Below are 105,552 nucleotides of genomic sequence, written 5' to 3' on the forward strand. Positions count from 1 at the left end.
CAGCTGGAACTGTCTAGATTGATTTAGAGCGCTCAGCTCTTTCCATACTCACTATAAATGCACATAGCCTCATATCCCCTCTGTGGAATGTCATTCCGTGCTGATTCGTTATCTGGAGTGTGTGAGTGTGATCTGGCTGAAAGGGGTCATCTGGGAACATAAGATGTTTAGTGGTGTGTCTGAGACCAGTGAAAATGCTTCTATTTTGCTCTCATACACATTTTTTAAAATGATAAATTATATTATCAGCCATAACCTGAGTGAAAAGTAGTATCTTAGAAATATTTATACGAATTTTAGAGAGCTGGCATGGACTCAAGTTTGTGGAGACAGTCTATCTTAGGTCAAATCCAAGGCAGTGTCATCTTAACACATGCTTCAATGGAAAGGATAAGACTCAACGAAAAGCTTATCTTTTGTACAAAGGATATAGCATGGTCAATATCACAAATTTGGTTACATTTCAATAGGGTCCTAGAAATACTATAGAATATTGAATATTCAATCAAGGTACTGAACATTTCCTTTATTTGTGTTAAAATGTTCAAAATCTAAAACCTTTACATTATTTCCAGTTTTTCAATGTCGTCTCATACTTTTGGACCCCACTGTATGAGGTCACTTCAGTGTATATACTGAGTTTCTTTCCATTTTGTTTCTACACTCTATTCGAATCAAATAACCATTTTCATTTTTTCTTTTCTGCTGTCTAGTTAAACATGACCTCTATGTCTTCTGCGAGTATGTTTCCTCGAATGGTTTTGGAAGTTGAAGGCTTGACTGTGCCTTACTGAACACACATATACACAGAGTCTGCCTGGAATAACTTGAACATGTGATGTGTCAGTGTGCTATTTGTAGGGCAGCAGTGAGGGAGATTGAGGTCGTCAGTAGACAGGAGTTCATACACAGATCTGGTTCTCACTAACAGTAGGTAAAGCTCTTGTATTCCTCACTTCTTTGCTGTGGTAGAGAGGTTATCGAGTTTGCTTGGCTTCCCACAAATGTGCATGAAATGGATTTTGTTTCAGGGATTTTTCTGTCAGAAAACTGTCAAGTTGGCAGTTATCAGTGCTATCGCTGTTTTTTTGTTTGTTTTGTTTCCCCCCCCCACTTGTTTTGGACAGCTGTTCTGTTTCTGCTTGAGGATTGCATTTTGTCTTATTGAAACAGAGGAGAAATCCTCTGTGACTTTAATGCAAGAAAATGCCTATCTGATTCACACTTTATCAATGTCAGCATTTAGTATAACTCTATAAGTTTGAATAACTCTAATCTTTATTTTAATAGGAACATTCAGCTTTGTTATATTTTAAATGCACAAAAAAAGTGTCTGTAAGTAAGATCTTAAAGGGCCACAGACCTTTAACAAGGCTTTCAATTACTCTCTGACATATTTTATAGCACCTATTACTTATCTAAAATACCACTGGGCCTTTCTTCTGTGTTATCACCTCACTTTATCCTTTATCTCTTGAACATGTGTTAATCAATGTTATGGACAGAAGTAATTGTGAATCATCATTTGATGTTTTAATTTTGCTGCATTGTTATACCCATAATTTATTAAATGAATGAAAAAAATCTTAAAATGAGTAAAAAAAAAAAAAGAGTAAAATGGTTTAGCCTCTGTAGTAGTTAACACACTTGATGGATTTTGCGCCACTTTACCCAACGCTTATGGCTATGAGCATGCAAACTCTCTGACTGTCTCTTGTATATTGCATGTTACATAGAGTTTGATGTTGCATCATTTGACTCTGTTGTAATCTTTCTATTGACTACATGGACTTGTTGCTGTTCTAGAATTGCTTTTAAGGTGAACTGTATTTACTTGTTTTGGGTTGAGTCCATTTATCTGCCTTCTTATAGATGTGAACACAAATTACGTTCTTTTCTGATTGGAGATTTCTGAATCCATAAATCATTTCACAGCCGCTTCCCGCTGCCAGTTCATACTCTGGAGTTGGAAGCACAAAAAGTTCCTTTTTTAATGCTGATCTACAATAAATTAAAAATGATGGTATAATATGTGCCAAGGAGCTAAATCAATCAAACAACTGAACATGCAAATTGAAATATGAATTAGAGTGGCCCAATTGTCTCTTTGGTGAAAATGCTTTAACTCTGAAATACACTGTTAACACACTGTTTAATCATTCCTTTGGCAACCAATTTAATAAAATTACACACCAGCTCATTTCCATTACTCATTTCCTGCCATTCCCATAGGTAGGCTGTTTGTGGAAACGGATCAGATCAGGCCAGCTCAAACTGGATTGGATGAGCCATGGTTTTGCAGAAGCTTCTGAGTTTTGGCAAGCAGCTGCTCCGGGTAAAAGTGGTGGATTGCAGCTTGGAAGACTCTCGTCTCTCACGATGTCTTAACACATTTGACCTAGTGGCTCTGGGAGTGGGCAGCACTCTAGGGGCTGGGGTGTATGTCCTCGCTGGCACGGTGGCAAGGGAGAATGCGGGACCTGCCATAGTGCTGTCTTTCCTCATCGCTGCCATGGCATCAGTGCTGGCTGGCCTGTGCTATGCTGAGTTTGGGGCACGAGTACCCAAGACCGGTTCAGCATATCTGTACAGCTATGTGACAGTGGGGGAGCTCTGGGCCTTCATCACTGGCTGGAATCTGATCCTCTCTTATATCATAGGTAGGGCCATACGTACAGAGGTTTATACAGACTTAAAGTTAAATTTTCCATTAAGAGCATTTAAAACCAATAAAGTGGATATTATGCCTATAAATAACAATATACTGAACATTTAAAACGTTTGTTTATTTATGTGCTTATACACTCACTGGCTACTTTAATAGGAATGCATATACACTTGCCATGGTTGTGGTGCCAGACTGGTTGATTTGAGTATTTCAGAAGCTCCTAGGATTTTTACATGCAGCAGAATCTAGAGTTTACACAGAATGGTGTGAAAAACAAAACATTCAGTGAGTGGCAGTTCTGCTGGCAAAAATTCCTTGGTGATGAGAGAGGTTAGGGGACAAATGGCCAGACTGGTTTGTGCTGACAGGAAGCTACAGTAACTCAAATCATCACTGTTTACAACCATGGTGAACAGAAAAGCATCTCAGAATGCACAACACATTGAACCTTAATGCAGATGGACTGCAACACCAGAAGTTCAGCAAAGAACAGAAATCTTAGACAACAGTGGGCACAGACTTACCCAAACTTGACAGTTCAGGATTGTCAGAAGTCCAGCGATACTTTTCCAGTCTTCAACTGTCCAGTTTAGGTGAACGTGAACATTAATTGAAGCTCTTGACCTGTATCTGCATTATTTTATGCATTGCAATGCCACATGATTGACTGATTGGATAATTTCATAAATGAGCAGGGGTACAGATGCTCCTGTGAGAAGTGGCCTGTGAGAGTATAAAACAAGTTAAGTTGAATTTAGGCTAAAGCTTTATTTTGCATTCTGTTTTTGGACATAGATTGACACCCTCTGATGAGTGCCCTTTGATTAATTACTCTCATTAAATTAGCCTTTTAAAATACTCTTTGTATCATTTCCATGCAACATAATTTTATTGCATCTTCTCTCATTCCTTGCTAATTGGAAAGGCACAGCCAGTGTAGCTCGTGCCTGGAGCGCCACGTTTGATGAGCTGATCGGCAAACAAATTGAGCTGTTCTGTCGTCAGTACATGAGCATGAATGTCCCGGGTGTGTTGGCTGAGTACCCAGATATGTTCGCAGTGGCCATCATTCTGATTCTCACAGGTACTTCATTTGTTAATCGGCTTTGAAAAGACACGTAATATAATTTACACAAACACATACTGTGTGAGTTTATTTCAAAATTAATGGTGCAGTTGTAGCTCAGTGGTTAAGATGTCAGTGGTTAATATGTTGAAGGTTATGAATTCAAATCCTGGCACTCCCAAGCTGCCACTGCTGGGCCTTTGAGCAAGGCCTTTAACACTCAACTCAGTTGTATAAATTAGATAAATATTTGTCAGCCTGGATAAGGGCTCTGCCAAATGCCATAAATGTAAATTAATTCCCGTAGTTTTTATGATTAGGGTGATTTCTATGCAACACAAAGTCAAATTATTATAATGTGAATTTATTTATTTATTTATTTATTTATTTATTTATTTATTTATTAAACACAGGCTTGCTGGCCTTTGGAGTGAAGGAGTCAGCCATGGTCAATAAGATTTTCACCTGCATCAATGTCCTGGTGCTGCTGTTCATGGTGGTATCAAGCCTGGTCAAAGGCACGCTCAAGAACTGGCAACTGAATCCTGATGAGATTCTCAATGCCACCAACTCCTCAGGATTCAAGTGAGCAGCATGCAGAAGCTGATCTCCTTCCTGTTGTGCTTTCCAGTACAGCAGGTTCATCATCAACTCTAAAGCTATTCCCATGTTGATAGTAGAGATTTAGTGCTGGGTTTATGGGACACTGCCAGTGTAGAGGGGTATTGTAACATTTTCTTTCCTGCCACATTATTACCAATGTAAACTGTTGCTTCATATTGCCATCTTGATGGGTTATTATCAGTCCAAAGTTAATTGCTTTCCAATACCTCTTATACCACAGCACCCAGGCAATGATTATATAATTTTTTATTTAGTAAAGAATGACACATCATACGTTCTGAATCATCAGTTATGTTATAGTGGGTATAAGCATTAGAATCCCTCACCAGCTTCTCTTTTTCCCCATATCACTTTTTAGTTAATAAAACACAAATGCAATAAAATCCAGCTTGTCCTGAAATGATAACATACTAGAACAAGCACATTAATATAAACCTGTGATTTGTCTTGCAGCTGGCACTACTATCAGGGCTGCAGTTATTAAAAAATAAAAAATAAAAATTAATCAACCTTCTGACCAAACAGAATTGAGAATTCAACAGAGCTGTGGTGTAAAATAATAAAAATGAATGGGTGTATTGTTATAACGCAAAACTACATTTAACATTTTATGTGAAATGTCCTCTCTTCTCCTCCCTGAAAAGTACAACAGAGGCCAAGGAGGAATGGAACTTAGGAATGGGTGGATTTATGCCATTTGGCTTCACTGGAGTCCTCTCTGGAGCTGCTACCTGCTTCTATGCCTTTGTAGGGTTTGACTGCATTGCCACCACAGGTGAGTAAGTGTATAAGATGCAGTTGTGAAAGTGGAAACTCCCAATCACCTAATGTTTTTCCAAAAACAAGCTCAGTAGCAATTAGCTAAGTTCAAATATATGACACAGTAGGATGTTGTTAAGCTGCTTTTGAATTATGGTTGGTTATCACCACACTAAATGTTTGTATTGTTCTGCACCAGTTCCCTTTCTCTTAACACTTATTCAGTGTTTTAGCTAGTGTTTTTCCCGAGCACTTACTTCCCCCGGCCCTATATTTGCCATTCAGCAATGTTCACGCCCCTGTGTTTTCAGCTCTGATTGGTGGAATTGGGTTTATGTTTGCCTGTGCATGTCTTTTTCCCCAGAGCACACTGCTGAGTTTGAGTCTGGTTCATCCCCCAACCCCCCTCCATAAAGGCATTTGGTCTTTCCTATGTTATTTTGCTTTTGGCAGCAACAGTCTTCTCCCATGCCTTATCCTAAGTACAGTGAGCATAGTCAGGCTGCAAACCAGCACCAGAAAATACACAGCGCTTACTCTAGGTCTGAGGTTTTGTCGAGCTTTCACAGAGCAAGTCAGTCTACATGTTGCAAATGCCACAGCTAATAATTGTTTAATTGTGGAAAGACTGAAATGCCAAGAATATGAGCAGAAATATGAGGTATGAGAAAATATGTTCTGTCCAGAGTTTATAAAAGTAATTACTAACATGTTCATTAAATATCGAGTATGATACATTAATTAAAATGTGAACTTGATCAAGTTTTTTTTTACTGTGTTCTTTAACATTGTTATGAAGCTGGATTCCCAGACCAGTTGTCATTATTTAAAGCACAAATCATGTTTATACAGTAGGTACTAAAATTTGAAATAAATGAAGCAAGAAATGTTGATTTGAAGAGTTTATTTTGTCATAGAAAAGCCCCTCAGGATGCATACTCTGGCTGAGACTTTTTACAAGGATATTGTTCAGATGCTTCAACTCTAATTGCTTTGGCACAGCAAAATGTTATTTGATGCCAGCAGTGTGTATGTGCCAGTTTTTCTCAGAAGTTGAGCTGGGAAAATTTCTGAATGTATTTGCAATATGCACATTCTGTGTGGCTGAACCGATTTGCATTACAGCTTTCCAGGCCTGCCTTTTGTCAGTGAGTCAATCATTAGAAATGATTCTGAATACGTTGTAATGTTCCATGCTGTGTGACGCCAGTGAGGACAGTTTTTGCACATAGGTCACTTAAATATCTCCTAGGTGAGGAGGTGAAGAATCCTCAGAGGGCCATCCCCATCGGCATCGTCTCGTCTCTCCTCATCTGTTTTGTCGCCTACTTTAGTGTATCAGCTGCTCTTACTATGATGATGCCTTACTACATGCTGGACAGGAAAAGCCCAATTCCTGTTGCCTTTAAATATGTAGGCTGGGAGGGTGCCACCTACGCAGTGGCTGTAGGCTCTCTGTGTGCCCTCTCCACCAGGTAAGCACAAAGCCAACATTACAAACATTATACAGATGTTGTATGAACAGCAAAGTTCAGTTCAGCACCACTTCCTTGTCCTCGTTCTCCTATACGTTTCAGAAATTGCATCTGATGCATAATATTAAATCTGCCAACACACAGAACCTTTCATTGAAAATTTATTTTGACTAAACTTATTAATAGTCTTCTAAAATCTCAGTACACATACATGTACTTGTAACAGGAAGTGGAATGGCACTGTGCCCTGTGCATGCATGCATGGCATTGCATGTATATATTTGTCTGAGGTTGTACATACGACCCCCTTGCTAAAAATATGCATCACAGTGCTTAACTACTTGTTCTTTATTTAAGCTAAGTTGATTTCTCTATTTTTTCCAGGAAAGTCTATCATACTACTTCTTATATAAACTATATCATAGTACGCATTTTAAAAACATGTCTGTTCATGCATTAATAACCATTATAATGCATTCCTTACATGATGGTATCACTTCTCCTTACTGTGAGAGAACTGTTCACAAACGTATCAGAAGACGGACTGATCAAATAATTGAATGAGTACTGTATGTTTTATAGTTAGTCCTAAAATGACTTTGAGAAAAAGAAAAGCAGAAATCATGTTTATGTTTTGAATGCATCTCTTTGTCTTCTGAGCAATCTAATCATAGTTTTATTTGCTATGAAAGGAGAAAGTTGTATTATTTTTAAGTGCACTGAACTGTGTGTCTCTTTGTTCACTGCTTATTCTGATGAAACCAGAGTGGCATTGTCTGCTGTTTGGGTTTCATCACTGACTGTGAATGCACTTTGCCATAGGACAGTGAATGCAGTTTATCACTCTTTCACATGCATGGCATGGCCTCTTCTCCTCCCCAATCTCTCACGCTAGCCTGATTGGTACCATGTTCCCAACGCCCCAGGTCTTGTGGGCAATGCCGTATGACGGTCTAATCTTCAAATACATGGCTGAAATCAACCCAAAAACAAAAACCCCCTTGCCTGCTGCTCTAACATCTGGCTTTTTGGCAGGTGAGAAAGGCTCTTAATACTGCTAACATTGCATTGGCCCTGAGTTTGAGACACAATATAGCTGTCCTTTTGAGCTCTGACTGTCATAGTGCATGCAGTATCTCATCATGTATAGTTGGTGTTGGGAGTCTGCTGGGGTCTCTGCTGGAGTCAGAAACCTTGATTGCATGTTGACACATTTCAAATGATGTGTCGACTGCCGCAAAGGTTTATTTTTTTCCCTTTCTGTTTTTGTCTGTTATAATGTACACCTCCCATCACCTCCCCTCACCCACCTTCCGATGCCCAGTCTCCTGGGCTCCATGTTTCCTCTCCCTCGTATTATCTATGCTATGTCCCGAGATGGTCTCCTCTTCTCTTTTCTGGCACGTGTGAGCAAGAGGAAGACACCCATCATTGCCACGATGGCCGCAGGGGTATTGTCCGGTAAGAGCGGTGCCTGCCAGAGTAAGCGTGTAAACTTCCTCAGATGTAGTCATAGTTACCATGTTATTGTTTACAACACAAACAGAGTTTAGAAATTTCTAGAACAGGAGTGGTTTCCTTTCAGTAAATTTGATAAATGTTTATAATTGTTTAGTCTCCATGGTAATCATGACCAAGCACATCAACCAATGGGTACCCAGTCAGCACTCATGGGTAACACTCATTTCACATAACGTATCATAGTCCTTAGTAGCTATTTGATATGGTAGGGATTGATACACTAGTTCTTTTTAGTAACCACCATGTTTCCCCACTTTTTATTTTTCAAAATCAAGCCTTTTTGAAGATAATGTCTTTCCAATATGTGGGTGATTATTTAAATCATCACTGGGGGTCAAGAGACACTTCAATTTTGAATTGCACAAAGAATGATCAGAAATCATTTAGCATCGTAATAGAATATAGTTCTATGAAAACTGTGTAGCATGGAAAGTTGTCCCATGACATTACAGATAGATGAAAACAGAGATAAAGCAACAAGGTCAATTATTCATCTACTCTTTGTCCTTTCCTTTGGTTTGTAGTCTTTAGTGGACTATGCTTGTGTTTTTAAACCTTGGAACTTTACAAGGACAACTGACGTGATTGACCTTCTACATTTAAAAATGTTTCTTGTAACACTGGGTGATGTAGAAACACTATTTAAAGCTATTCACATTTAGCCTGAAATTCAGTGCAATTTGCTGTGGGAAAAACTGTTGTAACACTCATTCATGATATTCACAAGGTTATATTTTTCATGTTGAGTGTGTGAAATACCCGGAATCTACAACCACAATTCTGAAAAAGTTGGGACAGTATGGAAAATGGGGGGGGGGAGTCATTTTAAAATTCAGTTCACCCTGTACTATATTGAAAACACATGAACACATTATTTGATGTTTTACTTTGTGAATTTGATTTATTTTTGAAAATATACACTCAGTTCAAATCTGATGACTGCAACACACTCTTAAAAAAAAGTTGAGACAGTTGACTACCACTGTGTAACATCACCTTTTCTTTTAATAATACTTATTAAGCATTTGGGCTAAAGACACCAGTTGGTTAAGTTTAACAAGCGGAATTTTCAGCTTAGAAGCAGAAGCCTCATAATGCACCACATATTCTCAATCTGAGACCGGTCAGGACTTCAGGCAGGCCCGCACTCTCTACTTACGCAACCATGCGCTTGTAATCCGGGCAGAACGTGGTTTGGCATTGCCCTGCTCTGGATGGCAGCATATGTAGCTACAAAATGTGTACTTATCTTTTTGCATTAATGGTGCCCACACATATGTGTAAGTATACCCATGCAATGGGCACTGACACACTGCCATACCATGACAGATGCTGGCTTTTGAACCTGATGCTGATAACAGCTTGGATGGTCCTTTTCCTCTTTGGCCCGGAGAACACAACGGTTGTTTTGTCCAAAAACTATTTGATATGTTGAATTGTCGGACCACAAAACATGATTCCATTGTGCTCCTGTCCATCTCAGAGGAGACCGAGCCCAGAGAAGTCGGCGACGCTTCTGGACAGTGTTGATGTATGGCTTCTGCTTTGCACAGAAAAGCCTTAATTTGCATTTGTGTATGCAGTGGCAAATGGTGTTGGCTGACAAAGGATTACCAAAGTATTCCCAAGCCCATGTCAGGATATCCATTACAGACTCATGACAGTTTTTAAGACAGTGACATCTGAGGGATCAGAGACGACACTCATTTAGTAGTGGTTTTCGGCCTTAACCTTTACTCACTGAGATTTGACTGGATTCCTTGAATCTTTTAATTATATTGTGCACTGTAAAAGGTGAAATTCCCAAAATCCTACCGATTTGTCTTTGGGGAATGTTGTTCTCAAAATGTTAGATTATTCACTGACACATCTGTTGGCAGATTGACGAGCCTCGACCCATCCTTGCCCTTGAAGGACTAGACCTTTCTTGGAGGCTCCTTATATACTATCATTAGACGACTGCCTCACCAGTTTCACATCGCCTTCTTATTTCAACTTGTCATATCGGTATTAGTCCTAAATTGACCCTGTCCCAACTTTTTTGGAACGTGTTGCATGCATCAATTTCCAAATAAACCTTTATCTTCAAAAAACTGTTCAGTTGATTAGGTAAAACATCAAATACCTTGTCGTTATACGTTTTTTGTTTAAATTTGTTTAAAGTCAAAGTACATATACAAATCACTCCACTTTGTTTTTATTGCATTTTCCATACTGTCCCAACTTTTTCAGAATTGGGGTTGCATAAGTTGTTGTATAATTCTTTTTTTAATAAAAAAAAAAATTATGAAAATATATCCATCTGCAGAGGATGTACTGTTTGACTTTTTTTGGTCTCAAATCCTGAATAATGTGTATTTGTGCATGCTTGTTGTTGTGTTCTTTCTGCACAGCTGTCATGGCATTCCTGTTTGACCTGAAGGATCTTGTCGATCTTATGTCTATTGGCACGCTCCTGGCTTACACTTTGGTTGCTGCATGTGTGCTAGTGCTCAGGTGCGTCAAATCTTCTACTAAGAAATAGTGGTAGGTCATGTTTTAAGTCAACAGTTGGTGTCTAATATCAATAATATACAGTACTTACATTTTGGAAAATGTAGTTTAGTGTAACTACTATATTTGTCCCCAAATAATAAACTCATTATTGGTGAGAACATACTGAGAAAGTATATAGCTCAAATGTGATTGCTGTGGAAAAAAAACCTTAAGAGTGAAAGTCTTTGTGTTTTAGGTATCAACCAAATCAGCCCACTCAGGGCTACCAGATGGCAAGCACACATGAGGAGCTGGAGATGAGAGAATCCTTTAGTACTACGAGTATGGGCATTCTGCCTGGCATGGAGGAGCGCTTCAGTTTCAAAACGCTGTTTTACCCTAACAACTCAGAGCCGTCTGGCCTTTCTGGATCTGCCGTCAATGTCTGTGCAAGCCTGCTTGGTAGGATGGTTGGAATAATTACTTTTTTAACATTTTCTCAATAGCACTGCATTATATTTTAGTTTATTTACAGTATGTTATCTTTTGTTCCAGCTAAGGATGATCTCCTTGTAGCCACACAGTAAACTCAATTGCACACTAAGGTGTACACACCCAAATGTGCACAATAAACTGAAGTTCCTAGGGCATTTCTTCAGTTTTGTATGTATGTTGGGTTGCAGGTTTCCTGATCCTAACTTTCTGCATCATGGCTGTGCATGGTGGTTTTGCAAACTGGAGCATAGCAACCCTCATTGTGATTGCCATGGTGTGCCTCCTTCTCACTTTCATCATCTGGAGGCAGCCGGAGAGTAAAAGCAAGCTCTCGTTTAAGGTGAGTAAGGCTGTGCACCCTATACTATTTTACCTGTTATCCTTCAAAGGAGAATTATGCGATCAAGGGAAATGTGAATCCTCCAGCAATCACATTCCGACATTTTTACACTTTTGGTTTGCACCATTTTTTTTTACCTTAAGTGTCTTCATGTCATAGGTATGAATCATGCATAGATAAGGCTGGAAATTTGTGGCCTGTTTTGCGCATTTAAGGTTCAAACCAGGGACCTTGGAATTCTGCTGCCCTCTCTGACACCATTCTTTCATTCATGGATTCATGTCACAGTGAATTCAAAGAGCCTATCCCAGGACCCCTGGGGATGAGATAGGAATATACCCCAGATTAGACTCCAGTTCATTGCAGGGAACTATGCACACACATATTTACTCCTAGGGTCAATCTATCATAGCCAATCATTGTTCAAGCATGTTTTTGGAAGGTGGAGTAAACCTAAGAACCCAGAGAAAACCAAAATGGACAATTGGAGAACATGCAAAACAGTAGACATTAACCTGAACCAGTGTCCCTGGAGCTGTGAACAGCAATACTACCCACTTCACCATGGTGTTTCCCTTAATTACTTATTGTTTAATGAATTATTCTGTATTAATTGTGTGTTGTTGCAGCAAACATAAGGCAATTCAGTGTTGCAAGGGTGTGTGTGTGTGTGTGTGTGTGTGTGTGTGTGTGTGTGTCTAGCTAATCTTCAGTCTAGCTATTGAGACAAAAAAATAGGAATGTGCAAGGAGTTGTACTACAAGTCACATGTGTAAAGATGAAATACACACTGAGACTTGTATGAATTATTTAGGTGGGATAAACAACCCTGCCAAAGTGGATGGTTAATTAACAGAATGCCAAATTTTTACCAGTGTTTGTTGGCTGAGTGAGTGATTTTTGGCATTTAGTACAATGGTGCTGACACAACTTCAGGATTATATTACAAATCTAGTAATAGTTATATTACTAAAGATCACTTCTGCATGCATCAGTTTAATGATTTGACATTTTTGGCTTACAGGTGCCTCTGTTACCCTTCCTCCCTGTGGTTAGCATGTTTGTTAATGTGTATCTGATGACGCAGCTGGACAGGGGGACCTGGATACGCTTTGCTATGTGGATGTGCATCGGTATGTGTGATTATTATATGCAAAGAGGAACATGTTGTAATAAGGGAATTTTTAAAACTATGTTCCTGGCAATTTTTTTGGATTAGAATTCAGTAGTATTTTAATTTTATTGTATGCAAATTTTGCAAAACTTGCATAAAGGTTTAAAAGAAGTATTTATAATGGCCTCAGTATGCTCAGTAACACACCTTTCATTCATTATCACTCATTACTTCCCAGGCTTTTTTATCTACTTCAGCTATGGAATATCGCACAGCTCAGAAGGTGCTCTAATTCATTCCAGTCCAGACGAAGAGCCTGATGTGTGTAAATCCGCCAATACTCACCGGGATGCTATGTCCCCTGAAAAAGAGGCATTCCTCTACACAAGACCAGAGGATGGGGATGATGAAGATGGTGAGCTCTGATACTTGAGGATCAGATGAGCTTCAGTACTGCCTGCTTGACCTTCTCTCTGAACTGCAACAAGAGAGCACAAACTATTATCAGACTGAGCATGAGGAGATACAGCATTGTGGTTTAGGTAACGCACTTCCTCATGAGGCTGAGGCTAAGAGCCCTGTTGTTGGATAATGATTCTGGGATTCTAATTTGCAACCAAAAACAAACAAGAAGAGGTAAAGGACATTTGGTTTGAAGGCAAACCAAATGTGACCACTGTGTTCTCTGATGGCGGCCGTCGTCATCTGATTGCACATTTACGATATTACACACATGTTACAACTGAATTAGAATATTGCATACGCACAAGTGTTGCAACAGAATCAGGGACACTTTCTTTCTCGGACAACTGTTTAACAGTTTGTTTAATAATTAAATCTGCTCCAGATATGGTTTAATTATTCTTGTTTAGTATTCTGTTTAAGCCAAAACATGTTACCTAGTAGTCTGAGCTGCCCTGATCCTGATTTAGTACAACTGGTATTTATAGAAAGCCCTCGCTGTCTTTTACTTCTACTGCCACTTGGTGGAGTGGTAGCAAACACAAACGGAAGATTGAAGCTCTTTTCTGTGTACCGAGAGGGTTATATATCCAGTACTGGGTAACTGTTTCTTCTTTGCAGATTTATTTGCCTCATATAGCGTTTTTTGGCTGATAATTTAAATAGTCATCCCACAAATATTTGAAGAGAGTTTGTAGGACTAAAACCTTTTAGGTCAGGTTTGGGTAATGGAAACTTTTCCATAAGCTTATTGGTGAAGATATTAATAAGATGAATCATGATAAATGAGGATATAGCAGGCAATGGTATAAAAAAAAAAAAAAATGTCCCTGTGTTAAACCCCAGTGGTTTCCTGACACAGATTAATTACATGATTTACATAGATTAAAAGATTAAAGTATTTGTGATGAAGTGCGTTAATTAATCTGCGATCTACAATTACAAATAACTAAAAATCTATTAAATTACTATCATACATGTAATAATCACATCACCTATAATAATACAACCACGTTCTCCTGTCATTACCCCACATTGAAAAGGCCATCGATTCCATTAGTCAGAATTAATCCCATTAAATATTTACAGGTGGTATTGTAGTTAAGGAATAATGCGTAATTTGTTGGTGTTATGAAGAAAATGACTAACTGTCACATTTTTTTTTTCTTAGTAACAGGACATCCAAAGTGTTTTATTCCTCTTATACCACATCAATTTTCCAACATCTACTTTTATTAAAGAACGACGACTCATACTTTTTTTTTATCCTTTTATAGATACATTTAATGTTGTAGAATATGTGCAAAAAAGTCCTATTAGATGCAAGCTTCCAGCAGCTAAGCTGTGACTGGAATTCAAGTTTATTGACAAGAATTATTGAATTATTTTTCCCCTGTAGAGAACAACTAGATTTTAGATCTTGCAGCCCACTGTGTGTGTGTGTGTGTGTTTCTTGGTTTAAATAATGTGATGTTGTTTACACCTCACTGTTCTTTTGTCATTTTAGAACAGTGTCTTTTTTTTTTTTTTTTTTTTTTTTTTGGACCATTTCTGCTATTTTGTTTGTATACTGTATAAGCCTGGGATAGTTGAGATGTGCTGTAGCTCAAATCACTGTACCTTGAATTTGGTACTGTAAATAAAATTGTTTGCCATTTTTATTCTGACTGGCACCCTGTCCAGGGTGTACCCCACCTTGTGCCCGATGCTTCCTGGGATAGGTTCCAGGTTTCCCGTGACCCTGAAAAGGAGTAAGCGGTTGAAGATGGATGGATGGATGTTTTTCTTTTATTTTATATTTTCTATTACAAGAATAGCCATATTGCTTGTTCAGGGTCACATAATTATGTGCAAGTATGTATTTACAGTTTGAAGGGTATATTAATGTAATTAAGTACAGATGATTAATATTAGGCTATAAGCTATTTTCAAATCCACTCACAAATGAAGTCTTTGTAAACTGTATACACACTTTCATGCAAGCTTAAAACTCTGGTTAAAAATGAAATTAATTACTCCACTACTGGGGTGCCATTTGTGTCCCACTGATATTACATTTCCATGTATGGAGTTTAAAGCAGGGCATGGTGGTTTTGGTTAGCACTCTTGCATCACACCTCTAGGGTTGGGGGTTTGAATCTTATCCCCCCCCCCCTCTGGTCACTCTGGCTTCCCCCCAAACCATCCAAGGTAGGCTGATTTGGCATTTCCGAATTGTCAGTAATGTGTGAACGTGTGTGCGATTGTGCCATGTGATTGGTTGCACCCCGTCCAGAATTTCTCCTGCCTTGTGCCCTAAGTTCCCCAGGATAGGCTCCAGGCTCCCCCATGACCTTGTGTAGGATAAGCGTTATGGAAAAAGGATTGATGGATGGAAATTAAACCATAATTTCGAACATATGTAAATTGGCCCAGCCCAGCCCATTATAACTACACTTTACCTTAAAATATATATTCTGTAAAATACTTCAAAAGGCTTTCTATTTCTTGCCATTCATGTGTGAACCTATTATGAATCTCAATATTCCACAAGTAACAGTTATGATCTGAATTTCCTGAAAATCATGGGAAGAACGAAAGGATATTCTCCCATTCCCTTTTTCCAATGATATTTAAATCAGTAGAAGAACCTTATTGTCCTCATATTAGCATGAACGCTTCTTCACCACATTTTGTGTGTTTGCTAATGCTATTCTTAAAAAAAAAAAAAAAAAGCCTGTTACTTAGCAAAATGCAGCCATTGTCAGCAAAGAAACCTTGTAAAAAAAAATTTAAAAAGGGAGATATTGATGCTTGAGTTGGGTTAATACAACTGAATGGTTAAATGCATGTTTTTCTATATATTGAAAATTTCCATTTTTAAGAGTTACAAGCACCCTAATGGTGGAAATAAACCAAGAACTTTGCCATACTCTCCCTTGTTCCTCAGTCCTTCAGCCCTTTTTTCTTTTTTTCTTTTCTTTTTTGTAATTGACTTATGCAACTTTCGTAAATTAAAGTAGGTTCAACTTACGCAAATTAAAGAAACTAAATCTACATATGACAAAATACTTGTAATGAGCCACGAATGTTTCAGTAAGTGCTGAAGATTCATTTCCCTCTTTGCTATTATAATGACCTCCACTCTTCTGGGAAGACTTTCCACTAGCTTTTGGAGCGTGGTTGTGGGCATTTGTGCTCATTCAGCCTCAAGAGCATTACTGAGGTCAAGCACTGATGTCGGGCGAGGAGACCTGTGGTGCAGTCAGGGTTCCAGTTCATCCTAAAGGTGTTCAGTGGGGTTGAGGTCAGGGCTCTGTACAGGACACTCGAGTTCTTCCACACCAACCCTGGCAAACCATGTCTTTATGGAGCTCGCTTTGTGCACAGGGAACATGCTTGGGACTCTTGGTTCCAGTGAAGGGAAATTGTAATTCTGCACTATACAAAGACATCCTATACATCTGTGTGCTTAACCCTAGTTTGTGGCAGTAATTTGGGGAAGGCCCACATATGTGTGAGGTGAGCGGGTGTCCACATACTTTTGGTTATATCGTGTAGGTGAAATAACTTGCAAACGATGCATAGGCCTACATTTTGGGCACCGTAGTTTGATCAAATGGACATATTTCACACGGGTTTATTCAGCATGCCAGTGGACAACTAAACCCGCAGCTGGCTCAGACGACTGAACAGACAGACAGACAGAGACAGACAGCGGGCAACCTATAACGCGCGCGCCTCGTGTAGGATATTTGTGCTGTTTGGGTGTTTCACCGATAGAGGGCGCAGTTTAAGCACGTTACAGTGAAGCGGACCTGAGACAGCATCAAGGAGGAGAGAAAGGTGGGCAGGAGGAGGAAAGGATGCTCAGTTTAGAGCATCACATCGCGGCATTTTACCCAGCTCACACCTTGGCGAGCCAAGAGGGGTTTTACAGGTTTAAGGTAAGTGTTCATTTACTGAAGACTGCTGCTGGATGCATTAACAATCCTTGCGCACTGTTGTGAGAATAACTGATAAATATATGTATATAGGCTAGTGATGGGCTTAGATCATCCAGTGCAGCGTGTCCACATGGTCCTTCAGTGCTGCTCATGAATGTGTTGGTGTGTACGGCAGTGTGTGTACATGTGTGCTGCAATTCTTTGTTTCACCAAAGACACCTCGTTAGACTGGTGGGCGGTAAAAAGGGGCGTCCAGGCTGGCCGTGGAAACAAAGAGAGCTTATTATGCCCTGGCGCGGAATCGCACCTCGCCTGCAGCATTAACTTTTTTTTTTTTTTTTGTTAACAAAAATTTGGATCAAACATGGAAAAAAATGTGAAGATGTCGGGGGTCTGATGCTTTGTATTCTGTAAAAGTTCTTACCAACATATAAACAGATTAAAATGGTCAAGCCATGCCTTTTATGAACAGATTAAAATTGTCATACCATGCGCTAGAAGTGCATAAATGTGCCATCTGTTCATATTCTGTTTGTGATCTATTGTGTATAATTTTCTGTTTAGATTTTTTTTTCCACATAAGAATATAACAATATGGCATATACAGTAGTGTCAGAGTCTGCTTTCAAAAAAGTGATTTTATTCCATCATTTATCAACAGTTATTCAGGTGAATCTTGCTATTTGAGAATAATTTATAATCATTTAATCGTTCATATTTGAAGCAATATGACCTACAATAAATATCCTATTTCCATTTAATTTGCTTCATTTATAAGATTGTGATGTCATATGATATTATATTTCATTTGGCATTAATGAAATGTCACTAAGTCATTTAATCCTCTTTAATTACTACACTCTTAGAAAAATGGGTTAAATCTAGAACGTCAACTTTCTTTGGTTGTCCTTTCTAGGTAGAACCATACACTTTCAGAAATAAAGGTACCAAATTATATTTTTCCTTGTAGTTTGGGTGATACATCATGTGTACATTTTAATTAGTTTTATTGAGTAGAGCTCAACAGTACATCAGTGGTCATTAAAGTTAAATTATTTTTAAAGCTACACTTGTTTCCAGGTGAAACATACAAACTAAAGTTACAAAAGATGTACTGTTGTTTGGTACCTTTATTTCTGAGAGTTCCTCTATGTAGTGTTTCTTTATCAGAAAGGGTTGTGGGCAAAACCCTTAAATATCCAAAGAAACCTTTTGGTTTTTCTTTTTTTTCCTTTTTGTCTCAAAGAGTGTTACATAGGGGTGTAACGATACACTCTAGTCATGATTCATGTCTTGCATGAATAATATTTTAAGGAAGAAAAATTATGACTGAAAAGACATTTATTTCTGAATCATATACAATGCAAAATAATGTGTATTTTTGTCTGTATGAATCTAAATCAACAAAACATTGCTGCAGACACAGGATTAATAATGTAAATAAAATGCATTACAGGTTCACCAATATCTTTAAAAAAATAATAATAATAATTGATACATTCTCCCAAAAATGTTATTGAAAAAACAAGCCCTCTGACCTGGGGAAAATGATCGATTGAAACACAATGAGTTCCATAGCAGCACTTGGGGTATCGTTTTAACTGGAAATAGAGCTCCAAAGTTGGCTAAAATGCCTACCTTCTGTAGCCTCTTTCTTGGGCTCTGTAGATTGCAGCAGCACAAGACTGGTCTCGTTTGAAAGGCACTGAAGAGCTGTTTTTAACAGGTTTAATTGTGTGACTGTGTAATCTAAAATGCATGTCAGCTGTTGTGATCAGGATTTGTTGATCAGTTCACAAGTGCAGATGATTCCTGGTAATGGTGCAGGCTCTCCATAAAAGACTGTGATCACGTGACCAGCATGCTGTCTACATATTTTAACTTTATGGGATGCACAGATTGGGACCTCTGGTGTTCAAACATTGTAATTGCATTATATGTATAATGAATAAAATGCTGATTTCCATGATGTGAACCAGACATTTCCATGATGCACATCATCACATTGCATTGCTCGTGCATGGCTACAACCCTGCTGTAGCACTATTGACTCTGGCTTAGAGATAAATGCCTCCACCTGGCAGTGAGGAGGATGTGTGAGGATGAGGATGTGTGAGTTCAGGTGCATGAAATCCTTCTCAAGTGCTATCTGTATGTGAGCAGATGCAGGAAAACCCTCTTTACCACTTTTACTTTTTCCATTACCTGGATTTTTATTAGTTGCTGTCAATACTGGTAGCATGTATCGCCCCTGAGTGGATATTACGAAAATTTATATGTCTCAGCTTTTACTTTGGACCTAGGGGACAGTGCAGTATCACAGAGGAGTGAGTAGAAATAGAAAGAAATTAAGATTTTCATTGTTCACTCTGGAAATATTTCATAGCACAGCAGTTTGTCCCAAAGGTTGCTAACTGACAAGTAAAAGGAGCCAATGCACAGGGAAGCTTGAGGGCTAGACAAAGAGGAGAGGGTCATAAAGACAAAAAGGGCACAGTGACTTATGTTAATGATTATAGGAGATTAAAAGGGCTTTGTCTCCTGTTCACCCTGTGATCCACCTGCCAGTTGAATAGAATCTACTGGATGATGTCCACATGCCAGACCAGAATGTAGATGTCCTTAATGGAACTCCCAGCAGGTTTTTGAACTCCAAAAAAATCTAGTTGGCCAAATAAAGAGTGGCCATCTGCAGCATGGGGGAGATTTCCTTTTCTTCTTGGATATGTGATAAATATTTTTAGTTGGTTGAGTGCCTCATACGCTTTTGTGGAGGTTAATGTGAGCGCAGAATGCTAATCCTCCACTGCGCCCTGGTTTTCTGTGTGGGTTTTTTTTTTTTTTTTTTGGCTTTTACCCCACTATATCTTCCTGAACCCTCCCCCAACACATGTCCAACATGGTACAGCACCATGCCTTAGTGAAATCTCTAGTCTCCTCATCAAGATTCTGTCTCAAATTCATCGCTGTTAATTATTGCAGCTTGCTGTCTTCAGACTCTGCTCTTGTCACCTTTACCACATATCAAATGAACAATAAATAAAATACTAAGCAATATTGCAGGTCTCTGTATCAGCATTTCTCTTCTGAACTGGTTTGTTCCAGCCACTGACTGTGGTGATGGATGTATTTCTAATATAAGTACTACCATCTGTCCAAGTGTTGTAAATATATGCATATGTTTATTATGCTTATTAATGTACAAAAATGTTTAATGGAAATTTTTACCCAATAAATGCCAATTATGCTGTAGTTTTTCAGTCTTATAAAAGGCCCTGCAGTGCAAAATACACTGGATGTTTATTTTTGTTTTTTGCACCATTCTGTATAAAGTCTAGAGACTGTTGGTGTGAAAATCCATGGTCACTAAGATCACATGTTTGGTGTGAATATTAGGTGAAGCTCTTGGGCTCTATATACAGGATTTTATGCATTGCACTGCTGCCATATATTTGTCTGGTTGGATAATTGCATGAATGAACAGGGGTACAGGTGTTCCTATTAAAGTGGCTAGTGAGTGTAGTGTATTCTGACAGCTACCACAATTTAATACAAAATTCCTACTTGAACAAAAAGACTTCATTCAAAACATTCAACAATGTTACCTTGCCTATCTCTCTAACTTTATCCTTCATTTTGTTTGTTTCATGAAAATTCTTAGGAATTTGACAACCTGACACTGTGCTTCCAGAACAATTCATATTGTGCATGAATGTTTTACTGTGTTTTGTTTCTTACGCATGATTTGTATTCCGTTAACCAGGGTAATTCTACTTAACTGTCATGTAAATAGGGAAGCAGGTACATAAATTACTGTGCTCTTCTCCATTCGTACTTCCAGTACTGCTCTGGAAGCTGGTTTAGTGTTTCAGTGACTCAGTGACTCCATCATGCCTGTGGTTGCTGTTTTAAGAGAAAAGAGATGCTGTCATTGGATCTGGAGTGCAATCATCTTGGTTGTCTGGTGTTGTTTTTTGAACTACATTGCTGTTTTTCCTCTGGCTGAAGTTTCAGATTTTGTGCTCATACCCACATGATGAAAGCTTGGTTTTGCAGACTGCAATCCCACACACCAGCCTGGTTTCATTTCATATGTCTTATAAGAGGATATGAAAAGAAAATTATTAAACTCCCCCTCTCTCTCTCTCGCATGCATCTTCTCTAAGCAAGCACACTCTTAAATATGATTAACTTGGTAATTATCCTAAATGTTGAAACTATTGAAGAGAACTGTGATGTTTTATCAACACTTTTCTGGACATACCTCTACAGTCAAAACCAATTTCATCTTTGCTTTTCTCATGGGTCACTATCTAAGTGTAATTTAATGTTTCATAACAGGTAGAAAATATAAAAATTCATACAAGTTGCTTTGTATATCTGATGGAGACAATAGGCTAGGAATATTGAGTTTTAACAAAAAATTGTAGATCAATAATGCTGTTTAATGCCTTATGTTGTACAGCACACATGGGTTTAGTGATCGGGTGTGGAGAATAACAAGTAGTCCCTGTTACCCACCCCAGGAATATATATTGGGATATATTTTGTTATTTACAGTTAAACAAAGTAATCGTTTAATGTTGTACTGCTGAAAGAACCTAAATGCATACCTGTGATCAATGTGAGTATTGTACTTTCCATGAAACTGAACCCAATCATTGGTTCATTGGTTTTTAGTTCATAGTTGGACACTAATTCTGATACTAAAATCATAAGTATATTTTTTATGTTAAATCACTTAGTAAATGAACATTTTTATTTGTTCCTCTATAAAAGCAATTCACAGAGTGAAATGGTCTTTATAGCCTCTGAAGTGCCAAACAACTGTGTATTCTCTATAACTACAGTCCTGGGTTTTCAGTTTTTCTCCTCTCCTCTTGTCTCCTCTCCTGTCCTCTCCTCACCTTCCCTTGTCCTCTGCTCTCCTTCTCTTGTCCTCTTCTTTTTGTATCCGATCCTTTTCTTGCCCTGTCCTTTTCTTTCCTTTCCTCTCCTGTCCTTTTCTTGTCCTCTCCTCTCCTCTCATTTTCATGTGCTCTCCTCTCCACTTTTCCACTCCTCTCCTCCCAGGCAGTACTTATCCAAACTGAACAAATGTTGTGATCGTAAGATTGTATTTTATTTGCTTTTTAACATAATTGACAGATCTTTGATGGATTTCTGACATATCACTAGTGTTTTCATGAGCTCAATTGTGTAAGGGGAATGTGCTTATCATTATTATTGCAATTAATACACAACTAGTGTATCTGTCATGTTCTTATATCTATCCATATAAACGTTATCAAAACAAGAAAATTAGATAACTTTATCATAGATTCAAGGGCACAAATTATTTTCACCTTTGATTCTTGATTTTTTATTTCTTTTTCTTTTTTTATGAAATGAGGATGTATTCTACAACAATCCAAAATATAAGTGAAAATGAACTAAACTAATTTAAAAATATTGAATGTTATAAGTAGTAGGATCCTAAATCTAAATGCTGTTGTGGATATGAAAAAAAGTATTAAAAGCAAACAGTGGGCATAATCATTATTAGAGTATATGTGTTGCATTTAAACATAAAACAGCGTTAAGAAAATATATACAACATTAAAACATTATTAGTATCTGTGAAGCATAACTAAACACCTTTTTGGTGTAAACTACATTTCTTTTGTCTTTGGTTCATTGTCTCCCAAGGTTATGCAAACCTTTGCACTTGGCTGTATATTTAAAAAGCTTGTATATTATATAGTAGTCTGTGTGGTGCAGCTTCTTCTGCTTAGACAATAGTGTCTGCTTTTTCAATAGCAGCAAACTGTTATTATAACATTCTGTCCATTAATGTCCTTTGCTGACCACCTCTTTTTTCCTCTTTTTCCTTCTTTCAATCTCACTGCTTTCATATGTAAATGAACGAAATCATTCTACTTTTAATTAATCATGGCACTGTGATTATATGGCTTTTTGTCATGCTTAGTCAAGGAGAGAAGTGGCACTTACAGGAAAGAAAGGCCTTTTACTGTAACTTCTATCAGCTTCACATCTAGCCTTACTGTCCTTCTGCACACTGATGCTTTGGTGTGGTGTGATGGCAGACATTATGGGTTTTGGGTTGAGGAACAGGATTGCCAGCTCACTAGTAAGGAATAGTGATAAAGCTTTGAATTTCTCATTGAGTGTGTATTTAACAGACAGACAGGTCCACTTGACAGCCTGTGCCATCTCACCATTGTTTCCCTCCTGTTTTGCTTTGTGGGGGTCTCTTTGTGCACTCAGAGGACTTATATCTCTTCTATTGAGTTGTCTGTGTTCCAGAAGTGACATGAGGCACTGTGCCAAGGATGTATTTTTACATAAACTGTACAGTGACTTTGGAAATTATTCAGTCCCCTTCAAATTTTTGCATACTGTATTACTGATTTTATTTTAAATTGATTTTGGATTACATTTAATTTTTTGGCCATCAACCCAATAACCCAGAATAACAAAGCAAAAAATTGTTTTAGAACATTTTGCAATTTGATTAAAAATTTATAACTGAAATATATAATTTAGCTAAATATGCAGAACCTTGGCTAAGGCACTTCAAACTGAGCTCAGGTGCATTCTGTTTGCTTTGATTATCTTGAGATGTCTCTTAACTGGAATCCATCTGTGGTAAATTCAATTGACTGGACATGATTTAGAAAGGCACAAACTAAATAACTGGCCTAGAAGGGCCTTGGTCATGGAGGTGACTAAGAGCCCAATGGTCACTCTAACAGAGCTTCAGAAGTCATCCTAAGACCTGGGAAAACCTGCCAGAAGGACAAAGATCTCAGAAATACTCCATCAGTCGGTCATGTATGGTAGTGTGGATAAATGGAAGCCACTCCTAAGTAAAAGGCTTATGGCAGGCATATAAATGACTCTGTGAACATAAGGAAAAAGATTATCTGGTGTAATAAACTCGAAGCATTATGCCTGGTGAAAACCAGGTACTGCTCATCAATTGGCTAAAACCATCAATATGGTAAGCATGGTATAGGCAGCTTGATGCTGTGGTGGTGCTTCTCAGTGGCAGGAATGGGGATAGTAGTAAGAATTGAGGGAAGGATGAATGTAGTTAAATACAGAGAGGCCCTTGAAAAAACCTTGCTACAGAGTGCAGGCTCAGACTAGTGTGAAGGTTCACTTTTCAACATAATGAACAACATAATCCCCAGTGTTGAATTAATGCCCAGATTGTTGAATTAACACCCCACAGTGTTTATGTATGTCCAAATAAAGTGTTAAATCAACATTCTGGGTGATAATTCAGCACTGGGGATTTTGCTGTGTGGCAACAACCTGAAGCTTACAGCCAATACAACGTTGGAATGACTTCAGACCAAGTCAATCGAGAGACCTGGTTGCAGTTCATAGATGCTCCCAACCCAATCCAATTGAGCTTGAACAGATCTTCCAGAAAGAATGGATGACACATCCCAAATCCAGGTGTGCAACATTTGTAGATATGTATTGCTGTCAAGACTCAAAGTTGTAACTGCTGTTACAGGTGCCTCTTAAAACACTATATAAATGGTCTGAATGCTTATCTAAATGAGTGTGTTCAGTTTTGAGTTTTAATAAATTTGCTAAATATTTCTGTACTTCTTTTTGCTTTCTCATTATGGATTATTATGTGTATATGGCCAAAAAAGTACACCTAATCCAAATTAAAGTGAACACTATCACACAATAAAGTGTGCAAAAGTATAGAGGACATGGCAAAGATTCATTACAATATTTCTTTATCTCTGCCCCTCTTCTTTGCATGCTGCAGAAACCTCTGTGTGTGCTCAACCATGTTATTTTGTTTATGCACAAACATAAACTGGGAGATAGGGAGTGTCAGAGAGAGAGAGAGAGAGAGAGAGAGAGAGAGAGAGAGAGAGAGAGAGAGAGAGAGAGAGAGAGAGAGCAGGTTGAAAATGAGAGAGTTTAATAAATTCTGGATGGTTATTAGATCAGTCTTTCCTCCTTTCCTCCACTCCCTGTCCAAGCTGCTGAGAGCTTTCACCTCTCCAGGTGCTTTCCTCCCAGGAGCTATGTACTCCTTTCAGTATGATAACAGCAAGAAAAATCAATCCTGTGCTATTGTACTGGTGGAACCAAGAAAATTTAGCAGCCACCGATTTTGTGATAATAAAATGTAATTATTAGGTAATGTTTTTTTTTTTATATATATAATTTTTTTTAATGAATCCTTCGAAGATTTTTAACCAAATCTCTCTCTAGCACATTTGTATTGGACGAGTGGTTTCTATTGACAGTAATTTCTGTACTGATTAAAGAACAGCAACCTGTTTACTTGAGACTCTGAAGAGTAGATTTTCAGATAGGTAAAATCTAAGGGCAGTTTTTGGGACAGTCAGTAAACAGGTGGTTCAACCGGTTCAATCCTGATCTCTGTGCAGAGTTTTGCCTGTTCTACTTGTTCCCTCATGGGTTTACTCTGGGTTCTCACTCTACATTTTCCTCCCACTTCCCAAAAAACATGCCATAGCTGGACTGGCTACACTAACTTGCACCTAGGTGTGTGTGAGTATACATAATGATAATCCATAATAATCAGCTATATTAAATCCATCTGCCTAATATTGTGTAGGTCCCCCTTGTGCCGCCAAAACAGCTCTGACCTGTCGAGGCATGGACTCTACAAGAACCCTGAAGGTGTGCTGTTGTATCTGGTAACAAGACATTAGCATCAGATCCTTTAAGTCCTGTAAGTTGCGAGGTCGGACCTCCATGGATTGGACTTGTTTGTCCAGCACATCCCACAGATGCTCGATCCGACTGTGGAATTTGGAAGCCAAGTCAACACCTGGAACACTTTTTCATGTTTCTCAAACCGTTCCTGAACAATTTTTGCAGTGTGGCAGTGCACATTATCCTGATGAAAGAGGTCATTGCCATTAGGGAATACTGCTGCCATGAAGTGGTGTACTTGGTCTGCAGCAATGTTTAAGTAGGTGGTACGTGTCAGTTTGGCCCATGTCAAAGTCTCTCAGATTCTTGCACTTGCCCATTTTTTCTGCTTCTAACACACCACCTTTGAGAACTGACTGTTCGCTTGCTGCCTAATATATCCATTTTAATGAGAAATAACATTTTATAATGTTATTTACTTCACTTGTCAGTGGTTTTAATGTTGCTGATCAGTGTATATGTGCATGGTGCCCTGTGATGAACTGGTCTCTCATCCAGTGTATTCCCACTTTACACCTATAGGGTCCAGATCCAGATCCACTACAAGCCTGACCAAATAAAAGAGGTTCTTTCTTTCATGCCTGTTTCAGCCGAATATCTTTATTGCTAGAGTGTAATTTTTCAATAACCTCTTTATCCTGGTTAGGGCCTTGGTGGACCTGGAGCCTGTCCCAGAAACACTGGGTGTGAGGTGGGAATATGGGATGTCAGTTTTAAAATTGTATCATGCAGTTGCATTTTATACATGTTTATTAATGGAATGTAACCACTTCCTTATGACTTGCATTTACTTGTCAACAGGTTTTCAGATGTTGTTTTTAGTTAACTGCCCATGTACTAGAAATATTTTAACTAGAGAAGGTGATTAAACAGGGCAGAAACCTTACATACATATTACCCTTTCACTTGGCTCAAGCAGAAGAGCATTGTGGATTCCCATTGCGGCTTCACTTGATAGAATATGAGAGTTGGCAGCCAGTGTGAGATTTTGCAAAGATATCTGCTGTGTTCTGTCATAATACTGTCGAAGGCCCATCTGTTTTAAAGAAAGTCTCAAATACAACATGACTATGGTGTAGATTTAGGTTACAGAGAACTTGACTAGTTTATGAAGATCTTGTATGTATGTTAGGGAGAGAAGGACCATAAATCAGGCACAAGGACAAAGGGGACAGGATCACATCCGTTAGGTGGAGTCGGCATGCATTACATTTGGGTGGGGGTGGTCTCAGAGTTATAGAGGAAGGCAGTGAGGACTAATGATTTGTGTGTATAGACTGTATATTTTCTGTAAGAGTCTTCACAAAGAGCTGACCTCAGCTCACGCTAATGGAAGTGTCCAGCTGTGTATTTAGGATTTAATAATGTGCACCATCCTGAGACATTCTACATGCGGGAAAGAGAAAGAGAGAGGGAGAGAGAGAAGGGATGGGGGAAGGGCTCTGTGATTTGCCTTTGTCCCAGCAATGTGTGTCAAAAGAGATTTTATTATTAATTAGTGTATCAGTTTCTTCATACAGGGGCAAGTACAGAGGTGGTGGTGTGAATATAAGTAGATAGATGGGTGGATGGATGTTTATTGATTCCCAAGGGTAAATGGAAGTCAAGCATATTTACACACCAACACACACACACACACACACACACACACACACACACACACACACACACACACACACACACACACACACACACACAGACACAGTGAAACCCAGTTTAATGCACAGCAAATTACTGATGATTATTGATAGTTGCAGAAATTTTCTTTATGTGTGTGTGTGTGTGTGTGTGTGTGTGTGTGTGTGTGTGTGTGTGTGTGTGTTTTGGGGGTTCATCATCTCAGTATGTTAGCATGTGTGAGGAGAGAGTGGGTGGTGAGCAGAGCTGGAAAAACGCCATTATAAACAAAAATGACTGTGAGCAGAAAGGTGAGGTGTGTGTGTGTTTGTGTGTTTGTGTGTGTGAGTTCACGTGCTATGTGTGAAGTGTGTAGTGGTGCATTTGTGTCAAAACTCAACAGATGCAACAACATTCCTATTTTCTGGAAGTATGCTGGTGTGCGTGTGTGAGTATGTATAATGTGTGTGTGTGTGTGAGTATGTATAGTGTGTGTGTGTGTGTGTGTGTGTGTGTGTGTGTGTTTGCGCTTGTTTTTGCTCTGTATAATGGCACTCACATGCCAGAAGTGCACAGAATACACAAATACCACCTGAATATGGGCTGCTAAAGCTTCATGTATTTCTGGTTAAATGTGTTCACTTGCTTTATTGTGCAGTGGACTTTGAAAGTGATTAGTAGAATTTAAAGTCAATAATTATTTAGTAATGCAAGTCAATTAATAGATTTGAGCAGATCAACATGTACAATTCTGACAGAATTTGATCCGTGTGATTTTTTTTTCTCACTTGACTGACACTTTTATCGCTGATAATGAAATTATAATTAGAAACACATGTCCCAATTTTCCATGTTCATTTCCAAACTTATGTTAATGACTGATATTCAAATTTGGTTTAATACTGGCATCTTCTTCATAACCAAGCCACTGCAGTCTGCTGTTGTCAGGTTAATGCATCAATCCTATACCAATCCAGCATTTCACAACAATATAGGGCTCGATACCAATAAGTAGTACTTTTCTTTTTGTTTCTTAGTAAAGCTAAGCTTGCTAGATAGATCTTCACGTACATGTCAGAGGGTTAGATGCATATGCACACACAGATGCATCTTCACATTTCAATGTAAATTGCATCATGCATAATGTCATTAACCACGTTTGCCTTGCACCCCCAGGTTGAGGGTTCAAATCCAGCCTCTGCCCTATGTACGTGGAATTTGCAGGTTCTCCTTGTGCTTTGAGGGTTTCATCTCCCAGTCCAAAAACATGCGCAATCAGTGGTACAGAAAATGAATGGATGAAAGGAAAAGTGTTCATAACAAGAGGGTTGATATGTTTTGATCAGCAGTGAAGCATAAAAGTGTCTTGCTTCTACATCTCCAAATAATAGTCTATGCAGTCTGAATAGCAGTGATTCTTATCTAGAAGATCTTGTGTCTTAAACACTATGAGCAATAACCGTAATTATTATTATTATTATTATTATTATTATTATTATTATTATTATTACAAGAGGTAATCTGCTCCTGTATATCTTCTTATTATTCACAACTGTTGGTGAGTGCTGCCTGCTGAGTCTCTGTTTATCTTTTTTAAATCTTATTAGGGGGTCACACAGCAATAAGGTCTCACTGTTTGCTCTGTATCCTTCACACTAGCGTGGCCTTTCTGATAAATGCATTACTGATTACATGCTTGATAAATGGATGTACATGTGGCAAAATGAGGATGGATTTGGTGGTAAGAAGCTCACAGGGCTCAGCAGGAGGGATTCATTTAGGACTGAAATCTTGTTATAGAGACCAGCAGCACTTTCCCAGCTGTTTCAATATGGTGGTGCTTCCACTGTGCTGTGTGGCCCAAATCTACACAACTGATAAACAGATATTGTGTGCTTTGCCTCTTATTCCTGACATGATGGGCATCTGACTTGATTGATGTGATTTGAAATGGCAGGGGGCATGGTGGCTTAGTGGTTAGCACATTTGCCTCACACCTCTAGCATTGGGAGTTTGACGCCCCGCATGCATGTTCTCCCAGAGTTTCAAGGGTTTACTTCAGGTACTCCAGTTTCCTACAAAGACGTGTGTTGTAGGCTGATTGGAATTTCCAAATTGTCCGTAGTGAATGTGTGATTGTGTAGTGCGATGGGTTGATACCCTATCCAGGGTGTCCCCTGCCTCGTGCCCCGATAGGCACCCTGGGATAGGGGTCAGGCTCCCCACGACCCTGTGTAGGATAAGTATTACAGAAAATGGACGGACGGACGGTTGGATTTGAAATGGCCAATTCATTTGAAATTAGTTCAATTTTAAAGAATATATACTTGTGGTGATTAAGTGACTTATGTATTGGACAAGATCGACTGTAATGTTCTCATAGAATTCTCCCTACTGTCACATGCCATCTTTACATTTTCATTCCTATTTCTTCATTTCTTCACCCCTGATTCAGTCCCCGGGCATTCATATGAAAATAACACCACGGTCTTATACAAAACAGAACAAAGATTTCCTCACCAGCTTTTAATGACCACCATGTGACCACTCAGACAAAAGAAAAGTGTCTATCGTACGTGGGTGCTCATAATTAACCATTAATACATATTACATTACATGTGTGGGTGTAAACTGGGCTTTACTGTTCACCCTCACCATCATTTACATCCTCCTTTTTTAAGTGTCTCAGGCAGATCCATGTTTCCAGTTTCCAGAGGTCATGGAGTGTCTCTGAGCGGAGAGGGATTTAGAGGTTTTCTCAAATCAATGAGTCGTGCATCTGCACTGCAGCTGCTGAGACTGCGCTTTCATCAGCTCCGATAAGTCTCTTTGTCTCCCTCATGTCTGTCCTTAACACACTGATCTACCCTTCATTTGTGATTCAGTAAGCATAAGTGCGCTATTCCAGTGTGTTTTGGTTTGAGGTACCCCAAAGCAATTAAACCACACAGATAATATTAGAAGCTCTCACTAATTGGAAATGAAAACAAGTTAGGAAGAATGGAGGAATAGGAGGAAAGGATGGATGGCAATTGGGGTTGGATATTGGCTTTAGAAAGTGGGTGTGTAGGGTTGGGGGGGGGGGGGGGTCTTTGTGCTGTGCAGTGGAGTGGGACATTGGGCTCAAATAGTATCTCTCTGCGCATATGGATTCAATCAGGTTTAGCATGAAGAGCTGGAAAGAGGTCAGCGGAAGAGTAAGGCTGAGAAAGTACAGGGTAAATAGAGGTTTCATACCCAGACACAAATATTTGATAAACAACTAAAATGTAATAGGTGCTTTGGTTTCCCTTATGGATCAAAAAAGGAACAATGGTCCTTATTAAAGTTGTGTTTCATCAGATTTGAGCTTAAAATAAGCATATGCAAATTTCAGCAGAAGCGTTCTACATTTATCAATTTGATCTTTGGTGTCTGTATAATGAAACACACATCAGAGCATTTAAATCCAATCATATATATCACATAATATTCATTCATCCTGGGGGAGGAAACTGGAGTACCCGGAGGAAACCCCCGAAGCAGGGGGGAGCATGTAAACTCCACGCATGCAGGGCAGAGGCTGGTTTCATGGCCCCCAAATCACATAATATCATTAATAATAATAATAATAATAATAATAATAATAATAATAATAATAATAATATAAAAATATTTTATGTATGATCTTTTGATGCCAGTTGTGTAGCTACTACATGACCTTGAGCACAAGCATTTCTTTTTTTCCCTCTTAATGATCATTCACCAGTGCACTATTCCAATCACTGCTGATTGCTGTTTACTTTTGGGGCCACTGCGTACAAAAGGTATCACCTAATATTATATAATAAAATAGAATAAAGAAAGAAAAATGTAAGGCTACAATGGTAGAATAGTACAATGAGTTGGCACTTTTTCTTTTTTGTTGTTTTTTCTTTTAGTTGAATTTTTTAAATATATTTTTTCCTCCTAATATTTTGCATTCTTTCTTGAAATTGTAATACAGTAGTCTCACAGTGGTCAACATTAACTGAAGTGTAATTTATGTCCTGATCAATACACAAGCTGTCCATTTGGCATGGATTATTGACCTAAATTGCTGCAACGCATTGCTGAATATCACACATACAGTAAACGCACTGTGCATATAACACCTGTTATATTGTAAATACTGTAGAATAAAATATGGATTGGGTAACTCTGTTGTGTATTTGAACTACAATATATGGTATGTTGAAATGTTAACGTATACCCTTTTATTATCACTTGATTTTATTTTCACTTGATATGATTACCACTTGTCACAGGCTCTCAAGATATAAAACAGGACATTTATTAATGATTTCCAACCCAGGCTTTAGGATAGGGCCAGTAATTTTACAAATATTAGGAATTAAACCTAACCCATCTTTAAACTAGCTAAACTAAAAAAGTTTAAAAAAAAAAAAAAAAAAAAAAAAGTTAAAAAAAAAAGTTTAAAAAAAAGAGGAAAGAGTAAGTATTTGGTAGTCATATGTTTGATAAAAGGTTTTTGATTAAGGGTATACATGATTTTAGTCAGATATTAAGAAGGATGCAATGTGTTATGAGTATGTTGATGGTACTAGAGCATTGGGTAATCTGTAATAATGACATTTTGGTGAATGTCACTCATGTGCAGTCAGTGTGTACAGTGAAAAGCTGCAGGATCTGGGTAGTGATCCTTCTGTCCTTTCCTCTCCTCTCATCTCCTCATCGTCTTCCAGCTCACTGTCTAGTCAACACTGAGATGATTCATACAACTCTCTGTGAGCATGCTTTGTGAGACAAAAACCTCCTTGCTCATTTAAAATGTATTATTCAATTTCATAATGTGGTTAAGCTTTTTTCTGTCAAGGTAATGTGACTGACAACATCATTTGCTCATTGACAAGTGACCCTCCTTTTCTACCAAACCTGCCCTTCCTCTCTGTCTATTGTTTTCTGTAATTCTGATATGGGAGATGTTAAAGGCAGATAATTATCAAAGTGAATACTAAGTGCCCAGTGGAAAGACCCAGAGGTAGACCCAGGACTCTCACAGTGGACTTAGTAATGTCCTGGGGACTCTCCAGGAGGAGTGAGAATCTGTGACTAGGGATAGAGAAGTCTTTCTTATCCTGTTGCCACCACAAATCCCACAGGAAATGTGGAAGAACAGTGAATGAATGAGTGAGTGAATGAATGAATGAATGAATGAAAATAATGAATTGTAAAAGACCAAACAGTATTTAAAATATATATCCTCAAAGGTTTAATCTGCATTTTAAGAGGAACTAAAGAGTTTTCCTGAAGCTCAACATTTAAGTCAGAAGCAAATTTATTATTTATAGCTGCCAGTTAGGAGAACTTACTGAACAAATGGTTTGGTCCTAAAATTCACTGACCTCACATTTATCTTGACTATGTACATCACTTTGCCATAAAGATCGAAAAATAACCTTCCTTGACTGAATTCCTTCGTTGTAGATAAAGTGTTTTGCAGCCTCCATCATTCTTTCAGAGATTTCTGTTCTTTTTTTGGTAAATAATGCTGCAGCATCTAAGAAACATTGAGAATATTATTCTGTATTATATTATCCAGTGGGTAGCTAGAGGCAGGAAGATGAAATTGCCAATTAGTTTTATTTAGACATTTCCAGAAGACCTCAATTTTATGCACAGCCAGGCTCATGAATTCAACAGAGGGAAATAACAGGAGAATTAACACTCACTTTTAAATATAAGCTATCAAGGTAAATGTAAATATAAGATAATAAGAGCACAGCAGACAAGAGAAAATAGCCAAATTATCCAGGGAGGAGCCATGGCTGGAGTAAAAATAAAAAGTCTAGATAATCATGCAAACCTTTAAGGTAGTGTCTTCCTGACACTAGCAAGAAAAGATGGACAACCCAGCACCAAATACATCCCCTTCAATTCAGCCGCTCTTGATTAATAGAGATCAGGAAAAAAAAAAGCTGAAACCATTCAATGTCCAGCCTCCACCTTCTCCAAGCTCTAATCTTGAACTTTGAGCAAAAGATCACCAGAACCTTCCCAGACACCCTCTTGTCATGGCAACCAAACCCAAAAGGCATTTCTCCAGGAATCATTTTCATAATAACAGTATTTCAAGTCTCAAAGTATGCCATCATTTTATATTACCCCCTATCTGCATTATAAAGCTACACAATGCTACTAGAAGAGAATGAAATATGCTGCTATCGTATGTAAGTACGTCATGTAACATGATTGATTCTAGTATAATTAGTTTGGAAATATGCACTGGGTTGATGGATTACTAATGTTGTTATGTTGTTCTGTATTGTAATACTGTCTTGGAATAATCTGATGAAAACTAGCTGTTTTCTTCCTCACCACAGATCCATAGCTTTTTTTTTTTTTTTTCCATATCTACAACTTTTCCATTTTAATGTCCAATCACATTTACACACACATACATACACATAGTGCACAAATGTGAGGAGGCGTGACACTGTGTATGTTATTTGTGTTGTATAGAGGAGGAGCAATAGCACAAGTTACTGACTGACTCCTTTATTCACAGAACTGACCCATTCACTCATTCACTCTTGTGCATCTGCATATGCTGTATTAGCCAGATGGCCCAGATGACATTCAATACAAAAATATGGAGCACTTCCTTTCATCAGCATGCAGAATGCAAATATTTACCATCCTCTGCTAGAAGGGTGCCAATTATCTCTCACACACAACTTCCAACCAGAGCATTTGGTTGTGGAAGAGGAATAAATATTATTAAAATAAGTGTTGATTACTGTCAGTGAGCACATAGTTAATTGCAGACTTGGAGTGAGGGCTGTTTGAATTTCTTTTTGCATATGTGGTAGACTCTTGAAGTTAACAATATAGTTATAGTTTGAACATATAGCTTTGATTCAAATAAAAATGTAAGGATAATAGTATGTGCAAAGTAGCATTTGCTGCATTAGCTCTAAGACGGCCTGGCCGTACTGTAAAAGTGACGTTTGGAGGAGACAATCTGCTACTTGTAAGCTGCCAACATGCATAGACCTGCTTCAGTCGCTTCGCCCTATTTTGAATATTCCACTGGCTTATATTACTAGTTCTTTTCCTTTCTTGTCAAACAATTATTTTTATTACAATGTGTGCTTTTGGTTATACTGTACGTAACTACATTTGTAATATAGTGATTTGTAATGGGATTTGTAATATAGGTTATATGCCAAACTAAAGATGTTTCATTTTGATGTCAGCAGTAACCTGAAATAGCAACATACAGTAAATGTAAAGATATTTCCATATACTTGGCTACATCCTTGTAATATTGCTACATATTTTTTAATACCTACCATTTCTGCCGATAAATAATAGTTTAATTCCTCTTTTCAAACTCAGGAATAATGTAATTGAAACCAAATATTCCTGATTCTCCCTAATTACACCATGCTCTCACACTGAGCCTCATCTCTTTGCTATTGTGTCTCACTCATTTGTGTCTCTGGCTCAAAAATTCTGCCCTTGATAATGACTGACAAGCATACACTGAGTAAGACAGGGAAACGTGTCTCTTCAATTACCATCAGTTTCGCTGAATTAAGGTTGTGTGCAGTAGTGTAGCTGAACTGCTCTTCCCATTTCCACACATAGCTTGCTCTTTAGTTAAGTGACGCCAGAAATATGGAGATGAACACAGAGGCTCATCAATAATGCTGAGAGCTCTCACACTTTCACTTAATTAGCACCATATCCTTGAACTCATTGCATTGACTGGGTAATTGGAGAAATGCCCGCTATTTATTTCCTAATGTTATTACATGGGGGTTAGTGAACAAGGGAATTGGTCAGATGCTTCCAAACCAGATGAGTACAGAAGATACAGACTCCTGACTGAGGCTGGCTATGGCCATATATATATGCTTTGAAGTTTACCATACATCACATTTCCAATGCTACTACTCCTTGTAGGCAACTCAATTACATAAATCCATAGGGAAATTAACCTTATAATACTGGACAGAAGATGATTTATTTGCTTAGATAAAAAAGAAAGCCAAATGCATTAGAAAAACCTAATACATGGTTATGTTTGGGTTCAGTGAAAATGGAAGAAAAGTATGTGTGCGAGAGCTATAAATGAAACGTGTTAAGGGGAAACTGTGGATGCTTGCTTTGAAGACGAGTTCAGGCAGCACTCCACACCTCAGCTCTAGGAGGTCCCTGTTGCTAACTTAGGCTAAGGTTAATTAGCTCCATCAAAGGGCAGAGAGTGGCTGCCACTGCACAAACAAGCTTATAAACCTGGCCAAGTCTCTGAGCAACCTCACACTCCTCCTCATTTCCTGTCTCATCACCGGACTCCTCCATGGCCCTGCTCACTCGACCCATATCACCGTGATTAGAGCTGGTACCTGACATGAGGGAAACCAAACAATAAAGTGGCACATGGCAGAAAAACAAGATTATTGTTATTGATACTGATTGGCCATGGTCGATACATTTTTGGTTCACTGGCATTATAGCTGTGTAGCAGTGTAGTTACAACACACTATGTTTTGTACGGTGAATATCAATCATGTTTGCATATTTCACTGACTACTGATTTTCATATCGACTTTGTGGTTATATTACTGGAATAGCATGTTCTCTGAAAGGATTTTAAAAGTCTTCCTCTTTACTATGATTCGATGGAGACCACTGGCCTAGCAACAATCACTGCATAGTTGCCCCTATATTTTAGCGAGAATAAAGATCAAGAGAAAGATATAATTACATTGCATTTTATTTGTGTTAGAATTTTATTAAAATCATAGTTTAGTTTAATATCTTTGCTTGCAGTAATTGCAAAACAGCTTTTTTTTAAATAATATTTTTGAATACTATTTCAATTGTTAAATTATTGTTCAATTATTTTAATCATTACCAAATAAGTTAATAGCAAATGCTTCAATGCCATGTCAACATAATAACATTATAAAGTTAATAAGGGCTTTACAAGAAAAAGCCACTACACTGTAGAACATGATAGCCCCATTAAGTTATGTGAACTTATTTCTTCTCGTTAACTCCTTGTCAAACTTGTTATGACATGTTTTAAATATTGAACACAAGCTTATAACTTTTAAAAAATTTAACTTAAAGTAATTCATTGTCATGATTTGCAAAACAGCTTTTTAATTGAAACAAAGGTTATTTTCAAGTTGAGTTTACTCACATTTTTAAGGCTGCAGGTAAATGCTTTACAGTGTAGAATATTTTAGTGTCCCATTAAAAGGCAAGAGCTTGTACATGTAAATACATTTAGCACATTTTAATAAAAGTTTTTCAGTTACTTTCTCATATAAATAAATTCACATATTATTTCAGAAGCATGTTCTCACAGCCCCTTGTGAGTCTCCCAGCCTTTAAAGATGATTTATTGACCGTATTGACTCACAGAGCACATGCTTTGCTGCTTCTCCTTGTCTGGTCTGTTCTTTCTTCTTTCATGTCTTCTTTGCTTCCCCTCCATCTACTCTGTTTTTCAACATTTCTCTGTCTAAAATGTTTTTATTCATTCTCTATGTTGCATAATTGTTTTCTCTGTTTATCTGTCTTACTGTCTGCTCTCTATCTTTTTTTTTATTTATCTGTCTGCTATTCTAATTTCTCCAGTATCTCTGCTCAACTTCTCTCTCTGTTCTGCTTCCCTTTTTTGCTGAGGGGAAAATGTGTGAGAGGTGATAAAGATGGTGTAATTATAAGATGAAAGGTGGGAAAGCAGAGGTAGTGACGTAATTACAAGCTGTTTGGATGTGTTTTGTACGCAGCAGAAAGCCGCGTGAACACGAGCCTGCAGCAAATTCAGGACGGCCCTTTTGGGATGTGTTTTTCAGCTTGTTGGAAATTCTCTGCAATGATTCTCCCAAATTTTCAATGCTTTGCATACAGTAACAAATCTTAGACTAATGAATGAATCTTGCACTGCACATTAAATATAACATATTTCATACTTGGTTTATTTATTTTGGGGTTGTGCCATCTGAATCTACATCGTGTACGTGCATAAGAATCACATGTTCTATCAGGCAATCAGCATAACTAACTATAACAGGTGGGGGAGTGGTTTTCTCCAGCGGGAGGGTGGTGTTAGGGGACAAGCTACAGGTCTAATGACTAATGTAGCACACCTGAGCCCTGTTTCCCTGTATATTAATAGGATCTTTCTTTCCATTTCTCCCTGAAAGGTGAGCTGAGCATGTGTGTAAGTGGCTATGAGCAGAGCAAAGCTTAAAGAGGCACTTATAGTCATTTATATTGAAAAATGTTACATTGCCCACTACCATGCGACATGCACATGTCTGAATAAAAAGCTCACATGCCCTCTTACACAGGGTCTTCTGTGTTTTTGAGTTGAATACTGCCAAAATAATTGCACTAAAAACCCAAATTTGATACACAATAAATCTGAGCTAGTCAATATTGTAAATTTCATCACTATTAGTTGTTTATTTGATGCATACACAACTAATTTACAGTCATCAATTAGGTGTCTGTGATCAATAGTCAGCAACAATTTAGCAGTGGTGGTTCATTAGTTAAGGTTCTGGCCTATTGATCAGAAGGTCATTAATTCAAATCACTGTGCTGTCGAGCTGCCTTCTTGGTCCCTTATCGCTCTCTTTTCTTGTGGTGTTGTACCATGGCTGACCATACACTCTGATCCCAGTGTGCTAACAAGCTAGCATATGCAAGGAAAACACTGTCACTATACTCTCCATGAATGTAAAGAAGACAAAATTGGCTGCAGGTGAAGAAAAGGTGAGAGGGCTTGTCCATGGTTATATTCCAATAGCCATTTTCCTTACAGGAGGGTTTAAAATTATAAACTGCTCCTTTAACTTCGACAGAGCTACAGTATGTTACTGGGAAGAGGTTTCTCCCTCTTATCTTTTTTCCTGGCATGTCTGCTGTGTCCTAAGTTAGCAGCAGGTATCTTGAGACACAAACACCACCTGCTCATTTTCAAGCTTCACACAGAACTAGCTTGACAAATGGCTTCTATTGTCAGGCACACAAATCTAATACTATATGCATGCAAATGATCAAATATCATGAAAAACTCACTTTAATTTAGTTTCATCACTGGTTAAAGAATATCAAACGAACGCTAGCAAATACTGTGGGTGCTTTAGCTCAGTGCCAAGATATTATTCATTAAAACCTTTTTATACAGTACAAAAATAGAATAGTCTTAACTACTTTTGGTTTTATTGTAAAGACTGCAGCATGTTGGATTAATGATATGGGGCCTTTCCTATGTGCCATGAAGTGAACTTTTCCTATGCATTAGCACCAAAATGTGAAGTGACTAGCAGGGACAATGCCTGACAAGCTAATTTGGGCTGTGGTAGCTCAGTGGTTAAGACATTGGACTACTGATCAGAAGATCATGAGTTTAAATCCCAGCACTACCAAGCTGCCACTGCTGGGCCCTTGAGCAAGGCCCTCAACTGCTCAGTTGTATAACAAAAAAAGTAAGTTGCTCTGGATAAGGGCATATGCCCTAAATTTAAATATTATTTAGAATATATTCCAAGACTGTGACTGATATTTATAGGGAAGCTAGTTGTGTTATGACAAACTAATCATATCTCTGTCAGCCTACTCAGCCGAGGCATGATAATATGCTTTTTCCATAGAAAGAGAACATGACCTACAGTCTGGAAAACTAACCTTCAAACCTGGCATAAGCTGAAGAACAATAGTAAGATACAATTTGTACTACAGTTTTTATTTATGTTCCTTATTAATCAGATGCTGAGTGTTGAGGCTGTTGAATATGACATAATGCCTAAGACATTTTTCTATCGTTTTCAAGATTTTGCAGTAGCATTTGGGTACTGTCCCTAAGCTAATGCCATATATGTAAACATTAACCCTAACCATAGATTATCAATACAAGTGGTACACTCTTAGATAAAGGGTTCCTCGTGGATACTTTGGACAGTTAATGTGCCCGGCTTTCTGTACAGGTTCCACTTGAAACCTTTAGTGAATGGAAACCCTCTGTTATAGAGTTCTGCATAGAATTTTTAAAGGTATAGATATAGCCAATGGAGTTTGTCACTGAAGCCCTGAGGAAAGAACAAAAAAAAAATGTTTAAAAAATGACCCCACCACAATCGCATAACATACTTCATAAATGCTTGCACATAGAAGTAACTGTTGTGAATATGTGTGATCTTTTAGCTTACAGTATAGTAGGAGTGAATGTTGATTGACTTGTGCTTCTTTGTTTTCAGGATCGTTGTCTAGTTAACTGTCCTTCTTATAGATGGTGCTGTCAGTCTCCCCAGTCTCAATCCACTTTCTTCCTTTGAGTGTGCAACTTTGCCGCATCCTATTAATTTATTATCCCACTAATATAAACACATAACCACATAGAACTGTAATTTTTTTTTCACAAAATGTGTACACTGTATTCATTTAAAATAATCCTAAGATACAGTGCATTCAAAATGACAGAATACCCATGGTAAAAGCCTCCTGCAATGACTATTCTTGTCCTTCTTGTGTCATTTTTGTTTCTGTGTGGTTTTAAACACATTCAACAAATGACCCATTGAAGGGCAAGCAAAATATATATAACTTCTTGGAGTGTTTTATTTAGACTGCTAACTTTTTTAGACAGATGAAATGACACAAATTTTCTCATGGTAAACTGATAAATAATGCTTGTATATCAGATAGAATTTAACATTCTTAAAAAATAACCTTTTTTAAAAAAAAAAAACTGTGCTTTTATTTAGCCAATATTAAGAATGTTTAGATGGATATCAAGCATGACTAAATGATTTTGTACTTAGTACTTAGTAGTTTCTGCTATTAATCTAGAATTTTTAAAAAAATTAATTTTACCTGTATGTTACCTGTTACAATTAGCAACACACTGATAAAAACCTAAGGCTTTTTGTAAATGGGTAAATTTTTAGATAGAGGACATAGTCTCTTAGCTGAGAAAGTTAATACAGAAGAACCCAGTGTGGACAAAACTAAATTTTGACGACTCTGAGGGGCCATAAAGGAATGCATGCTACACAAAGGGGGCCTCACACTGAAAAAGTTTGAGAACCACTGATGTAGAGGATATGTTCAGATATAAACTGTGTAACAGACATGAATGGTGATTTTGTATATAATTCATTCTCTCTCTCTCTCTCTCTCTCTCTCTCTCTCTCTCTCTCTCTCTCTCTCTCTCTCTCTCTCTCTCTCTCTCTCTCTCTCTCTCTCTCTCTCTCTCTCTCTTCATGCATGGTTAGGCACGATGGTTGGTGACGTTTCTCATTAATTCTGAAAATGTTATAAAATTAAGCACTATGTCCAGCTGAGAAAAGAACAGAACTTCAGACCCAACAAAAGTCTGTCTTCCAACAAAGATGGGGAAGATGTGAGATCAGATTTTAAGTTTTCATTCCATGACTGAACATAAAACCCCAGAGGCGAGTGAAGCCTTTAATGGATCCCATAACAGTATGAAGCTGTTGAGAGAGGTGCTTGGACTTGTATAACATGAGTGGGGAAAAGAACATAGGAGGCCCTTGCTACAGTATGCACAAGGAAATAAAGAACAACAACAAGCAGCCTTTCCTCTATCCTGATGGAGATGCCAATGCTAACCAAATCCCCATGGAGGAAAGCCACACTGAGAGAGGCAGTTTAATACCTCCCCTGTTGTCACACAGCAGCACTCAGGAAAGGATTATTATTTGGGGCACACATGCCCACAGTGAGGACCCAGAGCTGGAAGAGTTTGAATTATTAGAGTGTCAGGAGATGGAAGCTTTTCTAACAGATCGAGAAGGGAGAGATCATGATACAATCAAAGAGGGTGCAAAGAAAGACTTTTGTCAGAGACCGTCTGTTCTCACATGTTTGGATCCTGCAGGTGACTTAGGCAAGCCAGATCAGAATGCCAACCACAGTGAGCATATAGATACAGATCAAAGCACTCAGCCTCTGGACCTCAGAACATCTGCCTCTCGGTCTGGAGGAAGGAGGAGTCTGAGAGAGACACGTAGTAACTCAGAGAACAATGTCTTTGTCCCTACCTTCTCAACTGTGAGCAACCTCAGTGGAAGCTTGGCCAGTGCTCTTGACAGTGCAGGACATACACAGTATCCTTCTTCCCTACCCAGCAAGCCTACCTCAGAGAAGTGCCGGTTCCAGCAGCCAGCCACAAATAAATCCCTTATACTTTCCACACAAAGCAAAGAGCAACCAAGAAAGAGGGATCAGAATCATAGTTCTACATTACTGCCTCAGGATACAACACATGAGCGTAGATCAAGCACGGAACATGGTGACTGTCTGACAGACAGGCAATGCTGGAGTACAGGCAAAGCCTACAACAGACAGGAGAATGTCCTGTCTTCCAAATTCCAGAGAAACATTGAAAGAGTGCCACCTTCTTGCAGGCAGCTTGTACATCCACTCTCTCCAGGAATGGAACCAAAGCTAACCTCAGGACATCCTGCATATAAAGACACCAATCAAGGAGAGCGGCCTTCCCCCTCCTCAGACAGAGGTCCTAAAAACAGCATCCATCAGCCAGACCTAAAGGATCCAGTGCAGATTAATAGTAGTGCCCAGTCTCTTAGCTCAGGCTCAGGGATCCAACCCAGCCAGACTTCTACTAAGGTGGGCTCCATCCTCAGAAGACAGGGTTCAGCTGAGAATGCTGCCAGTTCCCTGGACAGGAAGAGTCATTTGAGCCGCAGAGCCTACAGCAGCCCTACCAGGCCTTCAATGCCCCCATCTCCTAAGAGTACGGGGTCTCCTCAGAGACATCCTCCAATGTCTCCTGGGAGAAGCCGAGTGCCTACTCGCGGCCCACAGCTGGGTTATGGTGCTTCTCAAGGGTATGGCTTTGGCCTGAGACCTCCAGTCAAAACTACCATCAACATGAATGTCCAAAACCCTGTACCCCAACAAAACTCTACTGTAACATCTTCTCCACCCAAGTGCCCCCCAAAGCCCAAAAGTGTTCGCCCTAAAATCATCACCTATATACGCAAGAGCCCCCAAATTCAGCCCCAGGCCACTGATAGCCCATGTGAAGTCTCCCCACTACCCACCAAACCCTCAACCCCAACCAGTTCGCCCAACCCCAAAACAGCAGCAGAGGAGACTCCTGGAGCTCCAGTGCTGAGTGCCTCTAACCTGCTATTTGACAAGTATAGACAGGAGCTACAGAAGGCTCGATATATATCCCCTGAGACAGTGGTGTCCGGGACAAAGCCTTCCAGCCACACCATGTCTCACAAAGCCCTAGGGAGGACAAACAACTTCTATGGCTCTCTAGGCAACAAATATTCACCTGCAGCGGTAAGGAACTTCCACATCAACTATTCAGTTCATTCATTCGAGGGCTGAGAGGATCTAATTATATGTGGACTTGATATATCTAAGAATTGATATGTTGATTGATTCATTTTGTGATTCTAATACCACGACAATATATATACAAATTTGTCTTGTATTAATTGAATGTCTTGCACTATATAATGGCTAGAGTCAAGAAATTTAATCATGGTCACCTTGAGAAAAGTAATAGAGGCTTCAAGCATTGATTGCGCTTAGGACAGCTATGGCAACCAACAATAAATCTACGTTAACAGAATAGACATTAAGCAAGTGCTTGACACTAAGGAGCACTTGACAGTTTATGATGACTATTAAAATGGCATTTAGAAAAAGTAAGAAACACTGCCTTATGCATAAGATGAAAAAACTTGCCAGTTTTATTAGGTGCATCATTGGCCTTTTTTCATCAGGATAACCTGCCATATACCAGATATTATATCCAATTATTGTTGCCCTTCTGTTGCTAGGCACAATTTGTCAGACCCCCCCCGCGCCCGCCCCAATGCTGAAATGGTAGTGGCATGATATTCTGTGTAATGCTGGTACCTTGGGGATCAGGCTATTGATTGAATATTACATACTAGTGATCTTGACACATAAGCCATCTAAAATGTTTTTATGAGAAGGAATGAAAAATATGGATGCATTTCAAGATAACTGTATTATAATTATGGATTTTGTTTATCTTTTGCATCATTTTAGATTGCCTCTGAAGCCAAGGATCTGCCAGAATCCCAGACAATAACTCAAGAAACAGGAGGATTTTTACAGGCTCCTCGAACCTTGAGACCCCAGCTTGGTGTGGGTGCTGTCAGCAAGTCTCCATCCAATGCAGCTGCTAAGAGCAGGATCTTCACTGCACAGAAGTCACCTCTAGCTCTCAGTCAACCAGTGCAGGCCGTGACCCCATCAGTGACTGCACAAGCCACCTCATTAGTGACCCCATCCACTCAAAGGCCATCAGAGGCTTCAGGTAATGCATGTCTAATGTTACTCCAATGAACCAAATATAAATTAAGCTGCAAATAAGCAAATGGTAGGGGAATTAATTAGAAATTCATGAAATGTTTGAGTCTGATATGGACATGTGGTAAAGTGGAGGTGAAAAGGTTAGAGATACAGAGCAGGAGACTTTATTAACTGTACAATGAAAAATTATTAGGTTGCCAGGGGACAAAATGTTCTCTGATGGGATGTTCCCCATGACAGAATTTAGTTGAATTCTCTGAGGGAGTGTAGCTGGCGATGAATTTCTGCCTGCTAAAGACGCATCCTTACATTGCACTGAGTTTTCCAGCAAATTAGAAAGGTGAATAATTTTATGAATTATTGTATGCATATTGGTGCTAATTAGACACATGCACAAAACTCCAAAATTTCAAACAACATTTTCACATCATGAAGCCATGGGGTTCATATTCTGCATATTATCATCATATTATGCCCTCACTAGAATGCAGATAGATGTTTTGTTCTGTGACGTGAGCCCCAGACATTCTGTAAATCTCTAATGCCCAAAGCAAATAATACTTAAACAACATCAGTTGAGGCAATATTTGCCTGCATGTTCTGCTTGTGCATTCTACAGTGGCACAGCATACAACACAAGTAGTCATACACTTTCTGTCAAACTGTCAATCAAAGTAGTGTGTGCTTATTTATGGCCCTTTGCGCTTCCCTGGCTGAGGTTTCTGCAGGTAACCTAATTTATGACCAAGGGTGGGGGTAACCCTATCAGTGGGTCAATCTGGCTCCTGTGTGTCTGGGCAGTGGTGGAGAGGGTTGCGTGGGGGTGTAACACCCCCGCCCCAACAAAGGTGTTTATGTTAATGAGTCTTTTTTTGTTGTTGTTGTAGTTTTTTCGGGGGGGCGGGGGGATACGTCTGAAAAGCGTATCAATGGTTAATATTGGGCATGTGTTTGTGTTACTGTGTGGGGGTATTTCGTTTGTGTAACCACACTGTTAGAAAAAGCATTATGTTTGAATGTGTACATATATGAGTAGAATATTTCTTTGTGAAATAAATGAAAACAAATGTTGATTACGTTTTTAGGGAGCCCGGTGTGCATTTGAATAAAAAGTTTAGGAGGTAAAGCGCTCTTTAAAAAAAAAAAAAAAAAAAGGAATCTGTTTAACAGAATCGCGTGTATTACATACCTTCTAAACATATACCTTTATTAGGTAAAAAAAAAAAAAAAAAAAGGATTAAAAAAGCTGTTTAAAAAGAATCCGTATTACTTGTCTTCCAAAAAATACATAAACCTTTAGGAGGTAAAAATGGTTAAAAGAGCTGTTTAAAAAGAATCGCTCGTATTACATGACTTCTAAACAAAGATTCTTACGAGGTAAAAATGTTAAAGTGTTGGCTAAAATAATCGCCGTATTGTTTAAACTAGAAGATAAGTTTTCCCGAGATGTCTTCCATTCGCTGGGTTACAGCATTAATGATGTTAAAACCGAATCACCTCTCTCTCTCTCTCTCTCTCTCTCTCTCTCTCTCTAAACCCCGCCCATACAGACTTGTTTCAGACACCTCTCTCTCTCTCCCTCTCTCTCTCTTTCTCTCTCTCTCTAAACCCCCGCCCATACACATGTTTCACCGGTAGACAATACTTTCTGTCAAACTGTCAATCAAAGTAGTGTACTAATTTATGATCTTTGTGTTTTTACTGAACGACAGTTTGTAGGCAGTCTAATTTATGACCAGGGGTGAGTCTGGTGAGGTGGGGTTTAACCTTATCGACTGTATCAGTGGGTCATTTTTTACCCAGACAATTATGTCTGGGTTGTGTCCTTCCTTTCGGGGGGGGGGGGGGGGGGGGGGGGGGGGGGTGTTTTGTGTATTGTGGGGGATCTCCCCCAACACATGTGTTTATGTTAATGACACTTTTGTGGAACGTGTTTCTCCCTGAATTAATCACACACAAATGTATGCCTTTTTGTGGTATAAGAGAATGTTTGTATCTGAAATTACTTTTGTGGTATTGTTTTATTTTGAAGCTTAAGGATGGTTTAGGTGAAATATGTCTGGTGTAAGTAAAAGAGTATCAAATGTATATATATATCATATATATATATATATATATATGAGCACAATGTTTGCTTGTGAAATAAATGAAAACAACTGTTGATTATGTTTTTGGAAGAACGGTGTGACTTTGAATAAACATTTACTGAAATAAAACCCCTGAAACAGATAAACCATCGACATGGCCAAAGAAATGTAAAAAATGTTTTTACATACCTTCTAAACATAAACCTTTAGGAGGTAAAACGTTTAAAAGTGCTGTTTAAAAGAATCGTGCGTTTTGTTTCACTACAAACAAATTTTTGGAAAATGGTTCGCCAACGAGGATACTTACACAGAACTGTCGCTAAATACATAAGCTTTTGTCTATGCTTTGACATCCCATGTCCCCACTGGCTGACAGTCAAGTCATGTAAACTTATGACCTCTTGTAACACTGATCTGAATGTGTGATCTTTCCTGGAAGTTGTCTGTCTGTGAGAGACAGAGAAATGTGATTTCTGGGGGTTTTGACTAGAATGCTTACAAATGTGTTTATGTAAACGAATTAAGGAGAGAGTCATGCGTCTCAGTGCTTAAATAATGGTTAAGACGTTGTAGTTAAAACACAGAAGAAACTCTGCAACTATCTGTTACAATGTCTGCTCCGAGAAATCCTAATATCCCTAGAACAATGCTGTGTACTCACCAACAAGAGGACCTGTTGAAATGAGAGAGGACTTGACTTCTGCTCCAAGAAAAAAAAACCCAAGATGTTAGTTTGACAATTTATCCATGAAGATATTGTAAAGACGTTGTTTAACCCTGAGCAGGGCGTCAACAACTCCGAGGATCGTCTCTTAAGTCCGTATACGTCATATACGTTGACATGGGAGAAGATGTGCAATGGGCAGTGCTGGTGTGAAGGTAAGCCTGCACAAGGACATGTCTTTGTAACTGTAAGTGACTAGTCAACTTAATCCTTCACATGGTATTCCTAAGGTGCCATAAGTTTCTGCTACTCTGTGGATCATGCTGAAGTTTGAACAAAATGGTTTGACTTAATATCCGCAGCAGTAGTGTACAAGTCATTTCTTCCTAATTTGTTTATTAACTTTTATTGTATGCCTAAATGGAATAAAAGTTATTTGCCAGATTCAGATGCTCCTAAACAAATTGTTATAAAGTGTGAGTTTGTAACTTATCAACAAAGACTGTACTATATCTTCCAATATAATGCATTTAATATGGAAAAATATTTTCACTGAAATATTTCAGAGAAATTTTTTTACACTAGTTTATACTAAATGTCTAATATTCTGTTCTGTTGGAAATATGCCTTAACTGTTCAATTAATTTGGAACCTTTAAAAATAATTTCTCTGCTTCTATACCTTTGGCTTATAGTGTATATGACTGCTCACTGTCATAAACCCATACGAGGAAATAAAAAGTAATCATTTTGACTCCAGATCAGGAGTGGGTAAAGACATACCCAAAGACATACCCATGGCCCTTTGAGGGCCATGTTGGAATGTTCCAAGTTGAAGTACTGTAGAACTCCTAAGCATTAGATCACCCCAATTACTCCTGTATACACTTTCCATGCCATCGTGCTCTTTGCCTGACAAAGACATTCACAAAACATATTTCACAGTTGGGGCCTCATTCTAAAATCACCAGATACCAAATGTACAACAGTTTTGTCTTGCTGCCAACACAAAATAAAAATGTTTAAACCTCATGCAATGTAGTCATGGAGGGTATGTACATTTTTCACACTACATTAAGGGTGGGGATCCTTACAGACTGTGGAACAGAAATGTACTCAGTGTGTCTCCAACGATTTATTTCACATTGGAGTACAACCATTTTTCTTTTTTACCATTATGGATGAAACACCCGTTTCTTTTAAAACATCATCTTTAAATGTTTCTTCTACCTCCTAAAGAACCCTCGGACTTAAGAGATGATCCTCTGAGGTGTTGACGCCCTGCTCAGGGTTAACAATGTCTTTACAATACCTTCATGGATAAATTGCCAAACTAACATCTTGGGTTTTTTTTTCTTGGAGCAGAAGTCAAGTCCTCTCTCATTTCAACAGGTCCTCTTGTTGGTGAGTACACAGCGTTGTTCTAGGGGTATTAGGATTTCTCGGAGCAGACATTGTAACAGATAGTTGCAGAGTTTCTTCTGTGTTTTAACTACAACATCTTAACCATTACTTAAGCACTGAGACGCATGACTCTCTCCTTAATTCGTTTACATAAACACATTTGTAAGCATTCTATTCAGCAAAACCCCCAGAAATCACATTTCTCTGTCTCTCACAGACAGACAACTTCCAGGAAAGATCACACATTCAGATCAGTGTTACAAGAGGTCATAAGTTTACATGACTTGACTGTCAGCCAGTGGGGACATGGGATGTCAAAGCATAGACAAAAGCTTATGTATATAGCGACAGTTCTGTGTAAGTATCCTCGTTGGCAAACCATTTTCCAAAAATTTGTTTGTAGTGAAACAAAACGCACAATTCTTTTAAACAGCACTTTTAACCGTTTTAGCTCTTAAAGGTTTATGTTTAGAAGGTATGTAAAAACATTTATTTACATTTCTTTGGCCATATTGATGGTTTATCTGTTTCAGGGGTTTTATTTCAGTAAATGTTTATTCAAAGTCACACCATTCTCCCAAAAATCAACAGTTGTTTTCATTTATTTCATAAGCAAACATTCTGCTCATATATATTCACATTCAACCATCATGCTTTTTCTAACAATGTGGCTACCCAAAACGAAATACCCCACATAGTAACACATGTATACCCAATATTGACCATTTTATACTCTTTTTCTTACATCAGACATATTTCACCTAAACTATCCTTAAGCTTCAAAATAACACAGTACCACAAAAGTAATTTCAGAAACAAACATTCTCTTATATCACAAAAAGGTATACATTTGTGTGTGATTAATTCAGGGAGAAACACGTTTCACAACAGTCTCGTTAACATAAACACATTTGTTGGGGGAGATCCCCCACAATACACAAAACAAATACTCCCAGGAAAGGAAGGACACAACCCAGACATACAGGTGCCAAAATGACCCACTGATACAGTCGATAGGGTTACCCCCCCCCAAAAAAAAACAGACTCACCCCCCCAAAAAACAGACTCATTAACATAAACACCTTTGTTGGGGTGGGGGGGCTACACCCCCACACACCCCTCTCCACCACTGCCCAGACACACAGGAGCCAGATCGACTCACTGATACAGTCGATAGGGTTACCCCCACCCTTGGTCATAAATTAGGTTACCTGCAGAAACGTCGGCCAGGGAAGCACAATGGGCCATATATCAGCACACACTACTTTGATTGACAGTTTGACAGAAAGTGTACGATATAACTACTATAAGTACGTTAACATAAATAGTGATTTTTACAAGTTGGATATTTTGAATTTCTTATGTTAAATTGCTTTTATATAGATGTTACAAGACCTATCTGAATGGACTGATTTAAAATAGACCCAAAAGCTACAGGACATACAGTATACAGAATTTTAGAAATTTGTATGGAAAAATGCCACAGTAAGATAGCTGTGGGAAAACATTTTGCAATGTGGGTTGTGCTGCTCTTTTCTCTATCAAGCAGATTAATCTCACAGCGGACATTAGTGCACATATTAAGATAGAATCCAAGGCTGTGTAACAAGCTGAATGCCAGATGAAAGAACAAAACATCTCAACAAGAACTTGTTTTTTAGCTATTGCCAGCCAGTTAGGCCTTACTGTGACTGAATGATCAAGTAGCAGTGCCTGTGCTACAATGTTACAGTGCTGATTCTGCAAGCGCTTAAACAGCAGTCTAAACTCAAGGTTAAAATCAAATACAGTTCAGGCAAACAGAGGGCTTGAAAATGCAAAAGTACTAATACAAAAGTTTGAAATATAGTAAAAAACTGACCAACACCTCCAGTTAGTCACTAGTTAACTTTTTTAAAACAAAAGAGAAAAAAGGGGAAAAAAAAAGTGTTATCTGAATTTGTTTTATCAGAGGACATATCTTCTGACATTACATCTAAATTACATAGTAAGTACAACTGATTCAATAGTTTCCCTGTAATTGCTAGTATATATTTTGAGTTAATTTAAATGTTATTTAAATTGGGGGTATCATTGTTTAACATCAGGTGGCTGCATCTGTTTAAAAAGTTTTTTTCCAAAGTCAATTAAAGAAATGTATGTGTCTCTTTATAGCAGTGAATGGGCTGCTATGAAATGATACATTTATGTAATTTAAAGCTTAATTACAAATCACTGAATTTTAAAGTTCCGTAATCAAAAAGGCACTCACTTCTGTCTTTTTCACACTCCAAGCCTCATCTTCAAATGACACCTATTAGCTCAGGAAATGACTGAAAAGGCTATTTTCTTCTGCGCTGAATGTCTAACTCTCTTTGCTACAAGTCATACAATATATTTAAAAAATCTCTTTCTTACAAGTCGTACAAAAAGACAAAATACATAAGAATGTAATAATAGAGCAAATTATTATGAATCATTTGTTTTCTCCGACAGGAAAGCAGAGGCATGTAACACAAGGTTTGGAAATGAATGTTTATGAGGCATTGGTTTCCCCTCTAGTCCATAGAGAGAGGCAGAGGGAGAAAAAGATAGTAGGGGGGATGAGGGAGGAAGCTGGAACACATTTATCTTTAATGATCACAACTTTTGCTCCAAGGAGAGAACTGGCTGCAGTTTCATTAAAAATCCTGATGTGTGCGTGCGTGTGTGTGTGTGTGTGTGTGTGTGTGTGTGCATGAGTGGTGTGGTGTGTTGAAGACATACAGTATCTTCAAATGTATTTTTCTCAAATTGATAGGATCAGAGAGTAGAATTGAAAGGAATAGTGAGAAAAGGTCGTGATTGGTGCCCCTCTTGGGGTGCTCATTCAAAATGCATTATGCAGCACTCCAGTAGTATAGCTCATGGGAGGGAGAAGTAGAGATGATTTATTTCCAGGAGTCAGAAGGGGATCATACTCGCAGCTGCCCCAAATCATTGCCTAATGCAGAGCCAGCCTGTTCCTGAGATAGAGGACCTAACTTCACCCCATGAATATGGTGCATGTTTCCATGCGTACATATACTGTGTGTTATACTCATTCCCTTCCTTAATCTGGTCTTAAGCTGCATTTACAATGTATGATTTTTACCATGAGTTTTATTTCGCTGTTGCAGACACACACAAAAAAATATCACACATCATAAAAGAATACTTTGGTCATGAGATTGGCAGATGACAAAAATGTAACATGCTTATTAGCAGCTGATTTATTGCCATTGCACCTAAAGACCGCTGATGATGAAGTTCTGTAAGGGTGAGATATTTTTTAATTACAATCTCAGTGTGTGCCTGTTGCTATGATGCTTGTCAAAAAACCACCAATAGGAGGATGGCATAAGATGATACAAAACTCACAGATATAAACCTATTACAAGTATAAACCTGGAAATGGCAAAAAATAAATGATAAAAATGTCATTATTACCTCAGACTTATGTTGAAGAATGCTTCTGTTTATATGAGCCTGTCACCTGTATGAGTCTGTCTATGGCTAGAGTATCTTCATTGTATAATCTGACTTGGATAACATATACTCAGCAAAAAAGGAAAGTCCTCTCACATTCAACTGCTTTTATTTCCAGCAAATAGCGTGTGTAAGTATTTGTATTAACATAAAAAGATTCAACAACTGAGACATAAACTGAACAAGTTTCACAGACATTTGACAAACAGAAATGGAATAATGAGTCCCTGAACAAAGGGGGGGGTGTCAATATTAAAAGTAACAGTCAGTATCAGATGGTGTAAATACTACAGTGCATCTCATCCTCATGGACTACACCAGAATTGTCAGTTCTTGCTGTGAGATGTTACTCCACTCTTCCACCAAGGCATTTGCAAGTTTTCGATCATGTCTGGGGGACATGGTTACATGTAATTTTCCACTGCAAGGATGATCAGCTGTCCTTCCTGTCTCCCTGTAGCACTCTTAGGTGTCTTACATTACAGACATTGCAGTTTATTGCTCTGGCCATATCTGCAGTCCTCATGCCTCCCTGCAGCAGGTCTATGGCATGTTCACGGAGGTGAACAGGAACCCTAGGCATCTTTCTTCTGGTGTTTTTCAGAGTCAGTAGAAAGGTCTCTTTAGTGTCCTAAGTTATTCTAACTGTGACCTTAATCGCCTACTGCCTGTAAACTGTTTATGTCTTAAGGACTGTTCCACAGGTGCATGTGCAATAATTGTTTACGGTTCATTGAACAAGCAGGAAAAACATTGTTTAAACATTGTTTCCAATAAAGATCCGTTAAGCTTATTTGGATTTTACAAAATTATTGTTAAAATACAGTCTCCTGAAAAAAGTATGTTACGTTTTTTTTTTTTTTTTTGCTGAGTTTATATTACTGTGCAGTCTGTTATGGAATTTGTCCAAGATTTTATTGGGATCATCTTGCACAGTGGGACAAGTAATACAATTAAAAGACCACTGTAATTGCAGCAAGACAGTGGGATATAGATCTCCTTACACTGAGGGGACTTGGGAAGAGGAAGGCTTGAAGGCTGCTGTCATATTCCCAATACAAGACCCTGGGAACATAATTTATGCTCCAGGTTTGTTGGAGACCTCCAGTTCTTGACACTGTTATATTTAACACCCTTTAGAGCTAGTGCATGCTTTTACAGCTTTCAGTGGTGAAATAGCTCAAAGAAATATGCATGTCATATAGTGTTAAAAAAAAATTGCTGACATTTCAATAATTTCTGCTGGACTAAGCAGTTGAAGGGATGCAGACCAGGACTGTTTGCACTAGAAGCTCTAGCGAGATCTGCTGTATACAGGAAGTAAAGCTGATTGTGCACTATAACAAAAAATGATGGCCAGATGGAACAACGAAATAAAATTCTGTGTTTTTTTGAGGGGAAAATAAATGCAGACGATATTGAAACGTAAACATGATAACCAAAAGGAGTTGGGGCCAACTACTGCACTCAACATACGTATGCACATATGTTTGGATACACGTTTGGATATGTAAGAGATACTTTGTGCCTTAGTTTCCTCTAACGCTTTTCTCTTCATTTTCTTAGATCAGTGGAAGGCACCATCAGCAGGACTGGCTGTTAAATCTCTTTTGCCCAAGCCAGCTCCATCAGGCCTGCGACCTCCTGGCTACTCCCGACTTCCCGCAGCACGTCTTGCTGCCTTTGGCTTCGTCCGCAGCTCCAGTGTGTCCTCTGTCTCCAGCAACCATTCTACTGACAGCACACGAAGTGATCCATGCAGGCCAACGCATCGTAAGTTACTGAGAGATTGTAATTTGTAAATTATTTACTAAATTTCATTTTCTCCAAAGATTTATTACTGGCGGTTTACTGGACATAAAATTAACAACTGTAGCCCATCCGTTGCTATCACTTAACCCCAACACCCCTTTTCCCAGTTTATAAATCAGGAACGATTCCCATAGGACCACTGACCAGCAGATGTTTGGGTGGTGGTCATTCTCAGCACACCAATGACACGGATATGGTGATTGCTTGTGTGTGTGTGTGTGTGTGTGTGTGTGTGTGTGTGTGTGTGTGTGTGTGTGTGTTTTACAGCAGTCTTGTCTGTCATTTTAAAAACCGGCCACTATATTAGACTCATTTACTCATTTAAGCACCTTGTAGGTATACACTTTGAAACTATAGCTCTTTTTTCCATGGACAATTTATGTTTATCCTCTATTGTCAGTCTCAGACCACATGACTGCTCCTGGCTGGATATTTTAGCTGGATATTTTAGTAGGTGTTTTAAAATCAACTCAGTGTCACTGCTGTGCTGAACATGATCTACTGCACAAATAATATCTGGATTGTGGTGGTTATTTTAGGTCATTTGCATAAATGGGCAGGGCAGATGGTGGCTGTAAGGCAAAGGCTTGGTATAAATAATTAACTGGCATCTCAGTGTAAATGTACTGTAGTAGATGGATTTTCAGTGAATTTTTGTCTCTGATTCACAAAAATGTTTAGCTGCCTCCACTACGTATTTTTAATGTAACCTTCATAAGTGATGTTAGTTAATCTTCCCCTGGTTACAGTTGATGTCAGTGTCTCCCATAGAGTCTTAGACAAATGAGTCACGGGATGACTTACATCATCACTTGTCTCTCAGGACGAGAAACCTCTTAGCTATCACAGTAGAGTGGGAAGAGAGAAAAAGAACTGAAAAATGAAAACATGGGGGGTGGGGTGATTGTGTGAAATCGCTGGGTAAGGTGTGAGAGACTGGGTTGAGTAAAGAAACCAGCGTGGGATTTAATTTCAACAGCTTTTTTTTATTCTCATATGGTAGGTTGAACTTGAGAATGCAAACTCAGTGTAACTGAAGATCACCCAAAGTCAACAGAACAATACTTTTGCCAAATATATCACAGTTTACATCTCATAAATATTTAATGTGGCTCTCCTTTTACATATAAAGTCCTCTTATCCCTCATCTAATCCGCTCAGGAAAAAGGATTAGAAATCTCCCATTTTTACCATATACACATAATAAAGTATGCACTTGTGTATGGAACATGCATATATCTAACACTGTGTGCTGTTTGTCTGTAGTGCTTCCAACCTGGGCTGTAAATGCTGCGTTGCTTAAGGCCAAATGAATCACTCTCCTGACTGCATGTTAAGACCAATTATAAGCACTAGATGCTAATTATGTTGATTGGCCTGTAGCTAAGAAAAAAAGGAGCACTACTTAATTGATGTGTAGTGCCAGCAGACTGCACCAGTGAAATGCAATTATATCACATAATGTCACTCATGTGGCCATAACACCATGCAAGTAATATTTAACCCCCAGTGATTTTGAAGCATATCTGAATGGTTGTGATCATAGCTTTTTGTCCACTGGTTTGCAAATCTAAAATAATAAATATAAACAACACAGTCTATAATAAGCATATATTAAGATATTGTTCACAGAATATGAATAAACCTTCAAAAATCTCATTCTCAAACAACTGAATTAAAACATTTAATATTAACAATTCTAATCACAGTATTCATTTGGCAATGCAGCGCCTGACCCAAGTTTCTCTAACCAAAACCTCAGACTCCTTGCAATCACATATACTAGTCACTGATAAACATTTGTTCAAATGATGACCTTGTATACATGTGCATATTGCATGCACTGATTTATCTATTTACAGAGAACACCCTATGATAACATCACGTGGATTAGTTCATCTATCTCATTAAGCAAACAAGAGCATTTATGGGGAATCTACTAGAGCTTCTGGATGTTACTGGATTGTATCTTGGCCTGGTTGTAATGTTGTGAATTATTGATCCAGGATTGTCAAAGGCACCTTCATCTCCAGTGAGTTCAGGTCTCTGAGATTGAATGAGGCTTGATCGATTTGTGAGTATGAACTGACAGAGTAGGCCGACTTGTAATTGAGTAAATGGGTTTAAATTGGAGAGTGTGGAATGTTGTTGCAGAAGCAGGTGGATTGCTTAAGCTGTCATTACAGCCAGTCCTGCTTCAGACTTAACTTAGTATTGATCTCTTCCCTCTTAATGCTGATCCCGTCCGCCACTCTGTTCTAGGATGTAATACCATGCCACACTGCATAATATGTGATATATGGGACTGTGGTTTCAGAGAGAAAGAAAGAGATGGCAGACACGGAGATGTGTAGTAGATGTGTTGTGTAGGCATGTTAAATGTCTATGCATTAGGAATGTAGCAAACAAAAATAATAACTCCCTCAGCAAGATTAAAAAGCTATCCCGCACACACCTCTAGACCAATTATGAACTGGAGTAATGTAACTGAGGTTTAGGAACTGTCAGTGCCAGAACTCACACACGATGCTGAAAGTGCTGGTATTTCTACTTCTACTCTCTACTCATTTTCCCAGTGTTTTTCAGTGTTTCCAAGGCATAGTAGTTAAAAAAAATTAAAGAGATATCCCAATAATCTACAGTGGAATAAACATAAACATATTCAATGTTAAATTGTAATTGAGAACAGTCCTGAAAAATAATTTCATGCAATTAAGTGGTGTATCATTATTCTTATATACTTTTACTAAGGCGTTGCTTACATTATCATTCCTATCAAGTTTGCATTATCATGAGCATCACCACAATCTCTTACTGTCAACAGCACACTAAGTGGTTAAGATATTGGACTACCGATCGGAAGGTCGTGAGTTCAAATCCCAACACTGCCAAGCTGCCACTGTGAGCCCTTGAGCAAGGCCCTTAATCCTTAACTGCTCAGTTGTGTAAAAAAAATGGCAAATGAGTCACTCTCCTGACTGTTCATTTATAGGCCCTAGATGCTAAATATTTTGAATAGCCTCTAGCTAGGAGGTGGTAATTACACCAAGCAGACTACAGTATATTTAACCCTTGAGGTATATCTCAATGGTAGGGATACTGTATATGGTTTAGCTATTTTTGTCCAATGGTTTGAGAAATGAATGCAAATCTAAAATAATAAATATCTAAAAAATTATTTAACATTTAGTCTCTGGAAGACAATCCCCTGGAGTGCTATTTAAATTAGTGCGAGCATTCAAAAGATTGTCTTGGATTGTGTCTGTTTTTCAATGATACATCTTGTTCCTAATAATTTACGAACTCTATTGTTAGCAAAGTTGTTGTTAATGTGAAAGTGTATGTATATAATTAACTGGCATGATTGTACTGTGAGTACCTATTAGTTTGTTGATTTGTGTGCATGTATAATGTGCATTTACACCCCTCCCATTTTTGTAAATGTTTGATTATATCTTTTCATGTGACAACACTGAAGAAATGACGCTTTGCTACAATGTAAAGTAGTGAGTGTACAGCTTGTGTAACAGTGTAAATTTGCTGTCCCCTCAAAATAACTCAACACACAGCCATTAATGTCTAAACCGCAGGCAGCAAAAGTGAATACACCCCTACTCACTTTTGTGAGATATTGTAGTTCAAAACATCACCATTTTGTGGAAGCACTTTAGTTGGCACTAACTAAACTAAACCAGTGTGGATTGTTGTTTTTTGTTCCACATCTCTGATGTAATATGTATTTGAATGTACATGTTCTTTGCCTTGTGCCCTGAGTTCCCTGGGATAGGCTCCAGGCTCCCCGACAACCCTGTCTGGGATAAGGTGTACATGCATGGATGGATGGATAGATGGATGGATTGATGGATGGATAGATGTTCTTTGAACAGTCTCTGCACATACTGTCTCAGTGAATACATAATAGAAACCTTAGTTAGCTAGTGTTAAATGTCTTCACTGTAGATTCCGTTTGAAGCTGGCCTCTTACTGTGAAATGTTGAAAGGCTCCAGCATCATTTGACCTTAACGAATCCTCTGGCCACAAAACCTTTTATTCAGTGATGGAGGGCACACCCCCACTGTTTGTTTGTCTGTGTGTACAAGACTGACTGAGAAGGAAAGGAAAATGATGTGCTGCTACTTGACTCCTGAGACCTTTCAGGATGCTATCTTTTATTCTTTGTGCATCAGACAAAATCATTTTGCTTTATTTTATCCTTCTCTCTCAGGGTGTATGTACAGTATAATATAATGTGCTTTGAATGTCTAGAAAAGCGCTATATAAATCTAAGGAATTGTTGTTGGGGTTTTTTTTCTCCCCAAGATTTGAGCTCTCAGTGAATGTGCAGGACTGATTGGTAGGGCAGTTTACTCTGCTAGGGCAGTACATGCACAGTTTACTCTGGTAGGGCAGTATAACAGATTTTTTTTACATCCCTGTACTTAATGTCAGGGGAGTCAGCAAATAACTGGCAGGTATTGTATTCTGTTAATCTGTGCACACAATGGCCATTTACTATGTGTGCACCTTTGTGAGTGTGTGAGCTGTTATTGTACTAGTAAGACCTCATGAGTGTCATGAGATATAATGTGTCATGAGACTTGTATACATTTTGTCCTGTTGCTGTGATTCTTGTCTAGCTGTAACACGTGTAACATGATCACTGATTAGACATGTATTTCCTTATAGAGTGTTTAATTTCCATCTACATTTTGAATGGATTTCAGATCAGAACATGCACATGTCTGGCCTACTAAGACATTTATTTTATTTTTTTTATAAAATTTTGATAAATTAAAGACATTCTTGATAAATGCTCGCTAAATAGACCAGTACAGTACTCTTTAATTTATCCATATGCTGAGAATATATATTTGTTTTTCCGATGGATGTTAAAATAAAAAATGTGGAGAGGGGGATGTGCCAAAGAGGAAAAAAGCTGGGGTTTAAATTCTAGTTGTTGTTTTTTTTTAATTGTAAAGAGCACCATTATTATTTTCCACTGGATCAACATTGTTTCTTTGATTGACTGATTAAAGCTGTAGTAGTGAACTTTTTTGGTTACAAATTAGCAAGAATCAAGTACGTAAAAAATCAGTATTCAAAACTGTCTCCTCAAAACTGACGTTCTTCAGGGGGGATGAAACCTTATTTAGATTGGTCAGACCCCCTCAAACCCTCCCATAATTCGCACCCTGACACTAACGGAGGAACGGCACCAAATGCATTGAAGTAAAAGTCCATTTCTCTGATTAAAAATGAACTTGAGTAAGTATAGCTAGTTAAACCTACTCTTAAAAGTACTAATTTTTTCAAAAAATTTACTCAAGTAAATGTAACTGTAAAAGTTAGATGTAGACTGTCTTGGCAAACTCTCGCTAGAACTTGTGGGCGCAGAGCGATCGGGGGAAAAGCGTACAGTTGTGACCTCGGCCACATGTGCACCATGGCATCCAGCCCTAATTGTGCGGGAGGAGTGAGGGCGGACCACAGCGGGCAGTGTGTCGTCTCCTCTGAGTCAAACACATGCAGTCCCGCTTGGCCAAACCTCCGCCATGGACTCATTCCAGTTGCCTAGAACGTACATTTCACTCGCTGCCAAAACTTTCCCTCTGCGCAGAGAAGAATTAGTTGCGCCTGCCTGAACAGGGGGGCACAGACATAATCCTCACTGGTTTTCAATATATGAGACCACCTCTGTGTTGTCTGTAAACACATGGTGACCTCTCAATTGACGTTTGCTGCTGCTGCCGTCTCTGGCTCCTCTTCCAGATCCATAAGAGATCCCCTGGATATGAAATGGCTAGCTGCCTTGTCAGCGGCCAGTCCAGATCCGCGAGGCTCTGTAACCCAACTCGCTCCGGCTTCCGAGAAGAGAGCAAGTCACAAGCGGAGCTGCCTAATGTAGGCGTTATAATGCGCGGTCAGACCTCTCGAGAGCTGCCCTCGCATGCTCCTATCCCTAGATACTTCACACAGAAAGTTTGCACTACTCCCGTGATGAAACAGGGGCTAGGCGTAACACACTTCCTGAATTCTCTCACTCATATTTTTCTCTCTCGCTCATTCTTTTTATTTTCTTTTCTTTTTTTTAAAGGGATAGAAAAGTCCAGAGATTTTGAGAAAAGATAGAGAGGAAATGAAGCATCTTTTTGTTTCTTTACACAGACAACCAACATGCAGTCTCGATGAAGATAATAAGGCTGATGGCATGGTTCACAGGTGCCATATATATCATGCGACGTGCTTAATTGCCACGTCACCTGATCATGGCAGGCCTATAAATAGGCATGATTTTACACAAGCTTCAGATGCTGGTCACTTGCAAGGGTGCTCCTATAAGTGTTATGAAAGGGAACCATATCTGCTGCCACCTCTGTTGTCAAGTATTGGAGCTAATATACAACCCATACGAATACCTCAAACCATCAAATTTATCCACGCAGAGAAGCAGTGAAAAGCATAACCCACGTAAAATAAATAAATAAATAAATAAAAACTTACAGTTTTAGGTTTCAAACAGAGATGTTGATAAAGAGGCAAAAGTTCAGTACTGCTAATTAAATTAGCCAGATAATATCTTCAGTAAAATTACTGACAAATAATGTTTGTTTTTTAAATTCACAGTATGTTCTTAATCAATATGTTCTCCATATATATATATATATATATATATATATATATATATATATATACACACACACACAAACATAAATTAGTGCTTGATACAGCACATTTTTTGCACTATTTTATATATTTTGCAGAAAATTTGTTATACAACATAACATGACAGTGAATTGCAAAATTGGTATAATGAAATCATAATGTGTGTAGGCAATGTACTTTGTTAATGCTTTCATTATACCATTTTCTGTTTTTGAATTAATTAAGTTTGCCTATGTTTTGATTAACCTGCGCTATTCTCTAAGGAAAACGCACACAGGTTATAATGTAACCTAATTTTGGCCCATATTAGAAAGGACATTATCAACATTGGCATTTCTGAACAAATGTTATTAAAGTACAGTTTTTGAGAAATTCAACATTTGTGCATCTAGACCAGCCAGCCAGTAAAAAAAAAAATCCAGTTTTTTTAGTACCAGATCTTTCTGTACTTTGTTTAGTGGGAAAAGGCATTGTGCTTTCCCAGCAGTACAAGTGTTAATGAGCACTTATAAAAATATTTGCTGTCTCAAGTTCTGCAGCAACTGCAGTGTGCACAGATTGTCTACATGTGCTCACACACGATTGGGTCCGACAGTCGTTCTATAAAGATATTGACTCTCTGTCAACCAAAACTCCCAGATGACTTTGTGGCTATCATTCATATATAAAGGTCTGTGGGGAGAAGGCTATGTTGATGGATATCTTTAGGAGTTAGGATAGGAGTTTCATTTAAATTGCTTTCTAATATCGCTAACATGGGTTCAAGCTTTAATCAAATAACCACTTTATCATGTCTTGTGGATTAGTGGTTATGCTGTCCAAACCCAACCTTTTGCTATATGAGCCTATTGCAGAGCCATAACCCCAACCCTAACCCTTGGGCCTACAGTGAAATTTAACCCTGCCTGTTCGGCATGTTACCACTCAAAGAACTCATCTCTCAGAGAAAACCAGGAGGTGTGTTATAAGGGTAGAGAGGGAGTACAAAGAGCTAGAAATCATGTTAAATGAAAATGAAAATTGAGGAAAGTGTTTGTGTGAGGATTATCTGTGTTAACATGTAATGAGAGTGGAAAGGTTATCACACAATTGGTTGTGTGAGTCATCTTCAGTGATGAGAACAGATGGTTCTTCAAGGGCAGCACACCCACACATGCCAGCTTAATCAACTGCTTATTGTAGTGTTATGTCAGGATCATATACAGGATGTGCACCTGTTAAATATCAGAAGTGGACTGAAAGCATAGAATTCTGTGCATATTAATGTTACCTCTGTAGTGGGCTTGACTCATGTGATGTGGTTTCCTTTGGACAAATCAGCTTTAGTTAGTTAGTTAGTCAAATAAGCTTTAGTTAGTGCTTTGTATCTCTAATTAGTATTTATGGATTCAGACAAAGTGGGCAGTCTGGATGTCTAATCTGATGCATATATCTGATGCTTGGTACATTCAATTGCAAATGTCTGTTTCTGTATATAATATGTGCTGTGCTGTGCCGACCCTGGCTTGCTCATCTCTCAATTGAGAGGCAGAATGAAAGAATTAGCATGAGACAAAAATGTTGTTTTTTTTCAGGAACTTCTTAGAACTAAACTTTCAAAATGCCATATGTGTTTATGGTATGTTCATGTCAAAATTGTCATGAATTTTCCCCTGATATGGCTCAAAACATGATGAGCACTGCTTTTTTTTGTTTTGAGTTCTCTCCTTGTAACTTTTGTTTACATTCCCATGTGCGTGTCCTCTTTCCGCTCCTTTCTTGTCATTGATCTGTTACCTAATGTGTGCACCTGTCCCGAGTTCATCCCTTGTTCCGAGTACCTCCTTATGAAGTTGTTTTTGTGTGTCTATTGCATAAAAACATATAATTATATATATAAAAAAATACTGTATAGTTCATATTTTAAGCTATACTGTGACAATGTTGCTATAAAATCAGGATGGTCCAATAAGCAAAGCATGATGGTTTAAAATATTTTGAGCCATTATAGAGCAAATACTTTTATTATGCATCAATGGCCAAAGCATCAGCAATTTGCATGGCTAAAGAGCTCAGACATTGCTGGCCATGCTCTCAGGTGCAGAGTAGAAATATCCAGGCCAGACTCTGATAGTCTGTTGCTCAGATTCTTGAAAGAAAGGACCAATTACTCCACATGCTTTAATCCTATCCCATCCTTGGACCATGAGCAATTTTAACGGTCTTTGGAGCCTATAGCCAGATCCAAGCACACACACACATACACACACACACACACATACGCACACACATATACAGATCTACACATGCTCCCTGTAATGGGAAAAGCCAGAGATCTCCATCTTTAAGCTATGTTTTGGCTTATGTGTTTATGCAGCACTTCTGTATTACAGCTTTAGTCTGAGAGGAAGGAAGAGAATGAGTTCCATGAGAGAGTCTCACACATGCCTAAGATGCAGTCCACCTACACAAATAAATCATATGGTGCTGAAACACTGGTCCTGTACAACTCTCTCATATTGATAGCTGTAATTAAATTTTTATTGGCATTCTGCTAAACCCTAATAATGTTTTCATTATATACAAAACTCAGCTGCCAGATTCCTCAGCCGTACTGAAATATCAGCTTGCAGCTACTCCAGAGTTCACTTTTCAAACAAAGCCCTGTTTGTAATGTTTGCAGACTTACATGACTACTCGTCCTCAGTTCCTACTCCGCTTTACATACTTTTTCCATGTGTTAGTGAAAGGTTTGTTTGAGTCTGGGGATTATTTCAGTTTGGCTGTCTGCATGTTTTGTGAAATTACACTGGGTTTAAGAAATTCATATAATATAAATGAATCATATTATTATAGCATTACTCACCACTAGAGCTCCACTGACTCCTCAAGTTATCCTGCTTCACTTTTACCCCTAGCTCTCGGGATGAAACTGATATATTTATAGGAAAGTACATTAATTACACAATCTATAATGAATGATGTAGAAGTATAGGAATATAACAATTGCACAGTTAAAACGTGATGTAAGAAATATATTCCACTAGCTGAACTGTGAGTGATCATCCAGTTTTATAGTACTCATTCCTCAGACAGGAGAAGTGCTCAGGTGGAATATACTCCTCCAGGAGATCAGCAAGACGTGCCACAGCTAAAACATAATACGCAGCACTTTGTTGTCATTGATTTATTATTAAGGTAGCCAATTTCTCTATAGCCCTACTTTGTCTGTGTAGCATTAGCCTAGAATAAAGTCATTATTTCCTCCAATAGGACAAATGTCCAGCTCTTGGACTAATTGATTTTTAATTGCAAGTAAGTTTGTTTTAGTCCATTATCTTCTGTTAAGCAGTTAGTTTTAGGTTAGGTTGTTTTAGTTAGGTATTTCTCAGTGGTATTTTCTGTGCTGGTCTACACTTTGGATTAATGCAGGTTGCTATAAATTCTAAAGTGTCATATGCACATTTTGAGGGTGTGATGTTCCCCTAAAATGATTTATCATAATAGTCAGAGATGTTGTATCATTCAGACCCCCACAGTGTTTGTGTTTATCTCCTTTCTTGTCATCTGTTTTTATGTCATTCAGTCACATGACATATGCCACATTGTACAGATGCAGAACCTCTGACGATCCCCCACTCTGCTGCTTCCACAGTGTCTGTTCCACTGAGACTTTCTTTCTCTGTCAGTCTGTCAGTTCACAGACTATACTATATGATATACTCTGGGGGATGTATTATCACTGTCTCTGAGGATATGTTAAATTGATATGTATTTTTTCTACTGCCATCTTTTTTCCAATTCTCTGATATGTCAGTTCTACCTGCTGAATGTTCTAAATATGCTGCTTTTTGTTATTTGACTTTGGTTATCAACAGGAGTGGAAAGTAACAAACTACTCTCATACTTTGGTACATGGATCATTCTAATGGTACTAAAGAGAAAATAATAAATAATAATAATAAAAATAATAATAATGCATTTAACCCGCTAGAAGACTGTAAGCTAATTTAAAGACAGTATTTGCACATTTGAAATAATTCCATTTCGAGTTTTGCATGTTTCAAAGGAAACAGAGTGATAATGATCTTCAAATGATATGGCCCAAAACCCTTGAAAATATCAGCATTTCACAGCTCAACATCTTGTGGGAACATGCATGCAGTTTACGGGTAAGCCATTAGCTATCTAAGTGAGCTAGATTAGCTAGCCAGATCTTTTGATGTTTTACAATATGAAAGTTCTGTATTATACTTAAGAGGTCACTTCTATGTTCAGCACCAATGGCCTGTTGAGTTAAATATATCTGAGTTCTGCTACAGCCTATAGGTAATGCTCTAGCACCTTTGCTCCATAGCTAACTATGTAGCTCTAAAAGCATGAGTTAACAAACCTATGAAGCTACTGATACCCCAATACCATTTGGATAAGTTAGTTATCCAGCTAACTTTTTTTATATACTGTTGATAATCGAGGTGGTTATCATAACTTATATGGTTAGTTAGCATAATTCTTTTTCTTTTTTTTAAAAAGCATTTCTCAGATAAAGAACATTTTCAGATTAGTTGTCAATTGTAGACATGTAAAAAGTTATTTGTAAAGTAATTTCTCAAGTAGTTTTTCACCAGACAACTTATTTACGCTACTCTTACTTGAGTAATTTTCTTTATTACTATGTTTACCTATGAATCATCAAAATACAGTAGCAGTACTTTTACTTATGTCAGTGTGTTTAGTTTTTTTCAATATTGGTTATCAGATTTAATATGATTATGGGGTCCATTTTTGGCTTTTTTATTAATCAAAGTAAATGAATTCACTGGAGGAAGTAAATTGTTTTTCAAATACATTCCAACAGCTGTTTTTCAGCAGCATTCCAATCCTATTTCTGTCTCTCTTTTCCTCTATTACACCTTTGATAAAATAACCACTTGGTCGCCTGTCAGTTTGCCATGAGCTGGACTGAAGTATGTAATTGGTGTGCATAGAGCTCCATGTTATCCTTTTCACTCTGGTGGCCCATGCTGACATGTGACAGTAGATGGCTCGCTTTGCATAATCTTTAACGTCAGCCATTTCACTGTCATTTCAAGGTGGGTGTTGGCTTGATGGTTCATGGTTAATAATGCATGCCAGCCTATGGCACATCTGTGGTGTGTTTGCCAGACTGGAATACCTGCTGTGGTGGAGAAGCATTGCTGATGTTTCCATTCGTATGTCTAAAAGTCAAAAGCTTGCCTTTTTTAAAAATTTTTTTATTTTTTTCTGTTGAATCCTCAAATTGTGTGTTGCCTCTTTCCTTTTCTTGGTTCTTGCTTCATCACATCATCTCTGTTTCTCTCTGTTACCCTCTAGTTGTTTCTTTCTCTCACTCTTTTTATATCCTCCTTACAGTATAGAGTATTTATCCCTGTAGCCCTCTTCTTGCTTGCCTCCATCTTCTCACACTTTCTGCTCTAACTGTATGCACTTACCACTCAATAATAATCAACATAACTCCCCTCTTCCTCACCCCACCACCAATACCTCATCTTCATTCTCTCTTCCTCTCCCCCTACCCCTCCCCCTCTTTCCCCCTACTGAGATTCCTTTTGTTCTGCCACACTGCATGTTTTCTAAATGCTTCTGTCTGAGACAAAAACAGCTGATGGCTTAATTTTCCTCTCCGATACAGCTTCCACCAAATCAAATTATGTGTTTATCATTTCTTTTAAAATGCTGTGTATAGTAAATTATGAATCATGTGTTTCTAAGTCAGAAACAGAGTCTTGTGTTTATTCAGTTGTGCATTTGTCATTATAAGGAAAATGTCAATGATGCTTTGCGTTCAGTACAAGTAGAGTCATCTCTGCGGTTGGTTCTCTTCAGAACTCGTATGCTCTATGTGTATGAGTGTGAATGTGTGTATTAGTTTAACATTAATTAAGGATTTAATTGTCTCCTCTGGGAAACTTAAGAGGTGGGCTTTTTGTGATACTTTTCTTTAGGTCTGCCAACATTTATTAAGCCACTAGCCAGGGCACAGCTCACCACACATTTACACATTATGCATAATGCGGAGTGTCTAATTGGGACTTATTATGACAGGAACTGTTGTCTCCTGATCACAGAGCTCATATGCTGTCCAACTGGATGGAAGCTGATTTTGCATTGTCAGTCATAACTTTCAGCCCTTATTCCTCCTGGAGTGTTATGGAGGGATGTGCAGAGAGTCTTGTTGCACTTGGTGTTCAGGAAATGGTACTACCATTTAGATAATTGCACAGAAGTACGGCAGTGTGAAAATCTGTACCGCTATAACTCTTAGTTGCTTAAATAGTTCCACATAGTGCTCACTAGGAGGTGGCACATGCTGGTGTGTTTGAAAGGAGACATCCTACATAGGAGCTGGGGCAAATATCATTCTGTTCGCATTGGTCCATTTGCTTTTGTCTTGTTGTTTTTTTGTGACCAACAGGTCAAATTGATCCTCTCCTTTTCTTTACTCCTTCTTTGAAACCTGCTACCATGGTGATGTCTAAAGACATCAGACTTGTGTGTTCTTTCACAGCACCATGACACAAAAGCATCTACAATATATTAGAAATGTTGAGGTTTGTGTCAGACAGGGTGTATGCTGAGTAGTGTAAATGAGGTTACTGAGGTGCAGTGGATGATTTTAAGAGCAAAAATGCTAATGAGACATTAAAGAAGAACATAGATGAGTGCATAGATGAAAGCTATAGGGTTGCTGACATTGACAGCAGGGTTAAGGAAAGGCTGATAAGCCTTATCTTGTTGGTGCTGTTTAATAATGTGCTAACTGATGGGTTTTATTTGATTGTTTGTAAATAGGTCCTGGAAGTGTCACCGATGACCCACCTTTTCACAGGGTGATTACAGCTTCATGTGGAGAACGGCAGAGAGTGCCATGCCGCAGCAGCCCACAGCCCCCCAGCACTCCTGTACCCACCCGCCGCCCACTGCTGCCTCCTCCACCAGGCTCCCCAGTCGGTAAGAACATGAAAAAGATACTGAGATCTTTTATTTTCCATGATAAGAAGTCAAAAAAAATTTAATCCACACTACCAGACACACTGCTATTTATGCCATGAACAAACCTCCCCTCCAGCCAGGCAACTCTATACTAAATCAATAGTTTGTATCATTATTTCAGGATAGGTCCTTGAATGCTGTGTTTAGAAATCTAGTTTAAAGTGCAAATTTTGGCAGCTGCATTTTAAAAGGGTTTTTTTTTTTTGCAGTGTGTATAAGTTGAAAGAAGTTGGTTGTGCTGCAGATGGGAGATTTGCAAACCCATGGGAGCTTCTCTTATTGAGGCACATTATTGCCACTAAGTGTCAAGCTGAAGAGTAAAGACAGGTTGTCAAGCGGGAATAATGATTCCAGTGACCACAGCAACCATGATGTCATTAATCTCACAGACATTGCAGTGGGCGGAGTAACCAATGGTGTATAGCTGCTGGGCTGTGAAGAGTTATTATTCCAATATTGCTGAGATGATAAAATCTGGGGCAATACTTCATCTGCTTTATCAAACCTCTATAGACTGTCATGAACTAGACTATCAAATGATTCTTAACAACGTTTATTTCAGTTCAATACAGTTTTATTTCTCTAAAGATTTTAACAATACACATTGTCACAAACCAACCTTTCAGACATATGAATGTAGATTTATATTTAGATCCCTAATGAGCAAGTCAGAGGTGGCATTGACAAGGAAAAACTCCTTGAGGAAAAACCTTGAGAGAACCCAGATCCAAAAAGAAACCCATCCTCTTCTGAGTGACAATAGGTAGGGGGATTATAAATCATTAGAGTTTAGAATGTAAAGGCAAACAGAACTAAACAGAACTGAGTTGAAGGGATGTTTGGGATGAGTATCACAGCCTTTATGATTACAACAGCAGTTCTTAAGTCTACATTCTCCAGGTAAGATTATCCACAAAACAAAAGGTGATTCTTGGGCTTTAATTGTTATTGTTTTTTTTAATTATTTTTGTAAGTGCAAAACGTAGGGTATTGATGTGGGACCATTCGCAGCAGCAGAAAGTACAGAGAATCAGAAGTAGAGCATCAGGATGAATCAGGCAGGTCTGCAGGGTGAGAGGAGCAGTAGAATCATGTCAGGATCAACCATTGGCATCACAACAGGCAGGAGTATATGTATAGCATGTGAAAGAATGTTTATCTACCTTTCAACAGCATGTCAGAATATGTGAAAGTAGAATACATGTGAACTGATTTTGAAATGGACAGAACCAGATGAGATGAGCTGATAGACAACAGGTGATTTAATAAACACTGACAACCATAAACTGGAAATAAAGTGAAAGAAAAAAGAATGATGTTGAGTGTATACATTGTTTACACAACCTCAACAACCATAAAATTGTTGACAAATTGCTTAAAATTAGTTTATTTGCTGGTTGATGACAGGTTGTTAACAGTCTATAAGGGGTTTGTTGACTGTTTATAGAGTGCCTACAGTGGACTATCCAAATATAGTGTTACCAAAAAGGGTGATCTAAATACTGTATTTGTGGTATACTAAAATTGCCTGCGCTGGTTGTTAATCAATCTACTTTATCTTTTCACATGAAATGATCGTTAAGCCTGTATGTTCTATTAGATGCAAATGTATATACACTATATGGCCAAAAGTTTGTGGACACCTTACCATCACATTCATATATGTTTCTGAACAGCCCATTCCAGATTTAGCCCTCCTTTGCTGTTATAATAGCCGCCACTCTTCTGGGAAGGCTTTCCATTCAATTATGGAGCATGGCTATGGGGATTTGCCCGTTCAGCCACAAAAGCATTAGTGAGGTCGGGCACTGATTTTGAGCAAGGATGCCTTGAGTGCAGCCTGGGTTCCAAATTATAACAAAGGTGTTCAGTGGGGTTGAGGTCACGGCAGACCAATCGAGTTCTTCCACTCCAACCTTCTGAGTGTGTGTGTGTGTGTGTGTGTGTGTGTGTGTGTGTGTGTGTGTGTGTGTGTGTGTGTGTGTGTGTGTGTGTGTGTGTGTGTGTGTTCTGTTTTATCTGTATACAGTGAACACACAAAGACAGCATTTGTTTTTAAATTAAGACCTATAACCAGCTAAGCTCAGTGTATTGTTATTGGTATTTGTCCTTGTCATTTGTCCAGTGTGTTTCTTTTAAAGCCAGTGTGTTCCTTTTTTCTTATCAATTGTGCCTATTCCACTGAAAGAACATTTATTGATGCTTCAGGGTCTTTCTGCTCATCTTCTAAACATTTGCTTTCCACTTTATGAACAATAATAGACAAAAGGCATAGGCAGCAGGAACATGGCCTGGATCCTATATTTTTATCAGCCCTGTATCACTCTCAGTCTTCAGCCCATTAATCTTTAAGCACAGCTTCCTGTTCCTGCAGTGTGTGTAGCCATATAGCAGCTCCAGAGTCAGGGGGGAGAGGGCTGCCAGAGCTGCTAACCCAGCAGGGAGTGCTGAAATGGGTTTGAATCTTAGCAGGAGCTGGTGGTGGTGGTTGTTGGAAATAATTGCTACAGAACTTTTCAAAGTCTCTTCTTTACACACTGCTTCTGAAAAGGATGGAATCTAGGAATTGCTCCAGTATTTAAATTCACACCAGTTTCTTGCCTCCAGTGTTGGGATATATTTTGAGAGGATGGTGTGGAGTGTACATGATGATGATGTTAGGGTTTTGGGAGCATCTGGATTTAGTACTAGCATGCCTGAGGGTCTAGTTGTGTGGTTGTTTGCTTCATGTGAAGATGAGTTAACAGTAATGAGGAGCTCTGGGACCCAAAAATCATAGAATTGGATGCTCTATATTTTAAGAAAATTATGCTATTATTATTAATGATTGTTAATAATATAGAAATGATAAGTAACAAATTGTGTCTTTTGCTTAACTATGTTCCAAAAATTAGGTAATATTATTAGATTCATTCAGTGCTTGAATTTAGTGCCTGAGCCAAACAGTGCATGGGATGTAATGCGATTGCATAGGAGAGCTACTGTGGAATCAGCACAACGACTGCTGGTAGAGGGACGTATTAGAGTGCAGTAGTGTGTGTGAGGGTCGCAGCATATCATTCCAGCTAGGCTAAGGTATTAAAGGAGCGTGAGTCTGCCTCATTTAGTGCCTGACTGCACCTTATTGAAATCGATCTTTCTCTCTGGCACCACAGCATGGAGTAACACAGAGAAAGAAAAAGAAGGAAAGAGAAAGGTGCCTACAGAACTCTAGCTATCTGACACATCTATGTGCCAGCTAACATGCACAGTACACTCATCTTTCACTATTTTTATCACTAATTATTTACTTACTGTTTACTGTTTATGCATATTAGGCTCTCGCAAAGACTTTCAGAAGACTTCTGAAGGCTCTCATTCAGTGCTCTCATCCCCAAAGCGTCTGGCGGTTGTTTCACCCAAACCTCAATCACCAGGTGAGAAAAAGATCTGTCCTGCATCAACTTTTTTTGTGATCAACATTGATTATAAAACTATATATTGCTATGGTTTTGGTTAAGACATACAAAAGATTAATTAAAGGAAGAATAGATAACCAAATATAGGATATAGGCTGCAATCCCCATAGATATAAAGTACATGAAAAAACAATGTAAGCCAACACAGCCCCTAAAAACCTATATTATCCTTGTGTGGATTGTAGGTAACAAATATTTAAATTACTTAAAAACTTATGGAATGGTCAGATGGAGAGCATACATGGAAATGAGGTGCATGTGTTGGGAAGTACATGGTTATTCCATTCATACAGTTTTACACCACAGGGGTCCAGGTCAGCCACTCAATTCAAAGTTCACAATCCCTCTTGTCTGATATACTCACCGTCTACCCACCATCCTTCAATCCTCATTATCTCTTTATGAGACTGCTATAAGCACAAACCAATGGTACCATGTAGTATATATATTACATCGCATTGCATTACAGAACAATACTTTAACATTTCAATGCATAACATTACATTACTAACAGAAGTGAATCTAGAGACTTTCAGGAAAATACAATAGGCTCTCCTGGCTCTCCTTTATTGCCATTTGTTATACAGCATATTTGTTATGCCTTACTTATAGTTATTATAAGAAGCACATGTATTTTAATTTAGCTCTAGTCAGGGAAGGCGAAAGACATCTGTTTTTTCGGTTAAAAAACAATTATTCCCTAATCCAAACTGTAGGCTTATAAATTTATATTATGTTTCACTACAATGAGATAACTGTCTGAAAGTGGTAGCATCATTCTGCATAATCTGTAGATACTTTAAAAGACCAAACTATCAAGACAATGTAACAACAAAATGACAAAAACTATCAAGATAAACAATGATTTCTACCATAATAATAATAATAATAATAATAATAATAATAATTACTAGCTAAATAATAAACATTAGAGTTTCAACCCGAGTGCCAATTCCTACATAGCAGGCTTAGCCTATAGTTGTCATTCTTAATTATTGCCTTATTAGATTATATCCACCATTTACCACGGTTCTGCCTCTTTTCCTCTTTTCTTCATTATGCAAATGTGACAATTCAAAATGAACTTGCACAAGTGCCACACACCTGCAATATGGGGCCCCATTTAGGAGGCATACCTGGTATAACAGTGTACAGTTCCCATCTGAGATTAGAGAAGGGTTCTGCACTTTGCCATTTTCATGCACTAAGTGTCTGCTTTCAGTGGGGCTACTCAAAACCCTCGTCCTGTCCTGTACATACGACTCTGATGACATCAACATTCGTTTACATTATACATACCATCAAGTATCACTAGGCTTCATATATTACAATAAAATAAATAGTGTATAAATCTGTGAGGGGACACACATACAGTGAGCTGACCTGCAGATGAACCTGTAGATGATTCGCTCTCTCTCCCTCTCTCTCTCTCTCTCTCTCTCTCTCTCTCTCTCTCTCTCTCTCTCTCTCTCTCTCCCCATATCTTTACTTAAAAGCTTCTGTCACATTGTCACCTCTGAGTTGCGAGAAACATTTTCTACCCTTCTATTAGACCTGTTTTATTACCAAGACTCCAAGACTTTTCTTCTGTTGTCATAGAGATGACTCAATGACTGTATGGCAAACCATTCTTGTGGCATGTATTAGCCTATATATACATACATGCATTTGTTTGTGTGAACAATCTGATGGATGTGGGTGTGTGTGCATTAGAGATTAAATGCATGAGCCCCCTCAAATCACTTTATGTGACTTATGATCTTGTAATCTGTGTATGGAGGTTAATGTACAAGCATGTTTATCAGTCAATATGACAGTAATGGATTTATGAATTTTGGTTCATTCGAAAGTTGTTAAAACAGATTTCTTACTGCCTGCTGTCAGATTCAAAAGCACTTTGTGACATGTGGTGTGGCATTTAGGGTAGTAGGGTGCAAACACACACATGACACTATAGGGTTGTGTATATTCTCTGCTGGAGCAGAGTGGCCTTTTTCTATGACACACAGAAAGGAAAAGTGTCCATTTGCTGTGTCCACAGAGCCTTTTTGATTAGTTTTTTCCTTCCAGAACAAGAGGCCTATATACTGCTCATATTTAATAAACAAATAAAGAAAGGCATGTTAATCTGAACTCATCAGGTCCTCAGAGTTCATGGGCTGTGACACCTACTTTAACTTCTGCATGAAACTGGTCTCCTCTCTCCAGTCCTGCAGAGACAGAGGGCAGTAGCAGCGCGGGTCCCTGGAGTCCCTGGAAGCTCGAGCGTGCCAGTTACAGGACGCAGCGTCTCCCCAGGCTCAGAAAAGAAAAAAGAAGAGGCACAGAGGAAGGAGAAAGAGCGAGAGGAGCAGGAGAAGCAAGAGGAGGAGGTGCTGCAGCTGCAAGCTCAATGCAAGGAGCAGAATGGACAACTGCTGGCTCTTCGGGCTGAGCTAAAGAGAACCATGCTGGGTCTGGATGTCTTGGCCATCTGCACCCAGCACTTCTGTCTGAAGGTATTGATAGTAGCATGTAGTTCAGCATGTAAAGATACTCAGTAAAATCACATAGGATCTGAAAGAAAAATGTATGTTAAACAGGTTGTTTTTAACTTAAAGGGTTACACGTTGTTATATAATTGTGATAGTCCAGTGTTAGGCTTTTATAATAATAATAATAATAATAATAATAATAATAATAATAATAATAATAATAATAATAACTTTATTTTTATATAGTGCCTTTAAAGCAGCTTCTCTGGGCACTTCACACAATAAGAAAATACCTAGAAAGAAAAAAATTCACAAAATAAAACACAAACAGACTTGAATGCAAAATGGTTAAAACCATTCAGAAAAAAATTAGCTTTTAGGTTAGATTTAAAAATGCTTTTGGATAAAGATGACAAATACGTACATGATAAAATATTACTTGTAAAAGCAGGTCATTTTATCTGTCTTTTATGCAGCCATGAAATAGTTAGCTGTACATTAACAGGCACATTTGCTTCATTAAGCATTGCTTGTGTTCCTTTACGGACGTTCAGTGATGAGAGTTCTTTAGTATATAGTTATAGTACAAAGAATACTTACACTGAGGCTGTTTGTTTTTATTCATATTATTAAAGATTAAGATATTCTTCCAGACAATAAAAAAACAAAAACAAAAAATTAGTTTCTGTTCTTCACTACAACATTCTCAAGTGGCTTGCTCAATTCAGTGTGCACTCAAATTGAACTCAAATTATTATTTGTTGAAATGATTCCACAAAAGTGTCCCTCTAGAGTGGATTAAAACCTTTCCTTGGCCGATATGATATTCAATTTTTAAAAAATCTCATTTGAATCAACTATGTTGATCAATCAACCGTGAGCATTAGACAGAACCCACATGGGCTGACTTTAAACTGAGCCCTCTGGTGTTCAAAAAGGACAGTGCGGTTTGAATCATTTAGTTCCACAGCTCTTTCTGTTGTTTCTTGGACTTCACTCCTGGAGATCCACAACATACCTAACTCAGCTCATCAGACACTTATTAAGACTTTCATGGTCTGAATTTGATGTGTTAGATAAAGAAAAACACTAATCTCTCGAGGTATGTGGCTTTCCAAGACCCTTATAATGAAATAGTTAATTTTATGATAGTCAGGATCTGTATGGATCAAGATGGCAGACATCTATACACACACACGCACACTCACACACACACACACACACACACACACACACACACACACACACACACACACACACACACACACACACGCTCACACACACGCACACACACACCAACATATCTATGCAGATATGCACTCACACTCAGTGGTTTGTACTTCTAATATATAAAAATGTTGCTGTAATTATAATTATTTTATAATAAGAATTCAGATGAGATTAAATATGATTAAAAATAAACCCTTGTACTTTTTATGCATGTGCCTTCTGCCTAATAATGGTATATTGTAGAGTTAATGAATGGATATTCGATTATCCACTATGAGAGGGGATAATGTGTCTTTAATGTGGATTAATCAACTTTCACTTTTTCATTGCAATTAAACTTTCCGCTTGTTGGTGGTGGTGCACATGAGTTTGAAAACTTAAAATGGAGAAAGAATGAACAGATATTGTAAACACACAACAAAAGCTTTATTGAGTGTCAGCTGAGTATTTCAGCCTGTAGCTGTACTACAACAGTAGGATTTAATGTAGTATAGTTTGTTTAGTGTTAATGTAGCATATAATGGAATATACTTAAAATATGGGTCAGCACCAGGCTGTCATTGTGCAGGTCATGATGCTGCAGTAATCAGTATGTGTATTCCTTGGGATGAGGTGATGGACAATTGTGTGTTTGTGTGTATTTCAGAGTGAAAATAATGAGCAGAAAAAGAAGGATTTGTCTCTGGAGCTCAGCCAGATTCAGGAGGAAGTGGGTAAGTTCTATGTAATTCTTTCAGTTTGTCTGAGAATAAATCATACACGCACCTATTTCCTAATTTCTAACCATATGTGAGTTTAAAACTTTTACCTTCTGTTCCATTTATTCTTGGGTATTCATGTAATACAATAATAGTACATTTCTGTCCCAGACTATAGGCTCTAGTATTCATCCTACATCTATGAGATGTGTCTCTGTACTTTGTAACAATACACACAATTTAAGTTGTTTGAAAAGATGAAAGGGTATATACATTTTAGGGGGGAGTGCTTAGAGGTGGAGACAAAGACAAAGGTAACGACCTTAAACAATGCATGCAAAGGAAGTTATAGGAACCCGCCCCAGGCTCTACAGTTTCACCAGTCATAATCCAATCAGCTTAACTATACAGTTGCAATCAAAATTATTCAACCCCCATTGCAAATTAGGTTTATTGTCAAAATGTACAAACTTGCTTGTTTGCAATGAACAAATCAAAGAAAAGCAACTGAAATAGTTCAACACAACAAATGCTTCAAGTGGTTTCCCTAAATTCAAGTGAAAATGCAACTTATAATAATTTCTCCAGTTTCAGAAGTATTCAACCCCTTCATGGCAAGCATCTTTAGTACTTAGTAGAGCACCCTTTTGCTGTTATGACCTGCTGCAAATGAGATGCATAGCTTCTGGCATCGTTTCTGAGGAATCTTAGCCTATTCCTCATGAGCAATGGCCTCCAATTTAGGGATGTCACGATACGAAAAATCTAATAGTTGGTACCGATACCGCCAAATGTACACGATACTCGGTACCAAAGTCGATACCACGGTGTGGTTCCACCATAACCACACCACCATACTTCAATGAATCCATCTTGTCTTCCACACGCTGCAGGTTTCCAGTGCCAAAGCATATAAAGCAGCCCCGGAGCATCACCGAGGCACCACCATGCTTGACTATGGACAGAGTGTTCTTTCTTCATTCTTCTTCCTCCAGACATACTACTAATCCATCGTGCTGAAAAGTTCCAGTTTTGTTTCATCGCTCCACAGAACAGAATCGCAAAACTTCTGTGGCTTATTCATATGATTTTGAGCGACTTTTCTTGTGCTCTTGTCAGTAGTTGTGTACATATTGGAGTTCTGTCATGGAAACCTTCTGCGTTTAGTACACACCTTACTGTGCTCACTGAAACCTCAGTGCCTGTTGCCACCAAGTCTTGCTGCAGGTCTTTTGCAGTCACTCGAGGGTTTTTCGCAACCTGCCTTCTCAGAAATCTGCTTGCAGCCATTGCTAGCTTCCTTTTTTGCCCCGTCCAGGTATTTAATTCATTTTCTGCCCCTAGCCAGTTCAGGTATTTCATATGTTCCAGCAACAAATGTATTGCATATTTGTGCTGTTGTGAGGGATTCCGCACAGGGGGTTGAATAATTTTGGAACCACCATATGCTTCTGTAGCAGATCCTCTGGTGCATCCAGTCACATGAATTTATGTATATTATTTACCTGAAGGCAGCTCATCAAGAAATTACTGTTTCCCTTACCCTCTCTGGTCTGATTAGTGAAACATGGTTTGTTAAAAGTATGTTTAAAGTGTATATGTATGCTGAGTCTGCCCTCTTCCTCCCTCATGGCCAGCTTGCACCGCTACACGATGGAAGCTCCTGCAGCAGGAAAAGTCTGCGCTGGAGCACAGTTTCGAGCTGCAGCTGAAAGAGCTCCAGGAGCAGCAGGAGGCTGAGCTTGCCACTCTGGAGGAAGAGCTCAGAACACGGCACGCCTGTGACACAGACCACCTGAGAGCTGAGCACCAGTCACATGTGGAGGAACTGCGAACCCAGCAACAGGAGCAGGTGTGCGTGTGTGTGTGTGTGTGTGTGTGTGTGTGTGTGTGTGTGTGTGTGTGTGTGTGTGTGTGTGTGTGTGTGTGAGTGTGTGAGTGTGTGTGTGTGTGTGTGTGTGTGTGTGTGTGTGTGTGTGTGTGTGTGTGTGTGTGTGTGTGTAAGTTTATGATCCGCCTTAGCCTATAATCAAGCTGATGAAAGGTTACTACTACAGTCTTATTCTGTTCAGTGTTTAGCATTTTAACAATCCCAAATTTTATTGCATTTCTAAGTGTGCAGTTGTAATGCACAATATATTTTCTTCATCTTAATTAGTAGCAATGCACACTATGGTAAATGGTCTGTGCTTATATAGCGCTTTTTTAACCCTAGTGGTTCTACAAAGCGCTTTACACTGGTTCTCATTCACCCATTCACACACACACACACCAATGGTAGCAGAGCTGCCATACAAGGCGCTAACTTGCCATCGGGAGCAACTTGGGGTTCAGTGTCTTGCCCAAGGACACTTCAGCATGTGGAGTCACCTGAGCCACAGCCGACCACTATATTTATGGAAGTAGGAACTCAAAACATTTTTATATTCTGGGGAGCCTCCTTAAAAGCAGACATACTTGCATATAAGAATTGGAAAGAATATACAACAGAGACTAATCTTTTTTTTATTTGAAAAGAGTCAATTTAATACTTCTTACCTTCAGGTAAAAAAAGCTGAATGTAATCTCTGTAATACAAAATTAATTATTTGAAAAACATTTTGACCTTAAGAGAACATAAAGACAGCTGGCTTTTTGACAGGTATGCAGTGCTAAACAGTTCTCTAGCTAAAAGTTTTGGCCTTATATGCTGATCCTGTTTTTTTTCCATGTCCCAAAGGAAAAGGGCACAGCTAAGTATAGAACTGGAAAATGTACATCATATACTATATATACAGCAGGTTAGATGAAAAAGAGACACAGTGACTCAATATGTTGTATAAAACAAAGATACTGTAAATAAAAACAATGGGAATATCAATTCAAGTCTAAAATCATTTTGTTTCTTTGCAGATTGAAGAGTTAACAGCTCAACATGAGTCGGCCTTGGAAGACCTAAGAACCATGCATAACATGACCATGGCAGGTCTGCAGGAGGAGCACGCCAGGACCATGAGAGGTGTGTGTTCATACAGTATTTTGATTATTTTATCCGTTAGGTCTCATGTATCTCATTGCAGGCAGATTGCAAAGGCATAACTGTACGTATGTCTTGCTTGTATTATGTCCTGATTTCAGACCTGAGGAAAACCCATGAAAAACAAAAAGCTACTCTAGAGAATGATTTTGAAAATAATAAACTCTCCCTTCAGGTAAGGTCACATGCACTTAACTGACAAGTTTAAGATTTATGAACTAAATCTTATATCAGCAAATATTGTGCCATGCTGTCATGGCATTAAGACGTGTTGGCCTCTAACTGATTTAAGGTAAACCATTTCAGATGTTTACAGTGAAATGTATGTGTTTTAGGATCAGGTTGACATGCTGACGTTTCAGAATCGAGCCTTACAAGACAAAGCCAAACGCTTTGAAGAGGCACTGAGGAAGAGTGCAGATGAGCAGATATTGGTACAATTTATTCACACACACTCTAACACATTTAAATGATTCATGGGGTGTATAATGGGTTTGTTTGTGTGCTTTAGGATGCTCTCGCCCCATACCAGCACATTGAGCAAGACCTTAAGAGCCTGAAGGAGGTTCTGGAGATGAAGAACCAGCAGATACATGACCAGGAGAGGAAGATCTGCCAACTAGAGAAAGTGGTAAGCTCTAAAATAATGTTCCACATTTTATGATGATTAGGTTCTTATTTAATACTGTGAGGATACAGTATGTACTGTAGAAGGTTATGATGGCACATACAAGACCCACATTCTCTAACAAATTGTTCTATGGAACAGTGAATATATGTGAAGTGTATAGGAATTTAATAGGGAGCCCTGTGGTTACCTGATCATTTGAGCAGGCCCAAAAGAACATATACCTGGAGGAGAAGGTGCAGGTTCTACAACAGCAGAACGAGGACCTGAAGGCTCGCATTGACCGCAATGTTGCCCTGTCCAGGTAATCCTCTCCAGCAATAACCTTTTATTCTTCATTAACATTTCATTAAATAATGATTTATTTATTTATTTTTACAGTTGGCTCCAAATGAATGAGTAAACTGACAAAAACTGCTATTATAAACAAAACTACTAACTGTTGCCTATCATTCAAGAAAGCATTATTTAAAAAAAAAACAGAAATCATAAGTCCTTATATAAAATTTTAATTTTAGTGTGGATAAATCACTGGACCATGCACTTTTAATTTTCCGATGATATGTTTTTAATACCTTTTTGAAGAGAAGCTCATTTTTCAATTCTTTAGACATGTTTTTGTTTCTAACGCATTCATACATAATTAGTACATATAGGTAGAAGATGGGCACACTGTGGCTTAGTGTTTAGCACGTTCGTCTCACACCTCCAGAGTTGGGGGTTCGATTCCCGCCGCTGCCTTGTGTGTGTGAAGTTTGCATGCTCTCTCCATGCTGCAGGAGTTTCCTCCGGGTATCCCGGTTTCCTCCTCCAGTACAAAGACATGCATGGTAGGCTGAGTCGGATATCTAAAGTGTCAGTAGTGTGAATATGTATGTGATTGTGCCCTGTGATGGATTGGCACCTTGTCCAGGGTGTACTCTTGTGTCCGATGCTCCCTGGGATAGGCTCCAGGTTCTCTGTGACCCAGTAAGATAAGTGGTATAGAAAATGGTTGGATGGATGGATGGATGGATGGATGGAGCCCTAAAAGTTTGAAGTTAATAACCTTCATAACACAACTGTGGATAAATTGTGTATTTTCGAATTTAAATGGCTGACTTAAACTGCTAACTCTGAACATGGTTTTTAGTACTCCATGTTCAGCAAAACTGTTACTTTGTGAAGGCTGAAATCTTCTGGTCGAAGAAGTAGAAGTAATATAGTAATATCAGTATAATAGTAATATAGTTAGCTGAGAGAAGGAACAGCATGTGCAGTGATGAAGTGCACTCTGAAATATTGTGTTTGCGTGTGACCGTGGTGTGTCATACCTATCATAGGCAGCTTTCTGAGGAGAATGCTAACCTTCAGGAGAACGTGGAGAGGGAGTCCAATGAGAAGAAGCGTCTGAGCCGTAACAACGAAGAGCTGCTGTGGCTTCTGCAGACGAGTCCCCATCTCTCTCCCTCCTCCTCCCCCAGCCACAGGGTCTTCTTCCCAGTGTTTGACAATCCCCCCTACCCTGGCTCTCCCAGCCCTGGAACTCCTACACACTCATATTCCCCTGGACCCTGCACTCCTGCACATAAAGTGGGTTCTCCCAGCCCAGGTACTCCGACTCACAGAACCTCGCCAGCAGCCAGGAGCTCCCCAGCACGAGTCCCCAATGCCAACACATTACCCAGATAAGCGCTTTGAAAACAATGAATAAGTCAGCTCTTATATATACTTCCTGTTTCATCACTCTTTCCTGTATTTCAGTCTTTCCAAAGTGCTATCATTGTGTGATGTTTAAGATTATTGTTGCCCATTGATTTTGGTGAGAGAGAAAAAAACAGAGTATGTGTCCACATTTGACCGAAATAAGTGTCCGGACAGAGATTCTGCTGTAAGATTGTGTCCATACTTCTGAATGTCAGACTAAAAATCTTTTTGATATGTCAACTACAATTGTTAAATCAGTGTAACTGTATCTCTATGAGCAGTGATTGTTCTATAGTACTCTATTTGCATTTAAATCCTACAGCCTGCTAATACTAAGGCAGGACACAGAGGGGCCACACACGACATTATACTACAGACGAAGCCTTTTGTATACCACCCAGACTTTCTCAGCCTTCTTAGTGATCAGCACACCAGCAGGTTATCACGTACAGAACAAGAGCATTTTGTACTTTGTCATCTCACACAATATATAATAGTAAACTCTACTGTTTACTGCCTCTGGCAGGCCTTAAAGTCTGGATGCACTGGTGGAAGAAAAGATGGAGCCACATGGGTCAAACTCAAGGGCCTGTGCGCTAAAAATACCTTACTGCCTTATTTAATTAGGCCTGTGCGAACTTCCAAAAAAATAAATTTGAATCAGCCCATAGTAAATTACTACACATTTTCACACCAGATCAGTATGACCTAGACTTTACACCAAACATGTTGCATAAGTGTATAGCAATCATACGTTCAATCCACACCACACGCTTCTGTTCACACCACTGACATGACAGCCTGCTTAATTTTTGCATAGTAAGCTAGTGTCTAAATATCTGTGAAACATTAGGAATAGGGACAACCATTCTTGGGCCATTTGTATAAGATTTACATATCTGTGTTTATTCTGATTTCCCATAAGTATCACTATTGTACTGTACTTGCTCTGCAACTAAATGTTTCACAATCATGACATCATTAAACAGTATAATTTTAAGTTGTACTGTTTATACTGTATAAGTTATAAGTGATAACTTTAACAGAAGTGAAGTTTTAAGGTCTTAATAGAGATAGCACCTAAAACAAACACAACTGGGTGTGTGGGCTCACTTGGTGACTTAAAAAGTCAAGACTTAACAAGTCTTGGTGGATTTAACACTGTTTAAAAATTCTGCTGCTGCATAATGAAGCACATCTAAAAATCTTCAGAAACATATCAGGTGCTAGGTGGCCTTCAATATAATGATTGGCTTCAAACACTACAATGCATCACCCAGTGTAGCAACCTCCAGAAAAAGGAGTTGAAGGAAAGAAGTGAAGATAATGATAGTGATAGCTACTTTAACGATAGCGTGGTATGAATCAATACATTTTTTGTCACCATTACAGTATGAAACCAAAATAAATATGGTAAGCTGACTTAGTTTCGTATTCAGATTAGAGAACAAATGCACTTATGATACTACATTTAAAAAACATAACCGCCTTAGATTTTTGCCCTTCAAGGGCTCACAAAATTACTGATATGGCCTGTGTAGCTGCACTACATTCTGTAGATCATTCTTTCAAACAGTAATTAGGCATTGAACAACTTTGGACATACATCACCCACTGATCAACCTCTATTGAAACTATACTGTACATGCCTTGTTGATTGAGCAGAGCTGATAATATCTGTTTTGGGAACTACTGAAATAAAGTCAATGGTTAATCACAGTTAATAAAAAATTTTTTTAATAACTTTGAAATTTCAGAAACTTTTGTTAAAATTACAAACTGCACCTTTATACATCTCAGACATGAGAAGACGTAGGATTTTTTTTTATGTATCCATACATATCAGATAGACGGTCAGATGTTCATTAAGATCCCCGCTGTCAGAATGAATATTAGTATCATGCAAATTATTTGTCATCATGCAAATTTGCACTCAAATTAAACATTTTTTGTGTAACACTCAAAATATGATTGTTTTACCCTAGTTGTATCCAGGTCTTTATATTGGTCTGCCAAAGGTCTCTGAAACCACACTCTAGCCAATCTTCAACTTAAATTGAGAGGTGTAAAAACATTGCAACTGGTTGCAGGTGGTTTGCGAAATACCCAATAAGCTAATTTTTAAACACAGCACTTGCTCTGGTCTTCCAGTCTTGTCTGTAATGGCTGCTGCTCAGGGTCATGTCCCTCAAGTCGCCATGTACACATCTACTCAACTTTCTTACAGGCTCAATAAAAGTTCTGTCTCTCAGTATATGGTACACACACCACACAACAGACAGCTAGTGTATAAAGATACTACAGGAATTTCTCCATGTACTAAAGGTTGCTTTAAAATTGTCATTTTAATAGTAATATTTGTAGGTTGTTGCAATGGAAATTTTGTTATGTGCATGTATTGTAAAAGCCTTCCAGGCTTCTTTTTTGTGAAACTTGGGATTGTAGTAAATATAGATACTAGGACTCTGGTCCAAAAGCTTCCATATACATAAGACTAGGAATGAACTACACCTCAGTAGGTAGCCAAAATCACTTTTTATATGTGTACTGCTGTTTTACCAATGAGACAGTAAACTTGTTGTTCTCCACTGACAGAACAGTCAATTGAGAATGACAGACTGATAAGAAATTGTTTTATTGTAATGTTGACTAATTGAAGCTGTTTTATGTGTATTTATAATAACCCTTATTATTAACTGTGTAGAGTAGCATTACTTATTGACATTATTCTCTCTGTATAAATAAACTAGAAGGGAATGTAGCCTAAAAATGTCTTAAAATGCCATTGTACTTTAACTTTCAGGGATTTTTTTAGACAGTTGAGTTTTTTTTTCTGATAATGAAATAGCATGTTTCATTAGATTTAGAAATACACCCAGAATGTTTTTAGTGCTAATTGACTGACCAGTGTCCTAGTCAATTATTTATAGCAATAAAATTCCACCTGAAGAAATCAGTGATACATTAATTAATGAATAATTTATGCAGACTGAGCAAATAAAGTACCCAGACTGAACAAAATATTTCACAGTGGGATTTGTTAAAAAAAATATTGTATTTCAGAACAGAACATTAGGTGAGAAGAAAAATAGATTCATCTACTCATTTTTGATAACTCACCCCACACAATTTTTAAAACTGAAAATTTTCTAGCTCCAGCGTTTGATCATATTTTTTCCTGTTTGAAAGGTATACCAATTTCCGATATCAATTTTGATACTGCTCTTAAAGAAAATTGTCAGATGTTTACTTGTACTTTTTCTATAATATCAATTCCTGATGGTGCTTTTCATGGCTTAATTCAAGAACAGCTAACAAGAATAAAAAGCTGTTCTCTGTTTGCTCTCTTAAATACTGTGGAGAGTACTTTTGATTTCTGGACATATTGATTTGTTAATAAGCACACTCTTGTAGGAATGAGAATGTTATTGGGTAGAGACTATTTTTTTACCTTATATGGAAATATTTTTGATTGTATTTGTTTTGAGTTTTAAATCATTGTACAACTGTGTGTTGTATTGTTGCTTGACTTGTTCATTTTCAATTTTTATTTATTTATTTTTTTTACAATTTTTTTTATAATGTTCTGTCAGTGACATCTCTGTTGTCCTCAATCTCTGTTGTTGAAATTCTTTTCTTAAAAAAGTCCTCTGTTTTTGCTAACATAACCCAGTTATCACAAACGGTGAAAAGGTTACATCAAACATGCACAAGAGGACCTATAAATTAGCCATAATTTTTACAAGTAGCTTTCAGAAGATATTTCAGAAGACAGTTAAGTAAATTCTTTTATAAACATTTGATTTAAACTTGAATATAATGTAATTTTTCTTATACAACAGCTATTATATCAGCATACAGTATGGATTATTACAAATAAATATTTCTACACTTCAAGAACAATTTAATCTAATACACATTGGATTAATGTGCCTTCATTTACTGAACCACAGCAAAAAGAGAGGAGGTTTTAAACAGTGATATTACTGCAGGTTTTTTTTATTATTATTTTTCATAAGGATCAGTGCTGGATTAAGTTTATTTTAATAGCTCATTTGTTTTCAATATGTAACAAGGATGATCGTTTAGAGATTGTGTTCTGCTTCTTATATCTTAAGTCCCTCCAGAACCTGAACAACCTCTTTTAATTCCCAAATCAGAATGTTTTTAGAGATCACTACATATTTCAATAAGAAGTTACTAAATTCCTATTTATAACTGGAAATAAATGAATGGTTCAAAATATCGGTATTGAACAAAGAAACATTTCTACCTTTGAACCCACCAAGCTGTGATGTGAAATATAAAAATATTACCAATATTACCCAAAGAATCCCTCTGAGAACATCCTGATTTGCACTTTAATAACACCTTACTGTTGTCTGGCATTTGAGCTTCACCTAGACAGAACTTTGTAATACTAATGTTACATCATATTCTGTATAGTCATAAATGTTAGAAATATACGATCAAAAGACCAAAACTGAATGCTGAAATATTATAATATTTTAACCCCTTAAACTCTAGGACACGTTGTTTCTGTACAAACTTACATTCCTTGTCTTTCATATTCATTTTACTGTACTGTAGTTACTGAATAATTCATAGTAGTTACTGAAACAATATACTTTAAGATATGTAACTGATTAATAAGCCAAGAGTTTAAGGGGTTAATTACCTCATTTTCTGAGAACTACTGACAACTCTGTGCTAATGCATGAAGGGTAAAAAGAAAAAAAAAATGTATCAGTGTCTGAAGCTTTTCTACAGAACTGAATCTCAAATCTCACTAACAACAAAAACATCACTGCACACAGACTACAGGTTTGTGTAAAATCTCACTATCATCGTTTTCTTCCATTCTGCTTCCTTCTTGTGGTGAGTGGAATTTACAGCCACTTGTGTACATAATATTTATTGTGTCATAGGAATCAGCAGTGCATGTTTGTCTACGCAGATCATCTCTCTTCTGTGTATGTGCTTTTTTAAATCTTTCTTTTGTGATAGTAAACACTGTAACTGTATCTGTAACTGTAGCTTAGTTACTAGTAATCTTAAGGAATGGAAAGTATTTATATCTAAAAACATTTGTATGCACTTTGGGGGGGGGGGGGGCAGATATTAAATAAAATATTACAGTAGTAAAAAAAATTGGAGTGTGTTTATAGTGCAAGAAGCACAAACGTGTGCTGTTCGTTTCTTTTTATTTAGGTATCCTCTTAACATAAAGAACAACATATACAAAGAATAGCAATTCAGTGAAAAGAGCTTTAGAAAATTTACATTAGTGGAAAAATAAGAATTACATACGGCATTAAAATTATAACCAGTACAATATTCTACAATATTAAAATGTATTGTACTGTATCTTTCCTGTCTCATACTAAAATGATAACAACTGAAATGTGATAACTGAAATGCTTTTTAATTTAATTTCTTTAAGAGCTCAGAAAGTTGACAGATGTTTCTAAAGAAAATGAACCTTTCTGAAGGAAATATATAACAGTTCTTAGAATGTTAATTAGTAACTAACTACATTTATTTATCTCTCTGTTATGGACAGGAACAGTTTGGCTACAGTTTATCAATAAGTGGCAATGATTTAACATTTCAGTGTGTAAGAGCAACTCCTTTGCCAGACATTTCCCTTGATGTGTTCTTGCATCCATTCCTCACATCCTCAGGGGAAGGAGATAAGATGTGAGGAAAGAAAACAAACAACGAAACCAAGGATGTAGAGAAATAAGAAATGAGATGCACCACATGACAACTACATGAAAAAAATTCTTCACAAATCTTAACATAAGCCTTCCGTAAATCACCTTTCAGCGTTACTTTATAAAAAATTTATGCAAGGATTATGAATGTGTAATGAGCTCTCAGTGTAGTTAGCCACCTTTTATTCACCCTTTACGCTGTTTTATTTTGTAAGCCGGCATATCTAATTTCACCCTCACTACTGATCACACACACACACACACACACACACACACACACACACACACACACACACACACACACACACAGGAGTATTTCTTTGGGGATTACTTTCCTCTGCAAACAAGCGTCAGATCAGGTGTTTGCTTCTCTTTGCTTTCGGTGCTCACCTTTTTTTAAAGAGACCATCATCACAGGAATAAGAGATAGGAATGTAACACACACAGGTTCTGGATTGCATATTAATTAAATAAGGAGGGAATGTGTATGATAAAGAGGTAATTGAACAGAGGGAATGAGTGGAAATACATCGCATTCTAATTTCATCAGGTAAGAATCACATCACTGGTATGTTTTCATAATGTTCTTATGGTGTGTATTATTGTCAGATAAAGCTTTTTTTAACTGTATCAATCTAATTTCCTATATTCCTATATGAAGTGAGAAGATTTAGACACATTTTCTCAATTAAGATAATTAAATTTTAGCAAACATTTGTAGGTAGTTGAATATGTAACGGAGACTCCATAGATTATTTTTTTTTTTTTTTAAATATTCTGCTACTTGTCACTCCACAGTACCAGACTGCAGAACAGGAGGTGAGATGGGGTGTGTGACTGTGATCGAGCCTGTGGTGGGTCTGCATGCCTTTGCCATGTTTATGACCTACCCGCTACTACAGCAGTATATCTACAGGAGGCTGTGGGAACAGTTGAGTGGTTCTCCATTTCCTGTTAGTATAAACCAGTCTCACTGCTCCAACAACTACACAGATCTGAGTATTCATCAGGTAGGATTCACACTAAGCCCTTAGGCTTTCCTTGTCCTCTAAGATCATAGTTATAAAGTTCACTTTGTCACTTTGGAAACTTTTTTTATATATGGGTAAACGATTAACAGGATTTGTACTGTTATACAGTATGGCAACAGTACATATATATATATATATATATATATATATATATATATATATATACAGCACAGTACGAAAATTTCAGAACAAGAAAGTTTTTGCCATTTAATCTAATCTTTAAAATCAGTTAAAAACAAACAAACAAGGACAATGTGGTTGGACTTCATTTCAATTTTTTTTTAAAAAAAGGTAAGAACAATAACCCAACCGTAATCCTGTATTTTTATACAACTAAGAGTGCATACTGTTAAGAATTTGCAAGAGTGACACCATGTGGATTCATATTTATATACATATATATAGTCCATATTATGTTTTTCCCATTTTCAGCATTTTTATCTTTAACCTATGCCAAGCACTCAAATCCAGTTATTCTCTGAATATCTGTTCCAGAGTAATTACTCTATATTAAATATTATGTGCTCTTATGTTATTCAAAAATACAAGGCCAAGGTTACCCCATTTATGCAAAGCCATTGTACACTGGCTCTTTTTGTGTCGTAATTATTGGTCATTTGATCTCTTTGCAGACTCAGCTAATACAATGCACTTGGTTGTGTGCAGGCTGTGCAGAGGGAAACTTCTCACTTCCTCATCCAGACTGAGCTGTCCTTTCTCTTTCCCAGCCTGGTCTCCTCGCTGTTTCTGGTGTCATACAGTGACTCCCATGGCCGCAAGGTGGCCATGGTTCCCCCTTTGCTGGGCAGTCTTCTCTTCACACTCACTTACTTCATAGTGAGCAAGTACTCGCTCAGCCTCAGCTACCTTCTGGGTGCTGCTTTCTTTGCTGGGCTTTTTGGGGGTACAAGCACTCTGATTGGAGGCTGTTTCTCCTATGTGGCTGACTGCTGTGGTGAAGACCTGGCTGAGAATAGAAAAAGAGAGAAGACTGTTCGAATGGCCCGTCTAGACATGGTCCTAGGTGTGTTGTCTGGTTTAGGCTCCCTTTGCACTGGGTTCTATATTCAAGCTGCTGGCTTCAGCTGGCCATTCCTCTCAATATCCATACTTCATTTGTTGAACCTGATTTATGTACTGGGGATCCTGAAGGAGCCTCAGGGTCCTTCGGTACAAAATCTGACCACTAACAAGAGCTCTTCCAGCAACAGGGCAGATGCAGAGGCTTGTCATCTAGCTAGGCCTCCTGTCATAACCAGGCACTTTCATGGTGTCTACCTGCTTTTTGCAGCTTCTACAAGGAGACGAAATGCAGTGCTGCTGCTCATCCTGAGTGCCTTTGTCTTCTACAAGGTGATCAAAAATATAATCAAGTAATCTAAAGCTTAGTTTGGATTTCATGTTAGATACACAATTGACTAAACCCCTAATATAATTCACATAGAGTTTCAAACTATGACTTTTATACAACAAAATAGTTTAAATAGTGTAAAATTAAACAAATATCATCCAATCAATTATACTGTGTGTGGCATCAAAATTAAAATGTGGGGAAGTTAAATGAGTAAATGTCGTGTAGAGAATATTGAAACAACTTTCTAAAATATTTTTATTGTTGGTTAAGCTCCTAATTGCTTCCATCTGCATAAATCTCACATTCATACAGTTTAATGATCTTTAGTTACTGCCTCATTGTGTAAATCCAAGGGTAACACACAAAAATAGTAAAGCAGTGTTTTATTTGTATCCTGAAAAATGTTATACCAGATTTAAAAATAGGATTAATTTAGTACTTAATCTCACTGTTGTCATTATTAATAATTATTGTAGCATTACTTTGTTGTTTTATTGTATATATATATATATATATATATATATATATATATATATATATATATATATATATATATATATATATATATATATATATTTGTTGTCTATATTGTTTTATACTTATTTTTTCTTCTTCTTCTTCTTGTTTGTGGTGTTTTCTTCACACACATTTTTAAACATACAGAAGTTGCTGTAAATAGAGTTACTGCCATTATTACTGTTATTATTCCTCAGATGTCCAAATTAGGTGCCATGTCCATCTTTCTCCTGTATGAGCTGAATCCTCCGCTGTGTTGGAGTGAGGTGTTCATTGGCTATGGATCTGCTCTTGACACTCTGATCTACCTGAGCAGTTATGTTGGTGTGTCCCTGCTGTCACGATGGCTGTCTGATGCTCACATCACCCTGCTTGGATTATTGAGTGTGGCCACTGGCTTCTTCATGACCACCTTTGCCAAGACCACACTGCTTATGTTTCTGGGTGAGTAAAAGACACTAGTGAGATAGAGAATGTGGAGATGGATGGATGGATGGATGGACAGATGGACCTCATTAAAAAATCTCATTTGATGCTCAGCAGTAACGTTGATGCACACACCTGTCATATATCAAGAAGGTAACTCTGGACTTCAGATTCCATCAGCCACTGCACTGTACTACAATATGTAACATGACCACCTGCACCTGAATCATGTTTCTGTTAACAAGCACACTTATATATAGCCATTGTTTGCACTGCTTCTCTGTCTTACGTTTGTCTTAGACTACCGTTGCCTATGTCACCGTGTGTTGGTCCTTTTAGTTTATGTTTAGTCCTTGTCACAGTGGTTTGCATCAGTCATAGTATCTTTTGTGTTTTGTTGGTTTATTTAATAAAAACGTTTAAAATATGCGATTGCTTTCACAGCTACCTTTGAAACGTGACAACACCAAACTTATTTTTTTCTTCTGTTGCCTCTGGTGGCATAGGCTTACTGCACCAGAAGAGCTACCTGTACTACTGTTCTGTTTTGTTTGTTTGTTTTTCTGAAACTACCAAGCATAAAGCAGCTGTCATTTTAAGACTATACCCAGCAAACTCAGGTTTGCTAATATTAGCATTTAGTTGCCTTTTGGTTATGTTTTCAAGAACCATTTCATGACTGATTAACAAAGTGAGTGCTGTTCCCAAAATATTCTCTTGGTCTCATTTGCATAGAAATCACATGAGATAGGCCACTGTTTAGAATATTTTACCAATCAAAAGGGAATGTAGATCAATAAATATTATGTATTAAAGAAATGATTGTGTAATAAAAAATTTCAGTGATTTTGTTTCAATATAAAATAAAATCTGGGTGGGCTTGCATACTCTCTGGGAACCAATTTAATTGGTTCAATTTAACTGGTTAATTGGGTAGCCCTTTTCAGGTCACATGCCTAATATTTGTTTTCCTGTTGCATTGGGAATTAGTGCAGGCAAACTCGTCATTGCTTCATACTACCCTATTCATTATTTTTACATTATTTTTTTAAATGGCATATCTAAAAACATCATCATAAGGGAGCCACAAATTTTCTTAATTCGGGCCCTGATGAGTAAGGTCAAATACATAAACTATTAATTAAACAAACAGGTGTATACAACAAAATACTGCATAACAGCACGAGTAACACAGGAAGTTTGCAGCAGTAATGCAGTAATGTGTTGTTGGCTTGCAGTGCGACTTCTGCTACTCCTCTCCATCATGCCTGCTCCTGTGATGCGCTCCATGATGTCCAAAATGGTACTGAGCTCTGAACAAGGTAAGAGAGTTTTGCATGGTCTCCAAGCTCCTGGGTTTCTTTCAGGTTATCCAATTTCCTCCCACTGTCTAAAAGCATGCAGGTAGGCAGATTGGCTATGCTAATTTGCCTTTAGGAGTGAGTGAGTGTGTGCATGATGTCCTACGATAGACTGGTGTCCCATCATACATGGATTCTTCTGCCTTGTGCCCAGTGTTGCAGGATTTGGCCTTGGATCCACCACAATCAAGATAAAGTAATTGATGATGATTGAATGCATGAATGAATGAATGAAAATTTAAATATCTTCAAATTATCCTATTCAATAATACAATAAATCTTTACAGTATTTTATGCAGTAAGTCAATACACAATAACTTATTAAAATAGAATATGTTTATTACCCAAAAATTTTTCACACCATTTATTCAAGTGCATGTTTCGCTGTTCACTGGATTGGGATTTATTATTATTATTATTATTATTATTATTATTATTATTATTATTATTATTATTATTATTTTATAAGTGATTATGTTGTTATTAATATCAGATTTACCCAATATTGGGAAAAACCTTATATAATAGTTTGGCTTTAATATGAGCCAGTGTGTACCTTCTTCAATGGCTAGAAGAAATTTGTCATTTTGAGAATGGTCAATAAATATCACATTGAAACTAACAGAATTCCAAGAAACAAGGAAAGCGAAGGAGATGTTTATAAGTTTATAACATAACATTACATTTGAGAAAATAGGACTTACAGTGATATATAATTCAATATGCAGATTTTAATATGCCTGTAACCTGTAGAATGATATAGGAAAATTTGTTTTCATATAAAGTACTGACATAAAGTATTTGTCATTATGTTTACATACTGTGAAAATATAAAAGATATAGATGAAAAATATATATTTTTAAAACTGAAAAATGACAGTTACAAGCAAATTGACCATGTTTGCTTGTGGTGTCTGGCCTCAATCACTTAATGACACTTGTAATTAGCTTGACCTTGGAACTCAATGTGAGAAAAAGTCCAATAAGGTAAGATAACAATAAGATAATAAGATCAGTATTGATTCATAACACTCAGTAAGATGTAATTCATCTCAGCACTGAGACTGTTGTACAGGATAGACTTTGTCAGCTCCATCCGTTCTTTCATTTCAGCACTGATCAGTTAAGGACAGAAATCTGCTGCTTTACCAGATGGTCATTTGTGTATTTCTTCCTCTCCCTCCACCACATCTATAGGTGCTGTGTTTGCATGTATGGCTTTTGTGGAAATGTTGAGTTTTGGGGTGGCATTCCCAGTGTTCAGTAGCATCTATGCTGCTACCATTTCCTGGTTCTCTGGGTTCACGTTCCTTCTAGCTGCTAGTCTTACCTTAATACCAGCATTACTGATTGGGTGAGTTAACAAATCAAAGGTGCATTAAGCTTTTATTAAGACTGCAGTATTACTGCATGCCTTCTAGACAAAAACAATGTTATTTAACATGCAATGTTTTTGCTTACGCAACAGTGCTGTTGAATTCTTGAATCTGATTGCTCAGTAGATGTTAGTAATTTTTCTCTAACTGCAGCTAACAATAGTGCCAGTTTTTATTAATGCACTGTTTCTAAGGCTAATAATAAACAGATGAAAAATGTGTTATTTAACAAAGAAAATTTATTATTGTATTATTACATTATTATACATTCTAATAATCATCATTCCTCATCATGTTTTTTTCTTTCCACATTAAATATACCATATGAAAGTCATCAGCGTTCTATGTACCAAATGTTCCTCTAATTATATTCTTCAGTGTTGTGCTCTGGCTGCGACTGGACATGGAGGAGGAGTCCAAAATGCTGACTACTGAAGATGATGGTGACAACAGCACAGGCTCTGAGATAACTAACTACCATAACTACTGAGACCCAGTTACTCACATTGTATAGCACTTAGTGACATAAGCACAGCATTAATGATGGTAAAATTCTGTATGTTTTAGGGTGTTTTAGACCTTGATTCTGAAACTGTGAAAACCCTAACCCTAATATTGATGGACAGCGTCACTGAATGTTTTGAATGAAATTCATTCTTGGGCCCTTTCATATATTCTATTACTGTATCAAGGTATTCAATTAGCTAAAAAATAATTTTTAAAAACATAATATAAATATGATATTTTTATATATATTAAAATATATACTAATTATTATAATTTTTTAAACATTGATATATCATATTATCATAATTCAGTATAATATACAGTAAATCTATTACCTACAGATATATCCTCACATTAATATTGTAAGAATATCTTAAGAAGTATAAGAATTCTTTTGTTTGTTTAATAGATGAATATGAGAAGATAAATCAGAATTTCAGCTTTCATTTCCTGATATATATGTCTAAATGTATTCAATGTATAGCAAAAACAGTAGTTTTTGTTTCTCTTTGAGGATCAAAAACACTACACATATACAGTCCTGCAAAGACTAAGTCCTGCAAACACTGAAGTTCAAAGTAATACATAATCCTGTTAAGCAATACATATCAATCAATACAAAACGTAAACATTCATATTTGTGAGCGACCATCTGGAGTCGGTCAATATCGGAATTCACTTTTTTATGAATTGACCCAAGATGTCTATGGGCAGTGGGAAGACGATGGTGGAGTTCTTTTCAGCAGCGATGGTGCTGAGTGTCTGCAGGTAACGTAGCTGTAGGGCAGAGGGAGATTCAGCGATCACCAGAGAGGCCTCTTTCAGAGCACGTGAAGCGTTCATCTCTCCCTCTGCTGCAATCACCTGTACAAAAAAAAGACAGTTTAAAATTTCAGAAAAATACATTCAAATAAGTTTGAGGATTACAGAGCAAAAAGATTGATCAGTGAGGATTACTCCAGACTGTACTATTGTACTTCATATTTGTAGTGAAATATAAACTACTGCCTCCATTTCATTTACTTTTGTGGTTTGTTTTAAGGGTAAATATCCCATCATAATATTACAGGACCAAAATGAATGCAAGTCAAAATAACTAGAGCACATTCGATATATTCTTGCAGGTCAAAGACTCTGACCTTAGCTCTAGCCTCGCGGGCTGCCTCAGCCTCTGCTGCCATGGCCCTCTGAAGCTGATGAGGCAGCTTCACATCCTTTATCTCCACACGCTCAACCTTAATGCCCCAAGAGTCTGTGGCCTCATCCAAAGTCATCTGCAGAAAGTGTGTAGGTTGCATTAGGTGTGGTAAGAAAAGTGTGAATGAAGATATAAGAAATTAGAAAATTATTCCCTGCCACACTAAATGGATGAATAGATAGATGTCTATTAGGAGCCTATTGTTGAATGTACTTGTGTCTTTTTTCTCACCTGCATGCTGTGAGAGATACTCTCCCGGTCTGACAGAACCTCAGCTAGGTTCTTGGTGCCTAGAACGTTCCTCAGGGTAGTCTGGGCAAGCAGGCGTGTCGCGTAATCAGCATTGCTGACATTTGCCACAGAGGCGATGGGATCACTCACCCGGAAATACACCACTCCGTCCACACTTACTGTCACCGAGTCCTTTGTCAGAATCTATGAAGAAGAGGGTTGATGAGTAACATGAAAGTAGCATGAAAATAAATGTATTTTATTTAACCTGTATTGTATGCCTAGGGGATATTATAAGGGGTGAAAAGGGTGCATTGAGCCCTTAAAGTTAGGATCACTAGTGGGATTTACACAAATAAATGTGACGTTGCATTTTATGGCATGACAGCCAATTAAACAAAACTTTTTAAGCATATACTGAATAAAACAGTTTGCATATAATTCTAAAGATGCAAACATTGCTCAAAATGTTTGCCATGTATATTAAACTGCTATTTAACATTTAATATTTAGTACTCTGATAATCCTAACTCTAACCATAACCTCTAAACCACACCCACACAACTTGCACAACCTGAAACACAAGGAGTTCTCTCCAACTCCCTTTTATTTTGCCTTGTCTTTGCCCCAGATAGGAGAAGCTGGATCAGGTCCCACGCTAGCCTATGAACTTTTTGCTCTGCAGTCTCACAAAATTATTCTTGCTTTCTATTGTTCTTGTACATATTTGGCCATATTTTTATTACAGTAGACTGATGTTGCCTGAATGATATCTTGATGCTCTTGTCTGTGTAATAATGCCGTGCCAGTGCCTTTGATGTTTTTATCTTTAAAAAGACAATATAGAAGTGGTGTCATGAAGTATAACCTAGGCTATCTATCTGCCCACTTGCACACCCTAGTGTAAATATAGTGTTAAATCATCTACAGTGTTGCTTGACAGTTTGTGAACCATTTAGAATTTTCTTTATATCTGCATAAATACATCATCAGATTTTACAAAAAGTACAAAAAGCAGACAAATAGATCCCAATTAAACAAATAAGAAAAATATTAGACTTGGTCATTTATTTATTTATTGAGGAAATTGATCCGATATTACATACAGTGCATCTGGAAAGTATTCACAGCGCTTCACTTTTTCCACATTTTGTTATGTTACAGCCTTAATCCAAAATGGATTAAATTCATTATTTTCCTCAAAATTTTACAAACAATACCCCATAATGACAACGTGAAAGAAGTTTGTTTGAAATCTTTGCAAATTCATTAAAAATAAAAAACAAAAAAAGCACATGTATATAAGTATTCACAGCCTTTGCCATGACACTCAAAATTGAGCTCAGGTGCATCCTGTTTCCACTGATCATCCTTGAGATGTTTCTACAACTCGACTGGAGTCCACCTGTAGTAAATTCAGTTGATTGGACATGATTTGGAAAGGCACACACCTGCCTATATAAGGCCCCACAGTTAACAATGCATGTCAGAGCACAAACCAAGCCATGAAGTCCAAGGAATTGTCTGTAGACCTCCAAGACAGGATTGTATCGAGGTACAGATCTGGGGAAGGGTACAGAAACATTTCTGCAGCATTGTAGGTCCCAATGAACACAGTAGCCTCCAGAATGGAAGAAGTTTGGAACCACCAAGACTCTTCTTAGAGCTGGCAGCCTGGCCAAACTGAGCGATCGGGGCAGAAGGGCCTTAGTCAGGGAGGTGACCAAAAACCCGATGGTCACTCTGACAGAGCTCCAGCATGTCTCTGTGGAGAGAGGAGAACCTTCCAGAAGAACAACCATCTCTGCAGCACTCCACCAATCAGGCCTGTATGGTAGAGTGGCCAGACAGAAGCCACTCCTCAGTAAAAGGCACATGGCAGCCTGCCTGGAGTTTGCCAAAAGACACCTGAAGGACTCTCAGACCATGAGAAAGAAAATTTCTCTGTTCTGATGGCTTGAATGGCAAGCGTCATGTCTGGAGGAAACCAGGCACCACTCATCACCTGGCCAATACCATCCCTACAGTGAAGCATGTTTTTGGCAGCATCATGCTGTGGGGATGTGTGGCAGGAATTGGGTGAGTAGTCAGGATTGAGGGAAAGATGAATGCAGCAATGTACAGAGACATCAGTGATAAAATCCTGCTCCAGAGCGCTCTGGACCTCAGACTGGGGTGAAGGTTCATCTTCCAACAGGACAATGACCCTAAGCACACAGCGAAGGTAACAAAAGAGTGGCTACAGGACAACTCTGTGAATGTTCTTGAGTGGCCCAGCCAGAGCCCAGACTTGAACCCTATTGAACATCTCTGGAGAGATCTGAAATGGCCGTGCAACGACGCTCCCCATCCAACCTGATGGAGCTTGAGAGGTCCTGCAAAGAACAATGGGAGAAACTGCCCAAAAATAGGTGTGCCAAGCTTGTAGCATCATACTCAAAAAGACTTGAGGCTGTAATTGGTGCCAAAGGTGCTTCAAAAAGTATTGAGCAAAGGCTGTGAATACTTATGTACATGTGCTTTTTTTGTTTTTTATTTTTAATAAATTTGCAAAGATTTCAAACAAACTTCTTTCACGTTGTCATTATGGGGTATTGTTTATAGAATTTTGAGGAAAATAATGAATTTAATCCATTTTGGAATAAGGCTGTAACATAACAAAATGTGGAAAAAGTGAAGCACTGTGAATACTTTCCGGATGCACTGTATATGTGAGTGGCAAAAGTATGAGAACCTCTACGATTAGCAGTAAATTTGAAGGTGAAATTAGAGTCAGTTGTTTTCAATCAATGCAATGATAATCAGGTGTGAGTGAGCACATTGTTTTATTTAAAGAACAGGGATCTATCAAAGTCTGATCTTCACAACACATGTTTGTGGAGGTGTATCATTGCATGAACAAAGGAGATTTCTGAGGACCTCAGAAAAAGATTGTTGATGCTCATCAGGCTGGAAAAGTTTACAAAACCATCTCTAAAGAGTTTGGACTCCAACAATCCACAGTCATACAGATTGTGTACAAATGGAGGAAATTCTAGACCATTGTTTCCCTCCCCAGGAGTGGTCGAACAACAAAGTCCACTCCAAAACCAAGACGTGTAATATTCCATGAAGTCACAAAGAAACACAGGGTAATTTCTAAACTAAAGGGCAGACTAAACTCACATTGGCTAATGATAATATCCATGAGTCCACTATCAGGAGAACACTGAGCAACAATAGTCTGCATGGCAGGGTTACAAGGAGAAAGCCACTGCTCTCCTAAAAGAGCACTGCTGCCCTTCTGCAGTGTGCTAAAGATCACGTGGACAAGCTAGAAGGCTATTGGAAAAATGTTTTGTGGAATAATGAGACCAAATTAGAACTTTTTGGTTTAAATGAGAAGTGTTATGTTTAGAGAAAGGAAAGCACTACATTCCAGCATTAGAACCTTATCCCATTTGTGAAACATGGTGGTGGTAGTATCATGGTTTGGGTCTGTTTTGCTGCAGCTGGACCAGGATGGCTTGCCATCATTGATGGAATAATGAATTCTGAATTATACCACTGAATTCTAAACGTAAATGTCAGGACATCTGTCCATGAGCTGAATCTCAAGAGAAAGTGGGTCATGCAACAGTTGCTGACAAGTTTAGTGGCAGTTATTTCTGCACAATGGGGTCACACCAGATACTGAAAGCAAAGGTTCACATACTTTTGCCACTCACAGATATGCAATATTGAATCATTTTCCTCAATAAAAAAATGACCAAGTATAATATTTTTGTCTCATTTGTTTAATTTGGTTCTTTTTATCTACTTTTAAGACTTGTGTGAAAAACTAATGATTGTTTTAGATCATATTTATGCTGAAATGTAGAAAATTCTAAAGGGTTCACAAACATTCAAGCACCACTGTAATGTTAAACGATTATACAGTATGTACAGTATTGTATACTGAATGTGCTTTTGTCCTATGCTCATGATTGGATCCTCAGTCTAACCTACCTCTTGAGGAGGAATGTCGAATGATACTGTTCTCATATCCACCTTTATAAAGCTGTCAGTGCAGGGAATGACGAAGAAGATACCTAGAAGTGGCAGGGAAAAAGCAGGAGTTCATTACTTAGTCTTTTTTTATTGAACATTTATATTAATATTAACAGTTAGACTGCTAATATACATAAGGGTGGCAAATTAACCACAGTTGTCCTTATTGGTTAGCTTGGTTTAGGTTGAACTTATCCCCTTAGCGTGAAGGGTAACTCAAATCAATACAAATGTCACAATTTCTCCTCGAGCTAGCACTGCAGTATTGCAGCGTGCTCAGAAACCCGAAGCATGAACTCATTGCGTGAGCTCGAAGCGCGAGCCCCATGCACAAGCTCTTAGCAAACGCACTTCAGCGACATTGACTTTGTTTATTGTGGACGTGTGCTTTTGTTATGGTTTATGTCCTGTCAACCAGGTTCTGTTCACGCCTGAAGTCAATGTCACGACCAACCAAGTTATGCTCACGCCATAGTCTGTTAACACGACCAATCAAGATCTCCTCATGCCTGAAACTGACGTCACGACCAACTAAGTTCTGCTCATGCCCGAGTCTGCTGACATGGACAACTAAGTTCTGCTCACGCCCGAGTCTGCTGACACAGACAACCAAGTTCTGCTCACGCCCAAGTCTGCTGACATGGACAACCAAGTTCTGCTCACGCCCAGGTCTGCTGACACGAACAACCAAGTTCTGCTCAGTCGATGGAGGAGGATGCTTTGCTTCCTGCTCCTCTGAGGACGTTTCTCTGCCTTCCTGCTCAGCTGAGGATACTGCTCAGCATCCCTGCTCAGCTGAGGACACCACTCAGTCTCTCGGTTTAGCTGAAGACATTTTGCCCAGAGGGCCAGGACCTCCAGGGGACGTTAGTGTGTTCTGGCACTCCCTTCGGGAGCTAGCGCTGTAGTATTGCAGTGTGATCGGAAACCCGAAGTGCAAGCTCATAGTGCGAGCTCTTAGCAAACGCATGCTTTTGGGTCTTCAGTGACATTGACTTTGTTTATTTTGGACATGTGCTTTTGTTATGGTTTATGTCCTGTCTCCACCCCTGTATTGTCATCGGTTGTTTTCTGTATGTGTACTATCATTGTTTTTAGCTGTCTTGTGCTTCACCCCGATTACATTTGTCATTTTAAACCCCTCGAGTCTCTTTGCACTTCGTGTAGTATTGAGTGTTAGCACCGTACCAAGCATTAGTACCCTGTTCCTCATTTAGTTTCATGTTCTTTGACATTGTTTCTCATTCTTGGTTCTAGACTTTCCCAGTTTATGACTGATTGCCATTTGCCTGACCCATTGCCTGTTTCTTGCCTCGCCATTGTCTCCTGTTTTGGAATTGTCTGCCAGTCTCTCTCTAAATAAACTCTTATCTGCACTTGCATCCATCCTAACCTTCACTATGTGGATTACGTGACAACAAAGTTATTCTGATCACTTTTTGCCTATGATGAGACATTTCTGTTCTAATGGGAGTGGTGTCTTCCATGATAACAATGTAAATAATAATGTAAATTATATGTTATGGCCTCCGCAGTCATGAAATCTCAACCCAGTTGAACATGTATAGGAGATTTTGGAGTGACACTTTATGTTGTGTTGGATTTTTTTTTTTTCAACTTAAATTTGTCACCGGTCTATAAATGTTGTGTCACTGGAAATACACTTTGGAGAGCTCTCTATTCAGACATTCTGTAACAGCTTCAACTAAATATGCTAGCCAAACATTGAAAGACATGTAATCCTGGAAAAGAAGTAATAAATATTGTAATAGTTGAAATAGTAGACTGGCTTACCCGGTCCCTTTGGCTTCCTAGCTGTGATGCGGCCAAGTCTGAATATTACAGCTCGTTCATATTCTTGAACAATCTATATGAGAGTAATAGAACATTACTGTCTTTTTTTATTATGCTTGGAAATGATGATCTTACATATTACAGCAGGTTAACAAATTCCATTTGCCTCCACAGTATTGAAATGAAATGAAAACTAATAAATGAAATACTCACTGTGTTTGTTGCTAAATAAAAAGATTTAATATTTTAAAGGTCACACAATCGTGTATCTATGGATACATGACTTGTGCAGCTTAAGAACCATCTGTCTTTTGTGTGTTGAAATCTTTATAGGGTTTCTCAAGGTGCAGGATGCCAAAGAGATTTTACCTGTGCAACTTTATATTTGTTAAAAAGCAACAAGAGTTTCTAGAGTTTATATGAAATATGCATATAAACATTCTTTCATACAGTAAATATTATATAGTCAATAATTTTGACACATACTTTTAGAAGAAAATAAATTATATATATATATATATATATATATATATATATATATATATATATATATATATATATATATATATAATTTCCACGTTTCATTAAAAATGTGTGTTTTTGTACCTTGAGGCTAAAAAAAATTGTAAATGGGAATATTAGCAACGTGAAGAAAGTAGACAGGGTAACAAGGATCCATTCACAGGCACCAAGGCCCCGTTTATTCTCATCTGTAACCACAAGAATGAGAGAGACAGACAGAGAGACAGAGAGGGAGAGACAGAGACAGACAAACAGACAGACAGATTAATTCAGTGTCTGTTACATTCAAACTATTTTCATCTCTATAGAATAGTTCAATAGCGTGCACCTATTATGCTTTTTAAACGTGCCTAATTTGGTTTAAAGGTCTCATGCAATAGGTTAACATACATCCAAGGTCAAAAAAACACTTTGATTTTCTCATAATTTACATCACAGCATTTTTTCCCCAGTGTCACAAAGGTCTCGCTCAAGGATCCGTTCACTCTAAACTCCTCCTTTCAGAGAGACTACTCTGCTCTGATTGGTCAGATGTCCCAGTCTGATGTGATTGGTCTACAGCTTACAGCGCGTGTCAGAAAGGAAACGCCCACTACCATATCCAAGTTTACCATATACGTAATAATGTCAGTTTTACCATACGAATTTGAGCCTGAGTCCTATAGTGATACATCGGAAGCACGATGAGAACAAGACGTTGCTCAGTGGTAAGTTTATATGTAGTTTGGCAATAATGTGAGTTAGTCAGTTAGCAGAGGCTAACAGCTAACAGGTTAACAGCTATGCACTGGCTGTACACATATACAACACAAAACACTCGGTAGAATACATATACATAAATAATTAATCCTATTTACAGGTTGTGGTCCAGAGGCGCAAGATGTTCCAAATAAAGTGGTTACGGCCCCATCTTTTATGAATAATCGTTTCGCAAATCCTGCGTTGACTTCAGCTAGATTTGAGAAGCAGTTGTTAAAATGATGGGAACGCAAACGAAACTCGGAGTTGAACTGCTGTGGTATCATTTTAAAATGAATTCTAACCACTGACGCTTTACATCTTCATGCTTTGGGAGTCCATGCAAAGTGGTTTTGCTTTTACAGTGCAGAAAACAACTTCTTCTAGACATACAAACTAAATCTTTCAGGACGCAACCTCAACTGTAGTGTTTGAGGGCAGGTCAAAGTACACGTAGTTCATGAGCAGCCAATGAAGACCAAAGGCGGGGTTTTTGTTACAAACTTATGTAGGTTTGTACAGGTTTGTATATATATGTATGTCTGTCTTGCCTACAGTCAAGCATGGTGGTGGGAGTGTCATGGTCTGGGGCTGTATGAGTGCTGCCGGCACTGGGGAGCTACAGTTCATTGAGGGAACCATGAATGCCAACATGTACTGTGACATACTGAAGCAGAGCATGATCCCTTCCCTTCGGAGACTGGGCAGCAGGCCAGTATTCCAGCATGATAACAGCCCCAAACACACCTCCAAGATGACCACTGCATTGCTAAAGAAGCTGAGGGTGAAGGTGATGGTCTAAACCCTATTGAGCATCTGTGGGGAATTCTCAAATGGAAGGTGGAGGAGCACAAGGTCTCTAACATCCACCAGCTCCATGATGTCGTCATGGAGGAGTGGAAGAGGACTCCAGTGGCAACCTGTGAAGCTCTGGTGAATTCCATGCCCAAGAGGGTTAAGGCAGTGGTGGAAAATAATAGTGGCCACACAAAATATTGACAATTTGGGCCCAATTTGGACATTTTCACTTAGGGGTGTACTCACTTTTGTTGCCAGTGGTTTAGACATTAATAGCTGTGTGTTGAGTTATTTTCAGGGGACAGCAAATTTACACTGTTATACAAGCTGTACACTCACTACTTTACATTGTAGCAAAGTGTCATTTCTTCAGTGTTGTCACATGAAAAGATATAATCAAATATTTACAAAAATGTTAGGGGTGTATTCACTTTTGTGAGATACTGTACATACATATATACATATACATACATACATACATACATACATATAGATAGATAGATAGATAGATAGATAGATAGATAGATAGATAGATATACTTGGAGTTTTATTTCTAAAAGGTCTTATTAAGATATTTTATTTATGTTCTGTATATTAATAGTCTTTTGCTCTAAATATCACATCACATCCTTATCTTTCCAAGGTCTTAGTTTCCAGTTAGAGTGCTATTTCCTTTCATTGTGCTCTTTTTTTTATTAAACGTGTTAACAGGGCGACATAAGAGGGTGCATAGGCCATGTGTGCGTGTGTGGTTTTAAAGTTGAACAATGAATGATAGCCTAGAAAGAACACTGTTTGCTCAGTATACAGTAAAATCATAAATGGTCTAAAGATCACTGGTGTGGTTTTTAGATGTCTAACCCTTTCCTGTGTAGTGTGTGCTCTACAGGTAAAGTTTCCAACCCAATAGTCAACACCGCTCACATTTATTTGTTTAGTTAAACATTTTCCCCTGTAGTTAGATTTTAGTTCCATCAACTTTGTACATTATCTTATCAAGACTGAGTGGAGGGAAATAATTCATTTAGTCCCTTCCATATGTTTAATAGTATAGTATAAATTAATAGTATAGTATAAATTATGAAAACAAATACTTTTAAGCACAAAAAATGTGAGGTAAGAACAAATACCTCACAAATACATACTATACATGATCATGAGTAATTAAAAATGTAAATTAGTTGCACTGCTTTGTGTTTTTTACGCAAACAGATTCATAAAAACATATATAAGTGCAGTCCTAAAGCAGCATTTTAGTAAGTTTTCTCTTACTCTATAACTACTTCTCATTATCTCTGTGCTAGTTTATATGTTGATTTGTGTGTGCAGGTGCAATGGAACTGTCTCTCCTGAACTGTAAATACAGACATGTGACTTGTGTCCTCAGATATACTCATCACAACCACAGCAATAACACTCCTGAAGTGTAAATAAAGATTTGTGACTTGTGTCCTTAGATAAAAAATATATAAACTTTGCTCTCCCAGGTGTAGGGAGCGATGGGTGGGGAGCAGGTGCCTAAGCTAGATAAACATGCCATGATTAAAGAGTTTAGACTAAATGAGCATATTATCATGAATACAGTGCATTCTTTCATGCTTAATGTAAAAAGAAAAAAAGCTTGTTAAATTAGATATTAAAAGAGAAAGAGTGATACTGTGGAATAGAAAATTTGATATTGACTTACTAATTAAGTCTTGTTTGCTTGCATTTCCTCTCTCTATTTGACCCTCCATGTCTATACAGCAAGGTAGAGGTTTGTATGAGTAGAGCTGTCTGGGACTCTGAGAGGAGTGGTTTTTGCTTTAAAACACTACGGGCTGCAGAGGTGTGGCTTTATGGAGGAAGTGCCATTACGAAATATCAGATGGACAATTTGCCTCGTGACTTGATGTGTTTTTACTTGAAAGGCTCTAATGCCTCCACGAATATGAATGTAGTCTCTCATTTGATTAGAATTGCTAAATTATTTATGTTAATTGTCCATCCATTACTCAGACATTAAATCTAGTATTTCTGCCTCCCTCTACTTCTTTGTGCTTCCCAAAATCTGGTGAGCAGCAGGGTGTGTATTGTTTACTGGATCAGACACTAATACATACATCAAATCATAGAATGTAAGGAAAATAAGGAAAATATTCCATTTCTACTTTATACAATAAATATATATTTTTTATATTAACTAATAAATAGTTTATGCTTTAAATCCAACCTTTCAAATAATGTGTAGCCTAGCTAAACACAGAAATCACTCAGTTTGTACTTAGTGTGTGCACTAAATGGCCAGAAATATGTGGACACCTGACCATCACACCCATTTGTGGGTTTTCACCAAACTGTTGCGGTACCCAAAAAGTTGGAAGCACACAATTGTCTAGAATGTCTTTGTATGCTGTAGCATTAAGATTTCTCTTCATTGGAATCTAACATGTTCTAGCATGACAAAGCCACTGTGCACAAATCAAAGTCCATGCATGACATGGTTTGCCAAGGTTGGAGTGGAAGAAATTGAGAGGTCTGAACAGAGCCCTGACTGCAACCTCACTTAACATCTTTGGGATTAATTAAAACACCTACAACTACACGCCAGGGCTCCTCACCCAATATCTGTGCCGACTTCATTTACGCTCTTGTGGCTGAATGGGCAAATCAACAAAATGTTCCAAAATCAATGGAAAGTATTCTCAGAAAAATGGAGGCTGCTATAGCAGGAACTGGGGAGAAAACAGGTGTCATAGTCAGGTGTCCACATACTTTTTGGCACATAATGTATTTTCTCACACACACACACTTACACTTGATATAGCAGAGTGGCTTATTCTTCGGTACATACTTAGTCCTTTGTTCTCTTCTGTGTGTTTAAAGTGTTTTTGAGACTTGCTGACTTGAGATCCTTCATGTTTCCTTACATTTCCTTGTGTTTCTTTACAGTCCCCTGCATAAGTATTAACTCCCTTGAACTTTGAAATTTGTTGTAGTGGAACAGCACAATGTGGGGAAACGTACCCTTGAACTGAAATACATTTTTACCATTTGATTTACATGACATGTCTAATATTTGAAAGTGCAATGTGTTTTTTTTGTCACACAAATGTTAATTAAACAAAAAAGCATACAATTATTGACTGCATGCATATTTATTAACTTAGGGGGTACCACGGTTGTGAATACTTACACAATCACAATTTTTTTGTTTATTTGTAAATAATTTTACAAACTATGTTGATTTTCCCTAATTTCATGATTATGGGCTATTTTAGGTAGATTGTGACATATAATCCATATAAGTCAGTTTCATAATCAGGTTGTAACAGTCGAAAATATGGAAATGTTCAAGAGGGGTAAATACTTATGTATGGCACTGGTATGTCAGAGACGTGATATGACATATGTTGAAAAATCTCACAGAGTAGGGTCTCATTACACATTAAAATGATTAAAACAATTCTTTCCAGAATATTTTATGTTAATATTTATACATTAAAGGATAACCTACTTGGATGTACCAACATTTAATTTCTGAGTCTCCTGTGCTGAGCCAAATGTACACTTAGCAGCTAAGCCATGACATGACCAAATGGCATTTTAGTCAGCCAATGTCCTCTTAATGGCTAAAAAAAAATTCCACTAATCTGAAATAGATAGCACTAGTAATTTAGGAATAACCCACATACACTGGGTTTATTAATGTTGCACAACAGAGCAGCAACATAGTTGAAAGTGCACATGAAAAGGCCCGTGTGACTCATGATCACATGACTACAATACATGTTGCAACATTATCACTATTATTTTTGGTCAGAACTGCATCCAGTTACTACAGAAAATGATCTATTTTTTATATATGTAAGTGTAAAATGTCATTAGCGCAAACAATGAATACATTCTGTATCTTGGTATTTAGAATAAAGCCAGTGTAAATATCAATGATTAAAAAGAGAAAAACAGGCTCTGTGTTAAACAGTGTCTATGCCATTGCTAAAAAATATGACAGTGGTCTGCTGTGGAACCAAAA

The 105,552-nt window shown here is 38.0% G+C and overlaps 4 protein-coding genes across 7 annotated transcripts in view; 3 read left to right on the forward strand and 1 right to left on the reverse strand.

The window, feature by feature from the left end:
• slc7a1a (solute carrier family 7 member 1a) overlaps nt 1-15,910 on the forward strand; it is a 19,341-nt gene extending 3,431 nt beyond the window's left edge. The window contains exons 2-13 of one of the 4 annotated variants that reach the window (XM_017489301.3): nt 848-934; nt 2,233-2,660; nt 3,594-3,752; nt 4,148-4,319; nt 5,003-5,133; nt 6,370-6,592; nt 7,917-8,053; nt 10,507-10,609; nt 10,845-11,050; nt 11,272-11,423; nt 12,448-12,556; nt 12,776-15,910. In XM_017489301.3, coding sequence (XP_017344790.1) covers nt 2,291-2,660; nt 3,594-3,752; nt 4,148-4,319; nt 5,003-5,133; nt 6,370-6,592; nt 7,917-8,053; nt 10,507-10,609; nt 10,845-11,050; nt 11,272-11,423; nt 12,448-12,556; nt 12,776-12,963 — 1,950 coding nt within the window. In that variant the 5' untranslated portion in view covers nt 848-934; nt 2,233-2,290 and the 3' untranslated portion in view covers nt 12,964-15,910. The remainder of the gene's footprint in view (nt 1-847; nt 935-2,232; nt 2,661-3,593; nt 3,753-4,147; nt 4,320-5,002; nt 5,134-6,369; nt 6,593-7,916; nt 8,054-10,506; nt 10,610-10,844; nt 11,051-11,271; nt 11,424-12,447; nt 12,557-12,775) is intronic. The other 3 variants (XM_017489299.3, XM_017489298.3, XM_017489302.3) reach the window with 3 other exon arrangements.
• Nucleotides 15,911-40,530: 24,620 nt separating this feature from the next.
• On the forward strand, nt 40,531-80,939 carry mtus2a (microtubule associated tumor suppressor candidate 2a). Its single transcript, XM_053687062.1, has 16 exons — nt 40,531-42,656; nt 43,353-43,623; nt 44,705-44,712; nt 46,468-46,585; nt 52,826-53,032; nt 66,549-66,707; nt 70,067-70,165; nt 72,416-72,705; nt 74,558-74,624; nt 76,247-76,461; nt 77,502-77,607; nt 77,727-77,800; nt 77,961-78,059; nt 78,137-78,256; nt 78,457-78,557; nt 79,576-80,939. The coding sequence occupies exons 1-16, from the start codon at nt 40,797-40,799 to the stop codon at nt 79,922-79,924; spliced, it is 4,143 nt and encodes a 1,380-aa protein (XP_053543037.1). The 5' UTR covers nt 40,531-40,796; the 3' UTR covers nt 79,925-80,939.
• Nucleotides 80,940-86,465: 5,526 nt separating this feature from the next.
• Nucleotides 86,466-92,288, forward strand: LOC108277282 (solute carrier family 46 member 3). The gene is made up of 6 exons (XM_047160883.2): nt 86,466-86,666; nt 87,354-88,040; nt 88,755-89,001; nt 90,222-90,305; nt 91,542-91,698; nt 92,099-92,288. Exons 1-6 carry the CDS (start codon nt 86,481-86,483, stop codon nt 92,208-92,210), a joined length of 1,473 nt encoding a protein of 490 aa, XP_047016839.2. The 5' UTR covers nt 86,466-86,480; the 3' UTR covers nt 92,211-92,288.
• stoml3b (stomatin (EPB72)-like 3b) lies at nt 91,942-103,372 on the reverse strand. Its single transcript, XM_017489877.3, has 7 exons — nt 103,225-103,372; nt 100,086-100,189; nt 99,480-99,552; nt 97,644-97,726; nt 93,657-93,860; nt 93,367-93,501; nt 91,942-93,091 (listed from the first exon to the last, which is right to left on the reverse strand). Exons 1-7 carry the CDS (start codon nt 103,271-103,273, stop codon nt 92,903-92,905), a joined length of 837 nt encoding a protein of 278 aa, XP_017345366.1. The 5' UTR covers nt 103,274-103,372; the 3' UTR covers nt 91,942-92,902.
• Between the last annotated feature and the right edge of the window lie 2,180 nt (nt 103,373-105,552).

The sequence above is a fragment of the Ictalurus punctatus genome, chromosome 16, assembly GCF_001660625.3.
Source record: "Ictalurus punctatus breed USDA103 chromosome 16, Coco_2.0, whole genome shotgun sequence".
In the NCBI taxonomy this organism is placed as follows: domain Eukaryota; kingdom Metazoa; phylum Chordata; class Actinopteri; order Siluriformes; family Ictaluridae; genus Ictalurus; species Ictalurus punctatus.

What these genes read in the sequence shown, in the direction of transcription:
- stoml3b (XM_017489877.3), bottom strand. Translation starts at nt 103,273, where the DNA reads ATGGAGGGTCAAATAGAGAGAGGAAATGCAAGCAAACAAGACTTAATT. An exon ending in TAGGAAGCCAAAGGGACCGG is followed by an intron (nt 97,727 to 99,479) that starts GTAAGCCAGTCT and finishes TGCCACTTCTAG; the next exon opens with GTATCTTCTTCGTCATTCCC. An exon ending in GTATCTCTCACAGCATGCAG is followed by an intron (nt 93,502 to 93,656) that starts GTGAGAAAAAAG and finishes CACTTTCTGCAG; the next exon opens with ATGACTTTGGATGAGGCCAC.
- mtus2a (XM_053687062.1), top strand. Translation starts at nt 40,797, where the DNA reads ATGAGTGGGGAAAAGAACATAGGAGGCCCTTGCTACAGTATGCACAAG. An exon ending in CAGTTCATTCATTCGAGGGC is followed by an intron (nt 42,657 to 43,352) that starts TGAGAGGATCTA and finishes GCATCATTTTAG; the next exon opens with ATTGCCTCTGAAGCCAAGGA. An exon ending in GAACCCAGCAACAGGAGCAG is followed by an intron (nt 76,462 to 77,501) that starts GTGTGCGTGTGT and finishes GTTTCTTTGCAG; the next exon opens with ATTGAAGAGTTAACAGCTCA.
- LOC108277282 (XM_047160883.2), top strand. Translation starts at nt 86,481, where the DNA reads ATGGGGTGTGTGACTGTGATCGAGCCTGTGGTGGGTCTGCATGCCTTT. An exon ending in GTGCCTTTGTCTTCTACAAG is followed by an intron (nt 88,041 to 88,754) that starts GTGATCAAAAAT and finishes ATTATTCCTCAG; the next exon opens with ATGTCCAAATTAGGTGCCAT. An exon ending in ATACCAGCATTACTGATTGG is followed by an intron (nt 91,699 to 92,098) that starts GTGAGTTAACAA and finishes TATATTCTTCAG; the next exon opens with TGTTGTGCTCTGGCTGCGAC.